The sequence below is a fragment of the Squalius cephalus genome (assembly GCF_949319135.1).
Source record: "Squalius cephalus genome assembly, chromosome: 24".
NCBI lineage: Eukaryota > Metazoa > Chordata > Actinopteri > Cypriniformes > Leuciscidae > Squalius > Squalius cephalus.
Window position 1 is genome coordinate 19,771,340 of NC_137145.1, and position 144,179 is coordinate 19,915,518.

Genomic DNA, 144,179 nt, shown 5'->3' on the forward strand with positions numbered 1-144,179 from the left:
GAATAGCTGCACTGTAGTGATTCAGGATAGGACAAAAACCCGTTTGGAAGGTTGATTCATGATGTACTCATTATATAAATTTGGTTTTATAAAAAAATAGTTTTACTTTAACAATTGATAAACACATATAAATGTAGCTTTTCAAATATTGTATATGCATTAATGTATATTTATTGAATATAGCAGTGTTTATTATAAATTATTTATTTGTGCACATCATTATTTTTATTTTTCAATTCATGAGCCCACCTAATTTTCAATCAAAAAAACTTCTCCTTCCACTTGCAATGACATCTCTTCTCTTCTCCAATGAATGACGTGTTTACCGGCACGAGGGCGGGGCAACCTAAAACTCACATGAGATGATCCAATCAATTCCAATTCCAATTGAGCGGTTTAGTCCTAATTTTCTGAAAAGATTCGATCACTTTATATGATGAACAGATTTAATTTAGGCTTTTTTATTCACATAAACATTGATCAGGGAACATAAACTGAAGCTCAACCGGACCTGCTTGACGCATGAGAACAAACCTTATTGGTTATTGTGGAAGCTCACACGTGCACAAACTTAACACATGAGAATGAACCTCATTGGTTCTTGCAGAAGCTCAAACGTGCTGTGTAACACATGAGAATGAATCTCATTGGTTCTTGCAGAAGCTGTACTTCGTAACAGGAGAATGAACCTCATTGGTTCTCGCACATCTAGGGAACACGCTTGAGCCTCCATTTACAGTACCACAAGTGATGTGTGTCTGTGTGTGTGTGTGTGTGTGTGTGTGTGTGTGTGTGTGTGTGTGTTAATGAATGTTTATACTGTATGTGAATAAAAGCCTAATTTAAATCTGTTCAGTGTATAAAGCGATCCTGTCTCCTCATATTTTATTAAAATATTAATTTGTGCTCCGAAAATAAACGGAAGTCTGGGTTTGGAATGACATGAGGGTGAGTAAATGATGACAGAATTTTCAGTTTTGGGTGAATATCCCTTTAAGTAGCCTATGTGCAAATATATATGTTTAAATAAATAAATGTTTTAATCTATGGCAGCAGGAGAATGCTAAAATAAATAGCATGATACATAATTAAGTACTCACCTAATATGAATAATTTCCTTTTAAAAGTTTGGAGCTGAAAGAAAGAAACATAAGAAACGGTATATCGAGTCAATTTTAGGCTATTTCAAATAAAATCGTAGTGACATTAGTTATTTTCACAAGCACTAAAACGCAGCAATCCACACAAAGTCGAAATTCAGTTTTCATTTATTTTCGGATAAAGAATCTAAAACTTCAAAAGGAACATAGAAGCAGTAGGCCTACATAATAACAGATTTTGATATTTGTGATGATTTCTTGTTGGCTCAAGAAATAGACGTCCCTCTTCAGCTGGATCGTGTGTTCTTCTTTTATGGTAGTCGATTTAATAGACTTGTAGTGTCACCCTCTCGTTTTCCTCTGGAAATATCGAGTGAGAGTGAAATGAGAGGAGAAGAGATTGCTGCTGGAGATGACAGTTCGCCAGAAGAGGGCATTCGGATTCTGTCTGACAAAGTTATGGTGCGACAGGCGGTTGTGGTGGTTAACCACTCACAATCCTGCTGCATCTCTGTAGCCTACTGTCGGGAACTGTACAGGAGAGGAGAAACATTCCCGATGGAGTGGAGTACACTTCTAAACAATATTCTCTGAGTGCAATAATTTTGGACTGGATTGAAATCTCTTAAACATCATAATTCTTATTTATAACAAAATATCCACGGATTAATCTACGGTACGCATCATCATCATCTCGGGAAAGACAGTGTTTGCGCATTATGCTGCGATGGAATACACTGAGGTGGAAGGGGATTGCTGGGATTTCCATAAGTTTGACTTGTGGTAGATAACTTGGATTTGGAATCGCGCGTCTCCGGTTCTGTTTGTGACTTGATGTAAAAATGTTAGGATTTAAAATGGATTCTTTCTGTTCGAGTGGATGTTTATTATGAACATTTTGTTTTGAGGGGAATTAAAAGATATGGTCAGTGGTCAGTCAGGAGAGACTGAAGATTTCCCGCGTCTGCTCTGCGGTGGAGGACTACAGGCGGGAACGTGCGCGTGTGGAAGAACCGAACCATCTGAAGAGAGCGCGTGCCATGCCGTTTCGGGTCTCGAGCGGTAGAAAGCTGTAAAACCTGTGGCGAGGAGTTGACTGAGACGCGGTGATGGGTAAGTTTGACTATCACTCGGACATAAGTGGACATGGAAACCACGGTAGATGTTTATGGTGATAAATTAGGGGGACATTTCCTGCAGTTGAATTATTTTTTCATTGAGATGTGAATTGTCTTCAAACGGTGTCTATGCATTAAAACAAAAGAGTCCGCATCATGTACTCTGATCAGCATAACAGGTTTATTATGCGTGCATTCATATGGTGTTGTCTTTAAGACAATTTGTATGCATATTTATTTTGCATATGATAAGCATGCATATTTCTTGATCAAATCTGACCCTGCATTCACTTCAGTTCACAATGGTATGATTCTGGTGAGGTACAGTCAAGTGTATCCGTCCATTCATTTATTCGATGTTAATCGATGTTCATTAAGTTTATTCCGATTTTTCGTTTATATTTGTGAAAACCAGAACTGATCTTTGACTTTTTTTTTTTGTCACAATAATATAAATGATCATTTAGGATACTAACCTACAACAAAAACACTATGTATTATGATGAATATTTTATTTAGTTATGCTGCTACTTGTAATATATCGTCAAAATTTGAAATGTTTTTAGAAAATGTATGTATTGCTGTTATTTATGCCATTATATTTATGCAAAGCTGTTTGGTGATCTGGTAGCAAATTGATTTCAATCTTTGGTGTGGACTTTAGTGATAAGGTCTAAATGTTAAGCTAGATATTTTTCACTAGAGAATCAATGGTTATATGCAAAGTTTGAGTGTCTAAACATTAAATTGAATAACTAATTGTACCTGTAAACTATGTTGTGCTTTTCAGTTGGGATCCAAACTGTGCCATCCAACCATAGACCAGACAACCAATTAAGTTGGAAAGTGTGAATATCGGTAAAAAAAAAAAAAAAAAAAAAAAAAAAATTGGTCAACTGATTATCAGCCTATCACTATTTTTTTTTTTCCCATCTCTCACTGATTTAAATAGCAGACTGATGCCAGCTCATTTTTTAACACTGGAATGCTAATTGAACCTCATTTTTGGCAAAAAGGCAATTTCTCAGAGTGTGCCCGTGCATTATTGATAGTGTGGAGATCGTACAGCGATAGTTAATATTCTTTCTTAGATTTATATTGGAAAAGGTGCACATTATGTGCATGCATTGTCATGTGTACACTTGTTTGTCAATGCAAGTGCATACAATGCTTGGAAGGCTTATAGTTTTGTATTAATTCCTTGTTTGAGCAGCTGGAGTTATTTCTTCATCAAAGAAAGGTGAAGCCACATAGATTTTATTTATTGACTGAAAGGCAATTTGACAGTATGCATTGCATCAGTGTTAACAGTGTGATTTTTCGATGTTAATTTGCATTTAATTTTGCATTTATTAACAGATGCATTTCACATGCTTACGACATATATAAATATTTACCAGAGTTATATTTCTTACATGTTTTTCATGATTATTGAAACTAAACTCATCATTATTTAACTAAGCATTGCAATTAACTGTAAGTCACAGACCTTCTCATGGCCACATTAGAGTACTTGATTATGGATGTGCTTTCAATCATTTTACAGGGGCTATTTGACAGATATGTGACCTGCTCTGATTGTTATTCGTTAGCGGCATGCGGCGAGATGGCCTTCCACAGCTCGTAAAATGATGAGCTATGCTTGCTGCTTTGCGGCACTGTAGTGGGAGATCTTGACAGCAAACATAAAATAACCAACCTGGTAAAATTTTGGAGCATCACTGAGAAGGGTCTGTAGGCCTATACAGAGGCAAAATCAGTTTTACCAAGAGAAGAAAAAGTGTAGATGCATCTAAAATAAGAAAAGTGGCAGAGCAAGTTTGTTACAAATTAATTTTCATTAGACTTCACTTGGATCATTAACTTTATCAGCATCATTTCATTAGCAAATGTCATTAAGCGGATACAGTCTGATTGTCTGGTTAGTGTGAATGGAAGCCAGTGACGTAATTACTTTATCGTACTGCAGCCTGCTTGTGCATCAGTTGTTGGCAAGTGTACGCTCATGGACATCAGCGCATCTGTGCTTTGTTTTTGTGATTGTTATTAATCACAATCAGTGGATCCCAAAAATTGTTTGGACTCTGAAGCCACACGCAGAAATGTATGAATTTCATTGCGTTAAATAAGAAGATATCAAACAAAGTGACATTTTTAGGTTCTACATGATAACAGTTGATATGGTTTTCAAAAATTAAGACAGTTATTCAGACATTTTCTGGTTGTTAACTAGGTTTAACTGACTTAATACATCCACTAATAATCACATCAAGATCAGCAATATTTTTTAGGCCATGGTATATTATAATCAGGAACAGAAGGTGCATTAATAATGTTCTTGACCATTAAATGTTTGGTCCTGATAAGCCGATAAATGCAGTGAATGAACATTTTCTCCTTTTCAACCTTAGAGAACATCTGGTAGAATTACTTTAACATTGTATAGATTCAGATAAACCATTTGGTTCCATGCACGTTTCTAAAGGTGTTATTTGGATGGTTTTGCAATAAATTTGCCTTTAAGCTAAATGTTTATTTTGATATTTCATTTAACCACTTTCATGATTTCTTGTTATGACAATATTAATGTATCATCACCACATTATTTGTCTCAGACAGACAGATATTGCCTCAGGAACTTCATTTCAGAATGCTATTCCTAGCCAGCTTTGTAAAAGTTGCATCAGGAATGGAATTGAAACCCTTTTACAGCAACACAGTGTGGGTATGAAGGCCGGAAAGATACAGCACAAATGATAAAATCCCATTACTGGAAAATGTCCAGACTTTAGCCAAGACCTTCACATAAAGCACATGCGTATTTTACCCAGACCTCTAACCTCTTGATCCAATGTTTAGTTGTGAATTCACTGCTGATATAAGGCCTCACTTCAACCTCCCATTTGTTTTGACAAGTACAACACCTAGGTTTCCTTTGTGTAATAAGGAAAGATGGACAAAGGCTGCTAGCAGAGTCACTGAACATCCAGGCAAATATAAATGATTTGGTTGACTGACAATCATTTAGATTATAATTAGCGACTGATACGATGGCCGAGGCATATCTCTCAGGACATTTCCTTTCATACTGTAGTGGGCTCATGTCCAAGCTTATTGGAAGACAGGCATGTTTGCCATTGCCAGAGAGAAGAATTAAACAACATAGCATGACTGGATTGATTTACACAATCACCACTGTTAATTGGGTCCTGTGTGGTATCATATTGCTGTATAAATGTAATATTTCAAGGGTTTATAATCACAGAACAATTACAATATTTCTTCTCTCATTAATCGTATTAATCTCTGCTTTGAAACTGCTCAACAATTAGGGCTGGGTATTGTCAATTACCTCATAATATGATGCACACCACAATACACATTTCATGATTCAACATGTCGCAATATATCACAGCGTCTTAATAGGATCACGATTGAATCTGCGCCAAACAAGTGTGAGAGATACTTTGTCAGGGAAAGTGAATCTGCTGTATTTGTTTTAAACTCTTTTGCACTGTTTGCTTTAGAGGTCGACCGATAGTGGATTTTACCGATACTGATATTTAGGTTTGACCGTATCAATTCGATAACCGATTATTCAACCGATATTTTTTTTTAAGGGAAACTGGATTAAAAACAAACAACACTCCAAGGAAATCAGTGCTGAACTGGAATGTGCTAAGTTAAACAAATATATAAATATGAATATATTAAAATGAGAAGTTCTACAGAATGAACTCTACAGAAAATAATTTAAATATTACAGGTCAAATGTATGGTTTCTTTAGCTATAACCTAGAAACATAGCCTATGTAAATTTCATAGGTAACACTTTGCAAGTCCTATTTGTTAACAAGGATGTATTAGCTAGCTTTCATGAACTATATGCATTATGCAATATACGTTTTTACTCCATGTATTATTATTTGAGCAATACAATTGTACCTTGATCATTCATGTTAGTTCATAGTACATTAACTAAGATAATAACTTTAATAAAATAAAAATTAAAACTCAATTTATAATGTATTAGTAAACGTTGAAATTAACAAACTAACAATGAATAATACTTCTACAACATTTATTAACCTTAGTCAATGGGCTCTCACTCTGTATAATGCTAGCAGACTCTTCTCAGCACTCTCGTACTGTGTAATGACAGCGCACCCTTCTCAGCCGCTCCAGCAACGGACGCAACCTGGAAAAATTATCGGTGTGGATTTTTGCCGATAACGATAGTTCCACCAATTAACTATCGGTACCGATATATCAGCAAAACCGATGAATTGGTCAACCTCTAGTTTGCTTCACTTTTGCCCAGTATTGTGTCTAGTATTGTATGTACACATTAAATATAAGTTGAACTGAATAATCCCGTTTGTAATGGCATGATTTATGTGTTATCAAATTATGTCGTTTTTTGACTGTTTTTTTCTTTTCTTTTTGCATTTTAGGCTTTGCCATGAGGCACCGCTGGTTCATGGTGCCACTGCTAATGCAGGCATGGCTCTCTGCCACTCCTTGCTTTGGTGAGCGTCCTTGCCCTCGGAGCTGCCGATGTGATGGAAAGATTGTATACTGTGAGTCTAGTGCATTCCGTGATGTTCCCAAGAACCTCTCTGGTGGCTGTCAAGGCCTGTCCCTGCGGTATAACAGCTTGGCAAGCCTAAAGGCTGGACAATTTGTTGGCCTCAACCAACTCATTTGGCTGTACCTGGACCACAACTACATTGCCAATGTGGATGCACGTGCTTTTCAAGGGATACGGAGGCTCAAAGAGCTAATATTGAGCTCCAACAAGATCACAATTCTGCATAACACCACATTTCACCTTGTACCAAACTTGAGAAACCTTGACCTTTCTTACAACAAGCTACAAGCTCTGCAGCCAGGGCAGTTCCAGGGTCTACGCAAGTTACTTAGTTTGCACATGCGCTCCAATTCCCTTAAGAATCTTCCCTCTCGCCTTTTTCAGGACTGTCGTAATCTTGAGTTCCTTGACCTTGGCTACAACCGTCTGCGCAGCATTACTCGCAATTCAATGTCTGGCCTGCTGAAGCTAACTGAGCTGCATATTGAGCATAACCAGTTCTCCAAAATCAACTTTTTCAATTTCCCACGCTTCTATAACTTGCGTGCTCTTTACCTACAGTGGAACCGCATTAGGACCATGAGTGAAGGCCTTACGTGGACCTGGACATCATTGCAGAAGCTGGACCTTTCAGGAAATGACCTGCAGGAGATAGATGCAGAAGTGTACCGGGCCATGCCGAATCTGCAGACACTTAACCTGGATTCAAACAAGCTTGTCAATGTGTCTCAAGAAGCTGTGGATGCCTGGATCTCTCTGACTGCAATTAGTCTGGCAGGAAATATGTGGGACTGTGGACCAGTTGTGTGTCCGCTAGTGGCCTGGCTGAGAACCTTCCGTGGAAACAAAGAAATTAATATGATTTGTGCATCACCCAAAGAAGTTCAAGGGGAGAAGGTTATGGATGCAGTTGACGCCAATAGAGTTTGCATGATTGCTCCTGCCATGCCATCAACCGTAATTGCTCCCTCTACTCCTTTTGTCGCCTTTGCACAGACCCCAGCCAGCTCTTTTGTCCCGACTCTTAAATCTGGAGACAGCAGAGGGGGCCTGGGGACATCCTTGGAAGGTACCACCTCTTCAGCGCCTTCTCAGCCGGCTGTCCCACCACCTGAGCAAGACTTCGAACCAGTATCATTCCACAAGATAGTGGCAGGAAGTGTTGCCCTTTTCCTGTCAGTTGCTATGATCCTCCTTGTAATTTATGTCTCGTGGAAGCGCTATCCAAGCAGTGTAAAGCAGCTGCAGGAAAACTCGGCTGCAGCTCGCAAACGTCGGAAAAAGTCACGGGAGACAGAGCGCACACTCAGCACACCATTGCAGGAGTACTATGTGGACTACAAGCCTAATAACACAGAGGGCACAGATGTGCTAGTCAATGGTACAGGACCATGTACCTACACCATCTCTGGCTCCAGAGAATGTGAGGTAAGACTCCATACCTCGACTTACAATCCATTGGGTTTGGTGGGAAAAGAGGTCAGTTCTTTAGCTGCTTAAAAAAAGTCCTTCTGTTGTTGTGCTGTGTTTGATGCCATTTTAGAAGATTGTTGCGCGGCAGGGATATGTTTTTGGCAGGGATATATTTTAGGAGGGACACATTTTTTAAATGTTTTTGGCACAGTATGCTATTTGTTTAACCTTGGATGAGGTGTTAATTTACAATTACATATTGATTTGTTAGTGCATATTTGAGGAGTCCTGTTGATTCATTTGATTTTTTTTCTTTTAGGAGCAGTTTTATTCTAGGCTGTAACATAATGCATTTATACAAGTGTACCTGAAATACTTTCTTCTACCTGGTAGACATCGACTTGAAGATGATAGGGTGGTTTTTATAATGCTCTCTCAGGCAGGCTCTTGCTTCTTCTTTTTTCCCATAAAGATGTGTGATTCTTTAAAAAAATCAGCTTTAGTAATCACAGGATAACAAACTCCCTCAAAAAACTGCTGTTTCACAATTATTTATTTGTCCTCATTAAAATATGTGTGTGTACTTAACTGCTCCCAAGACCAAAATGGAATGGATTTGTCTATGGGGAACTTCAAACACATCCTGTTAGTGAAAAACCTCCTAACCATCCTTCTAATCCTGACTCCTATACACTCATTGGTTCTTTCAACACTGTTTGATCCATGCTCAATGAAACGGCTCTGTTTCTATATTTTCTCTCTTCTTTTTTTTCCATGATCTTCCCGGGGCTATGAGAATGTCTTTAATGACACCCCCACTTTGTCTTCCAAGGGCTCTTTTTGACTTCTTCCATGTGTATCACTTCATACCTATTTTTTAGCCTCTTATCTTTGCTTCACACTCGTCTTTCTCTCTTGAATCATCTCTCCGTCATTTTAGATCACCCCCTTTTATACTTCAGCACAACCTGCAGTTCCAATTTACAAAATACAAATTTTCTTAGTGTGTCACTCAGGACTTCGCTGACATATGTGTTGGCAGCTGGGGTCAGTTGATGCATTTTAAGGAGCTGGTTTTGTGTGTTGTTTGTATGCTTCGCTATATTTACATATGTTCATGCTTTTCCCAAGGCAACTGTTACCATTACTCCTTCGGGCTAAGAAACCTGCCAGTAAGGTGTCATTAAACCTGCCAGTAAGGTGTCATGACACAGTAAGGTGTCATTAAAGGCAGACCTGCCTCTGGCAGAGCCATGATGGGGCATATGTGCTGTGGCTAGCAAGGCAGGCCTGAGTGAAACAAGAAAGGCAGGTAGACATGCTAGCAGGCCGATTGGCATGATGGTAAACAGGCGATGCCAAATCAAGTCGCAGGAAGAGAAGACTATAAAGGTTGGTGAGAGCACAAAGGCACACAGAATGGCATTCTGACAGTGACGTTGACCTCTCCACATGGGCCCGTGTCCGTTCTCTGATCTGTCGCCTCAAAGCGTTTTTGAAGTGATCAGAGGTGCACTTTAGAGTCCAGCAGATTGGCATATTTTTCTCTTGTGATTTCCCCAAGCCAAGGAACAAACTTTTTTTATTTATTACGTGCAAATCCCTAAGTCTCTTATAGCATCTTTGCCCTTATGATGATATATCTTGGTAACACAAGAAAGAACAACTGAAAGAAGAAAACAGTTTGTCTATAGTACACTACCGTACATGTTTTCCATTATAAAGTAATTATATCCATTTGGTCACTTTTATGCATTCGTTAGCCAGCAAAGTTGCACATTTAAAGCTAGTGACATGAGATAGCAAATTGAAATGATCATGCAGCTGACAGAAACGATAAACAAATCAGAATTGCATTTGATTTCAGTTCTTTTTTTTTTATCATCACTTTAATACATATTTTGTTATGTATTATTATACATTTGTTATAAAATAAAAGCAAATAATGTGTGAGAGTCTAATTTAAATGCTATGGCCTTTGTGTAGATATTTAAAGATGACCATCTTTAAGCATGACTGTTTGTATTTATATGAAATGGTATCTTTTTACAATAAAATTCCATTTCTAACATTAACTAAGGTTAATAAATTATCTAGAAGTTCCTTGTTAGATTGTTAATTTTAACATTTACTAATACATTTTACAAAGTTCTATTAATTTTAGTTAATGTTCTATGAACTAACATGAAAGTAAAGTTATAATTAATATATTTATAATTAATATTTATATATTTTATATATTTAAATTGTAAAAATTGTCTAGTGCAGTACATTTTAATGGTTCAGTACAGTTTTTTCTTTCTTTTTTGTAATAAAGTTCAGCCATATTTACTTGGAATGTTATGTTTGTTTTTATTCAGTGTCAATTTGGAAAACTATCGGTTGATAAACCGGTTATCGGTCCGTTGTCCAACCTACCTTATCGTTATCGGTAAAATATCGATATCCAACATTATCGTTATCGGTAAAATCCACTATCGGTTGAACTCTACTCACTTTGCGATGAATGGTGGAACTGGTAATGGTGCTTTCTACAGGTACTAAAGACCTCCTTGCTTAGACCTCGCTAACTATTGCCTAAATTTAGTGTGACCCGTCCATAATCATCGAAAGGCTTCATGTTGAGGTCACTTAGTTGACCTGTTTCCATAATGTTTTCCATTAATAGTCTATAATTCTGAATTGTTTGCCTCCTTTTTTCCTTCTGCCGTCCTCCATACCACAGCATTGCTACATCAACACTAATGTGGTTTGGCTTCCCTCCCGTGCAGCAAAGCGCACGTCACCCATGATTGATGAGTTCTATTCTCTCTCCTGCGATTTGGTATTCCACACGCACACCTGATTTACGGGCTTTTCACATCAAGCCAAAAGACTAGATTCAAACACACAGTTCAGATTGCTCCTGTCTTGAAAACCAGTGTTCTTCTCATGCCTTACATCACTTCTGTTGCGAATCACAAATGGCATAAAGGTGTGGAAGAGACTGCTAAGAGGGATTGTCCTCTGACCTCACTTTGAGAGAGGTTCTCCGTTAAACTGTCATGCAATTTGGACACCTTTCATCGTAAAATATAAAGCCAAGATCTAATGTCTTCTTTGATCGATTTAGATCAACCGAAGGTCTTTATCTTCAGAACTCATAAAGGCTCAACTGTGGATGAAGTACCCATTCTATCCATTTATTTAGGTGATGAACTTTGTTTTACTGAACAGTCATCATTCTATAGCACACTAGAACGGCACTATTATTTTTCTTGATAATGTAGTTGTGATTTATTCTTTTTGTTTAATACAATTACCATTAAAATACTTGTGCAAAAAAAAACATGGCATTTATAATAGGTAACACGTTCTTCCACTTCCAGTATTTATTATTTTAGTTGTTGGGAGATGTCACCAAACCGATCAGTTATCCTTACATTGCAGCTTTTACCTCATCACATGTTCTCATAAAGCATAAAATACTCACATGAGTGCAGGAATAAGGGCTTCACACTGCCAGGCCCATTGGGGCTATTGTACATGTATGTACGTATATCCTTAGGCGCGGAAATCGTCAAGCGAGTTTTTGAAGGCACCTCATTTAATATTAATTATTTTTAGTTGTGAGCAATTAGGCCAGTACCATCACATTTTGTCGTATTGTACATTATGTTGCTGTCGCATTTGTATTAAAAGCTTAACCTGTCAGCCCGTGATGCGTTTCGTGGTTTTAAAAGTGCTCTAATTGCTTTTGTAGAAAAAAAAAAAAAAAAAAAAACAAGAACTTTGCTTCGGTGTAACAGTGGAAGGCCTACAACAAGGGCATTAATCATCATTAGACTCAACAAATTTTAGTTAACAAATTGGTGTTGAACAGTACCTTTGACCCCTGCAAATAATGAAAATGGACTAATCCCCCATTTCCTCCCCTCCACCAAACAGACAAAAGTGCCTGCTGGAGATTAACGTTCAGACCACAAATCTGGTTAGCAGTTCAGAATGGGCTCATGAATTAAAAACTAGGAACTATACTAAACTAGGGAGAGAAAGGTGAAGTAGAAAAAAATGCTCACACAATTAAGTCCATTGTGCTCACTAATCAAAAAAGGCAAACTATTTATATTTTTATAAGTCAAATGAGTGAAAGAGTGGTAGGTGTGTGACTCCCTTAATCAAGCAAATTATGCATGTTTTTGGCATGTGATCTAGTATTTAAAAATGGTATAATGCATGCATCTCAGTCTGTTAATAAGAAAATTGACTAATTTCTTTGCATGTTAAAGTAAACTGCCTACACATTTTCTAAATTAATCTCATGTATATCAAAGCATATGTTTAAAATTCATTATTTTCACAAAAAAAATCTCTTATCTATTTTTTTTTAGATAAGAGAAATGGAAATTCGACTTGTACCCCTTGACATGATGCTTTTTTTTTTGCTAACATGGGATAAGTTTGGACCTCTCTCTCTCTCTCTCTCTCTCTCTCTCTCTCTCTCTCTCTCTCTCTCTTTTAAAGTCAAATTTCTCTGTCTGTTTCTATTATAGATGCGTTCTTCTAATTTCAGTTGATACCACACATCCTGAAATATAATCAGGAGTATTGCACCTTTAGCACATTTCTCTTTGAGAAGAGAACGGTTTAAAGGCCGCGTTATTCAGTGTGTTGACGTAATTTTCACTGAAAACGGAAGACAGGGCGGAACATATTGAGCAGATCCTCCCCTTTTTTCAAATAGTCAATAGCATTTTATTTAAATCAGAGCTCTGCCGGAGCCGTTGAGTTTGGCAAAGCCACATTTGACTGCTTATGACAGCCACAGTCTAATAGATTCCATATAGATGAAACTGTTACTAAAGCAAAACAATGAACAAAATCATGCTGAGGATGTGTAGTTTGAAAAGTGTGCAAGTTATGTTGGGGCATGGCACCGGTGTTATCTCTTCTACTCGCCAGTGCTGTTTCTAATGCTGAGTCTGTCTAACCGTTTCTCCTCCTAATCTCCTTCTTTCTGTGCAGAATTCAAATGGGTCCGATACGTTTTGTGGCCGACTCGCGCAAATGATCCGCTCTGTGCTGTCGTGTCTCTGAACCAGAGCCTGTGTGCGCACAGCAGTGGTTCGTGTGACACTAATACAAATCCAGACTTCATACACCCCAATATAAAGCATATTTACACAGTCTGAATCCTTACCTATCCCCTATATAGCGCACTTTGTGCCATTAACCTTATAGAAAATAGTAAATGTGTGAACAAATGACCGATTTCAGCCACAGCTTCAGCGTCTGTGTGTAGGGGGTGGGACGCTTCAGATTTTAGAGAGCATTTAATTGGGTTACACTTCATTTTAGGGTGACGTAGTTACATTGTACTTACTCAAATAAGTACAACATGTACCTACTATAGAGTTACGGTTAGGGTTAGGGTTTGGTTTAGGGTTAGTTACTTGTAATCATGCATAGTTTACTGTTATTACTATAGTAAGTAGCTACATAGTAAGTAAGTACATGTAGTAACTACGTCACCTTAAAATAAAATGTTACCTTTGATTGGACAGAAAATCTGATATGAAGCTGAAGAGTTATAGAGACTGAAAGTTTTCAACGCTTATATCTTCCAAATGCAAATTTTGTTGTGGAGCACACTAGCTGATAAACTTGAGGCTAACATATTCATACTAAAAGCCAAACATTTTCAATTTGGATTTCATGGGGGCTTTAACTATAAAGTTGCACAGCTTACCCCACTTTCTCCTACTGCAAATTAATATTACTGAATGAGTCCAGCAGAAAAGAATATTATCTGATAGTAAAAGAAGTGAGAAGGGATGAGAGTGAGAGGAATCTGTTCTAGATTCTGTGAGTCACAGCCCATTTAATTTAGTACAAATCATGTTTTTTAATGTCTGCGGAGTACATTATAATTTATTGGGATTATCATAAACTTGAGCTTGCAGCCTGGCACAAGGGCATTCCAGCCTCCCCCTCCAGGATGACTTTCTGATAGTGAGCCTGGACGTCAATCATCATGAAACGGCTAACCGCACTTTCTGATTTTTGTCCCAGTATCTTCAGGTTGGCAAAGCTTTGGCACCTGATAAATATTTATGCCCATCATGCCTGTCATTTTTGGCCAAGGATTCTACATAGAGAACAGGACTGAAGGGTCCTCATCGTTTGCTCCAGCGAGTAGGGAGGAGGAACAGAACCAATGAGGGCTCTCGCTGCAAAAGTGGCCCCTCATGTCTGCTCATGAAATCAGTGCCATTGAGAAGAGAGAGTGCTCTTTTTTTTTTCGAATTGTGGGGGGGTTGGAATTGTGAGAGAGGGTTTTTTGTGTCCCAGATGGCCTCTTGTAACTCAGTGTTATGAAAAACATAGTTGAAGTGATTTGATGCCTAATTGGATTGTACGGGGGGCTGGTCCAAGTCATCTATTTAAAGAATAGATGTTGTTTTGAGGCTTTTGTAAATGACAGTCTTCTGGTGTGCAGGCGCCCTTGGCTGCAAAGTGGCTGTAATTCAATGGTTTATTCACATCTGAACTCCCATAAATCTTTAGTACTCTTTTACTAGATTGGTGACATGAGCAAAAACCAAGGATTGCACCGATACGTAATGTCAACAGTTCATGCTAAATGTTCAAGCGGACACACTGACAATAAAGTTAAATCTAAATCTAAAAAATGCAAACACAAGGAAGTGAATAATTAATTACTGTATATCTAAAATCGTCTATCATGGTTTGATTCATTTTATATTGGAGTAGAGGTTTTGTATGTGTGTGTGTGTGTTAATGTATGTATCAAATGAAATTGGACATTTTAATTGTATATGCTCATTATTTTTACATATAGAGTACTTTGAGTTAAAATGCTATTTTTAGCAAATCTCAAAATGAATATCCATTTTCATACTGTTCTGAACTTTAAATGACTGATTTTCGTTTTTTACAAAATAATGCAACATTTTCAAAATTGGTAACAAAATTGATAACAAAATTAAAACTATGATCAGCTTCAGCTTGTCAGTATCAGAAAGAACTTTAATATCTCTGCATTTCTATTTTAATTTTTAATTTTTTGGGGGGAAATTGTTGGATGCTTGGGCTGGAATCACTAACTACCTCATGGAGCGATAAAACTTGCTGCCTCAGGCTATAATTTTACGCTTGATGTCAGATTTTTTAATTACGTTGTGGGATAATTTTGTGGTAAAAGTGGTATAGCATGTTTTACACATTTCTCCCATCACACATTATATATACCATCATACCGCCCAGCCTTACCTTGTATTTGCCCCCAAAGGTAACCAAGTTACTCTCCCACTGTACATTACAGACTTATGTACATTCCAAAGACCAGAGCCCTAAAAGTCCGTCCAACAACAATGTGGCGTGTTTTATGAGGGGATGGAGGGTGGTGCTGGCAGGAAACACAGTGGGAGAATGAGAGGCAGGCAGACTGAAAGCCTAATTAATCCGGCCTTCTTTAATTAGCCTCTGTCCCCTCCATTATGTGCTTTCCAATGTGTTCACTCCATTTCTCTCTCTCTCTCGCTCTCTATCTCAGCAGTTTTTACTGTGTCCTTTCTCTCTCGCTTTATTTCCTGCCCTTTCTCTATTCATCTTTTTCACAGCCACTATTTGTTCTGTTCTTTCGTTCCCTTTTCTTGTGTCTGTCTCTCTATCTTCCCGTCTCTCTCTTTCTCTCTTCGCCTTGCGAGGACATCGGCAATATGCTTCGGTGTGATAAACAAGCTCTCTCCGTCACAGAGGGCAGCAGAGGCAACGGCGTAGGTGTCTAAGCCTGCGTGGTGCGTCTCTGACGGATGGAGAGAGAGACAAAAGCACAGCTGTGGACTGATATCGAGGGCTTGTTTTCCTGACCGGGCATTGTTTGTAAAGCGCTCGGAGACGCCGGAATGGGAGAGCTGGTCATTGTGTTCAGTGTCTGGCCCACGGCCCTGGGCTTGAGCCCTCCCGTGTGCTCATGTCGATTAGGATCATGTCATGGCTTGAGCAGGCATTTGGCCCAATGGGCACACATGAAGCTCTTACCTCTCAAGTACACGGCGCATGGTGGGCCAGAGCATGTTTCTCGTTCAGAGGCTCAGTTTTGAGCAGAAGAATACCGCTGATTATGATTATAGTGCAGCGACGCAAGGGTAGAATTAGCAGAACCTCAAATGTCAAGACTCCACACAGCACATACGTTTGTAAAGAAAGGGTGTTGTCAGCTTCAACGGCTGTTTATTCCTTTTTCAGGCAGAGGTTCATTGTGCTTGAATGGATAGAACACACACAAATTTAAATCTTGTCATCTTCTAGTCACTTTCATGTCATTCCAAACCTGCATGACTTCTTCTGATGAACAAAGTTAGAACCTCCTTTAAAACGTTTAGGGTACGTCTACATTAATCCGGATACATTTGAAAACGGCGTTTTCATTTAAAAACACTCTCCGTCCACACTAGCATTTTCAGGCAGAAAACAGAAAACACTAAATTCACCTTACTGCGCATGCGTAAAACCTCACAAAAGCGTACAAAATGGTACAAAATGCGTCACATGACTAAACTTGCATCATCGTTTTTTAAATACCTCCGTTTTGACAGTCCACACTACAACGAAAACATATTAGTGTGGACAAGGCCTTAGTCTACCATTAATGGGACATTTGAAAAATAATTTCTAATAGATGATGATAATTAAATGAACCAGAACCCATCTACATTCCTACCAATGGCCCACTGCATGATAGATATAATTTTTTTCTCTCTCTTTTAAAGATGGTCTATTTGCGTATCAAGGTCATCTCACCTTCCTCACGACCATGCCAGTCGCCACATTTCTCTTTGGCTCTTTTGTCATGACTTCTTCTTTTTCATCTTTGGAGAGGGCAGATTAAGGAAGGTTGAGGAAATGAAACGAGTACGATAGAGCCTTCATTGTGGAAGGAGAGGTGATGTGGGAAATGACCTTTTAAGTTGTGTCTCAGAAATTTATTCCCCAATGGTTAGAATTTTTTTTGACAGACAGCTTGTCAAGTGGGTATAATTGCCAGAATTCAGTTTTTACAAGAATGTCATCCTAGAGTATATTGGATGTTGCCAATACTGACAACTAAGTTAGAGAATAAAAAGCTTAATGCGCTTAATATGGGCTTTTAACTTCAAACAAAAAATATACATACACAATACACCAGAGAATATTTTGAAATTGGTCCTCGGTGGTTAACAGATAAGCAAAACAAAATATACACACATTCAGTCTTCTATAACACATTACAATATTAACACTAAGTAAATATTGTCATATAGCAAATATGAACAACAATACATTAACAGTAGATTCAGAATAGTAGTGCCCATTATAAATCTCTGGTAATATGGTAATATTTTTCTAGGGACACCATCAAACTCATGGTTAAAATGAACTCCATGGTCATCAATGTTTATATCTATATTTGATGTAGTTAAAATGTTTATGTATTCATTTTGCCTATATTTTTTCACTAATATAGATATATAGGTTTTTCTTATTTACTACAAGTATATGCAATGTATGCTGTCAGAGAAATATCCTAACAGCATTTTTTTTTTACCAATATTTGATTAATACATAAGCTGCTATCAGCACTAATTAATCAGCAAAAACGATAACACGTTCAACTATAGATTTTACCAGGCACTCTTGACAATCTTCATTTTAATTGGCGTTTGGGGTTCATCATGTATGTTTTACTTATCTTAGGAATGATTCTCACAAGAGAGCTCATGTGGAACGCTTGTTCTGAGCAAAACTAGGGCGGCTTCGTGTCAAGAGAAGTGCTCAGAGAGCAATCTCAATGGCAATGAGGTCGAAAAACATTGTCCCTGGACAGAGTGGGAGGATGACATGTCTAACCCATCACTGGAAGTGTTGTTTGGCGGCCATATAATCCTTCATGCATCATTTCAATGTCTGCAATGTCTTGTCTGCCGCCAAGGCCTGTTGGGAGCATGCACTTAACTGAGCCCTGGGACTACAGCCTGCCTCCTGTCAGAATGGTGAGATAACCAAGTGTGGTTTTGCAGGTAATGACTATTCCCTGTGACTGGGGCTCAGTGTCTTGAAGGTCTCACGGGTCTCATTGTGAACTATTCGAAGTATAGTGCCAAGCTGATATGCAATTTTGCTGGCACCTGTAATTCTTTGGCCCCAGATTTTCATTAGCTGCAGTTCTCTAAGCCATTATTATCTTCAGCAGGTTTAGCTTTTAACATCTATATTATATTTAGGAGGATGTCTATAAATATTGAGCTTCAGTCAGTGTATTGCTAAATAAAATTAGGTTAATTTAACTGAGGTTATTTCAGGTGCAGTTCATCCAAAACATTGCACTTTTTTCCTGAACTCTTCTCATATTCATTTGGATAATGGCTGTGCCCAATAACTTGAGAAAGGCACCAAGGCGTGTCCATATTCAATATTTCACCTTACAACCTGTCTTCTAATATACCTAAATCTGGTCAGTTTTGATTAGTCCTGACCCTGTCTAAAACTAGTAACCTTCTTATAAAATGTTAACACTTTGATTGATCTACCTTTGCTTTCGGACATAACCAGTGCGTCATAACATAAATTAATCTATATTGCAGCACACCTGGAGCTTATAGTGGTTAAGTGCCTTGCTCAAGGGTACCACAGCAGTCATGGACTGAGGAACGATGCACTTATAATTGAGCCTTTCTGTAACCCCCTTTAGGGTTTTCGTGCAGGGTGCAATTATTTTTGCTGTATCTCTTGCTGTAATTTTTAGATTGTGTGGCGAATCTGGCGATCTGCTCTGGCTCTTTTTCTAGTGTACTGGTTGGCACTTTACAGATGGCCTATTTTTTAAAGTGGGGCTCCTTAATACCTCCATCGAGGGGCTGCAGTGGTAAACACTCGCTTCAACACTGGCGCCTTGCGACCATCCCAAATGGAATGATCCACTTATGATTTACTTTGCCTATGCCCCTCACATCCTCAAGAGCCCCCTACTTTCCATCTGTAATTCTAACATACTTCTCCTCTTTCATAGAGGTACTGTTCCCTTGTATGCTAGCTCCCAAGATCTCTATGTTTACTCATGGGGATTACACATGCAAGATGCACTCTGTTTGATTTTCATATTGCACTTCTTTGTACATAATCATCGTTGTTTACGCTCAGTACTGTGTTTTCAAACAAGATCTGTGCTGGGGTGTTTTCTTCTTGAGTAGGTAAGCTTTGTTTTAGTTTGAAGGGAAGGTACTATCAACTCCTACTGTATTGCTTGATTCAAGCTCCAAATTTTTGGATATGCCTCTTTAGCATGGCACCCTCCAGGCTATCTCTGGCTGTGTCAGATAAGTCAGATGCTACCCAAACCACCCACTAATCTGCCTTACTCTCCGAGTGAGGAGTTTTTTGAGAGGAGGAAAAAAGAGGCAACACTAGCTTGTGCTTATGTAAAATTCGTGATGCAGTTGTTTTTGTGAAGGAGTCCTATTTTGTGAGGTTTATGTCTTGTGTATGCTCACTTTTGGCGTCTGAAAAAGCGGGATGTGTAGGTCAAAGAGTAACTGCCGATTTTCAACCCGCTTTGTATTGTTACAATGTCCATAGTATATGTAAATTAAAAATGTTTACTCATTTTCTGAGTGTCCTGGGCCGAGAAATCCACATGTATTTGTCAGCTTAAGTCCTCCAGATGACAAAAAATGCTGCAGACTTTTGACAGCTTTGATCTTGCACTTTTGGGATTTCATGAAAACACTGTGTTCGTGGTCATCTAATTTGAAATGTTGACTACAAACACAGAGGTTTTTCATATTTTCGGTTGCGCCGTTCTCTTGGTATTTATGATTCTTTGCAGCCTTTAGCCACTGCCTACAATGTGCTGGATCCTTCACTGGACACCCAAAAGTAACATTTACTCTTTATGTTCTTGCACCCGGGGACAGGGTTCTAAATTAACACCCGCCAACCCGCCAAATGCGGGTTAAAATTCATTTTGGCGGGTGTTAATAAAAACTTACTAGCCAGTTTGGCCGGTGATGCATGAGGCATTACATGCAGGGATGCAGTGGAGGCTAAACGCACGTAAACGCCGTTTACGCACCTCCCAAAATTCGGAAATAGCGTTTACCCACCTCCTAAGTGTGTTTATCCACCTCTAAATTGTGTTTATCCACCTCTAAATTTCACGCTTTTCAAGTGCGTGATCGCCGATCGGTACATGATTCGAGCATTTGGGCCGTTAACGACAGTGCAGAACATTGAGCAGAGAGCGCAGCGCGCCGACACACACACACACACACACACACACACACACACACACGGAAGAGAACGGCGCGGAAAAGACACGCTCGTGAAGTTATAGCTGCGAGAGAATGAAACCTGATCGCCGAACACGGAGGCGAGACGGAACATTTTTGGTTTTATTTTTTATTTTTTGCTAAATTGTCTGTTAATGTCGGCAGCCATTACACTTGTGGAAACTACAGTGCAACTTATATTGTCTTTCTTCTGTTAATTACAGAACCTTTTTTCTAAGTTTTCTTTAGCCTAAAGTTTGCGAGAAACCATGGAAACGAATGGACACAGAAAACACAAGAAATAAGACAAACGGAGTTGGCTAGTAAAGTATTAACGATATGCGGCAGTGGTAGCCTACTTGGGACAGACTTCTGGGGGCGAGAAGAGGAACGAGGCAGGGGATGAGGAGGGTATCGACAGAGAAACTAAGAAAATGGCAAATGGCTGACGGGTCGTGAATGGCTAGTGTTTGATCACAATAATGTCATCATGTATTGTCAGGATTGCCACATGTAGCCTACTCAAAAAAAAAAAAAAAAAAATTTTGGCTAGTGGATATTCTGATTGGCTGGTAACTTTAGAAAGTTACCAGCCACATTGGCTGGTGATCAAAAAAGTTAATTTAGAACCCTGCCCGGGGACAATACACGTTGACACCATTATGACTAAAAGTTGGCTAAGAAGTATTTCCTACTCAAGCAAGTAGACTGTTTTTGACAAGGTAATCGTATTCTTAGCAGACTAGTGGGAGTGGCCTTGGACAGCAAGACGTCCGAAATCGCATACTTCCCTACAGTATGTAACAAAATAAGTATGTTTGAATTCACAGTACTCATAAAAGAGTAGGCAAAAAGTACCCTGATGACGTACTACTTCTGGCTAGATTCTGAAGTGTGCATACGATGGACACTTTACTATCTTTGGTACAATAGAAAAGCCAAATATCTTCAAAATGTTAGAAAAAAACTGATTTAGAGAGTATTTAATGGCAGTTAATAAAGCATTAAAAGCTAGGAGCTGTGTAACTCTAGGTGTGTGTGATCAAGTTGTACTAAAGATAGTAGAGATTAATTAGAGCAATATAAATAGACGAGAACGCAGAAAAAACGAAACGCATCACTATGTAGGCTGAATGTTTTCAAAACAGTAGTGATGGTTCTGCTAGCTGTGGCAACACAAACACACAACCATGGCCAATTTTGTCTAGGCAACTTTCTTTCTACAAGCCTATGAATTTTCATCATTTTTGTTTTGTGCCCTGTGTGTCTCTTGTGCATCTTTGTAATTTTATTTATTTCATTTACAATTTAGATGCCTTATATCTGCCTGAAATCAAGTGGCGGCTATAAATGGCTTAGCAACTTATCTGACATCAAAAAGCCTGAGGGATAATCAAGTCATAATCAGCACTTCACCTCCCCATGAATGCTGAATTTGTTCATTTACAACCAAAGGCACAATCTCCCAACAATCAAAGTTGCAGATGCCCCCAAGAGTTTCATTGCCAAATGTTTTATTATTATTTTATTTCACAAGAATATAAATCATTTCTCATCACAGTCCCTTGAGCATCTGTCTTTAATGAGCCTCAGGCTTATTTGAAATGTTTCTGTTGTGCAGTGAAAGACACGACACAAGTTAAAGATGTCTATCTGTTTATTTTTTTTAAGGAGGGTCCTTTGCAAGAGTGTTTTCACATGGTGGGTCCATGGTATTAAGCAGAAGGAAATATGAATCACAGATTGAGTTTGCTCGACTCTGTCACTCAATCTGAAGAATCTGTTTGCTGGGCATTTCAGCCTGCGCCATCCTCTCCCACTTTAGATCTGAAGGTGCTCCACTTTGTCGTCTGTCTCATGCCATCTGTAAAATGAAATGGCTGGCTATGTTGGTGAGTCATGCAACACATCAATCGCCTGTGATGATAGCCACTTGTTTGCCCTATAACTCTTATTGAGAGTGACTCACTTACATATTGCAAATGATATGGTGTACTGATATCTGGGATTATATATAGGTGGATATCGTTGTGGCTCAAGGTCATAGTGGCACTGTCACACTTGCTCATCCATAGTGTCTGCAGACCTAACTACTTTTTTCACACAGTTTTTTTTCATATTAGCGATGGAGAACTTTAATCCCTTTATTTATTATTAACTATAACAAATGTTCTTCATTGTTAGTTCATGATGCTTAACATTAAACCTTATTGTAAAGTGTTAAAAATAAAAAAATATAACGTTTGAAAAATAACACTGAAATAACGTTTCACTATTGAGTGAAATTGGAGAAGGCTTTCTCTCACCAGTGAATGGAAAGAGAGTGAAAAGTGGGAAATGAAAAACCTGGAGTGAAGTGTAGTGGAGTGGAGTGATTAGAGAATGCTATAAGTGTTAAGGGGGAAATTGCTTTTGGTCCAATCCCCCTCACATAGTCTGCTGCTACGTATTTCTAAATATAAGAAACTATTAGGAAACTGTCAGAGAAGCTGTCTGGATTTTTTTTTTTCCCTGGGGCCATAACTAGAACAACGAAATCATTTGCACTTACATGAAAATTAGCAAAGAGTTCCTTGAATTCTGTTGTAAGTGGTACATTTGAAGCTTTCATTGATTTCCCCATCATTGCTGGCATTTGACTGCCGTCAAAGTCGTCCCCAGTCTCCTTCAATTAGCTCTCTGCCTAGGAGTTCTGTCAATCCCCATCTGCTCCTGCGCCTATCAATGGCTCCCCTCCACTGAGCAAGAGAGATCGAGACAAGCCCTTTATTTGGAGCCTATTTGCTGGAGAACAAATAAGACTGAGACAGTGGAAGCCCAAACTCTCTGTCTCATATACGCGAGTGTCCATAAGCGGAAACACAAGACATTTTGAGACAATTGGTATACAGCTTGGTCGTTGGACCCTGAATATAATACAGCCCACTTCAAAAAATGGTTCTGAATTCTGAAAGCGGAGATTTTTTTTTCTAGCTGTTAAGTCCCATGAGGGCTTGGCATCTCCAGCAGGCAGGACCATATGGGCAGTCAGAGAAGAGATGATGGCTCCAATTTCCATTTCCATTTAGGTTTAGGAGGGGCTTTGTAGCAGTGTCCGGCTTTTGAATAGTCTGTGGTTCCAATTCCACTGATGGCCGGATAGTTTGAGAAAGCTTATGCTTTCCCCTGAAGATAACATGGAGACACTTATGAGAGACACAATAAGTCTTGAACAGCAGATGATTTTGACTGTGTTGCCCTGTTTAGCTGTTTTTGCAAGACTGTGCATTTGTATTCCAGAGTTTGGCTTAGTCTTGATGGGTGGTGTAATTACCAAGCAGTGGGTGAGCAGCGAAATTGGCGACATTGAGATGACATGCTGAGATGTGCCGAAGAAGGCAAATAAGTACATTATGTCACAGATAACTTTACTCCCATAGCCTTATCCTTGTGTGCACACTACTTCCTGTAGTTGCCACATACTGATTTCACAACTGTGTAAATCCACAAATGCGGTAAAAGTGAAAGTGGAATATTCCGTAGTTTTATTTTATACCCACAGACGCATTTGATCGACGGGCTGCAGTGTCTAGACACATATGGAGTTGTGGGACCAGCAGGTGCTTCCCTTGTGGGTTTGCTAATGCACTGTAGGTGATTCGGAAGAGTCCTGAAATGGCACAGCAGTCTCCTTTATGATGGTCCAGACGTTCAGGGCTAGTCGTAGGAAGCTAATTCACAATGGGGATGATAAATAATGAGCCGCTGAATAGTGGGAAGGCAAAGAAATAAAGCCCCACCATCTAGCATGCAGCAAGGTCAAATCTGACAAGAGGAACCCTTTGGAGAGGTTAAGAGTTTTGGGATATTCTCCAGTGTTTCATGGCTTCATTTTGATATCGATCTACAGAGGGAGGGGTTCTACTTCATTTTTATTTTCAAATTGTGAGTATGAAAGGAAATGTCAATATTAGAAGCAGTGCTTGCAATAATAACAACAGCAGCACACTGGAAAATAGAACCAACCGGGAATCATAAAGTCTAGCAGAATGACTCATCGAGCAGACGTAATGACCGCTGAATCCCATTACAAAGATGTGAGTCGAGTTGAAGACCCAGGGCACAAAGTTCTGTGGAGGTGTACTGTAACCTCTTTTGACAGGGCTGAAATCTGATGCTTGTCTAACGAGCCTCCCGATAAATCTCCTTTCCTGTATTCCCTCACACACACACACACTCTTCATCCTCACGCCTTCTCTGAGTTATAAATACATTTCTGCTGCATTAACATCCTTGTCAAAATAAAGCAGTCTCCAACAAATCCACTGCAGATAACCAAATCACTGTGGAAATTACTTCATTGATGGAGCAACCTCAGTAATTTCATATGGCAGTCTTTACCTAAGGAATATATTAAAGTTTCAATGAGACAAATGACATGTGACAGTCTTTACCTAAGGAGTTCATGTAAGTTAAGATGAGTCAAATGAAAAGGTTTTAAATTGAAAATCCAACTGAGTGGTTAAGAGGCTAGGTCTTTTAGTGCCTAACAATCCGAATATGATTTTGCAATGTATCGCCTGCCAAATAACACTAATACAATCAAACAGATTTTTTTTTTTTTTGTCACATGATCAGAGTTTATTTATTTTAATAGTTTATTTATTTATTTATTAAAGCGTATTTATTTTAATTATTCATGATCACATTTATTTTACTTTTTTTTTACCATTTGATCAATTTACCTCAACACACATTTTCTTTTTTTTGTCTTTCTTTGTCACTATTTGTTTTTCTATTTCCTTTCCTCCCTTCTTCATCCCATCACCTGCTGCAGTGCCTGGAGGGGTTAGCCCCAACACCACCACTCAAGCTGAGCGATTTTTCCTCAGCTCATTCGGTTTGACTGGAGGGGGAAAAGGCTCAAAGCCTCTCTTGTTGAGTAAGGGTGCTCAGAAATATGGAGAACAGATATGAGGCTTGGGGTATTGACTCTCCTGGTACTTTACCTTTCAGCTCCTCTCACCAAGCCTGTTGAGATTCAGAGCAACATATTCCTTCTGCTAAGTTTTACTTACCCTGTTATTTTCCTGAAAATTGCCCTATGTTTGCATGTTTTGATCTAAGAAAGGTTGTCTTTTATTAATTTGTAAATGTTTTACATCCATTTTGAAGTTTGAAAACTATTGTGCCAATTTATTGTGAAAAGACTGACCAGGACATAATTCCAAATGTATCTTTCTGTATTACAGTTAATTGCACAGGTTATGATGGTCAGTAAATGATGACTAAATTATGTTGTTATTTTTTGTTGTCTTTTTTTGGAGGGTCAACTAATAATTTAAGAATGATTGTCCCTTGCACAGTTGAACCCTTCTAAATGAACCTCTTAAGGACTTAATTCATTTATGTACTTTTGCAGTCTTCGACTTCAACTCTCTACGTGGGAATGGACTTTTGGTGTCCTTTACGGTGCATCAAATGTGTGATGGGGCGGCTTGGCTCATGCCAGCAGGGAATTTCACATAACTCATCTCAGTGGGAGATGGACATTCGGTACAGTTGGGTGGTAACATCAGGAGTGGGAGCCCAGAAAATAAGTGAAACGAAGGAGAACTGAGTGTGACTCTGACTTATTTCATGATTTCATATCACAGAGTTGTGGAACAGCTCAGTCCAGTCTAATGCAGCTTCTCCTCTCATTTAAAACTGGTCATGCTGGCGTGGGCCCAGCAGGAGCTTTACGGGCTTTAGGGGCTCAGCCGCCAGCTCTGTGATTGACAGGCATCAGTACTGATGTATGTGACGGGCAGCCACTCGACAGCGCCTGCAGACATCTCAGTGCAGGAGGCTAATTAACTGTCCTTCAATAAATCATTGAATGCAGAGTCTAGCCTGAGGTTAGGAGGAGGGTTTCTAGCCATTGGTTTGTGTTAGCACTAAGCATATATCTTGCCTTGTGAAATCAAATGTAAATGACAATTATTGCTGTTAGGGGCTAGATCAAGCAGAAATGCCTCCATAGCCTAAAATTGACATCACACATGGGTTATTCCTGCTCTAACACTCAGGGATTAACAGTTCATACTTGTTTTTGCTTGGTTGTCACTGTTGCTAATGTGTCTGAATATATGGCTGCATCATCACAACCTTGGGCTTCCAAGACTTTTGCTTGCCTTCAAAAACACTAGCACTCAAATTGGGCTAAGCTGTAGTGGTCTGTGAAATAAGACTTTTTTTTTTGTGGCTAAATTATTGAACAACTAGAGATGTATACCTGCAGGGAGACTGCTATTTTGAGTCATCTCGTTTGAAGAAGGGCTAGCAATGCACTAAAATGATCTTCTTTTTAGAGATGCACCGATTGATCGGCTGGTGACCGGAATTGGCTGATTTTCACGTGATCAGCCATGACCGGCGACCGGCCGGTTAGTCTGACATATACCGATTTTATGCCGGTCAAATGCATCCGGCATGATTAACATCGCGCAACATCAGCATCACACATGCAAACGGAACGCAATAGGAAACCTCGTGAATTACGGCCGTTTCACACCACAAGCGTGAGCGGAGCATGAGCAGCGCGTATTTTTTTTTGCCGTGCATGTTAATCAATGTGTCCATTCACACCGCGAGCAGGAGCAGCGCGTGAGCAGCAGGGAAGCGCGGGTTTCGGCGCCGAGTCTATTTTTGCTGCTGCTCACGCTCAATTCAAGTGAAAGCACACTTTTGATGGACAAAATGAGTATTATTTCACACAAAAAGTGCCCAAAATGCACAGAATTTGCATGCCTAGTGTGTTTTAACAAGAACTGGAGTAGGCTATGTCAGAAAATAATATTTATAGAAATTTACCCATGTAAACTTGTTTTTATTATTCAGTTTGGGTAAAAGTATTATATGGTGTTTTATAAAAAAAATAAAATAAAATAAAAAGGAGTAAACTAGTCAGAATATACAGTATAAGCTTTATTTTAGTTTAATTTTAATTAACTTTTAATTTCCCACACCAGGAGTAATTTATATAGTTCCATTTTATAGCGATTATCTGTTCTATGCAAAATGTTCTATTAAAGACAAGATAGAAAATAAATATTTGTGTGTGCTGTAAAGTGGTTAGAAAAAATGAAATCGGAATCGGTTAAAATCGGTATCGGCAGGTCAAACTCAATGAAAAATCGGAAATCGGAATCGGCCAAGAAAATTGTAATCGGTGCATCTCTACTTCTTTTATTTGCCCCATTGAAACTTATCTCCTCTCATCTGCATTATTGAATGTCAAAATTTGGACACTCTTTTCTCAAGTTCAAGTTTAAGCACAAAACCAAAGTTGTCAAGGAAGGATAAGCACACTAGGTTTTGGAACAGAGCCATAGTGAATGTACTGAAAACAAAGCACTGGTAAAATTGAATGTATTCTGCTCAATATTAAGAGTCTGATAAGCTGCAACCATAGTGACTGCTATACTCTTACACCCTATTGGTCAGTATAGTGCAAGGTTTGTTGCTATCTCTTATTCAAGAGGAAGCCTGGGGGATCTAGCCCACATCGCAAGTCAAGAAGAAGAGGTGAAAGGTTAATACATAAATAAGTGTGTATATATATAAATAAATAAATAAAGGGTCTTGAGATTTAGAGACGGCCACTGATATTGCAACCTAATGAAGGGTATGCAGCGTTTCTCTGGAGCCAGGGCCCTGGCCTCGCAATTGACAAGCTGTCCACATCCGAGTGTAATTTAAGACCTTCCCCAGGAGAGCCAGACTGAGTTAGGACATGCCTCTCCCTTTCGTTCTTCCTCATTCCCCATTTCTTCATGCCAGACCTTGACCAACTTCTTTCAACTTCTTTCTTAGAGAGTCTTACTGCCAACATAGACAGTTTCCTTCAAGGGCAGCATCATAACTAAAACAGAACCTCAGAAGTTACTGGGTTTGGGATGCTCTTCAACTCAACACATCATACAAATAAATAGTATTCCACATGAAAAGAATGCCAGGGGTTCGACTTTCTGTAGATTTCAGTATTGTATTAGTTACATTTATAACCAGTTTGAAACACTCTTCACAACTCGAGTATGCTTATGATGCCTTAATATTCAGCCTGCGGAGGCAGCTCACTAGGTTTTGGAACAGAGTACATCTCTCTCCTATGTGTACACACCAACTAATCCCTCTTTAAATTCACCTGTAAGCATTCTGCCAGCCATTCATTTTCCCTGAACTGACGTCTTTTCATTCTCTTCTGCTTGCCATCCATTTATCCTCCTACTCCTCTATCTTTCTCCCTATCCCTGGCTCTCCTTCCTATTTACTTTTAGTCTCTTCTACCTGTCTCTGCCAGCCCCTGTAGTTCCCCATTACTGCAGTCCTCTATCCATCTCGTTTTCCTCCTTACATAGTCTTTTGTCACTGCTCACTTCTTGGCACCCTCCCTCTGGATCATTGTGATGGGGGCCAACCCATCTGCGGTACAGCTCAAGCAACAGAAGCATTGTGCCCATTCAAACTGAGATATTTTAACAGATTTTTGTATCTTTAAGTTTTAAGCACATCAGATTAAATATATAACATGTAACAACTTTTTGAAACATTTCATAAGACCTCTGCATTCTGTTTGATTCCATTGCAGTCCATATTGCTGTTTTTGCAAGAATGCATCTTGTGTAAATTGTGCCTAAGAAATACGTCCAATCTGAGTCAGGTGAACTCAAAATCCGTCACACTATACAGGGCTTCCTTAAGACGTACTTTTTGCTGACTAGTCATCTAGGCAACCAACCAAATACTATTTTGCAAACGTTATTTCTGCACTTTTTTTTTTTTTTTTTTCATGTCTTATGTTTCCTAGCATCCCAAGTCAGCAAGTACAGCACCCTCTACCCCCTCAAACAAAACGGGTGCATGATACTCCTGCATGGCACCAATGCAAGAGGATTCCAGCCCATCCAGTGAGAAAAGAGAACTTTCTGTTCTCACCACCACGGTTCCCTACAGTAATAGTAAAGAGCAGCTGTGCATCTAAACACTTGTTCTTTATTGAATTGAACATGGGGGTCAGATTGAATTACGTGTTGTTGCGGTCCCATTTTGAGTAAATGGCATTATGACAGTTGAGAATTAAAGTGGTGATTTGTTGAATGCCAAAGGAAATAAATGGCCCTGTAGAGTCCAAAGTTCGGGCCAACGTTAAGCACCCTCACCACACACACACATGAGCGATCGAGAGAGAGGTTTGAGCTCTCTTCCAACGGCACCATTTATCCACTGAGTTTAACCACCCTGTTTGGCTCATGCTGAGATCCACAAAAGCCTTCATTACCTTTGTTTTTAATCACTTAATTTCCCCCTTTTGATAAATAAAGAAATCTACAAATGCACAAACGGTGAGCCTGCTCTGTAATAGCTCGTAAATCTTTTAAAACTGGTAATTAGCTACTTTACTGTCTCTTACCAGGCTTGGCTCCACTTGTACACAAACACGCCAAACATTCCCTTCACTTCTACTCAAATAAGCCGCCATTTAAAAAGCTTTGTTGTTGTTGGTGGGGGTTCATTTGTTTATTTGTTTGCGTAGGAGAGTTGAGTTAATCTATTTACCCATTATGTTTTCCTTACCTCTCATAAATGATTCACTCATTTTGTCTGAAGTTCATTATCGAGCTCTGCATTTTGTAGTGGAGCCTATTTTCCCAATGCATGGGGAATTGTAATAAGACTGAAGTGTTGAGTGTTACCTCTAAATATAATGCCAACTACAAACATTTGTGTGTGTGTGTGTGTTGCTGTTAATTTGCCACACTGAGTTTGCCTAAGAGTCCCCTCTGTACATCTGAGCTCTACTGAATGGTCTTTAAGCTGGGTTAATAGAGTTTACTTTTAAACCGCCACAGCTTGCATGAATACAAATAACCTCAATGCTGTGGACGGTTCAGAAATTAGCTTAAGATAAACACGGTATTTTAAAGGATTGTAGTGTGTGAGGGTAGCATTTGTTGCAAAAAGCATTCTGTACTCTGCTACAATTTCACTCTGGATTTCTACCACTCTGTGTTCAGAATTCACGCACCACTGTTCCACTATAAATTTAAGATGTATATCTGTGCATGAAACGTATTGAGTGAAATCATATTTGCTCAATTTCTAATACAGTTGTAGGGATGATGGAATTTTGAATAGACTACAGTCTGTGAAGAAAATGACACCTTTAGATTTTATTGACAGGAAATCTTCATGGTATATATTTATATAAATTTAATTTTTATAATTTTTAAAAAAAAAAATTTTTAATTTTTTTTTTTTACATTTACCCTCTCATGTGGTGGACCAGGAAAAAAGTCTCTGCTCCTAGTTATTCAACATATTCTTTCAACATATTGTAGATTCGGATATTTTCAATGACGGATTCACAATGCTGGTCTTAACACTTAAGTCAAACCCATTTTCTATTTTTAGTCTGAATCAGTTCAAGTAGTTCTTGAGTCATTTGGTGTGAATCGGTTATGGGGTGGAAAATAGGTTTAAAGGGCACCTATTATGAGTCTTTTCACAAGATGTAAAATAAGTCTCTGATGTCCCCAGAGTATATATGTGAAGTTTTAGCTCAAAATACCCAACAGATAATTTTTTACAGCATGTTTAAATTGTCATTTTTGGGGGCTCAGAAAAACGCGCTGTTTTAGTGTGTGCCCTTTAAATGCAAATTAACTGCTGCTGCACGACACAGGGGGCGGAGCCTCACAAGCTCGCGCTAAGAGCCAGGACAATCTCATCTGATAATATCAGAACAGAAACTCTCAGTTGCGGTGTTCATTTCGACTCGGAGTCGGACAATAATGCCCACAGAGCCAGAGAATATATGCTGTATGGACATAGAACAGGTATAGTGTAGTTTAATTATGGTTATAACTTATTTGTCATCTGCTTTTATCCACTATTAATACAAGCCTGCTGTAGCAGACCCTGTCCGAATGATGACCAAAATATACTGACGAGTTCAGTGAAGTTTATTGTACATCACACAAAAGATGAGCGTTAGTTTTACTCCAGAGAATCACTGTAAGACCTGAATAAACACAGTATAAGAAGTGCGCTTTAAAGTCTTATCCATAAACTCTCTCTCTCTCTCTCTCCCTTTCATTATCAACAACATACACAGCGAAGTACACAAAACACTTGTTACAACTAACAGTAAACAAATATATACACACCTTTTCAGTGGGTGCTAAATAAACTGGTAAACCTTATATCCGTAAAACAACTCGATGAGCTGTCATAAAGAGTGCGCTCTCACTTTCATTTCTGCCGTGATCAGTAACGTTAGGCCTGTCGCTCTCAAGACCGTAAGCTGGATCATGAACAGTACAGATCCATCCTCGAGTAACAACGGGAGTAAATGAAGACTGCTATGTTCATTCTTACATCCAACAACAACACACCTCAATCGCTTAGGAGACATTCTTGTCTACAGCTGCTCAAGCGTCGAACAATGGCGGACTTTGTGTCCAGCTCACTCAGGGCGGGTCTATGCTCAAACTGAAGTGTCAATCAACAGTCGTGGGAGGGGCCTGTGCAATTCTACGTCACATTGCACCGAATCTGAGAACAGCTCATTCTGAGACAGTGCTTATGATTTATTGAGATTGTAAAAAAACCACTGGGTGGATTTTTATCATTCTAGGGTGGTTTTGCTCACACACTGCCAACACACATTTATGTTCAAACACCATGTAAAAGTGAATTTTGCATAATAGGTGCCCTTTAATAGTAGAATGTAAACTAAATCAGCATATTGATGCATTGATCCACCAATACTGGAAATATGCCGATGTCTTGATTGTATGACAAATATGCAAAACATATTTAATTTTAAATCAATATAATTTTATAACAAACATCCAATGACTTTTTCATCCCAGAGATGAGTAAATGGTATTAGTATTTGGAGTATTGCTAATTTCAAAAGAAAATTATGTTTATTTTCTCTATGTATCCATCCCATTTCTAAGGTCGCGGGGATGCTGGAGCCTATCCCAGCATTACTGTATGTTTAGGTTCTGAATAACTTTACTTGTTATTCAGGTATGATTACGACCTGAATCATAGCTGAACTCAGGAACATAGACTAAACACCCTAATTAATAACAAAAGCCTATATCAAACAGCAGTATACCTACATGTGGTTTTAGTGGAATGATTTAAAACAGGTAATATGTCAAACTGGGATGTAAGGGACCAAATCATGAACCTCTGAACCGGTTCCTGGAAACTATATGAAAGAACCGATTCAGAGAAATGACTTTCCATCACTACCCACTCTCATTCCTTTCCACAGTGCTCACATACTGTGATGGACGGGGGTGTGCTTTTCTGCCACACTCTTCATGCAAATAGCGTGACACCTCTCTCTTTGCAGGAAAATTTAGCCATACTTGTACATGGCCAATGAGCCATGAGAGCTGGATGGAGTCAGTCACCAGGCAACAGCATAACCACACAGCTCTCTCTCTATTGTTCCCCCCCCCCCCCCTCCCTCCCCTCTCTCTCTCTCTCTCTCTCTCTCTCTCTCTCTCTCTCTCTCTCTCTCTCTCTCTCTCTCTCTCTCTCTCTCTCTCTCTCTCTCTCTCTCTCTCTCTCTCTCTCTCCCTTTTATTGAAAAAAGTTCAGATCTCCATAAAGTTCTGCAAAGTAAAATTACCCGATGTTTGTTTGGTTAGGTGATGCTTGGTGAAAATTTACTAAAAAGATGTGCCACTTTAGTGAATGCGGGCAGCGTGTGCCAGTAAATAATGCTATTAGTGACTGAAATATTTTTTTTTTGTTGAATTTCCCTCTTTGTGCTTCTCCTTGAAGAGTTGTCAGTTGTCTGTCAGTGAGGCGAGTGGCTTCAGGTAATGACGGGGCGTCTGCGCTGGGCCTCTCATGTGACCAACATGTATGATGGGGAGATATATGATGGCAGAGTTCAGCGTCATCTTGTCACCTCCTTTAAGTGCTATAAATCACCAGAAGGAGAAGGGTTGGCAGTGAGCCTGTGTAAGTGCAGGTATGCGTGTTCTTATGACATAACGCCCAGGGCATTATATAAGCTTTGGAGAGTATAGCTTTAGCTAATTTGCATATGCAATAGAGCACTCATAAATAATTTACATATGCCTGGTAGTAATTAATGACTAGAAAACATCTGAGGGTCTCTTTAAAGCTGCAGGGAAAATGCAAAATATTTTCTGTGGTTATATGTACTGTATATGATCTGAGTTTGCCTAATTAAAGATGCAATTTGTTTTATTAAATTTTAATGGAGCACATATTATGGTTTACATTCATCGAGGTCAGTTCATAAATCATGATACCTTTTTTGATGATCCAACGGAAAACTTTTCAATATCTTTTGTTACAATTGTTGACAAATGCAAACAAAACAAAAAGAGTCACCACATGGTTATATATATATATATATATATATATTTTCATATATATATGAAAAGTTCATATATAAGCTTTTTTGCACTAAAAATCTTTGTTCACTTCACTGGTTTGCACTCTACTTGCCATGTGTCTTGCGCTGCTTCTTTTATTACTTATTAGATAGTTGTTTTTATATTTTATATTCTATATTTTATATTTTATACTTGATCTAGATTTTTAGGCTTTATTGTTAATGTTATCTGTATGCACCATGGGTCTGAGAGTAATGCAATTTCAATTCTCTGTATGTATGTACTGTACATGTGGAAGAACTGACAATAAAGCATACTTGACTTGAGATATATATATATGGTGTGGTGTGAAAAAGTGTTTGCCCCCTTGGTAAATATGATCAAATGTGGCTGTAAAAAATAAATCTGCATTTTTAATCCTTTTGATATTTTATTTAAAAAATGTGCAAAAATCTAACCTTTCATTGAAGTAAAATAATTGAAAGTGGGGGGAAAATCACATTATGAAATAAATGTTTTTCTCCAAAACACGTTGGGAAAAAATGTTTGCCCCCTTTTATTAAATACTTTTTGCAACCTCTTTTTTCCAAGATAACAGCTCTGAGTTTTCTCCTATAATGCCTGATGAGTTTGGAGAACACCTGACAAGAGATCAGAGACCATTCCTCCATACAGAATCTCTCCATCCTGTTCTCTGTTATAAGACTTCTAGAACAGGCTGTCAGGTTTAGATTTTTTATCTGTTGGTATTTGATCGAATCCGTGCTGCCATGTACAGTACCTGAACAAGATGTCCAGGACCTCTGGCAGAAAATTAGGCCCACAGCATTAAAGATACAGCAGAGTATTTCATTTTACACATGGGGTACTTTTTTATCCCTGTGTGCACCAAACCCATCTTAAGTGTTTGCTGACAAAAAAGCTAATGTTTTTGTTTCATCTGACCACAGAACCCATCCCGTTTGAAGTTCCAGTAGTGTCAGTTACTTTTCAAATGTTCTATGGTCAGATGAAACAAAAACATTAGCTTTTTTGGCAGCAAACACTTAAGATGGGTTTGGTGCACACAGGGATAAAAAAGTACCCCATGTGTAAAATGAAATACTCTGCTGTATCTTTAATGCTGTGGGCCTAATTTTCTGCCAGAGGTCCTGGACATCTTGTTCAGATACATGGCATCACGGATTCGATCAAATACCAACAGATAAAAAATCTAAACCTGACAGCCTGTGCTAGAAATCTTATAACGTAGAACAGGATGGAGAGATTATGTATGGAGGAATGGTCTCTGATCTCTTGTCAGGTGTTCTCCAAACTCATCAGGCATTATAGGAGAAAACTCAGAGCTGTTATCTTGGAAAAAAGAGGTTGCAAAAAGTATTTAATAAAAGCGGGCAAACATTTTTTCCCAACGTGTTTTGGAGAAAAACATTTATTTCATAATGTGATTCCCCCCCCCCACTTTCAATTATTTTACTTCAATGAAAGGTTAGATTTTTGCACATTTTTTAAATAAAATATCAAAAGGATTAAAAATGCAGATTTATTTTTTTACAGCCACATTTGATCATATTTACCAAGGGGGCAAACACTTTTTCACACCAGTGTATATATATATATATATCAAATGTGCCATCTGAAATTTTCTTCTAGAATAATCATTATTATCAAGCTTGTATATTTAAGTTCAGTAATTTCACTTAATAGGTAATCTTCATTGACATTTAAGTGAAATTACTGAACTTAAATATACGAGCTTGATAATAATGATCATTCTAGAAGAAAATGTCAGATGACACTTAGAGGCTTTTGCATCTGAACTCTTCATACATATATATATACATGAGTGTGTGTGTGTGTGTGTGTGTCTTATCATTTATTTATTAAGTACACAAGATGCTACAGGCTTAATTGAGAGTTAATTGTATTCTGTATTGTTTTTTAATGAGGTTTGTTTTTCTTTAGTCAAGGATTTCAAGTAAGCCTTCTATGTGCATGCATTTGTATATAAACATCATGCTAATACAGATATATCATGTATATTTTTCACTAGTAGAGGAGACCGAGGGCCAGATTTACTAAACAGGGCAAATTAGCGCGAGAACACAATTCCACAAAAGCGCAGATGGGAGTGGAAAGTTCTGCGCGTGATCTACTGACGACACGCAAATTAAAATACACAGACGCAGCCAGATAATTTCCATAATGACCAATGCAATCTACCAAGAGCAGCGCAAATTAGCGTCTGGTTTAAGACATGCTTTTTTTGGGCCGTTAAATAATGCCGCAAATACCAGTAAATTGACTAGCGCAAACCTTAGTAAATCACCTTGTATGATTTATTTAAGTACTCTCCTCCCATAAATTTTGCCTCTGAAAGGGAAACTCCTACAAATGCATATGCAATAAGGTCAGCCACACCTTTCACGCCTTCTCAGCGGTAATTTTTCACCGCGTGTCTTTAGTAAATCCGACAGTATTTTTTTAACGCCAAAAGAGGGTTTGCGCTGGCGCAAGCTATTAGTAAATCTGGCCCCAAGTGTTTTAACATTTTACATTTTTACACTTCTACCATCATCCCGAGTGGCTGGTGGTCATATATGATGATTTTACTCAAACTTAGCTCTAGTTGGTTAAACTGACAGTGTTACAACTCACCCCATGTTACAACACTCCCCATTCTCACTTATGCAGCTGAGCTGGGTTAGCATGTTGGGTTAGCATCATTGTCTCTACAACTGTGAACCTGACAGATCTCAAGCTGAGCTCTTGCTGCGCAACCAAAGAGACTTTCCCGAAGATTGACATATAGGTGCAGTCCATTTCCTGTTGATTGGCAGGGAAGAGCCAGAGGCTGGACAGACTCAGGGCAGCGCACGGCAGCCCGGCTTCTAATTAAGTGTTTAGCAGAGAGAGCATCTCTTTGCGAGCGTGCCTTCCGACACAACAATGCAAAGCAGTCAGAGCGCTGCAATTTACCTACTTCACTAAGGACTGTCTAAACAAATTGGTTCGCAAAGGTTGCGACAGCAAACACCTCTCCTTTACCACCTTCACTCGCAGGGATATTGAAGGGATTTCTTTTCTAAGTTCAACGGGTTACTCGCCACTGATGAGTTTATCATTTCTCTATAAAGCATGCTCTCTGTAAATCTTGTTTCATTTCATCCTTTTCAAATAATCAATACACATGGATAGAAAATTGGGCTCCGGGGAGAATTACGTCTGACAGAGTGTTTGCTCAAGCACCTTGATTTTTGGTATGGACTGTTTAACATAATACTTCCCACTGCAGAATTTTCATCCCTGGAAAGCTATCCATCCTGGGCATTCATACCTCTCATTTACTATCATAGCCGGGGAGCTAATTGCTTTTCAGCCCCTCTTGGAACGTGTGCAGGAAATCAAGCAGCAAGAGAGGGCCCCCTTTTCAATTTTCTCTCTAATAAATTTCCTCCCCTTTTTTTTCCCCGAGCTCTTTCGAAAGTACAGGCAAATTAGAATTCATTGAATTCCGACATGTTCATTAAGCTCTGAAGTTCAGGCACGCTTTTCTTCGAGTGGCGCGGACAGATGAAGTCGGCGGATGAGATGAGGGGAGACAGTGAGGCTCTGATCTCATTGCACATCGACAAAGGGATTGAAAGCACGAGAGCACTGCTTAAATCACTTATTCAGATGTAGTCTTAGATCTGCTGGAGATCTTTGGTCTTCCAGGCTTAAGCCACCCGACTTGTAAATTTGTCATGAAGCTCTTGAAAAGCAGCCATTTTGTTGTGACTGATAGGTTAGGACAGGACATTTTTGTGTTCTTCCAATGGATTTTGTTTTATACATTTTGTGACAGCTATGTGGTTTTACCTTCGCTTTCTGGCGGCAAACATTTCCGTCTGTTGTCTGTTTAGCAGGAGTTGAAATTCGGGGGCTTTTGTCTGCAAGATTGAGGCAAGAGGCAGAGTGAAATTCTCAAAGGTTGTATTTTTTTTTTTTTAATCCAGACATTAGCACCAAGGGAAGAGGTTTAGTGAAGGTGTATACAATTGAAGAGACCTCTGGGAACAGGCAATTGAAGGGGCGAACCTCACGGCACTTCGGGATATCTATGTGGGAAAATGGGGCTCTTTGCTCTCACAGGCTTCAATCAGTTGGGTTGCAGCTCAAAAGGATTGTTGCATAACTGTCTTTTTTTTAAATGAATGAGATCATGCAGCAACATGTCCGATTAAATTAAATGAGCATGTAAGTATGACATCTACTGTCCATAATTGACTCTCGTTGGCCTGTGAGTAAATAATTATTGCCTGGGAAAGAATAATACACCATTGAAGGTCATTGGGAATATTTGTAAAGATAAAGATAAAGCTCTCTGGGCAACTCAATATATGTTGATGAAGAAATGAAGAAATGTTTCATGCCATGCCCGTGATTCATTAAACTGCACTGATGTGAATAATATTAAGTGGCCTGATGCCATTTCAAGCCTGGTTTCAAAGTATAGTTTCTTTAAAAAAGGGACAGTAGGGGTGATTACTTTGTGATAATGCTGTAAAGGGTTTTTTGTTATTACTGTTTATGCCTTTAGAGAGGGTTCGATAGGTCTCGGAAAGCCCAGAGGGCAGGAGACTGGAGACAAGGACAGCCAATCCCCCCATTTCCCACCCACCTCGCTCTATCTCCCAGCACTGTTCAACCACGCTAGGACTTGCATCTAAATAAGAGGATCTGAATACTGCTGCTTCATCCCACGAGGCTAACTGGTAAAACAACCACAAACACACACCGACACACGAAAAGACACATTCTCTCCCACAAAATATGTTTATCAGTAATATTAATGCGCACGTTCACGACCGTTTAGGATGTCCACACACACCCATAAACTCCCTAGCATAAATGCTTTTTAAACATTTCTTAAAGAGACAGTTCACCCAAAAATTCTGTCATTGTTTCTCATCTTTTAATTGCATACTTTCTTCTGTTGAACACAAAAGGAGACAATTTGAAGACAGTTTTCCATTTCTCCCCCACATGCAATTACAATGAATAAGGACTGAAGATTTCATGTTTCATTAAGAATGCAAAAGCATCATAAAAGAGGTCAATATGAGTTGTAAACCTAATTAGCTTTGTGTACAGATTATTTATTGATTATCTGAGTGAGCTGCAACCAGTCAGTGAGTCAGTGTGATTTGTGAACTTTTAGACTGGTTGTGTGAACTGACTGAATAAAATTAAACTTAAAATAATTATTTAAATACACATCATACATCACTACTTCTCTCTAATAAATATGCTAAGTAGAGCAAGTCAAGTGTTTAGATTATCTGTGAATAACAACATCAATTTTGGATGTGTTTCTCACACAAATCTATCACATGACTTGGATTGAACTTAAATGCTACAGTCCTAAAAAAATGGACTGCAGACTTCAAATTGTCCTTTTTTGTGTTCCACAGGAGAATGGAAGTCATACAGGTTTGAAATGACATTCGAGTAAGTACAAACTGACAAAATTTCCATTTTCACCTGAACTGTCCCTTTAAGGATCTGCACGACACATCCTCTCACATCGCCACACACACATCGGCGTTGGCAGAAATATTATGCGGGCTACAGATTAAATTACTGCCATGGTGAAACTATAAACGGCAAATTAAGTGGCTGGCAAAGGCTGCTATAAGGAACATCCATTGCCTGAATCCTAATGCTGTTTTTGTCCAAAAAAGAGCAAAAAGATGGGGATAAAGCCTTCAAGGGATAAAACCTTCACTCTTTTCTGTTTCAGGGAAGTTGGTGTGTGATTTTTGTGTGGTAGTAATTGGGATTGCAGGGGGTGTTATGACTCAGTGGGAGTCAGATTATTACTTGTTTTCATTCCCATAATTCATAATCCTGATAAGAGCAAAAATATGGATGTATTGCTCAAGTATACATGGCTGTTTTGCCCTCATAAGTTTACTTGCCCCTTGCAGAATCTGTAAGATGTTTAGGATTTTTTGTTTAAATAACACTCTATATTAAGTACTAAGGGTATGTAAAAAAAAATACCAGAATCATTTGTGTTATTATTTAGTTGTGTGGAATATGTAAATATCTGTTACCAAATAGCTACAAGGCTGTACTACATAAACAATGCGTTTTATACGATGCTTATTTTTCTTAAAAGTTATAACCATCTTGCAGATTCTGCTGGGAGTATGTAAAATTATGGAGAGAACTGGTAGAGGTCTGCAAAAGGCAAGTTGAATCTCGAATCTGCACTGTAAACAAAACCTTTTGACCCGAGATGATCAGCTCAAATTTTAAGTCCGATCCCAAACCAAACTCAAAATTTCACAGCAACAGCTCACTAACCTCTGACTTGAAGATGAAGTGTAAGAGCATATGCGCAAAATGAACCGTATTAAAATTATTTTTCCATTATTTACAAATCCAACGCAACCTCTAAGTTATTATACTCAAAGTTACTGATATGAATTTGGCATGAACCCTTGTGCGAGCTAAAAATTAAGCACATTTTATTTGTACCGCACTTTTTATGATTCACATTGTTTAAAAGTAGCTTTACAGAAATTCGTGATGTTAAAAGTTTATACCTTAATGCCTGATTATCCACATTTAGTAGTTAAGAGATAAGCAATAGGATAGTTTTGGTGATGATATAAACAAATCAAGCTGCTTATATATCACTTTATGTGAGTGTACTGTATGTATGCGGGTAAAGCTTAGAGAAGTTGGCATTATTAATTTGCTATGAAAAAGACCTATAATATATGTTCATATCCACTAATATTTTGTCCGGTGTATTACAGATTTATGTTAAAGTAAACGTAGACTTAAACAAGTATACGTTCTGAGCCTTGTCAGATTGTGCTGTTCCTACTAGCCTGTAATTCTCATTTCAGACTTGGTTCCACTTCAGCCGTTGTGTGAAACAGCAGTTTTTAATGTCAAACTAAAGATGGAGATTATTTTCGGCTCATGAATTCATCAAAATACGCATCCAATTATTTTCCATGCTACGTCTCCCCATCAAGTACCTTGGAACGAACAGAGCATTGAAAATGAACAGCATGAATGCAGGGCCCACACTAATACAGTGACCTTTTTAGTTGACAAGTGTGGAATGTGATTGTGTGCGTTTCGCAAGTGCGTTGTTGTCGCAGAATGCTCTGTCCTCCACTTTTAACACGAGCTTGTAATAGCTTGAGAGCGGGGCTCATGCCTCACTGTGTCTGATGCCTAACTAAACATTCAACATCCGATAAAGACGGCATTATCGGAACTGTATGACAGCCTAATGTGGACATTTAAAGGTGAAGTATGTAGTTTCTGCGACACTAGTGGCAGCTAGCAGAATTACACCCCTATAAAAACACCCCTTCTGCGCGTCGCATCGCGCCTCCCTAACTCGGGCGCTTGAACATTTTGAATCCATTCACGCGTCCAGAGCGAAATTGACGCGCGGAAAAAGCAAAAGTTTGAAGCGAAATTGACGCGTGTCTGAGGCGAAATCCGCTTGTCTGTTTGCAAGATGGCTGATGTTGATCGAGCATTCATCGAGAGAGTCACCGCATCGGAGCGAGGATCACCCTTCAGGACACCAACTACAGGCGCTCTATCCCAGCTGCATAGCGCCTGTCCATCTGTCTCCGGTTAGAAAATGTATATGAAATTTTAAATACAGTATATTAAATATTGAAAACCTATCAATGTTTTTCAAACTGTGGTACGGATACCACTGTTGGTGCTCTTCCTAGTGATACTCACTTTCTAGGGATACTCAGTTAACTGCTATATTGAATATTATATTCTGCTATATTGCTATACTCCATTTTGAATGAGTGACTCCGGGCGGGAGTTTATCCCATCACTTCACCACATGATAGCAGCAAGCAGGTTCCTGATTGGTTAACGCGGTGCGAACAGACGGCGAAGTTCAGATTTTTCAACTCAGGCGTCAGACGTGAATTCGCGTCAAACGCATGAATGCACAAAAATCACCAAATAAAATCATTCGCGCGTAACACGCATATCGCGCCAGACACTCAATTCGCATCCACCGTGCCGCGCTAAACGCCTCATTCACGCCGCAGGACCTCCAGACGCACGTAAACGCATCTTTACATTGACTTAACATTGAAATCACTCTCGCCAGACGCTCTATTCGCGTTTGGTGTGAACACAGCACTATGGGTGCTTTTGAAGGCATGTCTCAACAGGTAAAAGTAGGCTACTTTAAATAAAAGGTCCAGCATATTAGGACTACTTTTAGCTGTGTTGCTATGTGTCGCGAGTAAGCAATAACACTCTTTCACTTATAATAACCCATTCAACGCATCTGCAGGCGCATTTTTGACATGACCAACACAACAGTTTGAGGCTGTCTACTGTCTAATTATTTTCATTAATTTTCTTTAATTATATTGATACATGCAATTAATTGTGATTTAAGTATTTGCCATATAATGTTAATAATTCCATTTAAAATGTTTAATCGATTGACGAATCATGTACCTTCATGGAAAGCTGTATATAGTAAGACATGTATACCCTATGCGTGTGCATACACAGGCACTCCCAGGTTCTTTCACATTACTGGAATTACCCAAAGGGCATTGACAGGGGGGTTTTAATGAATTAAAGTGGACAGAGCTGACTCAGAGCGATCGATTGCTTGTCCCTTATGGACCTGTGTGTGTTTAGTGCCAGCAGTTTCATTCTGGCACAGAGAGCAACTGAAAGAGAGGCGGGTTTGGATGTAGTGCTCTGCAGGGAGGGGAAGGCACAAAGTGTTTTTAACTGGCCAATCATTTTTGATTAATGAGGGTCTCCATTGGTAGGATGTTAACAGAAGGAAAAACATATCTCTAGGACTCACAGGGACAGATACTTTATGATATTGTACGTCTGCATGTTTCCATCTATGACAATGGTTCTCAACACATTTTCACATGATCTATTACTGTCAACCAACGCAGTTCTCAGCAGTCAGGAGTCACTGTTCAGAGTGGATACCGTCTACTACTAAAAATAATGAGGCTATGAGGGTAATACAAGGTCTTAAAGGGATAGTTCACCTAAAAGTGAAAATTAAGTCATTTACTCATCCCAAAACTGAATGATTTTTTTTTTTCTTAAAATTCCCTTAATTTCTATCGCCCTTTATACAATATAGACTGTTTTCAAAAGCAGCTTTACATAATATACTGGAAAATAGCAGAATCAATGATGCAAATATCATCAAATATGAGGCAAATTTAAATTCAGCTGTAAAGCAGCTCTACGGTAGAGAATTATTCAGGTAAGTTCAATATCAATTATGAAAAGAGTCCAATTCAGCTATATGAGCAGCTGTTATTATTGACATATGTTGATTCAGTAAAGTTCAATAACAGGATGAAAATACATCAATCGTGAAAACAAAGTCAGCTATAAATCAGCTCTACAGAAGACAGTAATGTCAAAACTGTGGAACATAAAATAATGAATATTAATATATCATAAAATATTTAGAGATTTTTTTATTTTTTATTTTTGCCAATACAAATGGAAGCCAATAGGCACCAAAATGGTTTGGTTACCAATATTTTTCAAAATATCTAACATCCAGTATGAAAACTCCAAACATGTTTTCCAAAACCTTCAGTTCACTTGAAATGTGTTTGAAAACGTGCTGTAGTGCATTATTTTGTCAAATAATAATGCCATTCTATTTTCCTATTTTTTTTTTTTTTTACAAATTGTAAAATTGTAGTGTTGACTGCAGTTTTTCAAGCTTAGCCATTCAACCGTGCTACCAAACTTATTATTGTAAGCAATTTTTTTCTATTTCCTTTAAATTTGTATTATTAATTTTTTAAATAATTTATTTAATTTATAGAAAATATATTGTATACCAGCCGTACTAAGAGACAGCTTGATTTAGGAACAGTTTGAAATTTTATTTATTTAATTTTTATTTATCTTTTGTTAATTTTATTTATAAAACTATTTTTTTTTTTTTTTTTTTTTACTTTTTTAATACACATTAGAGACATTGATACTTTTAATAGTCATGTCAAGTCCCATTTATTTATATAGCGCTTTTTACAATTCATATTGTTTCAAAGCAGCTTTACAGAGATAACAGGAAAATAATGCAACAAAGTTTGTTTCCAGAATAAAATAGCGTCACAGTAAGTTCAGTGATCTTTCATTTTTGTTGTAAAAAAGTTTTTAATTTAGTTCATGTATATATACAGTAGCCGCTCTGGAGAAAACCGTGATGTCATCGTCCAGTTCAGTTCAGTTCTCATACAATGGTGTCAATGCAGGCAGATCAATAATATTGTCAAATATTATGGGTTTAGGGTTGTTAAAATTGTAAACCTCAGTTTAAAATAAAAGCAACATACAATACAATAGCATGCATATATATATATGTATATATATATATATATATATATATATATATATATATATATATATATATATATATGTATAATCTATTAAAATATTTATTAATAATTATAATTATTATTCTTTTAAATAATTATTTAAAAAATATATTGTTACATAAAGAAAAATATCTAAAACGGCATACAATATTGTTTATTCATCTATTTAGTTTGATCTCCTGAAGGTTAAGTACCTCCTTTCATTGATAATTTTAGTTAAAAAAAAAAAAACAAAAAAAAAAACCTCCAAGGCTCAGGCCCTATTTGTTGAAAGTGCCAGGTAGACTTCACACCAGCAAACCAGAGGTCACTGAATCTCCCCATGGACTGGGGAATGTTATCTGACTTGCTGAAGGTCATAAGTTCTGATGTCCGTTCCCTGTCCAACAGTCCAGCACCCTTAAGCAAGGCACTTAACCTTAGAGTTGATCCTGGGCTTCTACCGCATGTCTGCCCCTGACCTCAGTATAGCTTCTATGCAAAAGTGCAGAAGCCATTTTGTAGATCCGCAGTGAATAACTAAAGGCTAAATCTGCACTACATCTATTGTGAAAATAGCCTCTGTGACCCACTGCAGTGCAGATTGTAGAGGGGCATCGAAATGTGTCAGGAACTACTTAAAACACTGTCAGAGAGGGCTGACATTTTATTAGCATATATATCCTACCTCTGCAAATGTCACCCTCAGTTTGTATGACTAGCCTAAAGCCTACTTAGTGTGGGATAGAAGAAAATCATTAATTTTTTTAAAGGACATTCATTACATTTGATTTTTTTTTTTTTCTTTGGAAATGCCCTGAAGACTTAAGAAAGACACAGAAACCTCATTTAATGTTTATGACAACTTGGTTTATTTATATCCTCTCAGTGTGTGTTTAGTGTACTTTTTTTTATATATATATATATTTGCTACTTTTACAAATATTTATGTTTATAGTTATTGGACATGGTGTATATGTAGGCACAAAGCCATGGTTGAACCTTGGTTTAAATAGAGAATATATGATGAAGTGTTTTGAAAGTCATTAAAATTTGTGCCTTTCAGCACACTTTATTGTTATGTTGAACCCAGGGGGTTAAGGAGGATATTTACTTTGAAAAAGAATATGTTTTTGAAGAAAGAGGGAGTATTAAATGTCACAGCTTGGAACAATATAGTGTCACAAAATTTATTTTGTGTAATGTAGAAGTCTTTGACAAGCTGCAGCGTACAAAATTAGACCAACTGACAGTTTCAAGATAGACTATTGCTTCTAATTTTCCTTGCTTCTCTCCTGCTCTCACTCAACATGGCTGTGTTGTCTTTGTTGGAAATAAAAAAAATAATGTTCTGCTCCGTTTGAACGTCACCTAGCACATCTTGACTGCTTAACCCCCCCCTGCCATCGTTTCTCTTTACATCAGGCTTTCATCCCATTGTGGTCTGCCTTGCATTAACCCCTTTTAGTGTCATATGCCCATCTATTTTCTTTCTGGAAAACTCAATTCTGTCTTTTCACATGTACATCTCTTTAGAGGGAAAGGTGAGCTGTGAGTTACCGATAATAGAGAGCAAGTTGTGCATATCTGTCAGATTTGTATGACTGAAGAGTTGGAGGCTCAATTTATAGGGCTGTCACACTTTCGTATACGTTTATTTCCCCAGTAGACGCTTTCATACCAAAATGTCCTGTCAACATCTCAAGACGTGAATACATAGATGAGGCATAATTATTATTTTTTTCACTTTCTGTCGGTCTGATGGATGATAAGGTTATGCAAGCTAATGATTTTCTATATTCCCCTACTCTAGTCCAGTGCTGCTGAAAGCTCAGGGGCCATAACATTTTATCATTTTGTAGTACAGTTATGAAATTATAATTGTTTATTATAATTCTTTTATACTAATGAGGAGAGTAGACTTGTGTGGTATGTGACATTACCAAAATCTCTTTTTTTTCAGTATTTGGAATTATTAAAAATGTATATAGATTTATATATTTGAATGCTAGCTATACGGTTTATTTTTTTTTATATTCATTTATATTAGAATTTTAACGTCAATAAGACGTAAGATAAAATAAAGTCACAAATATGAGCTATGAAGTTGCAAATACGAGAACTTACATTATGAGAATGTTTTGCGATTGCAAGATACAGTCACAAATGTGAAATTGTCATGAAACTCTAGATGGTGCAGGCTAAGAAGTCCTTTAAAGGAGAACTCCGGTCAATTTTAACATTGAGCTCATTTTTTTGTAAATTTGGAGTGCTGTCAATACAGAGAACAACGACAAAAATCTGTGTTGCCTACACCGTGTTATCCTCTTTTTAAAATTTGCACCCTGTTGACTTAAATGGGGCAAGTTTTAAACCTGCTTTTAGCCTCTTAACATCCTTGATGTGTCATTACAAGTGCCCAGCCATGTGAGTGATTCCTTTAGAGTGAACGCGGGTGAATCTGACTGCAGTAGATGTGAAAGATATGAATAAAAATGATGTTTATTCAGCCAGCGCACATACCTGTATTTACATCCTGTTTTCGGTTGAAGTCCACAGTAGTTGATTGTCAAGTTCACGCACATAGGTTTAGTACGTACGATCATGCGCCCGAACTCGACACTCGACTACTGTGGACTTCAACCGAAAACAGGATGTAAATACAGGTATGTGCGCTGGAAGGAATCACTCACATGGCTGGGCACTTGTAATGACACATCAAGGATGTTAAGAGGCTAAAAGCAGGTTTAAAACTTGCCCCATTGAAGTCAACAGGGTGCAAATTTTAAAAAGAGGATAACACGGTGTGGGCAACACCGATTTTTGTCGTTCTCTGTATTGACAGCACTCCAAATTTACAAAAAAATGAGCTCAATGTTAAAATTGACCGGAGTTCTCCTTTAACTCAACCTGCTTGCAATCACATCATTATCTATAGGGCACAGATGATTGGTTCCTGCCGCATCAGTAGCCAATGAACTCACTGCGCAACCTTCAAATACTTGGTCAGCATTTCCTGTAGCAGTTGCAGCGTGCTTTCATAAACCCTCCACCTTCCCCAGCTCCACCTGTATAAATCTGGTATGGGTAATTCATCTATCTATGCTATACTGTACAGCAGCAGCGTGTCTAACAGCAGCGTGTCGTGTATGTAGCAAGTCCTGTACTTGAAATGATAGAAATAAAGTCACCAATGTTAGATATGAATGCGTTATTGTGACTTTTCCCCTTGTAATTGTAACTTCATATCTCTCATTCGTGACCACTTCTGCAAAGTCGCAATTTTAAGAAATTAAGTCACAATTTAAAAAAAAATAGACACAAATGTGAGGTATTAAATCGCGATTACGGAAAAGTCAGAAAAACATTTGCAGTGGCGGTATACAGTCGTGCACAAAAGTTTACATGCATCTTGCAGAATCTGCATAATAAATGTTAAGGATTTTGACAAAATAAGAGGGATCATACAGAATGTAAACTTCCCAATGTTCTTCAGAAAAAATCCATCAGGTTCCTGTAAATTCTTTCAGTTTTTTAACCCTTTCCAGCAGTGAGTGTATGATTTGGAGATCCATCTTTTCACTCTGAGGACAATTTAGGGACCTAAACACAACTATTAAAAAAGTTAAAACATTCATTGATGCTCCAGAAGGAAACAATGCATTAAAGGAATAGTTTACTTCAAAATGAAAATTCTGTCATTATTTACTCGCCCTCAAGTTGTTTCAAACCTGTATGAATTTATTTCATCTCCTGAACACAAAAGAAGATATTTTGAAGAATGTCGGTTACCAGATAGTTGATGGACCCCATTGACTTCCATAGTAGGAAAAAAATACTATGGAAGTCAATGGGGTCCATCAACTGTCTGGTTACCGATCTTCTTTTGTGTTCAGCAGAATAAATAAATTCATACAGGTTTGGAACAACTTGAGGGTGAGTAAATCATGACATAATCCCCCCCAACAAGGTACATATTGGCATACCGCCCAACCCTGCTCTTCGTAGTAAGATGGTCACATGGTAAGAAGACATTCGTCACATAACCACAAAACGTCGCATGCGGCTTATGCACCCCGTGTTGAGTAGCGCTATGCCCACGATTTTCCGCATCTCGTTCTTTTCACTTACCACACCAATCACAATCCATGGTCGCCAATGACAAAGAGCTCAAATTTAGTTATGCTAAAGTGGCACAGGAGAAAAAGAGCAGGTTTGAAAAGGAGGTTGTGCGTAATGGAGGCTTGATTGATTGGCAGAGCCATTCTCTCATGCGCTTGAGTGACAGAGCTGCGGTCGCCATGGTGCAGGAAATGAGAGTGGAATTACAATAAAGCCCTGTCACTTCCTCGGGGACAGAGAAAACACAATCAGGCTTTTTACCTTCACATCAAACACACAACCTAACGCCCACACGCTCCACATCCATAGCACACACACACTCATACATTTATGGCCTCACACAATAGCACTTGCCACAATGGGCTCCACATCAAAAATACACTCGACAGCCTTGCTTTTACCCGATATTATACCCCTGCCTCTCTTTGCCTTTAATCTGTCACCTCACACAACCCACAAGAGCCATTATGGAAATACAGAAAAGAGCTTCAGTGGCTCCCTCTAAAATACGGCCATGAGTGATTTGCACAAGGTTCTGCCCCACAAATCGGTCTATTAGCTGGGTAATACAGTGATACTGTAATCATGTGCACAGACACTATAATAACAAATTGTTTTCCAATAGGGTTATAGATAGAGAGTATATTGCTTGTTCTCTGTCTATCATAGAAGCCCGCATTTTAAGAATTTAAAGAAAATAAGCCTAAATTTAAAGAAAATAAAGGGTTTCATGATATATAAATGCTTCTCTATTTAAAAAATATGAATAAGGTCACACCTTATACTGGTTCTCTTTAAATACTACTCTCTTTAATACTATATATATATATATATATATAATTGTTAGGTACAATGTACTTATTTCGTTCATGTTGTATTGCAAAACACCTTTGCTGGCATTGAGGTGGGATACAGGTAAGATTAGGACAGGTTTGGTGGTATTGGTCGGTTTAAGAGTGGGTTAAGGTGTAAGGGAAGGGTCAACTGTGTATAATATATATATATGTAAAAACATGTATACAATAAGTACATTGTATCAAATGATTAATTTCAATGTTAGTACATAGTAGTTAAAGACACTTAATATGAAGTGGGACCACATTTTTTTTCACATTATGGTAATGAGAATGAGAAACTGAGAATGAGGGAGGATCTTATTGGACCTAAAGTAAGCTTCATTGTCTTTAAGCAAAATATAAACTTGTAAAAATTCGTTTTGCGTCGATATGTTTTGTGACATCCATCCTTTTCAAAGAAAGTGCTTCTTTTATCTGTCTCTGTTTATGCATCTTTGCACTGATTACTCAGGAGGTTTTTTGCCTGCAAAAACATGTTTTTTTTTTTTTTTTTTTTTTTTAATTGTTGCATCTCTCTTTCAGCTTCCCAAAGTCCCTTTGTCATTCCCAGCATGCATCAGCTGTACCCCTAAGGCATTTACCACTCTCAATTCCATTTCTTTGGTTCGTTGTTAACTTTTTACTGCACCATTCATCCTCATGTGACAAACATCCTTTAATTATATGCTGGAAATGTGCATTTTTAATTGAAAACATAATCTGTTCGGAGTGCGAATATAAAAGTTGCATGTTTGATGCTCCATACTGCAAAAAGCTTAAGATTATGAGCTCTGGCCATGTTTTATGTCCTTTCTTTATGAGCTCTGAATCTTCTGTAGGTGTTTACGAGCGTACGAAGGGTCTGATGTATCATCTTTAATACAATTCTGACGTGCTGCTTTCTTTCGTCAACAGAGAGAACCGTTAAACCCTGTTAAATGCCTTTAAAGCTTGGCAGCTTGGGGCCCGTTACACGCAACAATAACCTCTAACTGGAAATTCATTTCTGGTGTCATTTAATAGGATGTCGTCCTTTACATCAGCTACAGTTACCAGCCTTAGGGCAGATGAAACCCGAAAAACAGGCCACTTAGGGAGGTTGTGGTGAGAAATGCCCTCCTGCACTGATCAAGCAAGTCTCCGAAAATCTCAGATCGCCTGCGCTATTTAAGAAATCCAGTTTCAGACCGGCTTTGAAAGGTCGTTTTTACCAGCGCTACGGTCAGTGGATCATCGTGTGGCTGAGTGTAGGTGGTTGGGAGGGGCGGAGTCAGTGTTGTTTGAGACCGGGGAGCTCTCAGGCAGCCAGTGGCCCATGACCTGACATTTCGGATAGCCGAGGCAGGTGGGTCGAGGTGAGAGAGGAGAGGATGGCACTAGGGGAACAGATACAAGTGTCTTTAAGGTTAAACGCTGCCTCAGCTGGGGCTACAGCCAGCTTGATGAGGTACTTTTGAAGCTGGCGGAGGCCAGGTGGCTGAACCACCGCTGGTGGATGTGAGCCAATCTTGTTGCATTGTGTGAGGCCCGGCTGGATATAAGCTCAGTTAGAGTTGCACAATTAATCAAGATTGCTATATGACCTTGTTCGAGATTTAAATAAATGTATAGAATGTATGCGCTGCATGCTTCAGAGAGCAGTATACTCTGTTCTTTCTGTAATATACATAATAATAATAATAACAATAACAATAATAATAATAATAATAATTATTATTATTATTATTAATATTATTATTTAAAATGTATTTTTAAATAAAAGAAAATTAATAATAATTATATTTTTGCTATTTTTTTTTTTTTTTTTATAATAGCATATTGTTGTTGTTGTCAATATGCTATTATAAAATCTTTGGAATAACAATAATAGGAAAATTAATAATAGTAATAATAATTATAATAATAAGCTAAAACATTTTTAAATGATAGTAAATTGTTATAGACTTATTGCTTGAAAGTGAAGCGGTACTCTGTTCTTTCTGTAATATACTTATCAATAATAATAATAATAACAATAACAACAACAACAACAACAACTAATAATAACAATAAAATAATGATGATGATGATGATGTTATTGTTATTATTTTGCTTTTATTAAAAAATAAATAGTAATAGCATTTTAAATAAAACTAATAATTATAATAACTATATAATAACTATTATTATGATTAAGTACATTACAGAAAAAACTGAGTACAGCTTCTTCACTTTCAATCATGCAGCACATTATTTCAATCACAGTCTATAATGATTTACTATAATTTTGATAATTAATAGCTTATTATTATTAAATTATATTATATTAAAATGATTATAATTATTAATATTATTATTGTTATTATTATTTACTATTTAAAAGATTTATATAACTTACTGTAATTTAAAATGTTTTTAATATTAGATTATTATTATTAGTAGTAGTAGTATTTACTAATAGTTTAACTAATACTTGTACATTTACTAAAATTATATTATTAAATAACAGTGTGATTGTCACATGGTTTGGGGCCTGAACGTGGTTGGGTCTAAGTCTGAGTTTGGGTCTTTTAAAGAAGTGTGAAAACCCTCAAAGGTAACTATTGGCATCAGAGCATGGGCTGAGCATAAATTAAATATTTTAATTTAGAGGGGAAAAAATTGCTTGCATGTTTGTGGTTTTCACACATTCACACCTTTATTCAAACAACAGCAATTTGATATATTAAATGTTTTCAGCCAAATAATTCAGACCTACATATATTGCTGGGCTTTGTTTACATAAGGAAAGTGGCTTTTAGTTTGGCTAAGTAAAAGCTTACCTTGTGACTTTGAACGACTTCGCATGTATAACACTTTCTAACACTAATCCTTGGTTTATATCTTGTGCGTAATGCACAAGCTTAATGAATGGTTTTGAATAATTGCTGGTGAGTAAGGGGAGGTGGGGGGATGGGGGGGGCTGCAAATTACATAAGCTAATCTTACATTCCGCTCTCATAATCACAGCTTGATGACAATATATGCTTGTATTATCAATCAAAGCATTTAATTAAGTTATTAAGCTCTTCAGAACACCGTGGATATCATTCTCAGTCGACTGTGTAATGGGCAGTAATGACTTTCACCTAGAGAGACCTATTAAGGCGTCCTCCTGTTTGTCACACGCATCTGCCTAAGCTCCAGATGTTAGTAGCCATTAAACACCTCCTTAAGCAGCTCACACCAAAAACAATCCTCAATGTCGGCACCTTCCATTCAGCTGTTTCGAATACCCATTGATTGTCTTCCACTATCATCACAATATCCCTTCGAGTACCTATTAGCGTTAGCACGTGCAGTGCGACAGCCATATCTCAAGCTGTGACGTTTTTCACTGCTAATGCACTTAGTATCAATGGCTAATTAAACCATGAGCTCGCTTTGCCAAAACATCTGTTCTGCTCTAAACAGCACTGGGTTGTCTTGAAGCGATTGCGTTAAGTGTCATTAACTGCTGATCAAATGGTGTGGCCCGGTCAATGGCTGTAAATGCTGCTGACTGCTAAGAAACACTTGTGTGGAGAATGCTAGTGCTTAAGCAATACAAGAGGTGGGGAATGGCAAGGCTACGTTCACTAAGTAATTGTTAGGGAGGGAAACCGTGTTTGCTAACAGGTGTGACTCACATACTGTCTGTTTGAATGAAAAAGTTGTACAGTTCCTTGTGAAAAAGAAGTGTGCCTAATTGTACTGAATGTAATATACTGTAGCACTTTATTTGGTTGCACTTTATTTTACAGTAAGTGCACTTATGTGTACTTTACTGTACTTAAGTACATTAGAAACCCTTTATTTTAGTGTCCTTGTTACAAGTACTTACTGTAGTAATAGCAGTAAACTATGCATAAATACATGGAACTAATCCTAAACCAAACCCTATTCCTAACCATGCAGTAAGTGCATGTTAATATTACTTAATGTATATTTACACTGTAACAAGGACTTCATGCAACCTAATGCACTTCATAAAAGTATATACAGTGGTGGTCAAAATTGATGGCACCCCTGATAAATATGATAAAAAATGGCTGTAAAAAATAAATCTGCATTGTTTATCCTTTTGATCTTTCCTTCAAAAAATTTGCAAAAATCGAACCTTTCATTGAAGTAAAAGAATTTAAATTGGGGGGTAAATCACATTATGAAATAAATGTTTTTCTCCAAAACACGCTAGCCATAATTGTTGGCACCCCTAGAATTTTTTGTGAGAAAAATATCTCTGAAGTATATTCCCATTAATATTTACCTTTTTTAGCACACCAGCGTGACTAGGAACATGAAATTGTCCAGCTATGACTTCTTGATTCAAAGGAGTTTAAATATGAGGAAACACAAAGGCCAAATTCCCTTGCTCATCCATCACAATGAGTAAAACCAAAGAATATAGTTCTGATGTGCAGCAAAAGATTGTTGAGCTTCACAAAATAGAAAGTGGCTGTAAGAAAATATCTAAAGAATTGAAAATCCCCATTTTGACCATCAGGGCAGTAATTAAGAAGTTATAATAAACTAAAGATGTTACGAATCTGCCAGGAAGAGGACGTGTGTCTATATTGTATTAATGGATGGTGAGGAGGATAGTTTGAGTGGCCAAAGACTCTTCAAGGATCACAGATGGAGAATTGCAGAGATTAGTTGAGTCTTGAGGGTCAGAAAGCCAAAAAAATTTTTTATCAAACAACCCCTACATCACCACATGTTGTTTGGGAGGGTTTCAAGAAAAATGCTCCTCGCTCCTCCAAAAATAAACTCCAGCATATTCAGTTGTCAGACACGACTGGAACTTCAAAAGGGACCGGATTCTGTGGTCAGATGAAACAAAAAAAAGGGCTTTTTGGCAGCAAACCCAGCAGATGTGTTTGGTGCAAACAGGGATGAAGAGTACCCCATGCCTACGGTTAAATATATTGCTGGATCTTATATGTTGTGGGCCTATTTATTTACTGGAGGTCCTGGACATCTTGTTCAGATACATGGTATTATGGATTCTAGCAAATGCAAACAGATAAAAAATCAAAACCTGACAGCCTCTGCTAGAAATCTTATAATGGGCCGTGGCTGGATCTTCCATCAGGACAACGGTCCAAAACAAACATCAAAATCAACACAAAAATGGGTAACTGAGCACAAAATGAAGCTTCTGCCATGACCGTCCCAGTTCCCTGACCTGATGAGTGGAGTGAACTGAAGAGAAGAAGCACAAACATGAACTTCTGAATCTGAAGGATCTGGAGAGATTCTGTATGGAGGAATGGTCTCTGATCTCTTGTCAGGTGTTCTCCAAACTCATCAGGCATTATAGAAGAAAACTCAGATCTGTTATCTTGGCAAAAGGAGGTTGCAAAAAGTATTTAATAACAGGGTGCCAACAATTATGGCCAGCGTGTTTTGGAGAAAAGCATTTATTTCATAATGTGATTTACCCCCCACTTTCAATTCTTTTACTTCAATGAAAGGTTCAATTTTTGTGAATTTTTTTAATGAAAGATCAAAAGGATAAACAATGCAGATTTATTTTTTACAGCCATTTTTTATCATATTTATCAGGGGTGCCATCAATTTTGACCACCACTGTATATATACAACATCTCTATTTGCAGTTAAAATAAAATTAAGGAATTAAAAGTCGATTTAAGTGCACTTAAAGAGAAAACTTAAGTTCACTTTTAGCACTCTTAAGTACACTTCAAGCTGCATTTGGTTACACTTTATTTTAAGGTGTCAGTGTTACAGTGTAATTAAATATTTAAGTACTGAGTAATATTAATTAACTACATGTACTTACTATAGGGTTAGGGTAGGATTAGGGTTTGGTTGAGGGTTAGTTGCATGTAATTATATTACTATGGTAAGTATGTGTAACATATGTAACACTGTAAAATAAAGTGTTACCCTGCATTTAATAATGTCAAATTAAAAGTTTTACTTTGAAGTACATTTTAAATCATTGTTTTAATAATCTTTTGTCATGCTTTAAAGAAGAACACATATTTTGATGTATTGAGTAACATCCTAAAGCACATGTAAAGTACTTTATTATAATTTAAACTGTAGTGTGTTGTTCGATATTGCGCATAATAGTCAATATATTTTAAATGTGCGAAATTCAGACTTTGTTGTGTATTCCTCAAATGTGTTATTACAAATAAATTTGAATACATTACATACAAGTTGCAATAGAAATGACAAAAACGTATATTAGCTTACACCTTAAAGTATATGTTCCTCTTTTGTAAGTCGCTTTTAGATAAAATCATCTGCTAAATGCATAAATGTCAATAAATGTTTGTGAGCACATTCGGCTGTACACTTAAACCATCATTCAAAGACTATTGGAGTAATTATGAAATTACATATGAAGATGTAGAGTACTTAAGTCCTACTTAATAATCAAAAAGCCCTCTAGCTATTGCTTTTGCTTTTGCTTTGAATATAAATTTAAACTGTAATTCATTTTCATCCAGTTAACATGCAATTAAGTGTCCAAAAACATTAAATTAATGCCCGGTTTCACAGTCTTAAGTTACTCCCAGACTAAAATGCATGTTTGAGCTGTTTGAACTGAAAGCAACTTGCACTTTTCTAAGGCACGTTTATAAAAGCTACTTAAGTGTCCTAATTAAACTAAGATATAATCCTGGCTTAATCTAAGCCTTTTCTGTGAAACCGGGCCTCAGTTTTTATTTAAGTATATTCTTTTTCATTGTATATTTTTCAGAATGTACTGGCAAGTATCTTCTTTAAAGCATCAATAAAGCGTGCTGCGACATAGCCATATCAATCTGAACAGGATTGAAAACGGTTTTCTTCCTTGAAAACGGCTTCTTGCTGAAGCCTATTGGACCAAGAGCAGACTCTCTTGGACTTAGACAAGTAAGCTCTTAACCTCTCTGGCCCATCACTAACAGGACTTGCAAGTCTTTGTAAAGTTTGTACTCCTCTGAGTCACTCTAGAAAACAAGTTTTATGGATATCTTGGCTAATAAGTTTGCAAGGAGAAGATTCAAACGGCATAGCTCATCCTGGCTTTAATTAGTCATAAAAGGAAAATAAATTGAAGGTATCTTCCTAGCCTGTTAAACTTGTTCTTTGAGGAAAGATAATGAGGGTAGTTAAAGATAAAGCATGCTAGCGCAATGCTTGCTCTGATAAAGAAAGATTTCAAAAGATTCTGAAAGTATGGCAGTTCTATAGTATAGCAGGGATATTAAAATGAGCTCAGGGGCCACTTTAAAAATGCAGGGTGACCCAGGGCCAGCGATTTAAATGATCTGGTAATTGTAATGATACTTGATCTTCATTTGGTTTTAAAATGCACAATATCCAACAATCAGCTCTTCTTACAGCAGCCTCTTATTTTTAGGACCTCATTTAACAAAAGGTCATGCATGCTGGTCGTTTTTTAATTTTTCATATTTGCATTTTTAAAATTAATATGCTTCTAGCGTGTTAGCTAAAGTTTTGATTTACTTGAACATTTTATACTTGGTATTCAAGAAAATAATGTCATTATAATATGTAATTAGTATGTAAAATCATGAATAATATTGCAGCACCATTTGTGAATTAAACTGATAACTAACAATTGAATGTAATTTAAATGTATGGCACAGCAAAGCTACTTCAATTTTAAGCACTTGGAGTGGTAATGAAGCGGAACATGCATCTAGTTTTGATGCTGTGCCTCGCGTTTGCAGTATAGACATGTTACAGTCATCAAGCTCTCTAGAAGTGTAGACAACTTTGTTCTTTATAACTTGCAGTGCGGAAATGGCAACTGAATTTTCAAAAAGTGTCTGGATTGTGGTAAATTACCACTGATAACCTTATGGTAGGACAGATTTTGTCTCGGGGGCCCATACCTCCCTGCAGTATAGTCCTCTACATTTAATAAGACACTGCCTATGTAATGAATTTCATAGCACAACTAGGTCGAATCTACTTATATATGAGGCTGGAATCTAAGAACCACTTCTTATTCAGAAAATTTCTAAATGATTTCCACAAAGCTTAGTTCAGGTAACAGATCTTAAATGTGCAGGCAGAAAGCCTTACTACATCTTACTACGACTCTTGTTATCCATTTTTATTGAATCAATAACAGACTCATGATGCAGTTCTATTGTATTTGCAGCGTTTGGCAGAGCGCCACCTACTGGTCAGGAGATACCAAAAAAATTAAATTATTTTTGCTTTTAACCTCTAAAACATTTGCCCCAAAATCATAAAACTGGTCTCTTTTGATTACGTACAGCATGAAGAGTCGGATGATATCTGATTTTTCCATGTTGGCCATTTTGGGGGTCGGCCATGTTGAATTTTTAATTAAAATGCTATATTTTACGAATTGAATTGAATTGAATTCCGTTGAAAGCCTATTTTTTTCAATCTCCTCCTAGTCCCTTGGTCCGATTTTCACCGGCTCAGATCATCGTGAGACCATGCTGGCAAAAAGTTATTAAAAGCTTTTTGATTAATCAAGCCGTTATCGAATAAAGTATCAAAACATTTGATGGCATACAAAGCTGATTCTGAGGCTGTAACTCTGCAACGCCTTGCCATATTGACACCAAACTGTTTTTATTGTCAGCTCAAACTGACACACCTCATCACTTTGGTAACTAACCTCCTTTTGATCAAAAGCAATTAATCATATTACTAGTGATTGGATTTAAGATTACTCAGGCATTTTGACACATTTCCTCTAAATATGTCTTTAATTACTCATTCTTGCAGTCTGATAACAGTCTGTTGCATTATGTCTCTTTTGTGCTTGGCCCTGATAATTGCTTCTTGCAGCTATATATACTGTATATATATATATATATACTGTATATATATTACACTGTATGTTTGATAAAATATGCAGCCTTAGTCAATATGAGACTTATTTCAAAAGTATTGAATATTATTACCAACCTCAAACTTTTAAACGGGAGTGCAGTTAGAGCCAGTTATTGGATTGCATTTGCATTGAACTGCCTCTGAAACGTCTGAAATGATCTCATCATGTGTCATCAGACTGCTGAGGGCTGTAAATGTAATAAGAACTGTGTTTCTTATTTCCAAATATTTCTTTTTCAATAGTTCTAAGACAGTCGTTACAGAAACTGCAATCTGAATCAGAAGCCACATTTTTTAAATTCCTTACAATTCTCATCCCTGCTTATGAATAATTCACTCCTCCACACATCTCAGGATCCTGTTCATTTTGAGGACACTTACAGAGGTTTTGTGTATTTTTTCCACATGTTCTCACGTTGTGGGTTGTTACGGCTTTTATGAGCTGTACCGTTGAAAATGATTTGATGAAGTGTTGAGATTAGACATATAATCCCTGTGAATGCACCAGTAGGTGCTTTACTCTTTTATCTAGGACAGTCATTTACATACTGGGGAAATAGACAGACATAGGAAGAGACAAATGGAAATGATTTCTTTTAAAGTGGGGAAAAAAGAGAAAGACACAGAGCCTCAAGAGAAAGGTGAATTTAGCAAAGTGCTACAAAGGCATTCAGTTTGGGTTATGAAGACCGATAACACAGGCCCTAAGTAGGGCAGAGAGACCGAGAGTAAAGATTCAACTCACCTTTAAATGGAACATTTTGTAAGGTACACCAATATACGTTCACCCTAACATCTACAAGCAGGAAATACTTGTTCTTGCTTTATTGACTACAATTAACATGGGTGACCTTCTGTGCTTGTTCTTTAATGTTTCGTGGTGTATACATGAAATGTGCAGTTTTTTTATGTAAATGTCCTACTCATAGCTTAATATGAAGAGACACCGGTAAGTAAAGGTTTTCAGCTAAAAAGTGCTAACACTGACTCAAACCATGCACATGATGTAACCATCAAGCAAAAAGTAACCTTTTTTTCTTACACCCTGAATACATGTAAGTGTACACTTCTTTTTTTATTTTTTGTTCACGCATCAACTGAAAACCGTATCCAAAAGATATATTCTTGGAATTTAAGAACCGATATTCATTAAAATGAGAATCAATCAAAATCGAGAAATCAATATTTTCAACCCAGCTCTAATATGTCCTGTAACTGGTCATCAAACCTTTTTTTGTCCCCCTTTATAATGGTGTGTTGGGCAAACTCCTGTTTGGTGACTGTAGCATCACAAAAATGACACACTTCACTTTGGATGCAGGCTGTCATGGCCTCTAAAAACAGAAGCACGTTTTAAATACAACATAACCTCCAGCGAGGAATCAATAGTTTTTTACAGGTTCCGATCATTCATGCGAGAGCACGGATCTGACGAGGTCTCCCGACATCGACAGTGCCGTTTTACTTGACAGTGTATCATAGAGAGCGTGCGCTGGGATAAAAAAAGGGAATTTGACGGTTGTAGCTGCAGGGACTGTGTCCAAAAGATGTCACCCTCACTGCAAAAAACACGCTGACAGATATTTGGAAAGGATCCAGTCGAAGCGTGCCCTTGTCCTTCACAGCTGCAGAACGCTCTGTTGTGACTTACCATTCAAAACACAACCTTTGCCATTTGTTCTGCCACATCCACCTGCACCAGCCGAGCTTCTGAGAAGTCTCCCCGAGGACTGGTAATGTCTCCTTTCTCCCGTCTGTCTCGTTGTCCTGTGTTTGGCGTGCTGACAGCAGATTGACTCCGTCTCTGGCTACATTTCCCCACGCTCCCCTGGAGCAGCCTCCCCAGAGAGCTTCCTCCCCAGGACTCCATCTCACTTCTGAGGCTGTCCGAGACTGGTCCCACAACCCCATGTTTCAGACGGCTAAGCTGAGGAAAAAATTCCTCTGATGGCCTTTTCTTCGCCTCTCCCTGTATAGCTCTGGCAGACATTCAGAAGATAAATCTGAGCTCTGCAGGGGTTTTACCCGCAGCTAGAATGCCGCACTATCTTCGATTCGGTGGCCCCCCGCCAGATTCAGTTAACTGAGACTGAAAATGACAAAGATGAGATTCCATTGCTTTATCTTCGCTCTTTGAACGAAGCAGCGCCCTGCAGAAAGCGCTAGGTGCGATCTGAAGATAAATGCCCTCTTTATATCCAATCCACTATTAGAATTTTGTTTGCTAGATGTAGTCCCCTAACAAGTGTGACAGTCTGGTTTCGTCGGAAACAGAATAATTTGTCTCATACTTGGATGTGACATGTGTCCTTTTATCTGAAAAATGGGTTAGATGTATATTGCAAACTTTTCTCACACCTGAGGTGGTTCTTAGTCAAAATCACAACTCTGGTTTTGAGCAGGCACAACAAAGCGCTATGACTGAAGAAGCATTATTTTTTACTGACAGTTCTGCTGCTACAGGGTTTGTGTCAGGACGTCGTATTTAGAAAATATTCTCAGACATTTACCATTTCACCAATTCATCATTTTTGTATAGGAAACAACTGTCAACTGTTTTTTGTTGTTTTTTTACTTGAAGATGCTGTTGCATACAAAATCTGTGGTGCAGATGTCTTAAATCTAAACGATAAATTCCAGCTAATCTTTTGTTCACCAGGTGTCTGACAGAATTTAATAAAGGTCAGTGGAATTTATATGCATATATTATTTTATGGTACTCATAGCCTTAAAGAAACAGGCCTGGCCCTTTGTATCTAATGCATCAGTGGGTAGGTACTGGGGGAAGCCAGTGCAAATGTCACTGCACCCCTTAGATTTTTGTTTAATTAATGGAGGCCAAATATAAATAATTGCTAAATATAATTTCTAAACTCAAATTAAAGGTTAAATCTGTAGTTTCTGTGAATATCTAATACCCTTTAATCCTGTTCTTTAGTTGGAGCTGATGGAGGGTTGATGGCTGAAGTGGATGTTCGCCAGATTATATTCCTGTGTCTGTCTTCTGCCGTCTCTGTAAGATCGTTCTCGTTATTTGCCTTAGCTTTGAGTTCCTAATGAATGTGATGTATACAGTACATTCAGGGAGCTTTTATGAGGTACACCTGCTTGCTAATGCAAAAATTGAATCGTATTGCTCAAAAGCATGCAGACTTGAGCAGCAGCTATTACTGGTGAGGATTTTGATTTAGTGAATTAATCAAGTGAATTTTAATTTACATTTACATTTATTCATTTAAGCAGACGCTTTTATCCAAAGCGACTTACAAATGAGAACAATAGAAGCAGTTAAACTAACAGTAAGACAACAATATGCAAGTGCTATGACCCTTCTCAGTTTAATCTAACGCAGTTCATGTAAAAAATTATTATTATTATTTTGTTTTAAATAAATAGAAGAGAAGAGAAAGTGTTAGTATTTCTGGATCAAGTGCTGCCGAAAAAGATGCGTCTTCAGCCGTTTCTTGAAATTTCTTAATCTTTTGAATAAGTTTACCAAAAAAAGTTTTCAGATTCCTTTACTGATTTATTCAGTGACCTGCGGGTTACATTGTTACACCAGTAATATTTTATATTTTTGTGTTATGAGTCAGTCATTAAATCATTTACTCAAAACGATTTGTTAAAGAAAAGGACAGTCGTTCATGATTTGAACAAGTCTTGTAATCATTGATTAAAATGTCATAAATATAATTTGCAATGCTTTCATATACAGTATTAAGATATGTAAAAGGAATACATGTATAAATGCATGCGATTTTCTAATCAGCCAATCATGTGGCAGCAAGAAGGCAGACTTGAGCTGGAGCTAGAAGTGGTGAGGATTTTAATTAAAGGGATAATTCACCCAAAAATTTAAATTAGCCCTTGATTTACTCACCCTGAAGCCATCCTAGGTGTATATGACATTCCTCTTTAAGACGAATACAATCGGGGTTATATTAGAAAATGTCCTGGCTCTTCCAAGCTTTAAAATTAGAGTGAATGGCTGTTTGACTTTGGAAGTCCATTAAAGCGCTTCTATTCATGATTAAAGTGCTCGACACAGCTCTGCGGGGGTTAATAAAGGTCTTCTGAAGTGAATTGTAAGAAAAATATACATATTTAAAACTTTATCGACTAAAATAACTAGCTTCCGGGAGACGGCCGTATGCATCGATTTACACCAAAAGAGTAACCCTTGAACTTGACGAACAACGTAATGACGAACGCAGTTGCCCAGCCCTGTTTTAACCGCGAGAGGCGTCAATTGCCGTCATTACGTTGTGCGTCAAGTTCAAGTTTCTTAGAAAACTGCTGGCCTCCAGGGATTGTTCATGCATGAGATTCTCTATGGGATTGTAGAGGATGTTGCGAACAACAAAAAGCATCCAGTGAGCGGCAGTTATATGGGCGAAGATGCCTTGGTAATGAGAGAGGTCAGAGGAGAATGGCCAGCCTGGTTAAAGCTGACAGGAAGGCGACAGTTACCAAGCATTACAGCAGTACAATTCAGATGAGAATCTCTGAATGTACCTTGAATCAAAGTCAGTTAAAAACAGGAAAATATAGTTTTTTTTTTTTTTAATGGTCAGCATTTGGCTTACAACATTGAATCCATGAATCCATCCTGCCCTGTGTCAACCATTCAGGCTTGTAGTGTTGGTGTAATGATGTGGGAAATATTTTCTTGGCACGCATTAGGCCCTTAACACCAGTTGAGCATTGTTTAAATGTCACAGCGTACCTGAGTATTGTTGCTGCCCATGTGCAGCCCTTTATAGCCACATTCTGTCTATCTTGTCATAGCTGCTTCCAGCTGGATAACTCACCAAGCACAAAGCACTAGACGCATCAGACCTAGTAAAAGGTGAATCTAATGAAGTGGAGTGGAGGCCACAAATGTTAGGGGGATAATTCATTTCTGGCATTTTTAGCATAGAATAGGGTCAGAATGGTCAACTGTTTGTCGCGGTGAATTTTTTTTGTTTCAGTTTTAGTATTATTAGTAGCAGTGCTTTGACGAGGATCAATTCAGACATGTCTCAGAGAGGGATTTTAATGTTCTTTAGAATGCTGACATTAAAATCGGGCAGTCTTTGGTTGTTGTTCTCTTGCATTCCATCTAGATGATTTTGAAAACGTGCAACGTCCCTTAAGAAATGTGTCTAATTGATGTCTGGTTGACATCATCCTAAACCATACAGTACTTCCTTCAGATCGACTGGCCAATTAGATGTTTAGGACCTAAACAAGGTCAGGGGTTTTCAAACTGGTTTCAAACTGCATGAGCTTTCTAAAAATAAAAATAAAACTGGTAGGGAGAAAAAAAAATGCCATAGTTTTATTAACAACATATGGCAAACTTTTGAAGAGTAGTGTGTGTTGTTTATACATGAAAATATATAGCCCGAGTTCCTTGTAAGTGATCTTTATATTTGCATGCACTTTAAAATTAAAACTTTCGAAAAGCCCTGGTTCAGACAACCCAATGTCTAATGAGTATGTAACTCCTTCAGTGCACCACAGAGGCACATTCAAAATAGTGTTTTATCTATTTCTTTAGTGCCCACAGATCTAAAACTGTGTCATATGTCACAATCATTAACACATTAGATTTATTAATGCAGCTGTCTTGTCAGAAACCCGTTGATCTTCTGTCTGTCTATCACCCCCTCTGTCAGTTTTGTCAGTTCCTGAATTTTCTTTGCTTGTTTTCCTCCCATGTCTCCCACGCTATTATTTTTCTTCTGCATACTTCTCATTCACCTGTTTATCTACAGGAAGCCCGAGATGGTAGAGTAAATGGTGTGTAGCTCAAACGGAAACTATTGAACTGCAGACATCAAGGTTATGTTGTTTTGATGGAGCGATCCGCTCTGCATCTCATTTTAGTCACAAGTCGCTTTCACGGCTTTGAAAACTGACACATGTCGGAGAGAAAACCATATCTATCAGTGTGTCATTTTTGCTAGCGTATACGTTTGCGCCCTTGAATATCTGAGTGAGAAGCTATCTCCAGTAAAAAAAAAAAAAGCTACCATTTGTCATCATATACATTGTTGCATTGCCCATCTAATCTTTTAATCCGCAAAATAAATGTCTGGATAAATGTCATTTTATCTGCTTTCTCCCTCCCTCCCCTGAGATGATGCTGGGTGGCCTTGCTGCTTTGTTCAGTATATCAGCCAGCTTGCACCTGTGTTGCTATGGACTGTATAATTTGCCGTCTCTGAGGACTTCCTGCACGGAAATTGAACTGGAAAAATCCAGAGACAGACTGAAGCTGCTAGGTTATCTGATGTAGATAGGTGCATTTGGATAATACTTTGTCTGGTGCCAAAAAAACGTCCCCCTACTGAGCGCAGAGAGTAACATCTCTTTCAGGAAGCCCAGGGAAAACAGACTTTGGAGTCAAAACGCGCAGCTGTCAAATACAGCCTGCTGCACCGCACGCCAAGAGCTCGAATTATCAAACGGAGCTAGCCATTTAGCATTGATTTATTACACAAAACATTAGGCAACAACCTGCATTCATATCTGAAAATTTACTGTAGTTTTCGCACTGCAATCGCATCGATCAATGGGAGATCAGATATTCTTCTATTAAACTATAATAAGCACAAATTTTGAAAACAATGGCTCTGTTTCAAAACCTAGTGAGCTGCCTTGTTTTCTACTACTAATGCAACATCCTACCTCTCATTAGACCCCATAAGTGACAGATTTGCAGCACCCTAAAATTGGCAGCAAACGTAGAACAAAGAACTCATCAAACATAAAAGTGAACAGGATACTGGATACAGGATACAGTTTAGCGGTAACATGTTACTATGCTAATGCCATTATACACTAATAAATGCGAAAACACACAGTACACACAATTCTGCAGTAGGTTAAAATAATTCATTTTTAGTTTGATTTAAAGGAACCGTATGTAAGAAATGTATTTTAATTGATCATAAAATGGCCCTGATATGTCACTAGACATTAAGAAATCATGTTCATTTCAAATACTTATATCACTGACAACAGTAGTCCGGCCAGGATATTGTCATTTAAAAAGTGAAGTTGCAGCCCTCAACTGATGTTGATGTTGTCATGTTGTGTTTTGGCCTGATGCGCCACCCTCCACCTATCTACCAATCACAAAGTCAGTAGTGTTTCGGCATCCGGGTTGCCAGCTCTGCTCTAGATACCACAGCTGCAGCTGCAAACGTGTCGGATAAAAAATGTCTAACATTACGAAACCTAAAAGACCTCGTTATGAATCCGAAATACGCAAAACATCTCTCATGAAGCATAAACATAATTAACGGAAATAAAACTTACTGTGTAGGACTCGTCACTTGCCATTGGAAGCTCCTTGTAGCAGCCTATGTTCCTGCTGGATCCTGCAGCCTAACTGGCAACCTGGAGTCAGGGGATACACCACTCTACAGTAATTTGAAAGTGATTGCAGTACCAGTTTTGGCCACAATCTTACATATGGTTCCTTTAAAGGTAGGGTATCCGTAAAATTTTTTGGTATTGGCCGATGAGGTAAAATGGTTTTTAATCACCATTTTGCTCATTTGTCGGCTTTTTTTTTTTTTTACCAGAAGGTCATAGTCAGAGTTAATTTACTAAGTACTTTTTGTAAAGGACTCATGACCTTGGCTTTAACAACAGCAGAACACTTTGTTGACAACATCACTTATTAAGAGCTTGTTTATTGTCGCTTTTTCTAGCTGCTACTTTACCTTGTCTTTTTTGGAATGAACTTCATTAACTGGCTTAAGTTTTGCCAGGGTAAATAATTCCAGTAAATGTCCCGGCTCTTTTGTTTACAATGCACAAGTCGTCAGTGTTGTCCTCATTTGAGTGTAAATAATTTAGCCCTCTCTGCTCTTCAAGCCTCAGTGATTTGACTAAGCACCTCAGTTTTTAGCCAAAAAAATGCAAAAGGAAACCATTAGAGACAGCCTATGTGTATTCACAATCTTGGGTATGAAACGCTATCTCGGGTGCTACGTTCTAAGGAATACATGGAGAGATACAGTATGTGAGGGTATTTAGTACGAACATTGTGTCTCTAGTGTTACTTAACAGTATCACTGTCATGTATGATTTCTTTCTGAGCATAATCCTGTGTTGTTTTTCGACAAGACGCCTTTGTGTTTTAAAACTACGTACTTAAGTCAACCATATGCTAATGAAGTTAATTGCTAAATCAACCTGCAGGCTTTGAAGCTCTTCTCTCTGAATTTCATGTGCTCGGTTTGTTTGTTTCACCTCGTTTTTTTCCTCAATCAGGGGAAATGTTTCCCGAAGCAGTCTTTTTTTCCACTCCCTTGTTCTCTTTCCTCCTCCTCCCTAGACGGTGTTGCTGTAAATAGACTTACCTTTCCTAGTAGCAAAGTCCTTCGTTTTGCCTTTGTATTCCCAATCCTGGCTTTCATCTCTGACCACAGGCCTCCCGACTTTAGACCCTTCCTGCTGTGATTCACACCCCTGTACGGCTGCAGTGTGGGCTAGACCCCCAGACTAGACTAGACTAGACCCCCAGGGCCGTGCTCGGGGTTAAGGGATGATCAAAGCTAAATCCTGGGAGATTAAATCCCACATCGGCTCCCGCTGTCCTAATTAGCCACAGGTTAAAGAATCTCATTAGCGGGTTTAGCTAGGTGTTAATGGAAAAAAGGATGTAGCAGTGCTAAATGTGAAAATTTCAGAAAACACCTCAAGAGATTTTGATTGATCGCTTGAGCAAATGTACATCACGGAGAAGAGCAAAGTAACTTTGGAAACTTTTTTTCTGTTTTTTTTTTTTTGTTTTTTTTGGTTTAATACATCTCCCCAACGTCCTGTAACGGCAACAAACCATGCATGACTCACTCAATTCGACAAATGTTGTGAGCGACTCCATGTCGCTAGTCGTGATATTTAATGCATATTTGATAACGTTTCTGTCAGGCTTCATGAATCCTTGTCATGTCGTTTTGTTGACAGTGAGTCTTCAGAAAAACCACTGGATGAACATCTATGCTTGGCGAAGAGGGAAGTGAGTGGGAACTAGAGAGGCATCCGTCTCCAAGGCTTAGTGGAACTCGCTCACAAGCCGCAAAGGAACCACGTGGCGTGTCATCCTCCTCAAAGTGCTGCGAATTTAGGTCTCGCTGCAACTGAGTTCCCATTTAGTTTTTTTCACAAGCTTTGAAATGGTAGTTAAAGCCATTCGTCATGTATCTGCACTAATGGATTGGAGGAAAGTACGTTCGTTGGACGATCTGTTCAGTATTTTATACGAAAACATATTTATCTAAAGGTTACTGACATTTTAATTGCTACATGCTTATTGGTATCTTTTTTTTTTATTTTGAAAATGAGATTTATTTTTCATTTAGGTTTTATTACAGTAATTTCAACATTCCCTTACATTTTGATGGTACCTGAAATCTTTGATAGTAAAGACAATTAACAATTGAATATTGGCTGAAAAAAATTGGAGAAACAGAAATGACATCCATAATGATAACAAATATTATAAGAAAAAAAAAAAGACAGAAAAGACATAAAGTGTTTTAACAATACAATGTGTTGCACAGTAATGTTAGCTATTACTGTAAAACAACCTTTTTGTAAATCAATAAACAATATAGTTGTATGTATTACTCAGGTACTGTAGGTTGGGTACCAAATCCATCTATCAGTTTTGGCTTCTTACACTATTTTTTTTTTTTTTCTCTCTCAACTATATACAAAAGGAACCTGAGGGTGGTATATTTGACTCCAGAAGTACGTTCCCAATTTGGGTATTTTTATTCAAATTACTAGTTCTTTCATTTCTTATTTCTTTCATAAGCCTATAATTCTCAAGATTTCTGTCCTCTTCTTAATTATTATAATTTTTATACTAGGTCTGGTCTTAGTCCATTAGTCCACTATCCATTTTACCCATAACTTGGCAAATTTCTCAGACTGTAAACGAAGATTCATCGTTAACCTCTCCATCGTGTAGATTTCGTACACTATTCCCAGCCAATCATTCATTTCCGGTATTTCAGGTTGTAACCATTTTCTGGTTATAGCTTTTTTGCTGGAATCCTCATCAAATATTTATCAGATTCGGCTGCTAATTTAGGATTTGTAAGACCAAAGTAAAGAGTTAAAAATCTAAATTGGATGGGTACCTTGAATATACTGTACTCTCTAAACTCTTATGGATTTCTTGCCAATATTTCTAGGCTTTAGAGAAGTCCCAGAATATATGGCTATGACTGGCTTCATTCGAGCCACACATTCTCCAGAAGATTGCAGTTTTGCTTTGATATCTCTTCTGCTCAGGTAAAAATTGTTTAATTATATCTTGCCAAATCTTTAATAAGTTACTTGTCCATGGATTGAAATCCTTTATGTATATTTTAATCAAATGGTCATCTGCCATTATTGCTTGTATTGGAGGTTTTTTAAGGTTAGCCTTTTCTATTTCTTTCCATCTGGCTTTAAAATCTGGAGACATAATAAAGGTCGTAATTGGGCCGCACGATAATACTCCTCTAAACATGCCAAGGCAAAGCCACCTTTTTCTTTCTTTAATTGTAGTGTCTTGAATTGTATTCTTGTTTTTTTCCCTTGCCATATAAATCATGATATCATCGTATCCCATTCAGTAAAATGTATACTTATCTCTATCGGAAGATTTAAAAATCGCGGAAGTATATTCATCTTAATTGATTCAATTCTACAATATAATCCTAGATATGGTAGAAGATTCCTTCTAGCCAAATCTGATTTCACTGTAGAATGCAGTGGCTTGTAATTTACATTGAATAAGCGTGTGATATCTTTGGTTATATGAACCCCTAAATATTTCAAAGATTCCTCTTCCCATTTAAAATGACATTTTTCCCTCAAATAACTAGATGGTTCAAAATGAGATTTAATATAGAGAGTATCTCAAAATAATGTGCCCTCAGGTGGTCCTAATCAGATTAGCCTGATTTGTAGCTTTTTTTTTTTTTTTTTGTGGATGGTTAGTAGTGACTTTATTCACCGCAATCACAAATTACATAATTGGGCTGTTGAGATCTGTTTAAAGACATTTTAAACCACACAGAAATGTCCCCAGTCATAAGACCACTCAATGTAGAACAGTCTCTTAATGTGCAGTTTTTACAATATGTTCTTGCCATGTCCTCTTCTGACATCCCCTCTTTCACACCTGGATTCTGTGAAACTATTGATAGCTTCATGCCTCGTGTTACCTGCGATTACTTTGGACCCTCTCCAGCAACGCTGTAAAAAACCAACTGTGCTCATATTCTGCCTCTACTTAACCCTATAAAGCCTTCTGTTGATTTTGATACACAAATTTCTAAGACCTCAAAATTATGACCCTTTGCTGAAAAACCTGGTTTACACAATCTACTATACGCTTTCTGTCGTCTGATTTATATGGTGGAATCTTTACTGATTTGAATGAAGCAAACTTAAGAACAACTTTTACATTGTTCGTAATATTTCAAAAAGAACACTTACTGGACTAAAGCGAATTAGGTCTACTTGATTATCCGTACATAATTCTTTTAAGAAAAAATCATGTTAAAATGTGAGTATCAAGTATGATGCATCAGGTTTTTGAGGAACATTTATTCGTTCATCTCTCAGTCATCTTTGTATTGCATTGCATTACATGTTTTGCCTCACACAATGAAAACTACAGAGTTTTAAAAACTGAGCATTTAAATATAATTATACTGATATATTATTGGAAGATACTGAGTGACAACAGATACTTTTATAAACATTTCATTGATTTATATTACAAAACAAATCAGAATTTTATCTAACTTTTTGGCCATGTAAATAACAATTGCACCAAATTGTATATTTTTTCTCAGTTGGGGCATTTGAATAAATTTGAGGTGTATGAGCTCCATTTATTCCTTTTCTTCATCATACTATATGAGCCTGATGAATCAATCATGCTACTTTTGGTTTTAGATTTAATCTAAAGGTTTAAGAAACAGTTCCATTTTCAAAAAAAAAAAAAAAAAAAAAAAAATGTAAATGTCAAGCTTTACAGGGTTAACCAAAGCACATAATCCCTCGCTTTCCTCATCGGGTCGCTTCCTGCACCAACTGGCAAACACACTTGAGAGAGAGAGAGAGCGAGTGCAATTCTCTTTGACGGCAACACTGGCTTGTGATCTTGAAGCAAATACAAGCTGCCAGAAATCACATGAGTGTAATGCATTCCAATGAATGAGAATGGAGGATGAGAGACTGGCATGGACAAACATGGCTCATCTGAATTATTCCATTAGATAATGCTAGATGTTCCTTTTGACTTTAATTAGAGGCTTCACATACTGTAGATCTGCCAGGCCTGGGCTGATAGTAAAATTAAAGATTCTTCTCCACCACTCCCATCCTCAAACCCAACTCATGAATAAACCAAAAGAGCAGCCCGAAGGCTCACACTCTGAAACAAGAATCACAATTACAACACACTGGAGGCACGGCTTTCTGATAGTGCAATTGGGCACTTTATCACAGCGGCATGCATGTGTATGGACATGTTCCCTGATTTCTGAATACATTCGGGGGGAAAGGCTCTCTTGTGAGAATGTTTTCATGGTGACAAAGTCAGCGGAACTGAATGATGCTTTTTTTTGATTCTGTGAGAAAGTTCAGGCAGTTAGTTGCCTACTGGGTATGTGTAGAGTAGATGTTTTACCTAAAAGCTCATCTAGGAATAAATCACGATGTTTAAGTCATCAAAGTTCAACAGAGCAATTGATTAATGAGGTAGAGCAGTTCATCTAGTTTCTTTTCTTTTTGTTTTAGCATACATTTAGCAACATACAGTAATGCAATGGCGTACTGTGACACATTGATGGTCTCAGATGGTAAGACTGTGATTCTTTGAAAAATACCATAGTACTTTAAATATTGCCATAGTACAGGTCATGGATCGCAGAACGTACCAAAAGAGTCCTCCATTATAACTGTCCCAAATCCTTGTTAATGTCTATTGGCTTCATAAAGACTTCCTAGTCTTTAAGATTTTACATTTTAATATTAGTGCTAATGACATATTAGGCCTAAATATTCTTTTAAGCTTAAGTTAATTTATGACTCTGGATAATCTGTATTTTTTTTAGAAATATAGATAATAGAGATCACTGTTCACCCACGATTCTTAGTGAGATGACAAGGAGAGAAGAGCAATACAGGATTACTGAACTACAAATAACATTATCTTCCAAAGCATCCTAATGCTAGGAGTGTGGTTATTTATATTCAACAATGTAAATGTCTCAGTTGAGCATTATGTGGTGCATTTCACAATGGATTCTTTGGTAAATCAGTCGCAATTTTGGCGCAGACTTTGCAAACAGACTTTTATGATATAGACCCGACATGCGATAACATGTAAGTAACCGTGTAAATTCTAATGCCTGATCCATGACCAGTGATTTCTGATATGTAATGATTCATGTACAGTCAGATGTTATTTATCTTTGTCTTTCTGGAAAGCCTAGTCAGTTTTTGAACATGGTTTTGCACATTCCAATGTCTGCAGACATGGGAAATGTGTTTGTGTGGTTTTCAGAGCAGATCAAATGAAAGATAACTGAATTTAAGACTCTGGGAAAGTCCCGTGAGGACTCTGGAGTGGGCATGTGTTTATGTTTACATGAGAATAAGCCCATGCACGTAGAATTGGCTGAGAGCGGAATTCTCTGCGGTTGCTGTACGTGACATCAGGGAGAAGGAAGTACGCCTGTAGTAATGATTTAATTTGAGTCCCATCACACAATTCCAGGTGACAGCGGTACAGGTGCAACATGTGTCTTTTGCCTTAGGGCATTGTTGCAAGAAATGTGTGGAGACAAACACATATGTATGATATAAGATTTTGTATTTTTCTTTTTTGGTTTTTAAAGATTTTGGTAAATGGGTAAACTGCCATTTATGCTGTTAAAAAGCAAATATAAATTTTAATTTATATTATTTTTGTATTTATATTTGACTGTATTTTTGAGTGAATGTTTAGATGTATAAACGTAAAGAGAAATTTGATTCTAATACGGCTGTCAATTCCGTTTTTAGAAAGTAGAATGAAACTATACTATAACTATAATGTCAAATTCTATCTTATTTTATTATTTATTTATTTTTCTCTGTAAAAATAGTAAATTACTAAAATAGTTTTTAATTGTTCACAGTCAAAATTGGGTGCATTGGAAATGAATGAGAGATGAATTTCATCTAGTGGAAGCGTTTGGTACTGCGCCCAAACAAAATCTAAAACTAAAAGCTAAATATTTTGAGATACCAACCTCAAATTTGGAACACAACTTATTGGAAATTTCATTTTCAGGTCTATGCTCAAAAAGTTAATAAAAGTATTATAATATACTAAAATATACATTTTATTGAGGAAAACAAATCAGTCAATTTTGACCGACATGTGAACAGTACCAGAGGATTTAAACATGACTGACAACCGTATTCTTCTGTTTTGTAAACAGCTATTGTTCCTTAAAATGTAAATCATATAAAGAAAGAATTAGACAGAACTTAAAAGAGAACTGACATCAGAGTCAGAACATTAGGTTAAGGGGTCACAATGACTCTTTCGTCTTGTGCTGGTGCTTAATTTTACATGACTTCCTCTACTATCGCTCCATTAAATCCTCATCCAAAGCCTTCTTTACAAACCCCTTAGGACTTTTCAGTGCACATACAGTTCTTTCATATTTGTACCACTTTTGGGACCTACGGAAGACAATGCATACTTCTTTTGTCAGACTTTATAGTTAGACACTAATATTGTTTGATACTATATGCAGACAACTGCATTGTATGCCCTTATGCTATTTAACTTTCAGGCATATTTTGTAAGGGTGTTGAGGCAATGTGGGGCAATGATGCCAGACAGTAACTTCAGGACAGCTCCATTGCTCCTTCCATTTGGCCACATTTTTGTAAATTTGGAGGAGACCAGAACATTTGGATGATTAAAAGGATTTGATGATCATAGTGTCATGTTTTTCTAATCCCACAGATAAGGATTAGGGCTTCTGCAGTGTCACTCTGCCTATAATCCGGTCGCATGACGTCTCAACATGGTGCGTCTCCCGCCCGTGTTCTCTTTGTTCTCTGTTTTGTTGTGCCAACCTACTGACACTGATTCTCGTATCAGCCGGCCGAGTTCAGACAGCTGGCTAGAATGGTGGGCAGATGTGTAGTGTACTTATTTTCAGGACCCTGGACAGTTACCTCTTGTGTTTGGTTCAGTACAGCTCAATTCAACTGCAGTGGTTTCAGGACCCATGACAGCTACATATTCTGCACTCTGGTTCTGTCAAGTGGTTAAAGTTTGGCTGGTTTGTATAGCCCAGTTAACCCCTATTGTTAGCCTCCCTGTAACTCAAACAGTAGAGTATGGCGCCCGCAATGCCAAGATCATGGGTTCGATTCCTAGGGAATGCATGAATTGATCAAATGTATTGTACCCCTCAGGGGTGTACATTCCTGCTCCTGGAGGGCCACCTTCCTCTGCAGTTTAGCTCTAGCCCTAGAAATATCCAGGCAGGTGTGTTGGATTGGACACCTTTGGTTGCTTTGGATATAAAGTTTGCCTAATTCATAAATGTAAATAGTAGATGCTAAATGGTAACTGCATCATCATAGCATTGAACTGTGGGAGTTGCTCAAAAAGTTATGTCGTCGCATTCCAGTTAAGCAACTACCATTCAAATCAATGTGAATTCTAACGAACAGCTTTTACCAAATACTATTGACCTTGTTGGTTTCAGCAGCATGCAGTAATCAAGTCGATTTCAGTTGGTTTCGCCTCAGAAAAGTAACAGTATGTAAACGTCGAACCTTGATGTGTCCCTTTGGGAGAAGCATGCACATTTGTGTTAACTGGCAAATCTGCTAATGACCAGACATTTTGTGATAAGCCGGAAACGTCGGGGGATCATGCCTAGCTCTTTTTTTCGCAGTTAATTTGGAAGGTGTCTATGTCTATTTCCCCAGATAGAGCAGAGTTTATTTTGCGAAGCATGTGAAATTGTGTCGGATGGGGGTGGGTAGATTCCTACCAACTCCCATGTGGCCACCATCGCAAGCTGAGTGTGAGAAATGATGATGTGGTTGATGAAGAGATTGGTACAGAGCGAGGCAGGATCCCTCTGTCTTCAGACATTCCAAACCCTCGCAGGGATTCATCATCCACATTTTCATGTATCTTGCAAATATCACGGACAGCTGTGAGATGTCAGGGAGGTAATTAAGATGAACGTTCACCTTATTCCCCAAAACACGTCATGATCTACAACCTCTTTATCTGCCGATCCCAAAACAGCCTCTCACGAGAGTCCATCTGAGTGCCTACATTGCTTCCCTCTCCACCCTGCTGTTTTGAGGCAAGCTACGGCATTCGAAAAGCTGCCCTCTTGTTGTGATGTACAACAGATAGCGCAGAGGGAGTGGGGCCTGTGTTTCCTGGCCTGACAATGCCCCTGTCATCTCCCTCCAAAGAGCAGGCGGCCAGCTCCTCTGTGTGACACCTCCATAGAGAATGTCAAGGGAGAACAAATTCCCCCGTCCAATTTGTGAGGAGGCTGAACTTTACACCCACTCGCGATGACATGGGGGGATTGAAAATCACCACTAGTGGAGATTTTTCCTTCTACCCCCCTCCCCCTTCTCAGTCTATCTATCGATGTCTCTCTGCATCTCTCTGGCTTCTTGACATGATATTTTTATTCACTGGCTTTTCATCTTGTGCACACTACAAGCCTCTGAAACGCCATCGCAGTCTATTCAAATGTCAATGAGAATTTCTGTCTCTCTTTTATTTCTTTCCTTCTATTTCCCCCCGCTCAATCCCAGTTTCTTGCTTTTTCTGATTGCTGCCTCACCTATACGGAAGGATCCCATTACCGAAGCTATAGCCTAAGCTCTCGAAGATGCCGGGAATAAAAAGTGCACCATTTCTTACCTTGCTGAGTAAACAACGAGAACACCTCTCTCATATTCGACATTCACGTAGAGGCCAACACTTACCAAGCTCACAAGGCAGAGGGCATTGAGACAGTGCCACGACTGAGATTAAAACCACTGTGGCAGGAGTATCATCTCTGAGCCCATTTGAAAAGCTTTAAATCCATCACACAGCAAAAGCAAAGCTCTCAACAGATGGCCTTAAACAAACTGCAGAGCATTGGCATCTCAACTTAGACTTTGTTTACAGTTTAAAGGGAGCACACTTTGGGTATGCACATTTGTATAATCATAAATTCTCAAAGTAGGTTGATGCCTAAAGTCCATTTAAAGGTGCCCTAGAATGTGAAATTGAATTTATCTTGGCATAGTTAAATAACAAGAGTTCAGTACATAGACATGACATACAGTGAGTCTCAAACACCATAGTTTTCTCTTTCTTATTTAAATCTCGTTTTTGAAAAACACCACTGAAAAACAGGCGAATCTCCACATAACACCGAATGTGATGCAACAGTCGGGATCATTAATATGTACGCCTCCAAAAATTTGCATATGCCAGCCCATTCTCAGTGCCAGGCGAAACTGCACAGCCAAATCATCGGAAGTTCTGCAGGTGAAGAAACAAGCAGGAGGAGGATCATAGGGAAAATGGCAGATCTATCTATAATCGGATACCGCTACAGTTTAATTCGAAGTTGTTAGTTGCTCTGCCCATTTCACCATGGACTGTTTTTCTAACCTGGAACAATATCAAGCAGCCAGGCATCTCTCGGCGTCTCAAACAGACGAAGGGGGCTTCAATATGATACTTTATGATACTTCAAATCATGCATCTTGTTGTGCTATTCAATTTTTAGGCACTCCACATTACAGTTTTTGCCTGGCGAATGAAAAATTCCATGGATTTACATTGAAATGAAAGATCATATCTCAGGAACAGAATGCCATAGAGAGTTTAGGGTCGGGTAGCCATTCAATAACACATTAAATTTACGCATTTGGCAGATGCTTTTATCCAAATCATAACATTACTTTCAAGGTACACATTACTTCAGTTCTTGCTTTCCCTGGGAATCAAACCCATGACCTTGGCGTTGCAAGCACCAACGCTCTACTGTTTGTGCTACATGAAAGCTTACACCCTAGCAACCTTTTAGCAACATGCTCCAGCCTAGCACCAGAGTAGCATAGAGACATGCAATTGAGGCAGTGTACTGGGGATCTACCAATTAGCAGTTTCTCAGCAGGTGAAAAGAACTCATGACACGTCACTGTAGGAATGTCCTCGCACATGCGATTTAAGATATAAGGGATGCAGTGCACACGTGAGCCATCAATGTTTTATATTACTTATGTGATATGAAGTCATTAACACTCTTGAGAAAGATGGAAGAGGATGGTTGAAACCAGCCGTGGCAATTATTCAATCATGGATAAATCAGAAGAGAAAATCTTACAGGGATTCTGAATCTCTCCAGTCTTTTGCATTTATTGATGTCATGGTGTGTGTGAGTGTGTGTTTGAATGGGGGAGAAAGAGATAGACTGACTCATAATATGAAATGATCATTACAGTAGTCTATTTAACACTGCATTGGAAGCAGTTTTGCTTGGCTATTTATTTTGTGTGTTATCTTGAATTGCATTATGGACAACTGCCATGCCAGAATTGCATTTCATTTTTCTGTATTTTATTCCCTCATGTAAGGGTTCAGATATTCATAGGTTTCTCCAAAATACCTTTAGAAAGCCATTTAAGAAGTCTATTATGCTATTTTCAAATATTTCTTACCAAACAAGACCGACCAATCCTCGGTCCAAAGCACACCGCTGTCATTCAAGAGGACCACAGAGAGACCTAGCGGCCCTTACTGTCTGTTTTTGCCATTTCCATGAAATATGCATGATCTCCAGTGCCGTGGGGCACATGGCTAAGTCTTGATGGCTCTCCCCTGTCTCATATGCTGAACATTATTCTCTAGAGATTACGTCCCCGAAGGGACCGAACTAGCAGCATGCACATTCTGGTATGCGGATTGCATCGCAGCGGTTGCTTGCTGGGCCACAGTTCTTGCCCCATGCTATGTTTTCAAAGCAACTTTTGGACTCGAGTTGCAGAAAATAGTGTTACTGCCAAGTTGACAAGTACCAAGGACATAGCCCATTCTCTTCCATCGAATGGCAATTCCCATCTGTAACTACATTACCACAACTGCGTTGGCTTCAGGAAGCGGATTACAATGCATTTAAAAAAAAGAGTCCACAGTTCATTGTATAAACACAAGGTCTGATCCCTCAATGGAGGTGGCAGAATAATTATGCACATACTGTATGATAATCTCTTTCTCACAGTGTGATGCTGTTCGACTGGAGGAGTCTGGGGAGTCTGGACTCGCAGGGCCACCCAAAAAAAAAAAAAAAAAAAATTGCCATTATTAAAAACCCTCCACTTAGTAGCAGTTAAAACAGTTAAAAATAATTGTAATGAAAATAAATTTCATTATTGTCGATATTGTTTTCAATCATTTTGATTTATTGATTGGTTGGTTGATTGGTTGGTAGATTGATTGATTGATTGATTGTGCCTTTGATTGTCACATGGCCACCCCTGTCAAAAAACTGCAGACATATCACTGTGTTCTTGATTAAAATGAGGTTGCAGGGCCCAGCTAAAGAACAGAATGTAGAGGTATTGGAGCACATTTTAAAAAGTTGAACTATTTTTAACCTGACTGCATCTTAAAAATGCAACACTCATGCTGCAAGTTAACTACTAAAGTTGTCCATCTGAATCCTAGAGAACTTTTGCAGTTAAGTTTATGTTGATGCAGTATTCAGTGAACATGGGCTTGTATAATGCTTGTGTTGTGGTATTAGACTACTCTCACTTCCCTACAGTTCTGCGCCAGTAGATTCTAAAGGCAAGGTCACTTATGCTGAAAAAAAAAAATCCGCATACTAATGTTTGCTGCCCACACACCAACACTGTTGTTTGGATGTTTGCATGGTTACTGGCAGGGGAAAAAAACAAGCTTTTTGCTAGAGGCATTGCTTTCAGCTGTTCCAGATGTGATTTTGCATGCATAGACACTCATTTTAATTGCTATTAATTATTGAGTGTCGATTCAATCCCTCAAGCCTCTCATAGTTGTTTAGTGTCATTGTTTATATGCAGTGTTGGTCTTGCATAGGGAGGCTGGGAGGTTGTATATGGCGCCTAATGCGGGGCCAGAAGGTCATGGTTCTTGCCCCTATTATTCATCGTCTGTGAGTCGTATATGATTTTGCCGACGCCCATTCTTGCGTTGTAATGTCATAATCGAGGGACAGCTGGCATCCTCGTTTCCTGTCGGCACATATTTTCTGCCACATCAGTAACGAGTGCCTACATGCTGCTACACAGGCCACGGCTCAATGCTCTTCTGCATTCGTCCCCCCCTCCACCTTCTTCCTCTAGATTGGTCTTGCTTTAGCTCTTCATCTCTGCAAACCTCCCCCTCTGTTTTCAGGGCAAAAAAAAACTATTTTCTTCTGCTTTAGCAGATGTAGCAGCCCCTGTTTTCTCTCCCCTATGCACTTTCTTACTGTTTCTGTCTCATTCGGTCAGGTTTCTTCCAAGAAATCTCCCCTACTTCTCTTAAAGGGGTAGTTCACACAAAAATGTCAATCTCTAAAGAACAACATAAAATATCATCCATATGACCTGCCCGCTTTATTAAAAGTCATACTAAAATCATACAATGTATTTTTGTAAGAATATTAACATATTCAAATTGAAATCATTATTCATTAAAAAATGTTCCTTAAAAGTTGTGGTTACCATTCACTTTAATTGTATGGAAAAAAATGCAGAATGGACTTGTCTCCTTTGATGTTCCAGGTTTTTAAAGAAGTAAGAGTGAGTAGAATTTCACTTTTCAAGATCTATTTCTTTTAAACAGGTTTGCTTTTACCACTTTGTTTTGATGTGACTAACCTAGACAAGGGACATGCTGACATTATACACCCTTCTACAGACACCATGTGCACTTTGCATTTTCTGACGCTGTCATGTTCTATATAGACTGTTCTTAAAAGGTGAGCTTGCATCAATGTGACAAAGAAAAGAAAAAGGCAGAGAAAAATTAGAGGGGTTCCTGCCAGTCCCTGCAGGCTCTTTGAAAGATACTTAGTCATTATGGGCACAAGCAAACATCACTATGGAAACAGTGAAACAGGAAGGATGGAGGTGATGGAAAGGGGCAGTAGAGGTGGCACCTGAGAATGATGGATGGTATGATGGTGAAACAAAGAGATGCAGAGAGATATTTCAAAGGAATCTACCCTGACCCAGCAATCACTCATCAGCGGTGCGGTTGCTGTCTGAGTACGAAAATGACACTAGTTCTGGTCTTCCATTGTCTATCGAAACAAATCCAGAGGGTAACAGTCAATCAATGCCAAAGACCATTAAATAATATGTAAGGAAAGTATATTTAGTACATTTTCTTTTCTTTTTTTCTTTTTTTATGTGCTGTGGTTTTATCTTGCTAACTGATCAAATTTCAGTCTAAAATCATTTTTCTTAATGGAAAAATAATATTTTAGATTTTTTTTTAAATGCATTTTTCATGATATCTTTCATGAGCAATAACAGATAATCCCCCGACATTCTCATTACCGAAATGCAGAAACAAATGGGTAACACTTTATAATATGGTTTCAGTTGTTAAAATTAGTTAACTAGTTATCATGAACTAAAAATAAAACAATTTCTACAGCATTTATTAATCTTAGCTACAGTCAGTGGATATAAAATGTCTACACATCCCTATTTTTCCCCCTATGTTTTGTGATGTAAAACAAAGATAAATAATTTCAGAACTTTTGCACCTTTAACCCTTAAATGCATACCTCGGGTTTTAGTGACCCGGGACGTCATTCACTACCCTCCTCCTCATTTATTTTTTAAAGTTAGACATCAACCTTCTTAGTATTCCTCAATCAATTCATTATAAACAATGTAACAAGAAAAAATTATAAAATTATAAAAGGATGCCTGTTTTCCTCACCTTTATTCCACAAGGTGGCAATGTCTGATACATAATGATGAAGTGACGTTTCACTCACAGTTACCGCAGGCAGAAAACAAAAGAATAGGAAGCATCATCAGCAAAACTTGAAATGGCTCAGCAATTTACTGCAGAGCAAGTACTGAACGCAATCAAATATTAGTGTCACTGTCACTTGATGGTGGATCTAGTGAAGAAGCTGTCAGCAATCAAAATATTGCTTTTGATGATGTTGAAAATTATAGTTTTGAGAATATGTTTGAGATTGCGAATTTGAGCCAGATGCTGAATGTACTGGGAAATGAGCTTTGACAAGGACAGTGATGGTATAAAACATCTGCTCAAACTGAACCCTTCCAAGCTCCAAAAGGTAACAAATAATGTTTGTTTTTTTCTTCTGTTATTGTAACTCTGATATTAGGAGAGTTTTATATTATCACGACAGGTAGTGATCCATACGTGTTAGATAGATAAAGACCCGAATACATAATAATGATTGGTGAAACATTCACACATTTAATGTAAAAAATACTAAACTAAGATCAATAAATACTGTAGAAGTACCTTGTATTGTTATTTCATGTTAACTAGTTAACAAATGAAACCCTATTGTAAGCTTAATGATATTCAAACTCATTCAATCATCATGATATTCAATCATTTTAATTTTGTACAAAACACACAAGTATCTGAGATAATCATGTCGGTCACTACTGTATGTCGCAGAAATATATATATATATATATATATATATATATATATATATATATATATATATATATATATATATTAAAATAGAATCTCCTGTAGCTCTCCTCATATCGCTCTCTGATTAACAGAAAAGATACATATAATTGCATGTCAACCCAATGCATCTGGTCAGGACACAGTGTAAGGCATAACTTCAAAAACTAAACTATACTGGACCTTTAAAAGTGCATACTTACTCTATCACACTCTTTTTTAGACTGTAACTTTTCCAGTCGCCAATGAGAACCCAAAGTGGGTTCCTATTATTAGACGAGTACTCCAGATGTAAATTTAAATCTCTGCAGCATAATTTCATTTCCCTTTTTGACTTTAGAAACCAACTCTCTTATATTAAACACCATTCAGCCACACTGGCTCTGGTGTGTAAATCTCACAGGGCACAGATTCTTCTGATTAGGCAAGAACCCTGAATTACATTGCAAAATTAAAATGATCAGAGCCAGAGCCTTGAGAAATGTCCGGAAAAGACACTCAATTATACACCAATCAGCCGGAGGCACCTCGCTTTTAACTGCTGATTTATACCCTTCTCCAGGCCTCTGACTGGGCAGGAGTGGCGAAAAGACCACTCGTCTCCTCTCTGCACACAGCCGGAGCTTCTCGCTCGCCCGTAATACCACGCTTCAATCCTCAGTCTGGTGATGTTGCCTGATTTCCATCCATTGACATTTTTGGGAAGGGTGATCATTGGGATTCTGAACAAGTGCCAAACCTTTTCAGCTGCTGTTTGTGGGCGTAATGGAGAGAGAAATTGGGGGGAAGGAAACTAAGAAAGAATGAGAAATGGATGCAGGAGAAGGGGGAAATGATGATATAGCACATAAATATATGGTTGACACATTCATGAAAAACCTGAAAATATCAGGGAATTTTTTACACTGTTCTAAAATATTAAATTGATATTTAATCATTTCACGTGTACTTTTAAAATACTCTAATTGATCCCCTGTGTGAGTAACAGGAATTCACAAATATGTTTAAGTAGATGTATTTATATCAACTCTCAGGTACAGTAGATTTTTAGCATGATAATGGATATGACACTAGGCACGTTTCCATTACAGATTTGCATTTGCGAAAAACGAGTTTTTCTAAATGTCGACAAAAAACTATTGCGAAAAGACGGCGTTTCCATTAACCGATGTTATGCGACTAAAACCTCATTTTTTTCCTCTCGCGATAAATAAAATCATTCCAAAAACCATGGCAACGGACGTTGGTAGGTTTATGTACTAATCCCAGCCACTGCACTAACCATTATTATTAATCGAAGGAGATGTATGTGTGTCTTCCAAGCATTAATGGTAAGGAACAATCCTTATTATACTTGTGAGCGGCATATATGAGGTGTTCCTGGGTGTTTCTCCCTCATATCTGCTTCGAGGTCTTGATTGTGGCATTTATATGAAGTTCCTAAACGCAAGTTAGGGAGGAGTGAGCCCATCTAATCTTTCAATCAACAGCCTGAGTATATAAGCAGCTGCTTACCTCTCTCTAGCATCAAGCTGTTCCAGTATCCCTCCACCTCCCCAAACTCCACCTTCATCTCCGGTACCTTGCCCTTCAATTATCATATCCTACATTTAGCCACGGGGGGGGTATATCAGAGCTCGAGTTGAAGCTGCTTCATCGAGCCCCTCTTCAGTGGACAGCAAGCCAAATAAGTTTAACCTAATATCTGAAAGATTTTATGGGCAAGCAAACTCGTTAATTGAGGTTTAGAATCCATTATTCCTGGAATTCTTTTGTCTTATATGAATTTAATAAAGAACTCTGTCTCGTATTCTGTCCAAACATACCTCGTCATCTACGTCAGGTGACCTGTAAATGCGCAAAAACTGTTTCCATTGCAGTTTTGCGAAATATTTCTTTTTCAAACCACATCATGCGAACGTAAAAACTTTTTTTGCGATAAATGTTTTTTGCGAAATTGACGTGTTTCCATTGGCCGTATTTTCAATTCGCAATTTCAATTTGCGCAATTTGAAGTGTAATGGAAACGCAGATAATGTTTGGTCTTGGTGAAATAGATCTGCTACGCTTCTGCTGCTGTTGATTTTTGCTGTTGTTGTAGATTATTGCTGTTGTTCTAGAATCTAGATTATTGCCGTTGCTGTAGATTATTGCTTCTGCTGCTACAAAGAAAGTACAGGAACTTGCTACTGCCAATACATATTCCGTTAATCTGCTGTGAGCATGTTAGACATACTGTTGCTGTACAAATAGCATATATCGATTACCCATAGCAGATCTATACTGGTGGAGCTGGGGAAGGAGGAGGGTTTTAGGCAAACTCTGAAAGTGCGCTGCAAACTGCTAGTGAATGGTAACCAGCCATTTAAATGTTGATTAGCAAGCTCATTAGCTGCAGATGTGACATGAACCAATCAGCTTTTGCTAGTTTCATGACAGAACTAAGCATTTTTTGTTTTAAATCATTTTATAAGGCAAGTTGATCTCTAACTTTTAACGCTATGCCGTTCTGTATGTTTATATACAATACCGTTGGGTGTCAGTTAATTTTTTTTTTGTAAAAGAAATGAATGCTTTTATTTAGCGAGGTTGCATAAAATTGATCAAAAGGGACAGTAAATATTTTTTTTTAGAAGCAATGTTAAAGCATAATGTCAAATAGATGCTGTTCTTTTGAACTTTGTATTTATCAAAGAATCCTGAAAAAAAAAAAAAAATGCATCACAATTTGCACAAAAATATTAAGCAACATAACTGTTTTCAACATTGACAATTGTAAGAAATGTTTCTGAGCCCTATAATCAGCATGATGATTTCTGTGACACTTAAGACTGGAGTAATGATGCTAAAAATCACATAAATTACAATGGAAATATTAGAGTTAATTTAAATTGTATAATTTATATTATAGTTTTTACCTTATTTTCGATCAAATAAATGCTGCTTTGTTAAGCATAAAAGACAAAAAAAAAAATCGTACTGACCCTAAAAAAAAAAAAGTGTGAGAATCATGTAGTGCATAATCTTTATGTTTTGGCTGAAGCTTTTCCTCAACTCGCTGCAACTGTGCCATTAGCCTTAACACAATCTGATGTTTAGCTTTGGGTAAATCTCACAACCTAAACCTGCCATCTGTATTGTGATGGAATATCTGGCAGGTTTAATCTGAGCCTAGGCCCAATATTTACCCATCGCTCTCCAAGCACATCCACCAAGATCAGGAAGAGATTTGACGTGGCAGGAGGGCTAGCCAGGGCACGCTGTTCTGAAATCAGAACACCTCTGTAGAGACTCATACTTTCAGCGCAGAGGGCCAAAGAGCAACTCTGAGGCTGAGAATGAAGCGGTGGGAGTATCATTCAGCGTTCTGCTCTGGAACAGTCGAGCGCACCATCAAAGTCAGCACCATAATCTCCAACATTTCAAGTGAAGAACTATTTCTCGCAGCCAGATGAAGAGCTGTCTTGGAACAAAAGTGTTTTTCTATAGGAAATTATTTCTCCAGACTGGGAGAAAGCCTCATTTTGTGGTCAATGGTTTTTGCTAGAAGAAAGTCACCAGAGGACAACCCAGCTGGATGTCTTTGGAGCAGTCAAACAAGCAGTTATCAATGGTGTTTTTTAAAGTTTGATTAGAGCCCGCTGATGTTCTGTGTTTTTGCAGGCGTGGATAAGACTGCTCACGCTCTCTATGAAGAGTCACAATGAGGTTAAAGGGAAAAAGACCACTTAGTGTTTTGGGGTAATTGCAGCTTTAGGGGTTAGTCAACCTTCCATTCATCTTCCAACGGAGCTGCACCCCTGCTGTGCTTGCGTGCCACATTTCAGATAACCACGGAGGAACGACGGATCAGCAGCGGGAACCGCTGAAAGAGAGTCATTTTCTCCCAATATGTGGTCGAAGTCGAAGGCATTTCTTTCCTTGCTTAACAGAGTTTCACTCTTGTTCTTGGGAGGGCGAAAAGAGAATTAACACTCTGAGAGTGTTATGAAACTACACTCTGAAATTAACTTTCCTTGCCTGGCAATGTGCAAAACGTAGAAAATTTTAGAATTATTTAGCTTGTATATTTGTGATCATTGTATCACATCATATATTGGTATGGTTTATGGGTAACACTTTACAATAAGGTTCATTAGTTAACATTAGTTAATGGATTAACTAACATGAACTAACAATGAGCAATACATTTGTTACTGTATTAGTTAATCTTTGTTAATGTTAGTTAATAAAAATACAGCTATTCATTGTTCATGTCAGTTCACAGTGCATTAACTAATGTTAACAAATGCAACCTTTGATTTTAATAATGGATAAGTAATTGTTGATATTTACATGTATTACTCTATGTTAGTTAATGAAATTAAAGTTGTTCATTGCTTATACATGTTAGTTGCATTAACTAATGTCAACCACTCAAAATAACAAATTTGATTTTAAACATTTATATATTAGTAAATGTTCAAATTAACTACAATCAATTAATTTTGTAAAGGTATCCTCATTTGTTAGTTCATGTTAACTAATTTAAGTAATGTTAACAAAAATAACCTAATTGTAAAGTGCTATCTTTTTAACCATACCCCACTTAAATTTGACTTTAATTTGATTTTTTTTTAACTTACCATATTTGTTTTATTTAATTTTGAATGTTTATTCATGTTGCTGCCTCTTCATCTTCCATTGAGGTTGAATTTCATCTCTAACATTGTTAGCAGGATGTGAACCACCAGTCATACAATAGAAAAACACATTCTGCAGGTCCCTGAGGTGAGAAACAAGTTTTACATTTAGATTTGACAAGATTTTCTACTTTCTAGCACTTTGCTGACTCAGAGATTTTTTTGTTGACCATGTGCAGAACTGCAGTCGCAAATAGACACCCATAAGCCATTGCTTTAGTGAACATCTCACTATACTTGTTTCATGACCTTTTTTTAATAAAAAAAAAAAAAATGCCAATGGACGAGTGTTGTTGGAGTAAATACAGTAGGATGTAAGCGAGATAAAAACACACCCTCTCGTGGTTGCTCAGGTGAAACTCGGATTATCGGTTTGAAGCGTAAACATACATAATACATTCTTAAAACACTTCTACATACTTAATACTCACGCATGCATTCTTAATGCTCCTCTCTGGATTTGTTGGTGCTGTTCTGGAAGTGTCACATCTTTCCCTCTGGACGGGAGCTTTAAAAAATGCAGTTATATGTCTGTCCAAAGCTATTTATCTCAGAAAGCTTCTAATCCATAATGTATCGTTTTATGCTGTTAAGGCACATACGTTTCAGACCGTAATGAAGGAATTCAGACTATTTTAATCAGAATGGATACAATTAACTCTTTTCCCAGCAGCATTTTTGAAAAAAGTTGCCAGCCACCGCCAGCATTTTTGATCATTTTCACAAAAATGTCATGGCCCCCACAATATTTTGTTGTATAAATATCTGAACATGCATTATATCAAAAGAAAGAACAGACCCTTTGCTTTAAATAAGCTTCATGCATTCCTTTTTTTATCAACACTTTAAAGGGGTGATGAACTGAGAAATCAAAGTTTCCTTGAGCTTTTGACATATAAGAGATCATCATACTATAATAATATCCTGTAAGTTTCAGAACTGAAAACTACCTTGTTAGTCCAATAAAAGCTTTTATAGACATCAGGCTCAGCAAACGACTCATTTTTCAAAGTGGGGAACTATGACGTCAAAGAGGATAAAACACCGCCTCCACAAAAGAAGATCAACGCCTACTTCAACACGGCCTGTTTAGCCCCGCCCACCGATTCGCCCAAACATGCTAAATAACATGATGACATGATAATTGCTAAACCGGATCGAGCTACTTACAAGCAATAAACATGCTGTTTACTAAATATTGTACAGCGCCTGTTTGTGGAAGAAGACAGTCTGCATAAGCTTCCTTCGGATTCCAGCATGGTTAAAGGTGCATTGCGCAAGTCTCTGAGTTTTTGCAGAACTATGCCCCCTCTGGCGGCAAGCGAAACTGCAACCAAAGGTGTGCACGCTCACGGACAAAAGTTTTCTTTTTTTTATCTTACGTGGAGTTTGCGTTGGTGTTTGAAATGAACTACAAGTCGGTCTCTTAATCCATCTTCTACGGAGAATGGCGGCGAATACACAAACCTGCCAGACATAGCTATGTGAGCATGCTGTGAACGCGCATGACGTCACGCCCAGTCTAAAATTCCGGCCCGAATCCCTCTTATTTATTTTACTTTACAGGATTATAGAGACAATCTCAGTGATCAGAGAAGGGCTCATTCAGCCCATCAGGCAATTGTTTCAGCATGTATGGGTTAGAAAACGGGTATTTTTAACATGAAAAGTTCCTTAATGCACCTTTAAACTTTATTAAATCAGTCAATCACAATTTCCCGACACGGATCTGCCAGCAACATGTAAGTAACCATGTGTATTCTAATGCCTGATCTGCGATCAGTGATTTCTGATGTGTAATTATTCAAGTTCAGATATCTTTCTCTTAAAATCGTTCAATACTGTTTATGCATCAGTGACTAAACGATCAACTTCACATAATTTCTCGTAGTATTATGAAAATAATCTTTTTTTAATCTGTTATTAAATTATATAGCCTACAGAAAGCGATCAAAGAACGATCCCTTTCGCCCAAGCTGTCAATCAAACAGCACAGCGCGAGCCGCGAGAGCTTATCTGGACACTTACCAAACTCGTGATGAAATAATGACAGTGTTACACTACACAACGAAGCTCTTACTGTGTATTCACATCGTGTTTGCATTGTGATTTGGTGTAAGCATTTGTGAGAGCGCAAAAATTGCGTTGCAATGATAAGATCTTTATTCACGCGATCAACAGACTGTCTGTCATCTGCTCAGTGCTCATCATGCTGCAACCTTTCATGTGATGGAATAGATTTAAATATAATGCTTTAAAAGATACTTTTCACGATTTGTTAATCTCGATAGCTGTAATAGTAAAAACGTAGTAAAAGTTTTCGAGAGAGTTCCTGTAATACTAGCTATTTCATTGCAAGCATGTCAGCCAATCACAGCAGTGGGCGTTTGCACTGCAGTCTCACAGCATACACGCCCCTTAAAACAGAGCGTTCAAATCTGAGGCAGAAATCAGGCTTGGTAAAATGGCTTTTATTTATAAATTATGACAATTTTTGATGTAAAAATCATACTAACATTATAAGGGCACCCCAGGCAACATTATAAAATAATAAAACAATCCAGTTCATGACCCCTTTAATATGGGTAAGTTTCTTTAAAAAAACAAAAAACATTTTGAGTAAGAAGCTGAGAAAATTGTGTTTTTGTCAAAGACTACATCCAGATCAGATTCCGAATGATGATCAAAACATAGATGCAGAAGATCGAGTCCACCAACAAAAGTCCAAATGCTCGTCCTGGGTCGACATTTCATTCAGTAACATTAGGCAGCTTTGATTTATATGCCGTTTAATATTAATGTTTGCGTTATTTTACATATGCATCTGCTTCCATATGAGATTGCTTGTTTCTGCTTCTTTTTCGCCTGTGTTTTGATCAGGAAATTCTTTACTTTTTCAGAAGATGTGTCATAGCGCCCCCTACCGTATAACAGTGAAAACACAGAAAGCCGGAAATTTCTGTCAATGGCGGGTAAAGAGTTAAGATCACTTGTTGAATATGTTCAGTCGGGCGTCTGAAGGTGAGATAAAGTTGAGATGCTTGTTTCATTGTCCCTCCCTCGTTAAAACAATTTCAAGTAAGAATATTAGTATATTTGTATTTAGTAGGCTATATATTAGTAAATGTATGTATATGATTATTTTAATGGCCCACAAAGTATGTAAACACATCGATGTGCTACTATGCAGATGCCATGCTAGATCACCCTCCATCTCACTATCCGGTTTCTTAGTAAACACTTTTAAATTGCATCACTTCATATTGGCTTATCAGCAGTCATGCCTCAAAAGATTGTAGTTCTCAAGCAAAAAAGGACGAAAAGCAAAATAAGAGGCAATCCACTCAAAATCCACTTCCTCGACCTGATCTTGAGAAAATAGATGTGACATTTCATTGGCAACTGCCTAACAGTTCGAAGAATCACTAGCATTTTAAGAGGTGTTGAGCCAGAAATCAGAAAATGATGATTAGAAGATTGCAAACGAAAATTAGAGTTCACTTCATTGAATTGTTTTAGCTGTCAGTGAATAAACACTATAATCGTGAAATGTGTCCAGATGCAATATGCTCACCATAGGCCTGAGGTCAAGGTCTGGTGCCTGGATGGCCTGTTCTTATCTCTTCCTCGCTGAACATCAGATCAAAGCAACACAGGCTCGGGCTTTGATAAGAAGTTCAGTGTGAGAGGCAGTAGGTTTGTGTGTCTGTATTAGCACTATTGATCCAAACATTTAACACAAACTGTACCAGCACCAGACATATGAATCCATATACAGTGATGTGGTTTATCCACACAAATATGACCTCAAATGTCAAAGTTCAGAATTTAAAGGGGAGATTATCTGGTCTAAGATAGAAATGTCAGTGCTTGTTTACTCTTCATGAACATGAATCTGAAGAGTGTAGATTGATATGTTATGACTTTGAATGGTTCATCCGATCAGAATTTCTGAAAACTACATATTTCTATGAACCGCTTATCAAATTTATGACATTTTTCACAGGTCATCTTTGGACATGGCTTTCATAATTTTGCCAAATGTATCTACATTTTGAAATTAAAATTTAAGACTGTCAACACAGATATATTTACTGTAATATTAAATGTGGGTTTTCTAAAAAAGCTTTTGCTTGAATTGAAATGTTGAAATGGTGTCAGTTGCTGGGTTTCCATCTACAAAATGTTATGCAAATTTTGGGATATTGCATAAAAATTCTTGATAGTCACATGACTTGGTGGTATTTCTGAGTATTTGCTGTCCAACACACGCACAGCAGTGTTATTTTACTATCATTGATATACTATTATAGTTTTTATTCAAATTGTACGTTTAATATACGTTTTATATATATATATATATATATATATATATATATATATATATATATATATATATATATATATATATACATATATACATATTGTACCTCAACTTAAACCAAAATAAAATGAGAAGTTATGCCTTTGGCAACTTTCTGAAATAAAATGTTTAATTTTTTTTTTTTAAATAATTTATTTTCAAGTAACAATTAAAATATATATATATATATATATATATATATATATATATATATATATATATATATATATATGGTTTTAATTTTAGGAGCCGTTTACACTATATCGTTTTCAACTCAAAATGCAAACTTTTGAACACAGGTTTCAAAGTGCTCATTTTAGAAAATGATACTGCAATCATCTCTGTGTAAACAGACACAAAGTTTGTGAAAACGGTGACACCATGCATGCGCATATGTATCATGTGTAGGTTTGAAAAGATACAAAAAGATATTTTAAATGAACAAAGATATTTGCTTTACTGTTTCCACCCCCTCTTTCTACCACAAGGACCATTTGGAGTTCCTAAAGGCACAGAGGTTTCTGATAGTGATCTAGGCCTGTAGGTCAATATGTTTGTACTTTGGGGGTCGAAGAATTGTCACACCTTTAGTATGGTGGGGGAAGTGTAATTATCTGATTGGTCAGTTTGAATGTCTCACATCTGGGTTTTAGTCACATGGTCAGGAAAGGATAAAAGAAGATTGAAACGGTTGCTCTGTCTCTTTAGATGCTCTGGCTCACTTCTTCTCTGGGTCCCTTTCTTGGGTCTCTCTGTCTCTTTCTCTCTCAGGTAACATTTTTCATATATGCTGGGTACAATTAATAATATAAGTTATCATCATCTCATACATCTATTTTGTAACTATTTTAAGTGTAACCATAACCATATTTTGTCATTAAACCCTTTCAATTGCAACTAATGTGCTAACTAGTTTTGATTTTGTATTGACTTTGAAGTGCTACCTATTGCAATACAATATTGCCACTCTCAATAGCAACGCTTTCCCACATATTAAGCTATTGTAACTGCGCTTATTTCCATCGCTGGTATAAGTGGCAGTGGGTGGAACAGACAAGAAATGTGCAGTTTTCTACCATCTTGCTAATAATGTTTCTTTAGTCATTCGGCAGTCTTGCAGCTTGAACCACTGCAGGAAATCCACCCTTACACATGTGTTCAGTCTATAGACACGTACTGTAGTGTTTATTTACAAAGTGACTTCGCCAACTACTGGCGTGGCATGAATAACAGCCTTTTTAGTCGTTTTCAAAGATCCCAGGGATCGTTTTGACAACGTTGTCCTCTGTACGCTTAAAAAAAAAAAAAAAAAAAAAAACGCAAAGGAAAAACTCTTCCGTTTTTAGTACATTGTTGTCACGTAAACAACAATGACATTAAATGCTCATACCGTCATCATCACCAAGTGTACCAATATGACATTTCACTGCTTCCATGCACAGGCCCTGTAAGGTGTTTTTCCCCTCATTCCTGCCTCCTGTTAATTATTTCTGCAGATGAAAACATACGCCCCTTCATTCATTTTATACTATACAATCTATCTTAATTACTGCCAAATAAGTTGTTGTTATCGTTTTAATTTAGATTAGTGGTCTAGACCCACCATGAACGAGGAACACACACACACACACACACACACGTTGAAGTTAACAACCCCAACAACACAGCAGGCAGAGCAGAACAGAACAGCACTGCAGCTCGCTGCTAATGCAATCACACACCAGGCAAGGGGAGTGGGAGAGATATTACACCAGAATATAATTACATATCAGTTCTACACCTCCCCAACACTTTTGCAGCTTTGTAATCTGTAAATGAAAGTGTGCTGATTTAGAAAATTGAAGGTGTGTATGTGTTTGTGCCTGTGGTGAGGATGATATTGTTTATAAGGTATCTGTCTTTTTTTTTCTAATGGTTGTGATATAACTTGATGGTAAATTACATTACTTCTGTACAAAAATGCATAAAGTATTGTCAAATTAGACCTGGAGTCCAGGTCTACATTTAAGTAGTGAAAACTATGCTTTGATGTTTTTGTGTGGTATACCTATACAATTCACTGCAGTTCCTAACACTTGTGGCAGTAAAACGTTAAAAACTTTGATTCCTTTTCACTTAAATTATGATTACCCAGCAGATTATCGATAAATACAGACTTATTTTTGCAGGGTTCCTTGCACAATGCTAACCTCAAAACACTTTTACCATAGTGCATGGTAGTGTTATTACATATTTGTATATTGATTTCTATAAATGATATATTCTGACATTTGCTTCAGATAACCAGCACCATATGTGTGGCTGTTCTGGCAGAGTCAGGGTCGCATTAATGCACGGGCTTATCTGGGCTTAAGATAATGTTAATGTAGTATTGCTTTTCATTTATTACATAAAGCTCACTTGAAGTTCTTCGATACTACATCAAAAACTGCTAGCCTAACTGATAAAGTTCTAGCATTATTAAAAACAAGTGAACAGTCAGTAATAAAATAAGAACAAATAAACAAATTACAAGCAGAGATGCATACTAAATAAAGTTACAAAGTCTAACAGTAGTATTCAGGTACAGAAATGAATAATTAAGCCTAAATTTGATCACTGTAGAAATTAAATATAGTTTCATCTTTGTTAAAGCTGTATTTTGTTGTTTTATTAACATTAATAACACAGACAACAGTAGGAATATTAAGTGTGTGCACTTTAACACCAACTGACTGCATGGACCGAAAAAACTGACAAACATCTGGTTTCTTTTTCAACTTTTCATAACCGAGAGAATACTTGTCGAGATGGATATTTAGACTTAATTTGTCCATTCAAGGGCATGGAAACACGAAAGAGGAATCAATTCGGTGTTCGATGATGGTTAAATTTAGCACTTAATCCACGAATTTGTGGGGCCTGGTCTGTATGGATCACGGATCAATTGCAAACCGTTCCACACCTACAGTACTAGCAACTCACAGGTATCGCACACCGGACACGTCACTTTCAGTTCAAGACAGCAGTCTAAAACAGTTCAGTCTAATCACTAAACAGGCAAATGTTCACTTTAAGAATGAACAGAGTGACGTCGATGAGTTTGAGTTTGAATTTCGTTGTTTGAAAAAACTGAGCAAACGGAAAGAGGAAGTGTCATCTATATCATTATAGCTATCTGTACAAAGCATAGGCTACTTTATTTAAAATGGCGGTATGTGGACACTCATAGAAAACAATGTCACTCAGCTAGGACAACTCACAGATATCGCACACAAGACGCGCCGCGTTCAGTTCAAGACAGAATCTAATCACAAAACATGCAAAAGTTTATTTCAAGAAGTGGCGTTGATAAGTTCGGTGTTGAAAAAAAAACCAGAACAAACGGAAAGAGAAAGCGTGATCTAGGCAAATATTATTATCGCTCTATATGAAGCATAATTTCATTCAAGCACAGAAAGACAAACATTTTGCTAGAAGGTACTCACTACAAAACACAATATTCTTTGCAGGGTAGTCTGATTACATTTTCAGCATTATACAATTTTCTTTTAGAAAGTAATATTTTTTTTGTAGGCTATATTTTTATATGAAATTATAAATGAAAATAAATGACATTTGGTATATACAGTTGTATTGCATTCATTTCTGCAAAAACAAAAGTCTGATTTGATGGAAGCAGGAAGATGGAGCTGATGTAGGCCGTAGTTCTAAGTAGCCTGTGCAACTAGTTCAGACTATGTGCCAATATGTAGTTCATGCAGTAATATTTGTGTAGATTTTTGTGCAACTAGTTCGGACTATGTGCCAATATGTAGTTCATGCAGTAATATTTGTGTAGATTTTATATGACAGACCTATAGTTCGGATGTTTAGTCAATGGCATTTATTCCTACAAAAAAAAAGGCTTTGTGATTAAGAAGATTGAGTGAATGTAGACAATAGTTCTGGTGGATGAAGGGCCCCTCAAGAGGTAAAGCCCAGGGGCCCCTTATAGTCTTAATGCGGCCCCGGGCATAGTAAATATACTCAATAACTCATCTGGTACAGCATTGCACTTGTGATGTGGAGAGCTATACGAGTCCTGTGAAACACTAGTCACAATAAAAGAGCTCAAAGACTTGTAGAAGCAAGCTAAAATGGCATGGATGCTTCAGCAAAAAGCAAAAATCTCACGTTTGCTTCTCTTAAACGTATTGGTTAGGTTTACTGTATAGGGTTCAGTGTAGGTGGTACGTTCTTTTCAAATGCAACAGAGCATTAACCTTTTAGACATTTCATTTCCAAACTGCTGCAATACGTACAACAACCAATGAAATAATATGTTGCCAGATTCAAGGTTCAAGATTTAAGAAACAAAGTTTTTTTTGTTGTTGTTGTTGCACCACTTACTGAAATGTCCAGTAAGTGGTGCAAAACGTGGAAGAAGTATTGGAATATCCTTTTGCAGAAAGTTCGCCACAGGCATGTTTTTCCAATGAGTAATTACATTTTTTATATAAAATTAATTTAAAACTACCTGTATAGGTGAACAGTGCAATTTCTTGCACCACTAGTGGCACCAAATTGTATACAAACACACAGAGGCTATACAATAAGTTCTGAAATTGACCTAATTGGGCTTCTGTATGTTTGGAAACACTATTTTTGTGCCATTTTGTGCACAAAATTACACACCGTCTCTTTAAAGGTGCCCTAGAATGGATTGTTTTATTATTTTATAATGCTTCCTGGGGTGCCCTTATAATGTTAGTATGTTTTTTAGATCTAAAGTTGTTATAATTTAGAAATAAAAGGCATATTTCCTAGCCTGATTTCATCCTCTGATTTGAACACTCTGTTTGAAGGGGCGTGTCTGCTGAGAGACTTCAGAGTAAACGCCCTCTGCTGTGATTGGCTGACATGCTTGCATATGAAATATCTGGCATTACATGTAGAACTATCTGGAAAACTTTTACTATTACAGCTTTTATACGTTTTTACTATTACAGCTATCTAGATTAACAAATCGTGAGAAGTTTTTTAAGTATTTAGATCTATTCCCATCACATAAAAAGTTGCAGTGATGAGCATTGAGCAGATGACAGCCTGTTGATCACGTGAATGAAGATCTTATCATTGCAACGCAGTTTCTGCGAGAAACGACGTGAAGTTGAGCGTTTAGTCACTGGCTTGATTTACTGATGCATAAACAGTATTGAACGACTTTGAGAGAAAGATTATCTGTCTGAACTTGAACAATTACGCATCAGAAATTCACATAACCCACTGGTTCTCCAGAGGCTCGGATGAAGGAACTAAAAAAAATAAAACAGTCCGTGGTGAAATGGGCAGAGCAAACTAACAACTTCAAATTAAACTGTAGCGGTATCCGATTATAGATAGATAGATAGATAGATAGATAGATAGATAGATAGATAGATAGATAGATAGATAGATAGATAGATAGATAGATAGATAGATAGATAGATAGATAGATCTGCCATTTTCCCTATGATCCTCGCTTGTTTCTTCACTTGCAGAACTTCTGATAATTCGGCTGTGCAGTTTCGCCTGGCATTGAACATGGGCTGGCATATGCACATTTTTGGAGGCGTACATATTAATGATCCCGACTGTTGCGTCACAGTCGGTGTTATGTGGAGATTCGCCTATTTTTCAGGGGTGTTTTTTAAAAACGAGATTTAAATAAGAAGGATAAGAAGAAATAAGAAAACTATGTTGTTTGAGACTCATTGTATGTCATGTCTATGTACTGAACTCTTGTTATTTAACTATGCCAAGATAAATTCAATTTCACATTCTAGGGCACCTTTAAGAGGTGTGTAGCAACAGCCAATCAGATCCCAATTAGTGGTTTCATGTCATTTTTGTGTGCAATTTGCATCAGACAGTCAGTGAACGTTTTGTGGGCGTACCGTCTGAGGCTGACACTATAGTTGAGGTGGAGAGAAGCATACTAAACAGACAAGAAGATTTGCCAACAGAACATAACCTGTTGTCTAAAGATCCATTTATTAGAATTGGGGATTTGTCCATTTACCAAAGAACAGTAAATTATCTCTAGTTCTTTCTCAAGAGCACCTTAAAGCAGAAAGCCAGGACTAAGATGCACAGGAGGGAGAGACAATCCGCATCGATCCTTTTCAAACAGAAGCATCTTCACTAAAGGCTTATCCTGAGTGCCTTTTTCCAGATAGAATGCCTCATTTCAGATAATCTGCCTCTCTGAAATGAAATCAGACGGGAGAGAGAAAGTAGTAGGGAAAGAAACAAAGGCAGAGACGGAGCGAGGTCTTCAAACAGGCCTGGCTTCGGTCCAGTTCACGGAGGCATGTCTGATTAGCCCCAGCTTAAAAAGGCCCGTTCACACACTCCTTTTCAATATCCCTGATTAAAAGTTGACAGGGGCGGCTGCCACAGAGCCAAAAACCCTTTTTACTTTTTGGAAATGTTCATCAGCTAGACAGAGTGAAAATGAAAGTAGATTGGGACGGATGGACACAGCAGTTTTGGGCGGGCAGACGAAGCTTACCTCTTCAAAGGGTGACGGGAGATGGCACATTGTCACAAAGAGGAACGGAGATATGCATGATGGCGCTAGACAGAGATGAGTCAAATCTTGTATTTTCATTGTGCTCATCAACACAAACTAGATTAATTACGTTTTTGTCCAATCAACTGAGACTTTTCTGTTCTGCAGAAAATTCATTATTTTGTTCGATGCATTTCTTAAAATCTGTATTTTTGTCTTGTTTTTACGTCCTTAAAGGGGACCTTGAATGTCCAGAGCATTTAACAGCAGCATTCAAGTAAGAAATGTATTCTTAATAATGCTACTAAAGTTATTCAATCAAGAGCAGTACGTGATTTTCTGTTTTTCTTTTGTTTTTTGATTCGTATTAACAGCATATTTAGTAGCAGTAGGTACTGTATATTACTCTGCTTTCACTTTAATACACAGATCTAATAGACACATGCAATTTCTTTCCCAGCTATTTATGTTCACAGGCATAATAGATGTTTATGTGAACTTTGTTTGATATAACATTGTGTATAGACAGCTTAAATGTAACAAGACGTGAAAGAGAACTTAGTTTAATATTCACGGGACGCACCGTCTGACATCCAGCTCTCTGTGCGCGTGCTTCAGATGTGTGCGCTCAGAAATCCATATATCAGAAGTTTACACTTATATGGCTTTAAAATGCATAAACTTTCATGATGATGAAGAACTGCAATGCCACGTGAGCGTGACCGGGATAGAAATGATAATCAAAACCAAACATAATGTTTTAGTTGTTGGCAGAGTATCTGAGGTACGAGCTGCACAGGCTCCGCCCTCTTCTGGAAAGGGGGCGGGGAGCAGCAGCTCATTTGCATTTAAAGATACATGCACGAAAACAGCATGTTTTTCCTTCCATTAAAAAATCGGCATTTACAACATGGTATGATAAATGATCTGTGTGGTATTTTGAGCAGAAACTTCACAGACACATTCTGGAGACACTTATATTACATATTGTAAAAAAGGGCATAATAATTCCCCTTTAAAGAAAAATTGTACCCACCAATTAACAGTTTTATTTCAGAGTGTCTTTTCTCTCTTAAACATGTTCTTCCCCTCCCGCTTGTTTAAATTTCATGCTGCTCAGGCGAACTCGCCCTCAGACATGTGTTTTACTTCATTGAAAGCGTGTCTGGTGTCTTTAGTGTCACACAGGCTCCCCGTGCAACATCTGTGTCATCTTCCTCTACTCAGAACAGCTGCATTAAATTTTCACGCACCCTGATGCAACACTAACACGCACATGCATGCAAACACTTTTAAGCCCTATCAGGGACGATTTAAACTCTCTCGACAGTGACAAAAATACTTCTGCCAAACCATTGTGAAGATAATTTGTAACTGCGCGTCCTGCCCTGGTGCCAGTTTGCTGCTTTTGTAAACAAACCAGAAGGGATAGTTCAGCCAAAAATGACAATTCTGTTATTATTCTCTATCCCACATTGTTTTTCATGGAACATAAAAGCAGAAATATCTAAAGAATCATTATGCAACTCTTGCCTTACAGTAGGTCATTGTGAATAGGGGCTGCCAACTTCCAAAGAATTATATAAAAACAAAAATGTCTTTAATTTCTCACAAATGCCATACTTCATATCTCTTCATTTGTATTTTATTTCTTATAATTGTGGCTATATTTCACAATTGCTACTTTATTTCTCACAATTGTGACCATCTCACAACTGCAATATATTGTTTCTCATAATTCTGACAGATGGAATTGTTATCTTTAGTGTGAATATATATATATCATATTGTGGCTTTATATATCATAACTGTGAATTTATATCTTACAACTGCACCTTTATTTTACAACTTTATACCTTGGAATTGCAACTTCATATCTCACAATGTCTCTTATTAAAGGGTTAGTTCACCCAAAAATGAAAATTATGTCATTAATGACTAACCCTCATGTCGTTCCAAGCCCGTAAGACCTCCGTTCATCTTCGGAACACAGTTTAAGATATTTTAGATTTAGTCCGAGAGCTTTCTGTCCCTCCATTGATGTACGGTATACTGTCCATGTCCAGAAAGGTATTAAAGACATCATCAAAGTAGTCCATGTGACATCAGTGGGTTAGTTAGAACTTTTTGAAGCATCGAAAATACATTTTGGTCCAAAAATAACAAAAACTACGACTTTATTCAGCATTGTATTCTCTTCCGGGTCTGTTGTCAATCCGCGTTCACGGCTCCGCAGTGACACTGCTGATGTAAGACAATACACAATTACTTGTGTTTATTTATTTATTTATTTATTTAAGTCTTTTTATAAGTTGTATGGTGAGATCTGTGTAATAAAACAATCGAAAATATGCACCTTTCTCGTAATTGGAACTTCATTTCTCAGAATTGCAACTTCATATATCTCACAATCTCTCTTAACAATATTTCTTATAAACTACCTCACAATTATTTGTTTTAGTCACAATTATTTATTTATTTCATACTTTGATTTTAGTCCTTTTGTCATTGTATGTTGAGATCTTTAACTCTTTTATCGAGTTCCACAGAAAAAAATAACAGCATACAGAAGAGTAAACAATGACAGAATATTATCTTTGGAGTATTCTTGTATTCTAACTGCAACACAATCGCATTTGCACAATGTGTCCGTTTAAGGCTGAAACATCTTCTTGCATGTACATTTCCCTATTACATGCAGACTGTGCTGGTAAACCTGAGTGATTTAATATTGCTTATCGTACTTGTCACCTTATTAACTAAAGATCTAGCAGATTCCATACTGTGCATGCTTAGCTATAGCAGGATGACTCATGCATACAGATGGTGAATGTCTTGCGCCTTGTTTAGCCTCTTAGACATGGTAAATACATTGTTGCACCGAATTTCCTCTTGCATGAATGCACTGCAAATGCACAGCAGTAATGTTTCTTGTAATAAAAAGGTTTTGGCCTGACTGTTGGGAATGAATCCTACAGATTCCTTACGGTGCTCGGCAAGGCAATCTATTAGCCTTCGCTGTCAGCTAGTTGGCACGCTTCTAAGACCAGCAGCGTGCAACAAATCAAAGTGTTAGCTTGACTGTACGGCTTTAATATGCTACGTGAGCATGCTTATTTGCATAACTAGTGGCCAGGGCACAAGAATTCCCTGTTAAGCCCTGAATAAACAGGAATGGCAGAGACACCATGTCCCTTACATACTGATGAGTCCCTGCTGTCATAGTCACCCGTAATGGACAAACAGTCCAGCGATTTGACTATAGTTGGCCATGGTGTTGTCATCTGGGTAATGGGGCAAGAGACAGGGAGTTAAGGAACATCACAATATGTACTATTCCAAATGAAGGCACCCGGGACCGGGAACAAAACAGGAGATTTGTTACAGATGCTTTATAGAAAGCATTTAAACCTCACCTGTGGGTGAGACCAAAGGCATTATGGGATAGTATTCAGGCATACATGACCAACAATAAAAAGTTTTACTTGCTGTGTGCTATAAATAAGCCAAAAATAATTCAATCTAACATGAGGATACATGACTAATACGAATGTCCAAGATAAAGAAAAGGAAAAAAAAAAAAAAGGAAAAATCCTACCGCCCCATAAACTTTAGAATGGTGGTAAACTTCATTCATTAATTCATTCATTCATTCAAATATCATGATTTATTTTTTTATTTATATATATATATATATATATATATTTTTATAATATTAGGTTTTGGGTGAATCGCACAATGTGACATGTTACACCGTAAACTAGCCTTGCCTTGTCATAATTTTTTTTTTTTTTTTTTTTTTTTTTTTTTAAGTCAAATTAGCTGATATTTTCAGAGACTTCATAACCTTGAGGGTCTGTGTCCTTTCTGTGAGCTGGACAATGGCATCACTGTTTTCTACTGAGCTGCTTTATATGAATTAAACTCATTTAATATTATAATGATATTTACACAGTTATTGAACAGAACTGAATCAACACTGAATGACTTCAGCTGAACAATGACACTGTTTTCTTTTTAGAGCTGCTTTACAGCAGAATTGAACTGTTTGCATCAATGAATCAGTATTTTCCTGTTTATCCCTGTAAAGTGGCTTTGAAGAAAAAAAAAATAGTTTCTGAATTTTGTCTACTACGTGATTTGGTGGACAAATGCTTTTCATTTTTTTATTTGCAGTTTTCACTTATAAAGAATCAATAATAAAATATGATGTTCACCAGCTTATTAAGGTTTCCAAGAATGTAATCTTTTAATGAGGCTTTTCTTTTTCTTCATTATAATATCAGGACAATTGTGGGTCCGTGTAACGCTTCACAATTCAGTTTTCAGACCATACAATGCAAATGCAAAAATGAAAAATTGAAACCAGACATTCATTTTTCTTGTTTTTCCAGTTACATTATCAATGGATATTTGCCTTTTTCTCCCCTTTTTCAATTTTACTTTTGCTAAATTGTGACTTCAGAAACAAACATTTGAATAAATGAAATCTAACCGATTTTCTATTTTTCCATTTTTTGTCTTGTAATTTGTGCCGTGGGCGGTACCATTAGCACGGGGGTGTGGCCGTGGACTAACTTTACTATCATTTCATTGATGTAACTGCTTTATTTACACTGCATGCACGTTTGAGGAGAAGTTTAAAAGACGGAACACGGGACGACATTTTTCACCCGAAGTGCCATAACTTTTATTATTAATAGTCTGTGCTAAATTATAAGGCAGTCTCGGACCGGCCATCGGGAGCAGCCGGGAAAAGTGAAATCCCGGTGGCCTGGGTACGATTTGGCACCTTTGGCACATTGCCCTTGTTTGTATTTACCTATTCATTCTTACTTTATTTTATTAATATATAGCTATATCCTTGTTGTTGTTCATTTTACATGGTACAGTAGCCTAGGCAGCCACAACCACGAGATCCCAGACAGTTCATTTTCAGTGCAGCAGAACGGGGGTGGCTCGCGAGCTTTTCAAGATCCTTCACGGGAATCTAGAATAACGATAAAAAATTATAGCCTACTAAGCAAAAATATAGAAAAAAAATAAGCATATCCCCCCCCCCCCCCCCAATTTTTTAAAGGTTTTTAGCTCTCATTTGTAGTCTAATACAATATTTAATGTCTATAGTGCTGATTCATTATCGAATGGCGAATTTAATGTGCTCGAATAAATAAATAAAAAACAAGCTGGGCAATGTGCCAAACGTAGCAAGGTATTTCTGTTTATTTATTGAAAATAAATAAATATTATTGCTCTTGATTTGCAGCACAGTTAGCCATAGCCTAGTATCACCTCATGCTCATATCCCGGCGAACTGCTTCTATTATAATGAACAGACTAGAGTTCTACAACTGTGCTAGATTTAAGGGCATTTAACGGGAACGAGAAGCGTGTAGAGCTAATTAGCACACAGAAGCTCAAGCGGATGCCGTGGTAACGAACAATGCCCGCTATAGTGAAAACATCTGCATCTTTATTGTATTGCAGGCTATTACAAACGAGAGCTAAAAACCTAACAAAAAAAGAAGCTTTTTTTCTATATTTTCGCTTGGTAGTATTTTTATTAATAAGGTCAATACAAACAGGTAGGGCAATGTGCCAAATCATACCCAGGCCACCGAGATTTCACTTTTCCCGGCTGCTCCCGACTGCCTTATAATTTAGTACACGTAGACTATTAGCCTAATAATAAAAGTTATGGCACTTCGGGTGAAAAATGTTGTCCTGTGTTCCGTCTTTTAAACTTCTCCTCAAACGTGCATGCAGTGTAAATAAAGCAGTTACATCAATGAAATGATAGTAAAGTTAGTCCACGGCCACACCCACGTGCTAATGGTACCGCCCACGGCACAAATTACAAGACGAAAAATGGAAAAATAGAAAATCGGTTAGATTTCATTTATTCAAATGTTTGTTAATAAAGTCACAATTTAGCAAAAGTAAAATTGAAAAAGGGGAGAAAAAGGCAAATATCCATTGATAATGTAACTGGAAAAACAAGAAAAAAGAATGTCTGGTTTCAATTTTTCATTTTTGCATTTGCATTGTATGGTCTGAAAACTGAATTGTGAAGCGTTAAACGGACCATTGTGTCACCCTGATATTTTGTGACTTTTTAAATTAATTTTAATGAAGTAATTAAAACATGCTCATCAAGATGTGTATTTAACTCAATGTATGTATGAACGTATACATTTTTGAAGAAATGAGCATCATGTCATTGACCCATAAGTCAGTTCATGGCATCCACTCTGGGCGAACTGTTCCTGTAAGACAGTGAAACCCATTGAACGTCTGTCTGTCTCTCACGGACATTTTTCATTTGTGTTAAATTAAATATAGTGTCTACCCTGACTAAGGTCCACGTCTGTCACTTTGCCGTGCTGAAAGGTGTAGTTATGACTTGTCACACACCCTTTCTGTCCCTCACACACACATTAGTCTAGATTTATGTACATGCACTGTTCAGAATTCGTAGTTAGTATATTATAATTAATCAATGCCACCTCACTGCAGATCTATTGGGAGTGGCCGAAGGAAGGAATAGCTGTGAGAGACAAGAGAGAGAGAGAGAGAGAGAGAGAGAGAGAGAGAGAGAGAGAGAGAGAGAGAGAGAGAGAGAGAGAGAGAGAGAGTGTGTGTGTGTGTGTGTGTGTGTGTGTGTGTGTGTGTGTGTGTGTGTGTGCGTGTGCGTGTGCGTGTGTGTGTGTGTGGGACTAACCCACTGAGCTGGAGAGAGTGAGCGGGTACTGCTATGGTACCACTGAGTGCTCATTGGAAAGGTTTGACTCACTGCAAATGTCTGCCTTATTGTACAGGATTCACCCTGTTCATCATTTATATGTCTTTTCATTTGGATAGTCCACTGCATTCCACTAGCATAAACATTCTGGACTAGATATTTATCTTCTCAGATGACCGCTCTTTACCTCTGACACACATTATTACTTGTACAATGTGACACTTCTCTTCATCAGAGAAGTCACTTTCAGTCGATAGCAAATCAAAATAGACCATTTACAGTCTTAAAGGGATAGTTCACCCAAAAATGAATGAAATGAAAACGAAAATGTCTGTCCCATAAGGCTTTCATCTTTAGAACACAAATGAGGATCTGAGAGCACAAGAGTGAACACAAGAATGAACCTCATAGGTTTTTGCTGAAGCTCAAATGTGCTGCGTCACACGAGAATGAACCTCATTGGTTCTTGCTGAAGCTTAAAGGTGCTGCAAGAATGAACCTCATTGGTTCTCACACATCAAACTTACACGCTTGAGCTTCCGTTAACTGCAACTGATATTTGAGTTGAAGAATGTTTATATGTGAATAAAAGCCTAAATTAAATCTGTTCATCCTATAAAGCTATCGAGTCTCTTCAGAAAATGTGGACTAAACCGCTCAGTTCATTTGGATTAGTTTTATGATCTCTTCATGAACTTTTTGAAGCATCAAAGCGGTAGTTGCATAGCTACTACTCTATGGAGGGACAGAAAGTTATCAAATTTCATTAAAAAAAAAAATTCATTTGTGTTCTGAAGATGAACGAACGTCTTATGGGTTTGGAACGACTTGAGGGTGAGTAATTCATGAAAGAATTTTCATTTTTGGGTGAACTAACTCTTTAATAAATATTAATTAATTTGTTTATGTTATTCCAAATATTCCAAAGTTCTTCAATCATAATGAAAAACTTGCTTTTAACCACTCCACTCCAACCACCTTACGGAGAAGGAATGTAGAGAAAAATCAATGTATTATTGCATTATACATCAAACATTATACATCTTTTTGGCAACAATGTCTGTTTGGTTAAAATGGCAAGTCATTTAACAGTAAACACATATTTATCTCATATATACATTGAATATCATGACAAATAGCCATCAGAAAATATGTGTCAGATTGTATAAGAAACATTAGTTTCAAAAGGTCTTTCATTTAGACAACAATATTCCAACCTCTTTCTCATTCATTTTCTATTTTTCAAGCCACCTGGGGCAGTGGTTTGGATTTTGGCAAGCGCTCCTCTCTTTTTGCCCTGGTACCTTTTGATGTTTCTGAGGGTCCTCATAGACTAAAGGTCCAACCCACTTGTCTCCAAAACACACAGAGTAATAAAATGCAATAACCATTATTTAATAGATCAGCTCACAGTCTCTTCCTATGCTTTTGCAAGATTGCTTCTTCTTTGTGATTGATGTTGCCAAAAGGACCGATATACTGTATCAGAGAGGTCAATTAATATTGATATTTGCCATCACCATCAGCTGATAACCAATAATAAAAACGTTTTGCTTATTAATAGAATCAATCATATCCAACAGAATAGTTAAGAATAACAGAATAATATCCAACAGAATAGAATAGTTCTTGAAGTTTTATGTTAAAGCAGCATCATGTCTTGAAGTAGTCAAATGTAAAATAAACTACTCAAATTATAGGCACAATCTTCACTGCATGGTAATACGACATAATGCATTAATATTAGATGCTGTTGGAGAAGCAGGCCTGCAATTTAAATGAGTAAATTAGTTATTTTGTTTTCTTTAAAGGGGACCTATTATGCCCCTTTTTACAAGATGTAATATAAGTCTCAGATGTCCTCAGAATGTGTCTGTGAAGTTTCCATTTTTGAGTGGAGGGAAAAACATGCTGTATTTTCCTGCATGTATCTTTAAAGGAGAACTCCGGTCAATTTGTAACATTTTTTGGTAAATTTGGAGTGCTGTCAATACAGAGAACAACGACAAAAATCGGTGTTGCCTACACCGTGTTATCCTCTTTTTAAAATTTGCACCCTGTTGACTTCAATGGGGCAAGTTTTAAACCTGCTTTTAGCCTCTTAACATCCTTGATGTGTCATTACAAGTGCACATGTCATGTGAGTGATTCTTTCGGAGTGAACGCGGGTCAATCTGACTGCAGTAGATGTGAAAGATATTAATAAAAATGATATTTATTTAGCCAGCGCTCATACCTGTATTTACATCCTGTTTTCGGTCAAAGTCCACAGTAATCGATTGTCGAGTTCACGCGCATTGGTTTAGTACCTATGATCACGCGCGTGAACTCGACAATCGATTACTATGGACTTCGACCGAAAACAGGATGTAAATACAGGTATGTGCGCTGGCTGAATAAACATCATGTGACCCGTGTTCACTCTAAAGGAATCACTCACATGACCTGTGCACTTGTAATGACACATCAAGGATGTTAAGAGGCTAAAAGCAGGTTTAAAACTTGCCCCATTGAAGTCAACAGGGTGCAAATTTTAAAAAGAGGAAAACACGGTGTAGGCAACACCGATTTTTGTCGTTGTTCTCTGTATTGACAGCACTCCAAATGTACAAAAAAATGAGCTCAATGTTAAAATTGACCGGAGTTCTCCTTTAAATACAAATGAGCTGCTGCTCCCCCTGTTTTCCAGAAGAGGGCGGAGCCTGTACAACTAGTACTTTTGATTATCATCTCTATCGCGGTCACACTCACATGGCATTTCTTCATCATAATGAAAGTTTATTATGCGCATGCGTTTTAAAGCCATATCAGCCTAAACTTCTGATATCTGGTTTTCTGAGCGCACACACCCGAAGCACACACACAGAGAGCTGGATGTCAGAAGTTTAGGCTGATATGGCTTTAAAATGCATGCGCATAATAAACTTTCATTACTTTCGGCCGTAAGTATTAAACTGAAGTTCTCATTCACGTCTGGTTGTATATGGCTGTATATTAGATCTGTGTATTAAAGTGAAAGCAGCGTAATATACAGTACCTACTGATATGCTGTTAATATGAATAAAAAAAACAAAAGAAAAACAGAAAATCACTCACTGCTCTTGAGTGAATAACTCTGCAAACGTTTGTTCTGAGACACTGCTTATGATTTATGGGGATGAAAAAAAGAGGATTGGGTGGATTGTTACCATTATAGGGTGGTTGAGTACACACACTGCTGATAAACATTTATGTTCAAACACCATGTAAAAAGGGAATTTTACGTATTACAGTAGGTCCCCTTTAAGAGTTATTTTGCATGTATATTTGATAGTAGCGACTTTTTAAATATTGTACAGTTATCCAGCCAATATCAGTGAGCATTTTATCTTGACAATATTGCAGCTTGATTAGTATTTATAACATAACATAACAGACAGCAGCAGGTATATTAAGTGACATTTACACTACCTAATGCACAGATCCAATTTTTAATCCAATTTAATCCAATTCCATGTTAAATGGAATCTTGATGAGCAAGTGCTCTTCACATACACATGAACACAAATACGCATGTATTTGTACAAAATCGCTTTTCGTATATATTAGTGTTGGCATTACTACTTTTAACATCCCTTGTACTGGCCCTAGATGACTATCCATTTCTTCTTAACAAATCCCATGACACTTTAAGTAAAGTAGTTTTTTTAAGTAGCTGTGCATTCTGCTTGTGCCCATGCAAAAGCCATTCGCTCTGCTCAGGGGAATATGGGGAAGTGGATTAATTGTGGCATACAAAGAGCTTTAAACCCGATCCGCTGACACAACACATCTCATTTGCACTTGCGAGCCGGGCCTGCATTTGACGTTGTTTATTTATTTTGCTTCCTGTCAGGAGTCTCTTTGTAAAATCTCTTCGTCTGCCGCACCGGCAGAGCTCTCTTGTCACTAATGTTCACTTAGTGCTCGGTGACGGTAATCGCGCTTGGTCGCTCTTCACTATCTCTAAGCGTTCACTAATTCGCCCCTTTAAAAGCAATGAACTCTGGTCGTTCAGTGGAAATACATGGAAACTTGGTTCAGCATGATTTGTCATTGTGTGTGACAGTACGAGAGATGAGAATTAATCAGTATTTTTGTCATGTTTTCCAGAAATAATATGTGAAAATCCTGAAAACAAGATCAGCTACTTGAGAACCAAAACTGTGTTGGATAGTAAGATTTCATAGAATATATCTTGAATTAAAGGGGAAATATGAAGCACTTTTTCTTTGAAAAGTCTTTATATTTTGTTTTTGGGGTCTACTAGAACAGGCTTTCAATGAATGTTCAAAAAATACATTATTTTCCACATATTTTACATTGTTGCAGCACCTCTCTTCTCAGTCTGTCAGTAACGCTCAGGGGTGCGTTTCCCGAAAGCATCATTAGCCAAATATGGTCGCAAGTTCCATCGCTATCAGCATAGTTAAACGAGTCGGTGTTTCCCGAAACCATCGTTCGCAAACAGCATCGCACAGTTGTGTAGTTGGAACGACAACCATCAAGCTGTGGTTAGAAGCATAGTTTCTAGATTGCACGACATGTGGACTTACTAAATCCTTATCTTGAGCAAAATAAGCAAGCTGACATTCAGTACAACCTGTGTCTTTTATTTAGAATACATACAAATGTCATTTACGTCTTTTAGTTTGTCAAGAGATTTAAAGCGTTGAACGTGCTCTAGTACGTAAGAACGAGCCTATGATTGAATCTGGAAATAAAGCAAAATAACTGAGAAAAATGAGAAATAGTCCTCATATGTCATGTCTGTAATTTATATCAAAACATCTAGCGTTAATTCAGTCTCAAACAGTTTCATTAAAATAAGTTATTACTCCACCACGTGCATGACGTCATAAACCAACGTGGTTGAACGACCACTTTGCGACAACATGGTTTCGGGAAACAGTCGCGACTAGCTAGTTGATTTCTTCAACGATGCATCGTACTATTGTAGTGAGGCATCGAGTTACGTCGTAAAAAATCATATTCTGTATAATGCTGTTTCCAAAAAGACTTTCTTCCTCAACTGGAACTAGATTTGAGATATTTCGAAGATTCTTTTCCATTTGAAGACACTTTATAGTGACCATAGCTGTTATAAGCTCCAAAAATGATGATAAAATCACCATAAATGTAGAATGTATGACTCATTCGCTATATGATAGTTGTGTGTGAGAAACAGAACCAAATTAAGTTGTCAGTGAGTTGAGCTCAATATGAACTGGATAAACTGGTTCATTGAAAAGATCCAGCTCAAAAGAATTATTCATTCACTGATTCCTTAAGTGTAAACTGCACTGAGTTTTGTACAAAACATGCAAGGAAATAATTTGTCGATGAGTTTGGGAAAAATAAACTCATAGTTCATGGAGTTCTCTGAAAATATTTATGCATTTTTATTTAAATAATGTCAATTTATCTTGTTTTAAGGACATTTACCAGTCAGTGTTTTATCAGTTATATTTGTTGTCATATTTTCCAGTAAAATTAAAATATTTTTTGCAGTGCGCATGAGGCAGCCACATGTGGCATGTTTCTCCTCAACGCCTCTCCGAGAGTCACGGCATGAAATGGAAAGGCATATTTGCTTGTGTCACTTATCATAGGAATAGCTGCAGAAGCCTATGCGGGGGTTTGTGTGTGTGTGCGTGTGTGTTCTGCCTCTTGTGTATACACAGAGTGAGTCACCAGCGAGCACAGCACACACACTGGGAAGCAAGACAGATGCTGGGTTTGCACTCGGTGTAAAAAGCTATTACCCCAACCAGCGCGGTTCCTCTTTGAAAACGAGGCGCCACGAGGCAGCTTCTAAATGCAGACGGAAGCAGAGCTTAAAGAGGAAGTCGCGAGTGGGCTGGGAACGATGGGGGAATGAGGGATGTTGGAATGTGTGCATGTCTCTTGGTGGTGGAATCATTATCCGAGATATTTTATGACTATTTAATGACTCTTGTTGTGAGGGGGTGGTTTAATTACTCTAATTAAAGGGAGAGTTCACCCAAAAATGAAAAATGTCATTATTTACCTACCTTCATGTCGTTGCAAACCTGTATGTCTTTCATTTGTCCTTGGAACACTATAGGCTCAATAGATAGACATCAATAGATATTGATGTATATCCTGATTGTTTTGTTTTTTTTTCATAAAATAAATTGAATGAAGACAGGAACTCTCAAGCAACAAAAAGCACCATAAAAGTGGTCTGTCAAAAGTGGTACTGTATGACTCATGTGCAATATTCAGAGTCATACAATAGCTTTTTGTGATCAAAAAAGACCAAAATGTAAGTTGTTTGAAAATTGAAAATTCTTCATGGGAGAAGTACTGTATGAATGAATCATTCTTTCAAATCTGAACTTTTAACCCTCTATGGCATGGTGTTGCCCTCAGGCAACAAACCACATTTTTGGACCTCACACCGCCCCTTTAATTTTTTTATATATATATTTTTTATATATAATATCACCTGACATGTCTGTTCAATGAAATTAGGGGCTGAAGTGGGTGTGACCTTTTTTGGGGGGGTGGAGCTGTGCTTTAATGAAGCAAAACCACATGCTACAGAGTGCCACCAATTAGTAAGATAAATATCACTTTTTAACATGTTTAAGTTAAAATATTGTTTTATTAAAAAATATATGCATGTGCATCAGTATGTAAAGAAGTATGTTTGATTGTTTAAAGATTTATTTTGTTTTTATTTATATACTAAAACTGTGTTTTTTTGTTCGTTGCCTCAGGGCAACACTGTGCAATGAGGGTACTAAAACTCAAAGGTTTTCTACATAGGTGGAATAGGGAAAACAAGCAATATGTGCATTAGAAGGTTTATTTTATTTTGTTTATTTTGACAAACATCAATCACAAATGGTTTCAACCTATCACAAACATCAAATAATCAACAAAAATAACACCCCCCATAACACTTTATGTATAAATGTTCATATTCATATGAACATTTACACCAAACACTACACATACATATGGGGGGTGTTAGTTGTGATTGTATTTTTTTTCCTGTAATTTTAACTGTAAAAAACAAACAAAAAAAGCAACGGAAAAGACATTTTACTTGCTTAAGAGCCCCCCCCACCACCACCACCACCACCCCCACCACCACCACCACCACCCCCACCACCACCCCAAAGTATGCAATGCGTCAGTCACGTTTGCCAGAAAAGGGAGTGAGAACACACAAACACAAAGTTTTATTAAATCATACGTCCACCAGACCACACTTTTTATTCAGACTGGGGTATGGTTCGGAAAGGGTGAGTTTTTCATCCAATCAAACCAAACTCTGATGTCAATCGAACCCAGGTGTGCACCAAAAATGCAAGTGTGAAAGCACCCTACGTTACATAAACATAGAAAAAACAATAAAAAAAACAATCACAAACATCAAATAATCAACAAAAACAACTATTACTACAAATTACAACTAACACCCCCCATATGTATGTGTATGTGTAGTGTTTGGTGTAAATGTTCATATGAAAATGAAAATTTATACATAAAGTGTTATGGGGGGTGTTAGTTGTAATTAGTAGTAATAGTTGTTTTTGTTGATTATTTGATGTTTGTGATAGGTTAAAACCATTTGTGATTGATGTTTGTCAAAATAAATCATTTTCTAATGCACATATTGCTTGTTTTCCCTTATTCCACTTATGTAGAAAACCTTTGAGTTTTAGTACCCTCGTAGCACAGTGTTGCCCTGAGGCAACAAACCCATATCTGGTTCAGGGGTGGAGGGGGGGCACATTTTATGATGGATATGTTATCAAGGACCCCCAAGCTCCCAAAAAATGGGGTGAAAGATTTTTTTTCCCAAAAAACAAAAAGTCATGCCATAGAGGGTTAAATGAATCGCTATTGCAGTCTGAGTGATTGATTTTGTTCAAATTCTTCACGAGAGAACTAGCAATGTTGTAAACAAATCATTCTTTTGATTCAGATCTTCTTAATGAAACTTTAATTCAGTTCCAGTTTGAACGATTGTTAGCACTTTACAATAGGGTCCTATTAGTTAGCATTAGTTGAATAATTAAATAACAATGAGCAATACATTTGTTGCAGTGTTTATTCATGTTTATTAATATTAGTTAATAAAAATAGAACTGTTCATTGTTAGTACGTTAAGTCAGGTTCATTAAATAACATGGTCACGCTTTAGTTTAAGGCTCCAGTTCTCACTACATATTATTACTTTTGCCTCAATAAACTCCTAATTACTGGTTATTAATAGTTGTAAAGTATTGGGTAGGATTAAGGGATTTAGAAGATGGTCATGCAGAATAAGGCATTAATATGTGTTTTAAAAGTACTAGTAAACAGCCAATATCCTAGTAATATGCATGATAGTTAATAATGAAAATTTGACCCTAAACTAAAGTGTTACCAATAATAATTACAGATTAAACTTTTGATTTTAATAATGCATTAGTAAATGTTGAAATTAACATTAGGATTAAGAAATGCTATTTTTCATCATTAGTTCATGTTAACTAATGTTGTTAACTAATGTTAAATAATGGAACCTTATTGTAAAGCAATGACTGATATGTGAATATATTTTTTTGAATCAGATCTTTTCAATGAATTATTAATTCAGTTTGAGTCTGAATGATTCATTCTCACATCAGACTGATTCTGTTTTTTGAGTTCAACTTTGACTCCGGTTGTAGCGGTTAATGTTATCAGTGGATAACAACTTACATTTTCTTGTCACAAAAAGCTTCAAAAGACTTCATAGCACTTTGAATAGGCCACTTTGGTGGCCTATTCAAATGGTCAAATGGACCACTTTTTGATATTTCATGGTGCTTTTGAATATTTTTTTAAAGCTTGAATTCTCTAGTCCCCTTTCATTATATTTGCATGCAAAAGAGCAACCAGTACAATCTTCAAAATTTCCCATTTTGTGTCCTACTGAGGAAAGTAAGTCATACGGGTCTAAAATGACTTGAGGCTGAGTGAATAATGGCAAAGTTTTCATTTTTGAACGACTACCCCTTTAATGACGATTTAATGACTGTTGATGGTTTAATTATTCTAATTAAGATTCTTCAACTTGTCTCATTCTTGCTCTCTCTCTACTTTACCCCCCACAGGTCCCTCACCAGATGAGCACTCTGACCTTCTACAGGTACGAGCAGCCCATAGTGGACTACTGCCAGGCGCATCAACCCCTGCGGCTCAACATGAGCTACGATGGTCCCCCCCAAAGCCTGGAGGGGCTGGAGGAGCTTCCCCCCCGCGAGAGGAGCACCATCCAGACTGTGGCCCTTCCGGCAGTGCCCACCATCAACACGGGCACCACGGGACCCTGCTCCCCACCCAGCCAGAGAGCGCCCATGGAGGGGCCCAGCATCCCCTACCCCACCACAGAACGCTCCATTAACTATCCAACAACAGAACGTTCCACCAGCACCCTCACTTTTAGACGCTAACAGCCCCGCTCGTATAGCAAGGCATGATGGGTAATTTCAAAAGAGGCTGTGCCTGGGTGGTGATCCACATTCTGCCGGCATTAACGCAGCTGAGCGTCTGAAAACTGTGCATACTGCTGCGCGCTAACTGTTTCTCGCGAATATAGAGAAGTGAAAATCATTCCCAACGACGTCGCTGGAGGACACGAGGATCTGGCATACGGTACACTTCTATTGTGGAGTGTAGTGTATTCTGGAAAATGGGATTCCATTTGTCTCTTTCCATCTTTTCTTTGTTCCGAATCAAAGGCCAGTACATGTTTTGTTGTCCCCGTTCTGCTCAATGGCAAATTGAAATCCAATGCAACATGCATGAGACGTTAAACGTGGCTTTGGTTTCATTCAGCCCTCGCTCTGCACCGACGCTAGGACGCCTTCTCTGGGGAGTAGATAATGGTGATTCTCCCATGCTGAGTGAAGAATGAATAGGAATGTGCAATAAACAAGGTTTTTGTTTTTTTGTTTTTTTTTTGAAGAGGGAGAGAGTGTGAGAAAGAGCAAATTAATGTTCACCAGAGCTCAAAGGCCTCTCGCTGTTATTTTCATTTAGTTGCCAGGGAGTGCTCATAAATGCTGTCATTATTTGATTCAAAAGACAGATTTGTCCAGACATGAGAATGTCAGATGGAAGATCTGTTTAAGTATAAGAAAACTCATTCATTAAATTCGAAAATTATATCTCACATGGCAAGGTCTTTCAGTGTGCACATGTACCAAAGATCAAGCTTCTTAGATGTACATAAAGCTTGTGTTTCCTTTCAAAATGTAATCAAATGAATCAGTGTGTCTAACGCATACTGTAATGTGTAGGCCGGCTGCGTTCACGGCTGACGACGTGTTGCCTGATTTTTATTCCTGCAGAATTTAGTACTGAAATGCAGAGTAAAAAACATCAAGCTTTGTGTTTGAAGGCTACCTGTTAACTAGATCGTGTATGTGTTTGCTTGTGAGTGTGTATGTGTTTTTTAAGTTTAAAAGCTGAAGTGTGTAATTTCTGCAACCACTAGTGTCAGAAATAATGACTGTTTTCCAAAAGGTTTCCTAAACACTCTCTTTATCTGCCATTGGTCAGGCAAACAGAAAACCACGCCCCCAAACTTACACCATTGGTTGAGCTGGTGTTGCTATGTTGGCTGGTCGGAACTATGTTTTGATGTTTCTGCTAAATCAACTGCTTGTTCATACTTTTTACTAAATACTCTCTGCATTTAGCTAGTTAAACAGAAAAATTACACACTTCAGCTTCAAGAAGGTAGAATTCTAACGGGGAGGAGCAGACATCCCGAACTCGGATAGCATGCTGGAGTTACCATACAGTGGCAGAAACGCCTTCTTCACAAGTATGCGACGTATCTCAAGCGCACCGTCCTGTTGTACACGCCGTTGTAACAAACTTCCAGGGGGTGGCGTTAAACTGGATGTGTTACTATTGAGGTAGCCAGCTGTCATTGAAGAGTGTCGTCTTCAAAACTGTTGCTACGCTATGACAGTAATTGACCTTAATGGAAAAGCTGATGGTGGAAATGCTGGCAATCCACCACATACTTGAATTTATTTTTTGGCACACAACAATGTGTGAATTGGAGCTTAGCTAGAAGCGTTTACATTCATATACTTGTGTAAAACATGTTTCTGACCAAAACGATCTTTCTAAACCATTTTCAAATGGCTTTTTAATTATCTAAGGGAGTGATCTGACAATAACAAAGCTAGAACCTCTAATAAGAACCTCCAGTTGTATTGAAGAGCTGAATAAACCAAGTTTCAGTTCAGAAAGAGGTGGTCAGTCACCTCAGGTCATGGAGTGTTAACCAAGAGATTTTCTGACTCTAGATGTCACTCAACAACGCAGCTACACGGATGAAATTGCTATAATTGGATGAAACAGCAAGACATATGGGAGACCGGGGACAACTGTAACTGAAATTTCCTTTATAACCCGAACTTCTACTTCAAATCTACATGCCATGTTTTGAAGCAAGAAGCGTATATATCTGCCAAAAGTAATATTATCATTAAATTGAATTTAATACAAGCTGTCAGAGTGTTATGGGTTTGTGACAATGACTTGGGGCAATCATAACACATAACACACATTTTTTTATTAACCCAACTGTATCTCTGATAAGAGCACACATCAAAATAATAGTATTATTGATCTAACATGTAGTGCTATTACTGAAGCATTTTCACCTGATGATATATCTTTTAGATGTCAGGAATTATGTTTAAAACAAAGAGCGGGAAAATGCTTTTTACAAAAATGTATTATTCGTGTAATTTATTATTTAATATGAAAAAATATACACACACAATTACAAAGATTTGTTTTATTCCAAGATAAAATTTTAGACAACAGAAGAAAAATACAGGACATCCCCCCCCCGAAAAAAATCAATGTTATTTCTCACGAAGTGAAACGATTACACTTTTCCTCAGGCAGAAAGTGATCTCTACTAAACATGTGCTGAATATGTGTTGCAATAACCTCCGGTCTCCCATAGTCATCGAGGGCCTGTTCATTTTTTAGTTTGAGTTCAGCTCTCGTGTGGCTTTTCTTTGAACATTACACTATTACTAGTCTAATGGTCATCCAATAGTAACATTACATTGATTCTGCATCACTCGGTTTGCAGGTTCACACACTGTAGTTCAGCAGAGCATTTTGGTCAAGAAACTCTCTGGCATTACAAGCCATTGTGTAGAAATTCTGTTTGGTTTTTCTTTCTTTTAACCCTCAAAGGACTTTTGAATAACATGAGAATATGGAGAATATTATTGCCTGTAAACTGTTTGTTTGTTTTTCTTTCACCCTGTGTGCCTGTGCGTTTGGACTTCACACAATGAATGTGGACATGGTACCTCACCAACGGTTATTGTGGATATTGCAAATTTCAACCTGTTCAAAGCCTCCGGAACAACGGCGGGTGGTGACATCATCACCCGTCTTCTTAGGGGCCACGGTAACCACTTTGGGCCCTTCAGAACTCTACTTTGGCATGTTTGTAACGGACACGGATCGATTAAACGAACGCAAAGCTCCGCCAAGACGTCACAGGAAATGCGGTGGAGAGCTGGCGAGGTAAGAAACGGATTTCACACTGTCACGTCTCAATCTCTTCGAGAGAACTGACGCTGTCAAGACGATCAAAGACATTTTGAAACGTGTCCTGATGGTCTCCGGCACCAGTTATCTTCACATGTTTATCTTGTAAATAGAGAGTATAAAGAAACATATTGTTTTGCTTTTTTTGACACGAGTTTTGTGAAAAGGACAGAAGCCTCAGCTGTTTAAACGCGCATCCTGATTAAAAAAAAAAAAAATGCTTCTAGAAAGACTCAATATGATCCCTCATTTGGAAGATTGATATTTTTCTATCTGCTGTCTCATTCGGTTCCTCATCTCATTAGCATCATAGATTTTCATTTTATTTGTATCACTTCACTGCTGACATCAGTTTGGGAATTGAAAGATTGATATCAGTGCTCATTTTAATGTCTTATACAGTATACTTTGATTCTGCTATGTGCCCTAACCGTTGTGATCCACCACCCTCTCTCTTTCTCCTCGGCTTGTATTTGAGAAGCCCAGACCAAATTAAAATAATATCTACTTGTTCAGTGAGAGTGGCTTGTACTTTGCTCCGAGGCTTCATGCATGATGTATCAAGTAAAGGCTTGATGTTGTTAGGTAAATGCTAATAGGGTTACCTGCCCACCGCATTTCAATTCTGAGTAAGTCGCAAGAACTTTACAACCTCATAAAACGCTCCTTACAGCAAGACATTAGCTCAGTGGCAGCGATGCAGAAAATCCATAGGACTTTCTGTGTCCTGAATTTGAAAAGGCAATGTCAGGCTGTTGTTTAGGGCAAACTAGAATATTTCATTCTAATTGTTCTAATTTATATATAAAATAAAGATATGAAATGTAAAATATATACGTATTTATTATTATATCATTATTAACTCTTTCCCCGCCAATGATTTATTTTTTTATGTTGCCAGCCACTGCCATCGTTTTTGATCATTTTCACAAAAATGTCATGGCCCCTAGAATATTTTGTTGTACGAATATCTGAACATGCAATATATCAAAAGAAAGAACAGACCCTCTGTTTTATTCTAGCTTCATGCATTCTTTTTTTTTTTTATCAACATTTGAATGTGGGCAAGTTTCGTAAAAAAAAAGCTATACATTTTGAGCAAAAATCGCGTTTTGTCAAAGACTACATCCAGATGGGATTCAGAACGATGATCAAAACATAGATGGAGTAGATCGAGTACATCAACACCTCTAATGCTTGCACAGTCCTGTAGCTCGTCCTGGGTCGACATTTCATTTAGTAACATTAGGCAGTTTTGATTTATATGCTGTTTAATGTTGATGATCACGTTATTTTACATATGTATATGATTACATAATGCTATCACTTGTTTCTGCTTCTTTTTCACATGTCTTTTGATCAGGAGATTCAGTACTCCTAAGTTGTGTCATAGCGCCCCCTACCTTATAACAGTGAAAACACAGAAAGCCGGAAAATTCCATCAATGCCGGGGAAAGAGTTAAAACATATATAATGCACCAGCTGAGCAACTGCCATTGTGATGAATTAGAATGCTAAAGGATAATTTTCCAACCTGATCTCGCAGGAAAATATAACTATGGCACTAGGTGGCGATTTCATATGAATTTGTACGATTATTATAATAAAATAGTTAGAATGAAGGTCCACCCCTAAATCCACTAATCATACCTGTACATGCCTGTAAGCAGATCGTATGAAAACATTTAAATGAGTTTGTTGTAATTCATATGAATTAGCCATCAATTTGCCAAAATGTGCAATAGTTACGAATTGCCGTGAGATTGTGTTGCAATTTTCTCCATGTATTATAGACCAGAACTGCAATATTTGATCATTTTTGTCTTAAAATAAACTAGGAATGAGTATGAAAGCATCCGATCCAATCAGCTATTTGGATGAGTTACCTTGAGATAATCTAAGCCAAATCATGAAGCCTTATGTAACTGTCTCTTCCCATTATTCTGACAATTTGCTGCTTTACGGTCATTTACGTAAAGGCTGAGGAACCCCTGCATCTCTTTGCTTGTCTTTCACATTTTGTAGTTTCTGTTTTTAGTATTTAACCCTCCTATTGTCTTTTGGGTAAAAACAATGCATTATAAATAGGAGTATTTTGGGTAATCAGGCTTTGTGACATTGTGACAAATATTCAAACATAATTTGACATTTTTAAATTGCTTCTATAAATATTAGTATTTAAATAACTATTTAAAAAACTACTGTCTGTTGTCATATTTGGCCCCTGTGAAGAACCTGCTATATACGCAACCATATTTTTAAAAGAGATTCAATCTTAAAAATCTGACGAGATTGAAAAGTGAAAAATGAAAAGATTTCTATTTTTAAAAAATGCTGTTCTTTTGAACTTTCTATTCAACAAATAATCCTGAAAAAAAAACCGTATTGTTCTTTCCATAAAAATATTAAGCAGCACAACTGTTTTCAATATTGATAATTATAACAAAGTTTCTTAAACATTAAATCAGAAAATTAGATTTTGAAAGATCGTGTGACAGTGCAGACTGGAGTAATGATGAAAATTTAGCTTTGACATCACAGGAATAAGTACAGTATTTTAAAATAGAAAACATTTATTTGTAATTGTAATACTATTTCACAATATTACTGTATTTTCACTGAATTATCAAATAAATGCAGCCTTGGTGAGCATAAGAGACCTCCCTCAAAAAATAAAAACCTCCACTCCCCCAATTTTTGAACGGTAGTGTATATATATATATAATTCATAAATCATATTTGAGCCCAAAATATTTTGCACTTTCAAAAATGTAGTGCCTCGCACATTCTATTATGCAGTGATTGTGCAGAATGGGTCCATGCTTTCCATTACTTTAGAACCAGAAGAAGAAAAAAACACATTTTCCTTAATGGGACTAATCCCTAATCAAGAATTTATGAATTATTAATGGATTTCAGTGCAATCAAATTTCAATTTGCCACAAGGATCATAGGTGGGCACAGTTTCATATGACACAAGGGTTAAATCAAAACTATGTTTAGTAATGTTTACAAAGCAAAACATTTCCTGGAAGATTTACAGAAAATATCCAAGCAGGTGCTGTTAAGCTGCAGAAAACAGACACACTAAACGCAAATTTTCCATTTACTTTGTCTCAGTCCACTAAGGACGTGGGTGTAATTCGCTTAAATTCAGAAAGCACTTTGCAGACAAAGAATAGGCCAGTACAGTTCCAACAAAATACAACCACAACTTCAGAGTTTCCCCCTCCCGTTTGTTTGTTTTAGTCTTGTTCTTTTATTTTCCCCTTGTGATTTGGGTCCCAGTGTCTTCTGGGAACACATTTTTCCTCAAGGGTAGGATTTAAAGGAACAGAGAAGACTTTTATACTCCTGCATCGACTCTCAAATGAGTGTCTGATGCAAATATCCAGGACAGGAAGAGGCCTGCGAGAGAGAGAGAGAAAGAAAGAAAGAAAGAAAGAAAGAAAGAAAGAAAGAAAGAAAGAAAGAAAGAAAGAAAGAAAGAAAGATGTAAACATTGGGGCAAAAGTCTTGGTGAAAGGAGCTATATAGAACACGCACACACTAACGCATACATCTGCTCATATGTGCAGAAATTGAAAAAAAAAAAATGAAAAAAAACATTGCTTATCTCCAGGCTTGCACATGGCTGAGAGGTAACGCTGTTGTCAGTGTGCGAAGGTTGGCCCATGGGGCGAACATCTGCTGCTATTGTTGACTTGGCCCTGTCACCATACTTATTCTCTGTCTACTAAATCTGCCACATTCAACCAAAGCCTCAGCCCACAAACTATCTAAACATCAAGTGTCGTAGTTTAGCAACTGAATGTTGGACAGAATGAAATTGGGCCGAAAGATCTGTTCCAAAATCTAGCAAGTGCCTCACCCCCTATATAGTCAGCGTCCTAACCATCACAAAACATCAGAAGAGAGTTATTTGGAATGCTTTACATAGAAAAATCTGAGTGTTAGCATGTCGCTAAGCTAATATTTTAGGAAGCATAAAAACACATAGCACACTAAGTTGGGGGAAAATTGTCTATAAAACTTGAAATTGCTCTTGAAGCTACCAATTATAAAACATTGACTAGATAAGACTACTAGATATGCACCATTCAACTGGCCATAAATCGTAACCTGACTTTTCAATTTCATCAGACAGATTTCAATTCATCTAAAGTGACTCACTCAAATGAATCAGCGTTCCCAACTATACGATTGGGGCCCACATGGAAATGTTTATAACAAAGTAGACTTTTAGAGGATTTTATGTAATGGATTGTTTTCCCTCACTGCTCATCACAATGCATTATGGGATTGCCTTGTCCACAAAGTATGGGGATGCCTTTGAACTAGCTAAAAGTAGGGATTTTAGAAGGCAGCTTAATCATACCTTTTGGAACAGCTTTTATGTCGCGAACATGCCAATAATGCCTTAAAATCTTGCTTATTTAGGCCGCACGCTAGGTTTTGGAACAGAGACGCAATTTCCCCTGAAATTACTAATATAAAATTGGTCATAATGCAATCCTGTTGAATAAAACTCACTCCAACTCTTGACTTGACTGTACTTTCATTCCATACAGCCTTGCTTTTGTTTGTGGCAGTTTCAGCATTTCTTCTACAATGACTTAAGCTATTGCTTTATGTATTTCATGTTGATTTTGAGTTGTCGGTCTATCATTTTTAAGTGTCATCTGCAGGAAAAAGGATTTGATACAGGCACACTTTTGATTTTGTATTTTGGCTGCTATAGAGTAGGCCTACTTGTCGCAGTAGCTCCAAAGTATCTGTTTTCACTGTTACTCGAGTGCTTGATGTATCAACAGCAAAAAACGCTTTTGTTAAAATGACGTCTGTTAAGCTGGCTGTCTGCAAACCCATCAAGCATGTTCAAGGTTCCTCAGCATAACATCTTGAGTCGGATGTTTTGTTCCATTTGTAAAGCAGAGCCGCTTTTGTATGAAAGAAACCGGTTTCTCAACCTCAAACACCATCCTTTGAATTGAAATATGTGCTGTAGAAAAAGCCGTGACATCACTGCTAATTGTGTAGATATCAGCGATCTGGGGCGTGATGATTTATGGAGAACTCAAACTAACGATTCAAGAGAATTTGGGCTTTTTGGTTCTGATTAATTTCCCCTCACTCAATCTATTAATGGATTACATAGGGCAAAAACACAATGAAAAGCAATATTGTCTCTCATTTGTATTCTCTCCCTGTGTTTTAACCTTCCACTTCATCCTCCGCAGGCCCATTAACTTCCATGAAAATCATGTTTCTCTGGCTTTGCCTGGTCTCGGGCTATGGGTTATTGTTTTTCTGTGGGATGTAAATATGCATTGTTATAACCCTTCTCTGTTGTTTTCTTTTGTTTTCATCTGTACGCAGATTGAAAACAGTTTTGTGAAGACCTGCTCCAAATGCAAAAATGTGGCTCTTCTTTGAGTATATTATTGTCAGAAAAAAATGTTTTGTAAAAATTTTGATGATGAGATCAGAAATAAAGTAATTTAACGATCTAATGTACAGGACTGTCGATTTGAATTTTTGTCATTTTGAATGTCATTTGTATGCATGTTTGTTTCTGGAAAAGCTATCAAAATGAACACATTCACTTATTGATTATTAACTGTTTTATTTTGTTCAGTGTGATTTCTAAAAACTGATCAAATTTAGAGCTTATCGCAACTGGTCTGAATTATAGTGATTATAGTGAAATATAAAAAGGAGCTATGGTACTTTGGTATGTTCATATTTAATTACTTTATATTAAAGCTGCAGTCCGTAAACTTTTTTGGGTTAAAAATTATCCAAAATAAATTGAGCAAGTACATTTAGTCAGTGTTCAAAACTATTCTCCTCAAAACATTGGATTCATTCAAAACCCACGTAACTGCAATTGCAGATTTCGAACAGAGATGACGACAAAGAGGAAAAACTACGGACTGCAGCTTTAAATTTATATAAATGAATCACTTTCCTTATAATAATTAATGTTAATAGTAGGGCTGGGAATCGATTAAAAAAAACTAATTAATTGCACAATTTGCTGTAATTAATTGCAATTAATTGCATTTTCCCCAAGCTTGTAATCATCAATAATTAAACTTAGAATCACCTAAATTAAACAACACAGGAAAAAAATAGCCCTATTAAAATAATATTAAACATCAATATATCAATATATGATTATTTTTCAATAATCAATCAACATAATTTAACAGATTTTTTTTTTTTTTTTTTTTTTTACTAATTATCAAAATAAAATATAGTCCTACAAAGCTATTATTACCAGAGCATGTGATCAGAGCAGGTCATTTTACCGTTGTTGCCCAGCATGACTATACCAGCTCAGCAAACAGAAGTCTACTACTGAGAAATTTAACGTTATTTGAGCGGACTTTGCTTTTCCAGTGCGTGATCGGTACATGATTGGAGCGTTTGGGCCGTTAACGACAGATCAGAACATGCAGCGCAAACACGGTGCGGAACATTGAGCAGAGAGCGCAGCGCGCCGACACACACACACACACACACACACACACACACACGGAGATCGCGGCGCACACGGAGCAGAAAAGACCCGCTCATGAAAGCTGCGCGAGAATGAAACATGATCGCCGAACATGGAGGGGCGAGATGGCATATGTTCTGCCTTTTCAATCATGTTTTCAATGGCAGCCGCAACAGGAAATCATTAAAACGAGGCAAAAAAAAGTGCTGCGTTAATTGCGTTATTTTTTTTTTTACGCGTTAAACATCTCAAATTAATCGCAAAGATTAACGCGTTAATTCCCCCAGCCCTAGTTAATAGTAAATAATACAATTATATTAAAGGGGCTATATGTACGAATTTTCAAGTATTATTCACTCTTTTATTGCCAATGTGTGGACAGCTTGTAACGGAAAACGAAGCCTTTCCCAACTACCTAGGTTTTCTATGAAAGCATGTTGACTGATTTTTACATGAAGGACTCGGGACATTTTTGCCATGAAAATCAAAGGGATCTGACATTTATGTGTGTTCCTGAGAACCTCTCTTCCATACTATAGCCCTATTCAGAAGGGATTGGTTTTACAATGGGTAGATGGAGTAATGTAACTTTACCACAGGGCGTCTGTAATATTAATGGCCAATTCGCATGAGATAAGAAATCTCAGTAAAACTACCAGAAGTGGGAGAGGTAATTCGATTTACGCACCGCCGTCACCTCCCTTCCGTCATGATATATATCATATATCAATTAAATTAATTAAATTCTGATTGGATTCTGCTGGTAATAGACACTTACCTAAAGGCAAAAGAAGTTGTGTGCCTCTAACAAGTGCTTTCGACCTTCTTTCTGATCTGAATGCTGTGCTGAAAACACTTGAGGTTTGCCACAGACTTGTCCCACCACCTAGAACGCAACTGAATGCTTTTTCAAGCGCCTCTCTTTTTTTTTTTTTTTTGCATGAGATTAGCATCACCTGAGGTAATTTAACCTGACTTTTTTTTTTTTTTTTAACAGAAAAAGTCACCATAATCTTTACTGATATTGTCCGTAATGATTACTGACTAAAAATCCCTGAGAAGCTCTGGTAATAATTACTTTACCCCACCTCTTCATGTAAAACTAATCCCGTCCGAATAGGGCTTATGACGCATGAAATGAATGCTTATACAATATTCAGGATAATGCCAAAAGAGCTATACAATCCTATAATGTAAATGTGTCATGCAAACTATAATCAAACTATCTTAACAGTGTCATTTTAATGACCTCATCTGTCGATGATGCAGCTGAATTGCAGAGCTTGTGCAAACATATCCACATCGCTATGACCAGATGCTTTCTTAACTGCTTTCTCACCGCTGTGATTTTTGTTGTGTGTTTATTTTGAGGAAAATAAGAGGAAAGCGTGCAGAATATATTATTCACGTATCTAACCATTTCTCTCAGCAGTGTGGATGGCGTCTGGATGCTTGTTACCGGTATATCTCTACAAAGGTACAGTGTAAAAAGTGAACAGTTGGATCAACTTAAAAAAATTACTTCAATTGGTAACACCTAAAGAAATTAAGTTTTCTCAACTTAAATTATCACGTTTTTCATGATAAAACATGATAATTTAAGTTGAGAAAACTTAATTTCTATAGGTGTTACCAACTGAAGTAATTTTTTTTAAGTTGATCCAACTATTCACTTTTTACAGTGTATTTCCAACTTCTTTTTACTTCTAAGCAAAAAAAAAATTAAATGAAAAAGAACTTCACCGTGAGTATATTGGGGCCTTGAATCACGGTTGGTCTCTTGTACTGTATGTCATTGCACGAGCAGTAAGTTGCTGGCTGCAGTTCACTTTACGGCCACCGGTGTCGCTAATAACAAGGGTTTCTGAATCCCTTTAATGCAGTGGTTCTCTTTTGGTCAAATAATTTCACTAAAAATTATTTTAAAAAGAGGTGCTTTTCTGTGGTGAGGAACTTTCTGTTGGGCTTGTCAGATGGTGACAAGTCAATACCCTGAAGAAGAACGATTCAGTGGAATTGGTGTCCGGTGCCACTTTATAAAGGAAGAATGTCAACCGCTATTCAAGAAAAACGTCATTGCAGCAGCTGTTTTTTTCTTCATCTGCTGATCTCCTGCCCCCGCATTGTAAGACCTGTGTGCCACCCATCTCGTTGATGCTCAAAAATAATACATATTTCCTATAAAAAAAATTTAAAAACGATTTCTTATCATAAAGGTCCTACGATTTTGAAACTGCAATTTTGCAATTTCCAGCACCACAGGGTGTCCTCTAATTTTACATGGTGGACCAGTCATTTTCAATCCTTTTTTGAATCGGTGCAAAAGTGGTCCAGTATCTGAGGTCAAGACACTGTTCTCTTGATCACTCCTTCAGATTCTCTCCCCTTCAAAGAAGAAAGGTGTCATTCTAGATGTTATCATCTGTCTTGTACTGAAAATGGTGGGATGAGATATTTAAAGTCCATCATGTGGGGCCAAGAAAGTCCAGTGGAAAACCTCTTCAGCTGAAAGGTTAGGCACCCCGCTGGGGCATTTAAACATGAACTGGGCCCGAGAGAAGCTTTAAGCTGCTTATGTAGTAGAGCATTTCTTATTCTTTCGCTCGATTAGCTCAATCAGCACTACAATAAATGCTATCATTTCTTGTTAAGGTATGAGACCACTGACTTGCACTGCAGTGTGTGGAAGATTCTTTAAATCTGAGCTACCTATTTAAAACATGTATTTAGCAACACTAATACTAACAAAAATGTAAATCTTTTTGAAGCAATCAATTTAAATGAATCATATATGAAAAAAAAATCCAGTTTTGTATATAAAAAAACATGGCAGCTGTGGTTACCAGAATAATTCTGTCAAAAAAAATACAGTAAAAAAGTTAGCTTTTCCTCAAGCTGAAGTAAATACTAGTAGAAGGTGCACAGTCATTCACACAAACACAAAACACCATGGCAGCACACAACACTTATGCAGCACACAATGCAATAAACGTTCATTAAACAACATAAGATGTAACATACAACCCACAAATGTGCATAACTGATAACGAATATATTACATGACAAAAAGAACATACTTTTACATGTGAAGTGTCATGCAGGGAATTCTGGGAATGTCAGTTTACAGTTTTTCACATAAGTTGACTTGTTCTGTTTACGTCTAAAAAAAAAAAGTACATTAAATTTTACTGTAAAAACCTATTACGTTTTTTTTTTCATAGCAAATAAAATCAAATACGATTTCTCAGTTCTATGAGAGTGATAAACATGCAAAAAAGTAGAAAACAGTGTTCATTATATAAAAAAAGAACATGAAAGGGTTTAAACCATCTAAATAAACAGATTCACCCAAATGAATCAGATTTCCTAATTCTATGATAGTGGCACACAAACAAAATTATATAAACAAGTAGAAACATTGTGATTACTAAAAAAGAAGATGGAAGGATTTAGATGAATCTATTAATCCTTTTGAACCAATTCATTTAAATGAACCATCTGAATGAAGAGATTCACTCAACTGAATCAGATTTCACAGCTCTGTGAGAGGGGCACGGAAACAAATGAATAACCAAATAGAAAACATAGTGATCACTATAAAAAAGAAGATGGAAGGGTTAAAAGAATCAAATAATCTTCATCTGAATGAACAGATTAAATAAAATTTTCCAACTCATAAATTTGCACATGCACATGAAAATAGACTGTTGCCTATGGGCATAATGAACGGGGTATCAAACGGGGTATCTTTCTGAATCATAAGATGAAAAACCAGGAGCCATAAGTGAAGAAAGTGTGACTTCAAATCCACATCAAGTGCATCATTTGGGCATTTTCCAAAGACCTATTCTATAAGAGCACATTTGATTACTATTCCATTTTGCATGTCGGAAAAGCATTAAAGTGTGACAAAAAAAAACAACACATTGCTGCTTGATAGACAAAATAGCCATTTACTTGAAAAGCTACACTGTTTTACAAACAGCTGCTACTCTCATGCTCCTATAAACAGCGTTCCTTTTTGTTGGCTACTTCCAAGAGCTACATTTGTTTGGATTTCCCAAAAAAGGCTTTAAAATCTTGCATTTTAATGTAACCTAACTCGAATCCTTAAAGAGTTATCGATAACAAATGTGGCCTGAAATCAGGTTCCTCTTAAGTAAAGCTGTAGGATCCAATACCTGAAACACTGCAGAAATACTAAACTCACTCTCCTGGACTCTGCTACAGATGTTTGCCAATGGCGTATGCTGCGCGAGCAAGAGGTCAGCGGCTTCATAATTATTCTGTGTGTGTTTTCACTCGTGCCCTTTAAAGCTGCACCATTGCCAGGTTCTTCTAAAGGTTTTGTGTAATAGAGGCCATCTGATAGCAAATGACTGTGAAAACAGACACTGTCAAGGAGGAATCCAGAGGCCAACATTTTCTGATGCCCCTCTACCGATTTTCTGTTAGAAACATGCATAGTTGTTAAACTTAATAATGGTTGCGAGCAAAAAGCAGGACGGAGGAGCTTTATTTAACAGCCTGGAGCACAGAAGAAGAGGGTGTTTGAAAGTCAAAATGACCTTTTTGTGAACTTTAATAGTGAAGAGGAGTAGGAGCATGCTGGGAAAGTTTTTTTGCTGTTATTTCTCTTTCCTTGCAACACACAGTAATGTTTACCCAAAGTAAACATGCATTTCATAGTATCCCTTGAGAATTTGTTGTGGTAAATAATGCATTTATTTATTCCTACCAGCATGAGCTCTTAACATTCTACATAATTGATTATGATTTCAAACAGATGCAATAACAATACAGGTGGAGCCATTCTCACTTTTGATATAAAAGAGGACATCGGAATATCAACGATTCACGGCTTTTGTCAAGTTAAAAAGGAAGACCATTTCTCCACAGATAATGTGTAAAGTCATGCTGTATCAACACCTGCTTTGTAGTTTTATCTGGCTGATTAAATATTGAAGATACATGCAGCTTCTGTCCCACCGTTGCAGTGTAAATATGACAAAATATTTTGATTGATTGTATATATACTAGGGCTGTCAAACGATTAATCGCGATTAATCGCATCCAAAATAAAAGTTTGTTTTTACATAATATATGTGTGTGTACGGTGTTTAATTATTTTCTATATATAAATACACACACATGCATGTATATATTTAAAAAATATTTGCATGTATATACTGTGTATATATATATTTATATTATATATAATTTATATTATATATAAATATTTTATATATAAATAACACATTTTTCTTAAATATATATGCATGTGTGTGTATTTATATATAGAAAATAATTATACTCCATACAAACACATATATTATGTAAACAAACTTTTATTTTGGATGCGATTAATCGCGATTAATCGTTTGACAGCCCTAATATATACATTATGCAACAATTATGTAAACAATTGTGTAAATGTATTCCAACTATAAAAACAACATATATTCCAAAATATATTGACATGGATTACACTGTTAAAAAATATTGTTGGTTTAACTTAAAAATGTAAGTTAGTTCATTGAAATAAAATATTTGAGTTAAAAAATAGAAACTCAAAATATGTTATCTGAACCACATTAATTGGACAAAAGTAGTGTTAAATAATTAAAATATAATTTTTTTCAGTATATTAAATCATAAATATAATTACTTTTTTTTGCAGTTTTTTTCTGGCAATTATTATTTATTTATTTTATATACTGTATGTAACATCTAACGTTCGCTTAAAAAGCGTGTTTTGTTTTTTTTTTTTTTTTTTTTTTTGTAAGGAAGTGCCATTTACTTTGATATTTTTTTACATAATGTGAAATTTGACTTTTTGGGGCCACTGTATACAATCTTTTATTTAGATTTAATGTGAACGCAGCACAACTAAGAGTGAAACTGCTTTCATATTCTCATCTCAATTCTGCCTCTTGTCTCATTTTTTTTCTGAGCTTGGGGAAGATAATAGAATGACATTTAAAAGAGTGTAATGACAGAAGCATTGCCCCCAGTCACAGCTGCAGAAAGCCCCCGAACGCTCTGGAGATGGACTAATTTATCAGCATAATAGGGCAAATTTATCAAGACACATTGGTCCCAGCAGGGCATGGACTTCACTGGTAGGGGTCTAATGACTCAGGGAAAAAAAATAATCACCAACGCAGCATGCAGACGGCCATAGGGAGGCTCCAGTCCCTTGCACCATTGGTCATAGATGTTGTCGGCTGTCTGAAGAGGAGTCTCAAGCACTGAGAGAAGAGATCTATTGGAAAAACAGAGGAGTTTGAGAGAGCAATTTCTTTTAAAAATATGCTACCACTTCTCAACAACTTCACTTTGTCAATCATAATATCCGTGGTTCAAATATAGAAGACTTATTTTTCTATAACAGGTTATTCTTAAAGGGATAGTTCACCCCACAGAAAGAAAAAAAAACATCATTTACTAAATCTAAGGTTGTTCCAAATTGGTACAGTTTGACGAGATATTTTAGAAGATATTTTGAAGAACACTGGGGTCCAAACAACATTGACTTTCATTGTAATATCAACAAAAAACACTGAGATATTCTTGAAATTATCTTCTGACACTATTGGGTGCTTTATTAAGCATTAAGCATTAAAGGAGAACTCGGCAACTCTAGCGAACTCTAGTCACTTCTTCGCTGATTTTTCCTTTTGTTGTCGCATGTTTTCCCCACGAGCTCCCCCTACAGCTGTGGGGGGGGGGGGGGGGCGTATATTTCACAACACGGTCGTAAAAAACTCACTTGCGGCGGCCTCCTCCCCCTCTCTACCGCTGCTCATGTGCGTTTGTTTTGATCGGAGCAAGCCAACTGTATCGTGTGGAGCTATGTCTACCGAGGTGGGTAATCTGGTAATACATCATACATGCGTGTGTGTTTATGTCGAATTGCCGTAAAGCAATTCGTGTTTCGCGCTCGTTCTCGTTCTCGTTCTCGTTCTCGCTTCTCACGAGACTTCCAATTTCTATCTTGCCGGGACGGTAGTCCCCAAGTTGCAAGGTTGGTTTTCCGCCTGGGAACGCTGGGGGGAGCGGGGAAAGTCACCAATATCACCAGAACAGGTTGTTTAACCATCCAAATGAATTCTAGACAGTTTTATTAAGTTAAAAAAGTTACCAAGTTCTCCTTTAAAGTGAGTTAAAAATGTATTGCCATTGTATTGAATTGACCACACTAGAAAACTTGAACTTGCTTTTGTTTTCCACATAAATAAAATGTGAAAAAGACATGAGGGTGAGTAAATGATGACATAATCATATATATATATATATATATATATATATATATATATATATTGTTTTATATATTGAAATATATATATATATATATATATATATATTGAAATTACACCATTTTGTATAGTGTTATTTATAATGCAAAATAATAAATGCAAATAATATGAACAAAAAATTGTGGTATGCTTATTGCTTATTATCATCTGTATTATAGGATATTGGCTGTTTATTATTACTTATAAACCACATATTAATGGATTGTTCTGCATACATCCCTTAACCAAATTTCTAAACTTAACTATACACTGTAAAAAATTATAAAATCAATAAGTTATGACAACATACTGTATGATTTTTCCATTGCTTTACCTCAACTTTCATTGCTTTACCGCAATTTTCAACTTTTTTATTATAGATTCAACAAATTTTAAGTCACTTTAATGTAATTTAAGTTGAAATGATATACATGTCCAAGTTAATTGTAGTTTTAAAAAAAGCAACTTTTTATTCAGTGTAACTTGATAAGCAGTAATTAGGAGTTTGAGGCAAAAGTTGTAGTTAATAGTTAATAGCGAGAACTGGACTCTAATCTAAAGTGTGATTAAAATCATATAAAGGCAATCTGTTAAATCATCATACAGATCGGTCATGTGTTACTGTATATGTCATAGGAAAGGTCTTAACTAGCTCAATACAAATTTGTTTCACTGACAAAGATGCAAAAAAGGTCTGCACTCTAAAAATAGTGAAAGATAAAGATAACAAACATTTCGTCTTTTTGTCTTCGTCAGTGTGACAATTTCACTTATTCTCAATGACTATAAAGCAAGCAGGTCTTCAGGTGATCGTGATCATAGTTAAACAATCAAATAATTAGTCAACAGACTCCAGTTTAAGTCCATCTGGAACAGTAAATAATGATAACAATGCTGGGAACAATTACACATCAGATATAAAGATATTTCACTGACAAAGCAAATCATAATGTGTGTTTGTATATGAAAACCATGAAGTTCTCACAGGGGGTGTTCTATTCGAAATGTGAAAATCTATGTTGTAAAATGTACTCCCAAACTTGGCATAATGGAATTATTGGCATTATAATTCCAGTGTATGGGAAAGTTAGTGGAGTATATGTTTCACAATAGGGTGCTGCTAGCCTGCAAAATGGGTTCATATTCCTTGGCTGTAATATAAGCATTCAAAGCATAATGGCACTCATGTGCTAGCAACAGTTTGCAATTTTGAGCTAAATGTATTTTTCTTGATGCAAAGCTATAAAGATGAGTTGAAAAAATCCCCAACTGCATTACTTTTTCTGATGTCAAGGTTGTGGTTAGTGTGTTTCAGGTTAGTGTGTTCATTTGAATGCCTTGGATACAGTTTTCAAATGGCAAACAATTATATAGCTTTTTTAAAGCTTCAAATTGGATAATCATTCCGTTTCAAATCTATAATCATTTTTCAAAGCACCTTATTTATTTTATTTTTTTCAGCTGATTGTTGTCGCTTTTTGCCAATAGTTTATCCACGTTTAGCATGAGCTGCCATTTCATATGACACCGCTCCTCTTGACGTTTCAAATAATTTCTGGTTTTAGTGACCAATGGACCTGAAATCACACCAGCAATTTAACCTCAAAGACACATGGTTATTTCATGTTGCTTTGAAAGTCCACTCATCAGAATTCTAATTGTCGGACTCTTTTCCAGCCGACACATCCTGCTATTACTGGCAATCAGGCTGATATTACTCACCTTTACAGCTACATTTGTAATTGTGATTCAGTTCCCTCAAGGTTCAAATTTTCAAATTAAATAGTACAATGGATAAAAATTGCCAGGATTGCTGGGATCGTGTCCGCTTTGACACTGAAGGGGGAAAAAAACAGAAGCTGACCTGAAGAGTTCTACACTTCTATTGCAGATAAAAGGGGTGAAATTCCTTCTTTTGTTATCGCTGAAATTGTATTGCAACATACTGTTTTCAGTGTAAACTTGTTAACTTCAAAGCTGGTAGTTTCTTTTAAGTGAAGGCACTGTGACAGCGGAGAGAGCTTTGCATGAATCCCAGATTCCAATCTGTTTCTCCCTGAGATATCACAAAAGAAAAGATAGAGCCAAACAGCGTGATTTATCTATTTCACTTCGTATCACATGCTATATCAATAAGACTTATGTATCATTCTCACAGTGCTCACTGTCATTTCAGTCAGGACCACTTTGAGAATGAAATTTATTGACAATCTTTGGATTTGGCGAGAGGCTTAGGCTCTCGAGCTGCCATACGAGACAGCTTGAGATACATCCTTGAGACACAAATCCCCCAAGCCTCTTAATAACCAAAAGTTTCTTCAAAAGCATATGTTTACAGAAGGAGATACAATGATTACGCACATAGAGTTTTTATACAGAATCCACTGCTCTATTATGAAGATGCTAGGAGGCGAAGGGGTTGGAGGTGGGTGTACAAGTGATATTGTTTAGCGATCAGTGGTCTGCCTGAACTACGCTTGAATTCCATTTGATCACTCAAGCTCTATTTGAATGAGCAAAGCATAGCTTAAAATATTAAGGAAAAAATGCTTTTGATTGTCTTTTCTTCTTGAATTATGTTGTTAAAATGAATAAACGGTCCCTTTTGCTGAATAGTTAAAAGGAACAGTTCACCTAAGTTCTTTCATCATTTACTCTCATCTACCTGTAATTCCAAACCCTTTGTTCTTTCTGATAAAAAGGAATTGGAACTAGAGCTTTTGAGGTTAAGTCAGGACTAAACACATTGAAATTATACATAAAAATATACCGTAATTGAAATGACTTGAGCATTGTGTGCCACATCTTCTGAAGCGATACAATAGCTTTGTGTCTGAACAGACTAAAATGTAAGATGTTTCTTCGGATAAACTTAGATCTTTCACGACATGATGCTTTAACTCTGCGCAGGGCAGTATATCATCAGTAGTGAACAGCAGTGTCTCGCTCCTATGGGCATTTATGTTTGTTTCATAGAGGGCATCTAAGGTTAACAGGAATTGTGTTGGTTTTTTACAACACTTTCACACTAGAGCTTTTGGTGGCGAACTGAGTCAATGTGATGTTTAGAGTTCAGTTTGTTCGGTTGGTGCACTGAAAAACTTGAATTGGGAATTATCTTGAAATAAGTAGATTTTTTCTTATTGGGAATGTTTTTTTTTTTTTCTCTCTCTCGTTTTAAGCATAAATATATAGTATAACAAAATGTTATTTAATATGACTTGTATTGAAACTTACCCTACATGATTGTAATGTTTGTTTAAGGTGTTTTTAATTAAGATAATTTAGTGCACATATGCTTCCTTTCCTTTAGGCTTAATTCATGTAAAGACTTTATTCACAAAAGTCAGAGTTATTTGATACAGTAAGTGTGATTTTATATTTTCTTCAAGGCATGTTTTTTTTTTATTCTTTCATTTTTTTACCACCATGTGTTTGTGACACATTTGATATGCAGATGTGTTACAATCAAAATACCTTTACCTTTTCCTCAGATAGTTATGAATAAAATTCCATATTTAAGTACATAATAAAAGACTCTTAATTACCTGAAATAAGCAGAGGAGGTCATAATGGGACACTATAATCTTTTTATAATACAAAATGACTTCACAGATAACAAGGAAGATTCTCAGCACTTCTGGCAAGATTCTGTCAACATTATGAACAAATGTTCTTCCAGGAACATTAATAGATTTGTTAATTCAAAGTTATCTGGCTTTTACTAATGTTTTCAAAATGTTAGCACAAAAATATTACATTGTTAATTGAAATGTTTTTTTTTCCTGAAACATTTAGTCGGAATGTCACATTTGCTTTTGGGTTTTGATTAACATTTATGTGTCATGTTTCCTGATTTCTTGTCATATGACTTCCTTGTTGTGATTGGCTGATCGTTTTGATTGTTCACAGGTGTTTCTTGTTAGTCATTTAGTCTTGTTGTATAAGTAGCCCTCATGTTTCCATTGTTCCCTGTTGAGTTCCCTGCTATCACTGTTGGTGAGTCCCTGTTCCTGTTAAGTCTTACACGTTTATGTTAATAAAACTGCACTTGGGTTCTTCAAACTTGCTTTCAGTGGACTTTCGTTACATGGATGTCCACCTAAAGTTGTATTACTGGTTTCAGAATGTTCAAAGAATTTTCAGAAGTAACATTCCCATAATATTTGCAAAATGATCAAATGTAATGGTCATATAACGTTCATATAACCAAGTTGTTGTTGTTTTTAAACATTAAAAAAAAAAAAATGTTCAGGGTACATTCAGAAATAATGCTTTCATAACTTAATGTGAGCATTAGCAACAACAACAGTTTTTTAATGAGTTGTGGTTGCTTGATTCCATTGATTGTAACCTCCATTACAAGCATGTTTTGCATGGCTTTTCTCTTCAAATAAAGGGATTCAGTATGCAATAAACAATGAGCTTTTACTGCAATCAAAGCACTTCATAACGACCACAATAGCAAACATTCTGTTGCATTTGAAGGTGCATGTACAAGATTGCTGCAAACGTGAGCGGTCGCTTCATGAAAAGGCTGAAGCGGGGTGGAAAACGCAATTGTGCCAGTGAGTGGTAGTGTTTCATAAAGAGAATGTGTAGTTACTCATCTCCTGAAACAGCTGTCTGTCTGGATATTTATTAAGAGGTGTTTTGTCAGGCTGCTGATAACACAGCGAGATGATGACCCCCTCCCTGTAGAAACACCAAAACATCACTCTGTGTGGATAGATTTCTGCAACTGTTTCTCCAGCCTCCTTCATATTAAAGCAACAGGGACCAGTTGCACCAACCGGGCATAAATTACTCAGCCAGGTGTGACATAACTGACTAAATAATACAAATGTGTTACACCATTAAACTTTAATTAAGGGTAATATATATTCCCAGGTGGAATAGTAGTGAACACAGACAAACATCACTAGAATTTCTATCAATATTTACCTTAGGGTGATTGATAATTGATCAATAATAAAGCCAGTGAGCAGTGGATGCTGCCTTCAAGTTCTCACAAAAGAAAATAAGGAACATGAAGGTGTCACAGAGATTTACTGCGGTTATGTGCTGTTGTGAGCCATGACCTGAAAAATACTGTTGTATATAGTTCTCAAAAAACTATTTCAATGCTTTTGCAAACAAATTTCTCGGGAAACCGAACACAATCATTTTGCGAGAGAACATAAAAGTTTTGTGAGCGAATACAAAACATCTCAAGGGAACATTTTTGCTTGCAAAACGCAATAACATTAAAATATAATTTTTTCCAGCCATCTCATATTTTTCCATCATCATGTCTTCTTAGAGGCTCCATACATTTCTCAGTTATGTTTTAATTTACAATGATTGTCCATCCAAAAATAAAAATTATTGTATTATTCACCCTAATAACCCTAATGTAATTTCAAACATGAAAAAAGATAGTTTGAAGAGTGTTCATAAACGAACGGTTTCGGTTCTTATTGACTTCCATTGTATTTTGTCTATAGTCACTGTGGACCAAAACCGTTTGATTACCAACATTCATCCACAGAACAAAAAAGTCATACAGTTTTGGAACATTAGGGAGAGTAAATAATGTCAGATTTTTCATTGTTATGTGAACTATTCCTTTAAATATCAGCGTTGTCTGAGATGTATCTCCTAATACTCTTCAGGAGAAATGAAATCAGAAACAAATGAGACAATTGTTGACAGAGCTATAAATATAGTTTGGATAATTCAGATAATTTGATCATGAAGAACTTTAACTCAAAAATATTTGAGCTCATATTGAAATCTGCAGTCTTATCTTGGCTAATGTAGACTTTTTTTCAGAAGAAACATCTGAAAAGCAATAGAGCAAAAATCTCCATTCGTTCTCCATTTAATCTTTTTTTATGTCTAGGGGAAGCAAATGCGATATTGAAGTGATCTCTTTTGTGATGTGGCAGACACAGGTGTGTGTTTATAAGCTATTTACAATGCAGCTCATCCGATCAGCCTCTAGAGCAGGATGTTTCATAAAGAACAGTATTCCAGGCATGCAATATCTGCCTTAGAATAATTGCAGGATCAGTGTCTTAATTACCATCTGTAATCAGCCGATGAAATTACAGTTCTTTGGGCTCATTACCTGAAGCGTGTGTGTCACAATAGATCCCTTTGTGCACTACGAACACAATCTATACACTTGCTTGAGTTATATAAAAGGCAGTTTTTAAGTTTCCAAGATAGTCTCTCAAGGCGTAACTGTTGTAAAGTGCCCATTACACAAGTCACTCAAGAAGAGAGACAGCCCTACTCATATATCCATTTTCTTCTCTAAATGTAGTCTTTAGACTGCATCAAGCTGTTAGTAATACTGTGCAAGTCCATTACATTTCACCAAATTGGAATGAAGCAGCATTTTAATGAAGAATATAGGTACTTTGGGATGTATTTTTGATAAACGACTACAGTTACCCTTCGTAAGGCGCCACAATGACATAGGGAAAGTATACTGTAAAAAAATATTTTTCAGAGTTGTAAATAAAACAAAGATTATTGGATTATGCTTTACAAGAAAATACTAGTACTTAAAAATTGCACTTTATTTCAATTGGGCTTTTCACACTGGCCTTAACCCCAGGTAAAGGAACATTTCACACTTAGCACCGTTTTTTGTTTTTTTTTTTGCTTGAAGAGCGTGAAGCGATGTGGTGTTAAAATGTTATGGCTAGATACTTAGAAACAAACAGCCAATCACATGGCTCATTTTCATGCACTTTGGACAGTGCTTTGAAACCCCGTGTATTCTCATCAAGTGGGTTCAATTGGAGAGGCTAACAAAAACATTCAACTAATACCTCTTTCATCATCATCATCATCATCATCATCATCATCATCATCATCGCATCTTGTGTGCCACTGATAAGGCTGCCTGAAACCTAAAATTGGAATGCACCGTTTTTGCATTCTAATGTGAATTTTTATTTTAAATTCAAATTTTAATTTGACAGCCCTAAAGCATGTGTGAAATCAGTCCAATGGCATGGCGAGACATCATCCAGTAGCGTGTGCAAGGCTCTGCCTTGGCCAGGAAGCTATAAAGCACACCGATCATACAATGTCAGCTTCTGATTGGCCGAAGCAAGTCGATCACAGGTGTGTAGGATATACTGTATGTCAGGGTGACGCAGCGTCTCATTCCTTTTTTTAGAATAGCCCTGCAGAAAATCGGTCCTGGAGGAACTCCAGCACTGAACCAACCGGGCAGATATGACCCTCTGCCTGAGACAGAAGGTCCCTCCTGATGGTATTCTCCCAGGGAGAGCCATTGAGGAGACACATCAGGTTTGAGAAGCATACTTGGCCTGGCCAGAACGGAGCTTCTAGGAGTAGACTAATGCCGTCCTGACCAACTCTCAAAAGACCTCCCAGAAGCAGAGCGATTGGGGAAAATATGTAAATGTGCAGCCTCGGGCACGTCTGTACCAAGGCATCCAACACCAGCGCAGCTGGATGCGTGAGGGAGAACCAGAGCAGACAGTGTAATGTGTCTTGAGAAGCAAACAGGTCCACTTTTGCCTGGCTGAATTTTCTCGAAAGCAACTCCACCACTTTGGGGTAAAGTCTCCATTCCCAAAGCCTCAACCCCTGCCTTGACAGGATGTCTGCTCCTTGATTCAGGTGTACATTTCTCTCAGGGAGAACAGCTTGCCCCTAAGCCCACAGAGGGATCTGGTGTGCCAGTTTGTAAAGATGGCGCGACCGCAGACCTCCCTGTGAAAAACATTGAAACATTGCTCTTTCTACATCACCAGGGTACGAAAACACTTGCACATAACCCTGATCAGTGTTGGGGAAAGTTACTTTGAAAAGTAATGCATTACAATATTACTCCCTTAAAAAATAACTAATTGTGCTTCTTAGTTACTTTTTAGGAAAAGCCCCTGGGACCTGGGCATGGCAAGGGAGAAATTTCTGGAGCGCCGCCGCCTGTTTCTTTGCCCCCTGAAACCTCTCGACAACTGAGGTAACAGTGTCGCCTTTGTACTTATCTTTTATACCCGACAAATTTAACCATAGTTACCTCTCAGTGGCCACCAGGGCTGCCATAGACCGACCTATAGCTCTTGCTGTCTCCTTAATGGCACGGAAAGACAAATCAGCTCTTAAATTGCGTCCGGGCTCACTCCCTTGCCTTTATCTAGGTCCTTGAGCAGGTCAGCCTGATATGCCAGCAAGATAGATATCATGTGCAGACATGCTCCGGCCTGACCTGTCACTGTGTAAGCCTTACCCACCAAGGCCAAAGTTGTTCTACATGGCCTGGTGGGTAATGCCAGGGCCTTGAGGGGCAATGCCATGTCAGGGGAGAGATATCTCGCAAGCATCTTTTCTACCTTAGGCATCGGCCCATACCAGTGTTCATCTAACCCCATTATTGATGAGTAGTTCAATACTCAGGGGCTGAAGACACGTGCAGAAAATGGTTTATTCCATGACCTCGACGACTCGGTGTGAAGATCAGGAAAAAATGGAAGGCCCCATCGTGGAGGTTGCGCTTCATTAGGCAGGAAGTGTTCATCTAATTTGCTTCTACAAATCTCCTGTCTCTCGGCCGGCCATTCGATATTTAACCTTGCCACAGTGCAAGTAATGACCTCCACAAGTTCCTTATAAGCAGGGGAGGGAGGTGACGAGTCCTCTATCTCCCCTGCCTCAATACTGCAACTCATCCACCTCCTCGGATACCGGGCCTTCACTCAGGGTGGAAGAAGCCGCAGAGCGTGCTTCCGTATCCCGAGAGAGAGCGCTGGATGAGGATTGATAAAAGGCCAGGACCGTCTCAAATCCCTCCACTAAATCCATCTGCGATCCCCATGATCGGAGTTGCTACACTGCCTCGGCAGCAGCGGGACCCTGACATCACACGCTATGGGATGATGTCTCGCCATGCCTTTGGACATTTCACACATGCTTAAAGACGCAATCACACAGAGGCATTCCCAAAGCATCAACATCTGATGCAGCATGGAGTTCCCTTGAAAGGGTACAAGGAAACCGAACTAAAACAGGTGACAAACCCACCTTAAACAGAAACAAACACAGAGAACCTGTTACAATATCTAAGCTATCCTCTAATCACCTTTCCTTGTTGCCATGGCGTTAGAGGGACTAATGTAAGAGAAATTGTCCACTGCAGCCTTAACACTCCCATATCAACCTGTTTTTTGGGTCATAAAGAAATGATTTTCTGATAGCTGCTACTGTTTTTTTTTCACAGTAATCAATCAATGTATCAAGACCAAGTATTGTTTTGGCATCAATCATGTTTCTGAAGTAAAAAATGCCAGGCGTATTGAGTCAAGAGCCAGTGGCTCAAAAGAGTGTTTTGCAGAGAAGTCCTAAGAGACGGCTGTGCGCACACAATGACACAAAGCATGTGATTATGTTGATGTACAATTATCTAGGAAATGACTGGCTTCAGGTGAAGTTGCTTTTACTCTCATTATTAGAGAAAATTTGGGTGTATTTGTGCTGGGTTTTATCAGAATCTTTGAATTGATTAAAAAAAACAGCTTTTTGTGCATAAAAATATGTAATAGGCCATTTACCCACACTGCCAGAACAACCTGTCGCTGCTTATTTTGTCAAAGTAAAACGTTTGTTGAGGGGAAGGTTTGGTTTTTATGCCATTTTATTTAATAATGCATTTAGAGTTAACATGCCAGATGTTCTTTTAACTCTGAGATGACTCAAGACTTAATTTTTAATCATCAGCGGTGCTTGCTAAGGCAAGCATTAGTATTTCAAACATAATGGGAAGGCGTTTTTCAAAATATTAAACATAAGTCCTACAAACATGAATGATACCAATTATGTGTCTGATTTAAGAAAAGATTTACTATTTGTTTCCAAGCAAACAGATTTATGATTTTGCTTGGTGGAAGATTAAACAAACAAAAACAAAATCCTACATGATTAAAGGGATAGTTCACTTTGAAATAAAATGTTGGTATGTTTTAGCTTACCTCAAGGGCATCCAAGATGTAGGTGTCTTTGTTTCCGCAGTAGTTTCAATTTTGATATTTTTAGGTCAAACCGTTCTTGTCTGTCAGTCATATAATGCAGGTCTATGGTCACTATCTGAAAGAGCATGCACAGAGAAGTCCAAATTAAACAATTCTCTATCGTAAGTACACATTGATGGTCTAAGACACGAAACGAGCGGTTTGTGTGAGAAAACGAACAGTATTTATATTGTTTTTACCTCTTGTACACAACCACATCCAAGTGATCTGAGGGCGCGCACGCTTCCGGCGCTTTCTTCTTCTTGTTTTTTTTTTTTTTTTACGGCGGATCGCAAACAAATATGTGCATTACCGCCACCTATCTCAGAAATGGACCATTGACACTTTCCTACACTTCTTTAACCTATCAACCGACATAAATTCCCCTTATTTACCCGCAGAAAGGCTTCATATAATTTCATCCGGCGCTGCGGAAAAATGACCATTTCCGGCGCTTGCGCATTTCCGGCGCTTGCGCAGCACACGTCACACACCAGGAAGCGCGCGCGCCCTCAGATCACTTGGACGCTTGGACGTGTTTTTTTTTTCCTGTCATGGGGGCTGAGAATGGACGGAGGAGCTGAACACGCCGCGCCGGATGAAATTCTATTAAGCCTCTCTGCGGGTAAATAAGGGGAATTTATGTCGGTTGATAGGTTAAAGAAGTATAGGAAAGTGTCAATGGTCCATTTCTGAGATAGGTGGCGGTAATGCACATATTTGTTTGCGATCCGCCGTAAAAAAAAAAAAAACAAGAAGAAGAAAGCGCCGGAAGCGTGCGCGCCCTCAGATCACTTGGATGTGGTTGTGTACAAGAGGTAAAAACGATATAAATACTGTTCGTTTTCTCACACAAACCGCTCGTTTCGTGTCTTAGTGACATCAATGTGTACATACGATGGGGAATTGTTTAATTTGGACTTCTTTGTGCATGCTCTTTCAGATAGTGACCATAGACCTGCATTATATGACTGACAGACAAGAACGGTTTGACCTAAAAATATCAAAATTGAAACTACTGCAGAAACAAAGACACCTACATCTTGGATGCCCTTGAGGTAAGATTTTTGAGGCCAAAATTTTATTTCAAAGTGAACTATCCCTTTAATATCTTTTAAAAGAGGGGTTGGGGGTGGGGGCTGGGGGCATATGCTAGTGTTATATGCATTAAAACCCTACAGATTGTATAAAATAAAATTGTATTCAATTAAGAGTATTACAATTTTTGGTATTAAAAAATTAATACATAAAGATTTTACATTAAATATTTTTTAAAATGTTTAAATAAAATAAGGAGATAAGTTACATTATTTGAAATACTTCCAAGTTCACTGGAGGTCATTCTAAACAGCCAACAATATATGTTGTAAGTGAAAATATCTGTTTATCAAAGTGAAAGCCATAGTTTTATAAAAATGTTTTGTTTACTTTATATGTGTATTATGTATTACAGTACTTTAAAAGCATCCCTTGAATTTTAATTAAGTATTGCTGGCTAATTAGCATGTCAGATTGCTGATAGCCAGAGATCTCAAACAGCACTTGTAGATCATTTACGTGGTGAATGCTACTACGCATCGTGACTCATGACATAATCAAGGCTGTGTGTTTCAAAGATCACATCACTGGTCTTGTTGAATAAAGAGCCCTTTAGTGAAATTGCAAAAATTTACATAATATGTCTATATGTTTTACCATTGCAGCATTTCTCAACCCATAGTTCGTAATTAACATCAGAAAGACCATAAGTTCCTCAAAAATAGACCAACAGTATATGCATTCATAATGTCAACAGCAATAATAAAAAAAAATTGCATTGGGGGAAAAATAAGAAAAAGCTTGATTTACAAGCACTGAGTAAAAAAAAAAGAATGAAAGAAAACTACTTTTTTTATGGTGCACCATATGGCTATGCAAAATATACAGTGTGACTTCGAATACCCACATATCAACTCAGCATGAAAACAAGGAGCAACAAAGAGGAAAGGGATGTCATTTCCATATGAATGACTCTCACGCTGTAATTTCAGAAACCAAATCTTTCGACATTTGAAAGTACACTGATAAGTGCCTTCATGATAATGGCTGAAACATGTTCAGCCCACTGTTTAGCCCTCTGATACACTTGCATAACTACTGGAGTGTTATCCCCGTGCTGTGCGACTGATTTTTTTTTTTTTTTTTTTTTTTTGTACAGCCATTGTGGAATACAAATGCTTGATATGCATGCATAATACCATATTAACATCATTATAGCTGCATAATAGAGATAAGTGTTTGTCTAAACTACGTAAATATAATCTGCAGAGCGTGATAATAACAGCGCTCCATTTCAACCACATTTCCTTATCGATAAATCTTCCTGAGAGAGTCAATTAACTGAGTGTTGGACAAGAATGTCTTTTTCTTTTGGACTAAAAAGTGTGATGACTGTGTGCGGTCTGCGCCACGAGAACCCCAGTTGCCAGGCGATAGATGAAGCTGGAGTGATATGCGGTCATTTATGGAGAGATGTTTATTAAATTCAAAAGATGATAATGGAAATGGTGAGAGGAAGGAAAGATAACGAGAGGGGAGAAAAAGGGAAACAGAAAGTACATCTGTCAATCAATTACTACAGGATTAATAGAGGCAGAAAACGTACAGTAGATACAGTGAGACGTCAGTATGGAGTGCAACAGCATTGGTTCTAGTAGAAATCCCTTTTATTTTTTCATAGACAAATATATATATATACTTTTTTTCTTTCAATTTTCAATGGTGCAATTCATCTCAGAGCTGGTTGGTTTGGTTCACGAATAACTATTTATTGAAGAATTATTTCGAATCCCTGTGGAGAAAATGAATGGGGAAACTATTTCCAGAACCAAGACTGCTGAAAAAGTAGTTGGTCATTGTTGCGCTGTATTGCAGAAATGTTGAGTTGAAAGGAACCGTACCCTTTGAAAGTTGCGTGGTCTGTTGTATTGTGTAATAATGAAAGAAAAAACCCTATGATGTCTCCTCGCACCCTTTGATCCACCGTGCAAGGTCTCCTTCTCTCGCCAAGTTATTTAAATAATTGTGGAAACAGAGCTTTTCTAATGCATGATGGATGTAAGCTTGCATTGCACAGATTGGGTGCATAAGTGTTGGATGCGTTATATTGAGACTTGAATAGGGTAAGCAGCTCTGGCAAGTACAGATAATCATTCCTTTCCTGACTCAAATCATTTATTTGTAAATTTATAAGCGTTCCAGATGAACGTTGAGCCTACATTTTAGGCTAATCTTATAAGGGAAATATTGCTGTACGGACTTTTATTCATGCAACGTCGACATAGCTGGATTCTGTTAAAGCTTTTGTAATCTTCACAATGTATTACATTTATTTACACGTAAGTGCCCTTAACTGCAAAATTCTGAATTATATTTATATTATAAATATATAAATAGTTTCAATTACATTATACTGTTACTTGTAGTATTATTTGTATGTTATATTTTATATTTTTGTCTTTACTGGGGCAGGACACCAGTGTGTGTGTGTGTGTGTGTGTGTGTGTGTGGTGTACGGAGACCTTTCATTTACATTTTTCTTTTCCCATGTTAATATCAGAAATGTAATTTTTAAAAAGGAACGCTGTCAGCTTAAGTAAAACTGCTGTAATGCTTTTTGCTTATTGCACCTACAGAAACTGCAAATGATATATAAGTGTGTCAGCAGGTATAAGCGTCTGCCATTTATTCTTACTGCGTGTTGGCAACCTGTGGACTACCATCGGTGACTCTTGACAAAAGAAATTAAGGTCTTGTGTCGCGTGCCGTCACTTTGGTTCAGATATGTTAAATGCTTGAGTGGATGTGGTGCGACACCGGAAATTAAAAAGCATGCAATCATGCCTGAAGGACTTTTGGAGAGCAATAAAAGCGTTGCAGAAGACCTTTAAAGATTCAGCTCTGAGAAATTACATTGCACTTTTTACGCTAAGCGCTAACTTCACATTGCATTTGGAATTTGAGCACTAAAAAAAATTAGCATTTCTTTTCTAGAGGAAACTGAATTAAAACATATAGTTTTGGTTCTGACTCTTACAAAGACATGCTTTTCTATATAAATGACCTTCTCCTTTTCATTTACATAGCTGCAATCAAAGATGCAATCAAAGCAAGAACTCATCAATTTTCATGTCTTGATTCGTGTCACACCAAACTTAAGATGTACTATATCATCTTTTTGGGGTCAGAAGCAGAGTTAATGGATGCAGGTATGTCCTGCACATCAACATATATCATTGATTAAAGTTGTTTTAGAGTGATGATGGGCTCCGATGATAATGGCTCCTCAGAAGAATCATCTTGTTATGATAGCATTATGACATCTATGCAAGTAAATTGTTTTGATTACATCCCATGTGAATGCTGTTGGCTAGTATGTATGCCTGGCCAGAAAATAAAAATAAAAATTT

At 37.4% G+C, this 144,179-nt stretch overlaps 1 protein-coding gene across 3 annotated transcripts; it reads left to right on the forward strand.

Annotated features, from left to right (window-relative positions):
• Positions 1-1,588: 1,588 nt before the first annotated feature.
• Positions 1,589-115,170, forward strand: LOC307152618 (leucine-rich repeat transmembrane neuronal protein 4). Of its 3 annotated transcripts, none has more exons than XM_079861418.1 (3): positions 1,589-2,213; positions 6,673-8,237; positions 112,411-115,170. In XM_079861418.1, the coding sequence occupies exons 1-3, from the start codon at positions 2,210-2,212 to the stop codon at positions 112,747-112,749; spliced, it is 1,908 nt and encodes a 635-aa protein (XP_079717544.1). In that variant the 5' UTR covers positions 1,589-2,209; the 3' UTR covers positions 112,750-115,170. The 3 variants fall into 3 exon arrangements, with proteins under 3 accessions (XP_079717544.1, XP_079717545.1, XP_079717546.1); XM_079861419.1 differs by lacking the exon at positions 112,411-115,170 and adding an exon at positions 38,531-38,681; XM_079861420.1 differs by lacking the exon at positions 112,411-115,170 and adding an exon at positions 8,542-8,589.
• The last annotated feature ends 29,009 nt before the right edge of the window (positions 115,171-144,179 follow it).

Bases quoted from the DNA above. Each gene is read 5' to 3' on its own strand.
- LOC307152618 (XM_079861418.1), top strand. The intron at 8,238-112,410 runs GTAAGACTCCAT...TACCCCCCACAG, and splicing joins CTGGCTCCAGAGAATGTGAG to GTCCCTCACCAGATGAGCAC.